Source organism: Rutidosis leptorrhynchoides, chromosome 1 (assembly GCF_046630445.1).
Source record: "Rutidosis leptorrhynchoides isolate AG116_Rl617_1_P2 chromosome 1, CSIRO_AGI_Rlap_v1, whole genome shotgun sequence".
NCBI classification, from domain to species: Eukaryota; Viridiplantae; Streptophyta; class Magnoliopsida; order Asterales; family Asteraceae; genus Rutidosis; species Rutidosis leptorrhynchoides.
Window position 1 is genome coordinate 220,165,658 of NC_092333.1, and position 144,179 is coordinate 220,309,836.

The window sequence follows — 144,179 nt, forward strand, 5'->3', positions numbered from 1 at the left end:
CATTTTGGTTGGAAGAAGTTCAATTCCTCGGACACATAGTGAACAAAGAAGGTATTCAGGTGGATCCAGCAAAGATTGAAACCGTTGAAAAGTGGGAAACCCCGAAAACTCCAAAGCATATACGCCAATTTTTAGGACTGGCTGGTTACTACAGAAGGTTCATCCAAGATTTTTCCAAAATAGCAAAACCTTTGACTGCATTAACGCATAAAGGGAAGAAATTTGAATGGAAGGATGAGCAGGAGAAAGTGTTTCAATTTTTGAAGAAAAAGTTAACTACGGCACCTATATTGTCATTGCCTGAAGGGAATGATGATTTTGTGATATATTGTGATGCCTCAAAGCAAGGCCTCGGTTGTGTATTAATGCAACGAACGAAGGTAATTGCTTATCGGTCCAGACAATTGAAGATTCACGAGCAAAATTATACGACTCACGATTTGAAATTGGGCGCTGTTGTTTTTGCATTAAAGACTTAGAGGCACTAATTATATGGGGTTAAAAGTATTATATATACCGACCACAAAAGTCTCCAACACATATTTAATCAGAAGCAACTGAACATGAGGCAGCGTAGGTGGATTGAATTGTTGAATGATTACGACTTTGAGATTCGTTACCACCTGGGGGAAGGCGAATGTGGTAGCCGACGCTTTGAGTAGAAAGGACATAGAACCTATACGGGTAAAAGCTATGAATATAATTATTCGTACTAACCTTACTACTCAAATAAAGGAGGCGCAGCAGAGAGTTGTAAAAGAAGGAAAGTTGAAGAATGAAATACCCAAAGGTTCGGAGAAACATCTTAATATTCGGGAAGACGAAACCCGGTATATGGCTGAAAGAATTTGGGTACCAAAGTTTGGAGATGTGAGAGAAAAGGTACTTAAGGAAGCACATAAAACCAGATATTCAATACATCCCGGAGAGGGGAAGATGTACAAAGATCTCAAGAAACACTTTTGGTGGCTGGGTATGAAAGCCGATATTGCTAAATACGTAGGAGAATGTTTGACGTGTTCTAAGGTTAAAGCTGAACATCAGAAACCAACAGGTGTACTTCAACAACCTGAAATCCCGGAATGGAAATGGGAAAACATTACCATGGATTTCATTACTAAATTGCCAAGGACTGCAAGTGGTTATGATACAATTTGGGTAATAGTCGATCGTCTTACCAAGTCAGCACACTTTCTGCCAATGAGAGAAGATGATAAAATGGAGAAGTTGGCGCGATTATACTTGAAGAAAGTTATCTCCAGACATGGAATACCAGTCTCTATTATCTCAGATAGGGATGGCAGATTTGTTTCAAGATTCTGGCAGACATTACAGCAAGCATTAGGAACTCGTCTAGACATGAGTACTGCCTATCATCCACAAACTGATGGGCAGAGCGAAAGGACGATACAAACACTTGAAGACATGCTACGAGCATGTGTTATTGATTTCGGAAAATGTTGGGATCGACACCTTCCATTAGCAGAATTTTCCTACAACAACAGTTACCATTCAAGCATTGAGATGGCGCCGTTTGAAGCACTTTATGGTAGAAAGTGTAGGTCTCTGATTTGTTGAAGTGAAGTGGGAGATAGACAGATTACGGGTCCGGAGATAATACAAGAAACTACCGAAAAGATCATCCAAATTCAACAACGGTTGAAAACCGCCCAAAGTCGACAAAAGAGCTACGCTGACATTAAAAGAAAAGATATAAAATTTGAAATTGGAGAGATGGTCATGCTTAAAGTTGCTCCTTGGAAAGGTGTTGTTCGATTTGGTAAACGAGGGAAATTAAATCCAAGGTATATTGGACCATTCAAGATTATTGATCGTGTCGGACCAGTAGCTTACCGACTTGAGTTACCTCAACAACTCGCGGCTGTACATAACACTTTCCACGTCTCGAATTTGAAGAAATCTTTTGCTAAAGAAGATCTCACTTTTCCGTTATACGAAATCCAAATCAACTAAAAACTTCAATTCATCAAAGAATCCGTCGTAATAATGGATCGTGAGGTTAAAAGACTTAAGCAAAACAAGATACCATTTGTTAAGGTTCGATGGAATGCTCTAAGAGGACCCGAGTTCACCTGGGAACGAGAAGATCAGATAAAGAAGAAATACCCGCACTTATTTCCAGAAGATACGTCAACACCTCCTACTGCTTAAAATTTTGGGACGAAATTTATTTAACGGTTAGGTACTGTAGTGACCCGAACTTTTCCATGTTTTTTTATATTAATTGAAATTTATATTTACATGATTAAGTGTTTCCAACATGTTAAGCAATCAAACTTGTTAAGACTTGATTAATTGAAATAGGTTTCATATAGACAATGTGATGACCCGGAGATTTTTGACCAAATTTAAACTTAATCTTTATATGTTTCCGACACGATAAGCAAAGTCTGTAATCTTAAGTCTCAAGAAATTTTTGAACTATTATCATGTATGCAATTACCCTCGACTATTTCCGACGATTCACGAACCAATATCTGTAAATAAATATATATATTTAAATATACATATATATAAGTATGAAATAGAAACTTATGTGATTTAATTCATTTGTGTAAATAAAAATAATATATGATTTTACTATAAACATATATATATGTATATATATATATATATATATATATATATATATATATATATTATATATATATATATATATATATATATATATATATATATATATATATATATATATATATATATGAAAAGTATATTGAATGTATATATATGATTCAGAAGTTAATTAATAAACGCTCGCAGCACTTGTTTGTCATCTTGATAGTTATTAATCAAGTTAAAAACGAACTTAAGAGATTTTAAAATAAACGGTGATCCAAAAATGAGTTTTATAAATTTTAGGCTTACTAAAAAGGTATTTAGGATTAAATTATTAAATTTCAACACTTTTCATATTTTACCCATAAATGAGAGGGACAGTTGATGTAATTTTTATTTAATAATTAATGATCGAATTTTATACCATAATGACCAGAATAAATAAATATAGTTAATTTAAAAATATGAGTTTTTTTTTCTGAGCACTTTTATCCTCCACTAATGTAACAATAGGTACGAAATTCAGTCTGTGAAAGAAATAGTAGACGACGGCTAACTTAATCACCCGTTTATATTTTAAATTATATTATAATTATTATTAAAGTCTTTGAATTATGTTTTCAAATCGATTGAACCCCGAATGAATATATTATTATTATTATTATATTCTTATTATTAATATTATAGTATTATAGTATTATACTTTGCTTTATGTGATAATAAGACACCACTGGATTTCAATCATGCTTTACTTTATCCAGTCGATCGACACCACTAGATTTCAATCATGCTTGCTTTTTTTTGGAAATTACTAACTAATCACTGTGTTTGATTTGTACTCATAATTTTAAAACATTAGAGAGGATATTATTACATATAGATGGTTAATAAGCATAGATAAACATTCACTCATGCAAATAATTAGTTATCAATGCTTCTACTTTATACTGTTCTACTTCCGTTGATTTCCCTTCCACTATCACACGGATCAACCTCCAACAATCATACAAATTACCACCATCAAATTCATAATATTTTTTTTAACAACTATCATCACCATCACCCTAACCGGGTTTACTTTCTTTTTGTTGTTCGTTCCTTCTGGCACGAATTGCTACTATTGCAGCTTATTACCTACACACGCCACCACCAAAACACGACAACCTTCTGTTTATTGAACTTTGTATGATCGACACCATCATCACCTAGCCTAAACAAAGAACCATCAAACTCACTTCTTTCTTTCTACCACGGCAACACCATGATCATCGTACAACCCACCAATCACCTTCATCGAAACCACCATTTTCATCAAACAAACCAACCATCACCGTTCATTCACCTCAACCACCCTCGATCACCACCCTTTTTCTCTATATTTATATATATACATACTCGACATACATATACATCTGCATATGACATTCATCAACCAAAAACTAATCTTTCACCACCAATTATTCCATTACGACTATTGCTATCTATTGTTGTTTACGACCAACACAAAAGCTTCAAAAAGGGAAAAATGATGTACGTCTTGCTTCTGCTTCTGTGCTACTGTAACAATAAGTGATAAAGAGGATGACAATGAAATTTAATATAAATGATGATTAAATACAAAAGAAAATGACTAAGAGCTAATCCACTACAAATTGTCGGTATACTTGTTTGGATTAGAAGAAAATGGGTACCACTTGATAGTTGGAATATTATATTTTTTTTGTTGCTGACCAACTCTACGTAAATGCATCTTTAGTTCTTAATCTTTCATTCTTTAAACACGCTTTTGAATTCGGGTCATGCTATTGCCGTGTTCTTAAATGTTTTTAACTATGATGAATTAAAGATGATAGGTCTTAAAATGCCAAGAGGTTGGGCCGTGATGTTTGATTAAATTCTTGGGCTCATTAAGATTGGGATGTTTAGTGGGCCGCAGAGTTTACACTAATTGGGCCGTAATTTGTTTTTCTTTGGGATTTCTATTGGGCCGAAAACTTGTTAATAGACTTGGACACTTGCCGTAGATTGCTATAAAAAAATTAATTAATAATGGTAGTATGGATAGAACCCAAAAGATACGATGATGGTTGTGTATGATGTTTAGATGATTAAGTATAATGATAATTAATGAAGATAATATTAGAAGATGATCTTAGGATTAATGATTAGGATGATGAGGGTTATGAATTGTGATGTTATTGAATGATGATGAAGAAAAGATTAAATGGGTTTTGCTAGGAAAAAAAAAAAGAAGTAACACAGAAAAGTTACGGGTTAGCTATAATTAGATGAGATATTAATCAGAAAAAAAAAATAGAAATGGTTGAATGGCTGAAAGTGTTTTCGGGTTAGCGGGACGTCGCGGGTTCAAAGCCGGACTTGAGCATTTTTTAAGGGCTACTTCTTTGAGGTAGTAATTTCACTATATTTATTATTTTTATTATAATTACCATTATTATTATTATTATTATTATTATTATTATTATTATTACAATTATTATTATTATTATTATTATTATTATTATTATATATATATATATATATATATATAAGGATATATTTAATACATATAACATTAAACAATTATGTATATAAATATGGATATATTAATATAACTATATAAATATTAATCATTTTGAATATATATACACAAATTAAATATACAAAATATATAAATTAATGATATAATGAATAAATTTGTTAGTTACGAGTATATGTTTTAATATATATACACAAATGATATAGGTTCGTGAATTCGAGGCCAACCCTACATTGGTTCAATGTCGTCATATGTATTTTTACTACATAATACAATATTGTGAGTTTCATTTGATTCCCTTTTACTCTTTACATTTTTGGGGCTGAGAATACATGCAAATGTTTTATTAACTGTTTTACAATAATTATATGCGTGAGTTTCATTTGATTCCCTTTTACTCTTTACATTTTTGGGGCTGAGAATACATGCAAATGTTTTATTAACTGTTTTACAATAATTATATGCGTGAGTTTCATTTACCTTTTTACCCTTTATATTTTTGGGCTGAGAATACATGCGCAACTTTTATAACTGTTTTACGAAATAGACACAAGTAATCGAAATTACGTTCTATGGTTGAATGATCGAAACTGAATATGCCCCTTTTTATTAAGTCTGGTAATCTAAGAATTAGGGAACAGACACCCTAATTGACGCGAACTCTAAAGATAGATCTATCGGGCCCAATAAGCCCCATCCAAAGTACCGGATGCTTTAGTACTTTGAAATTTATATCATGTCCAAAGGAGGATCCCGGAATGATGGGGATATTCTTATATGCATATTGTGAATGTCGGTTACCAGGTGTTCAATCCATATGAATGATATTTTTGTCTCTATGCATGGGACGTATGATTATGAGAAATGGAAGTATGAAATCTTGTGGTCTATTAAAATTATGAAATCATTCTTTATGATAAACTAATGAACTCACCAACCTTTTGGTTGACACTTTAAAGCATGTTTATTCTCAGGTACGAAAGAAATCTTCCGCTGTGCATTTGCTCATATTAGAGATATTACTTGGAGTCATTCATGACATATTTCAAAAGATGTTGCATTCGAGTCGTTGAGTTCATCAAGATTATTATTAAGTCAATTATATTTGGATATATTATGAAATGCTTTACATGCCTGTCAACTGTCGATGTAACGAAAGTTTGTCTTTTAAAAACGAATGCAATGTTTGTAAAATTTATCATATAGAGGTCAATTACCTCGTGATGTAATCAACTGTTGTGAATCGTTTGTAATCGATATGGACTTCATCCGGATGGATTAGGACGGGTCTCTACAGACAATTGACCACCCAAGTTGACCGGCGATTCACGAACGTTAAAACTTGTTAAAACTATATGATGACATATATATGGATATATATATAGTTAACATGATATTATGATAAGTATGTATCTCATTAAGTATATTAACAATGAACTACATATGTAAAAACAAGTCATACATGTAACGATTATCGTTGTAACAACATTTAAATGTATATATATCATATTAAGATATATTAATACATCATAATATCATGATAATGTAATAATTTAATATCTCATTAGATATAATAAACAATGGGTTAACAACATTTAACAAGATCGTTAACTTAAAGGTTTCAAAACAACATTTACATGTAACGACTAACGATGACTTAACGACTCAGTTAAAATGTATATACATGTAGTGTTTTAATATGTATTCTTACACTTTTGAAAGACTTCAAGACACTTATCAAAGTACTTCTACTTAACAAAAATGCTTACAATTACATCCTCATTAACAATTCTACTTGTATGCACCCGTATTCGTACTCGTACAATACCCAGCTTCTAAATGTATTTACTATTGGTATATACACTTTAATGATCAGCACTTAGCAGCCCATGTGAGTCACCTAACCATTTAGGAACCGTCATTTAACATCTAGCATGAAATATCTCACAAAATTACAAACTAACTGAGCCTATATGGAACCCCTAATTCACGTGAACTAGAGTACTCACAAACACATTTTCATTTCAATTTTCTTGAATCAAATTACTTTATCTCAAGTGTTCTTCCTTTGTTCTAAGTGTTCTTCATCATCTTCAACAAAATCTATCTCAATCTAGTTCATAAATCCATACATAAATCAAGTTATAAAACAACTACTCAAGAACACACCAACAACACTTCCAAGTTTGCTAGCTTACTTCCAATCTTGTGAATCCACTTTGAGTGATCATCCAACCTCAAGAAATATTTCTTATTTACAGTAAGATATCTTTCTTATATAAGGTAATACTCATATTCAAACTTTGATTCAATTTCTATAACTTTAACAATCTTATTTCGAGTGGAAATCTTACTTGAACTTGTTTTCGGGTCATGATTTTGCTTCAAGAACTTTCAAGCCATCCAAGGATCCTTTGAAGCTAGATCTATTTTTCTCATCTCCAGTAGGTTTATCCACAAAACCTGAGATAGTAATGATGTTCATAACATCATTCGATTCATATATATAAAACTACCTTATTCGAAGGTTTAAACTTGTAATCACTAGAACATAGTTTAGTTAATTCTAAACTTGTTCGCAAACAAAAGTTAATCCTTCTAAATTGACTTTTAAAATCAACTAAACACATTTTCTATATCTATATGATATGCTAACTTAATGATTTAAAACCTGAAAACACAAAAAACACCGTAAAACCGGATAGACGCCGTCGTAGTAACACTGCGGACTGTTTTGGGTTAGTTAATTAAAAACTATGATAAAGTTTGATCTAAAAGTTGTTCTTCTGGAAAAATGATTTTTCTTATGAACATGAAACTATATCCAAAAATCATGGTTAAACTCAAAGTGGAAGTATGTTTTCCAAAATGGTCATCTAGACGTCGTTATTTCGACTGAAATGACTACCTTTACAAAAATGACTTGTAACCTATATTTCTGACTATAAACTTACACTTTTTCTGTTTAGATTCATAAACTTATGTTCAATATGAAACCATAGCAACTTGAATCACTCAAAACGGATTTAAAACGAAGAAGTTATGGGTAAAACAAGATTGGATATTTTTGCTTGTTGTAACTACGTGAAAATTGGTAACAAATCTATATTAATTATATCCTAGCTAACTCATATTGTATTATACATGTATTCTAACATATTATGTAATCTTGGGATACCGTAGACACGTATGCAAATGTTTTGACATATCATATCGACCCATGTATATATATTATTTGGAACAACCATAGACACTCTATATGCAGTAATGTTTGAGTTAGCTATACAGGGTTGAGGTTGATTCCAAAAATATATATACTTTGAGTTGTGATCTAGCCTGAGACGTGTATACACTGGGTTGTGGGTTGATTCAAGATAATATATATCGATTTATTTCTGTACATCTAATTGTGGACAACTAGTTGTAGGTTACTAACAAGGACATCTGACTTAATAAACTTAAAACAGTAAAACGTATTAAAAATGTTGTAAATATATTTTGAACATACTTTGATATATATGTACATATTTGTTATAGGTTCGTGAATCGACCAGTGGCCAAGTCTTACTTCCCGACGAAGTAAAAAATCTGTGAAAGTGAGTTATAGTCCCACTTTTAAAATCTAATATTTTGGGATGAGAATACATGCAGTTTTATAAATGTTTTACGAAATAGACACAAGTAAATGAAACTACATTATATGGGTGAATGACTGAAGCCGAATATGCCCCTTTTTGATTGGTAACCTAAGAATTAGTAAACCGATCTACTAATTGACGCGAATCCTAAAGATAGATCTATTGGGCCTAACGAACCCCATCCATGGTTGCGGATGCTTTAGTACTTCGATGTTGTTTTATCATGTCCGATGGATGTCCCGGAATGATAGGAGATATTCTCATATGCATCTTGTTAATATCGGTTACCAGGTGTTCACCATATGAATGATTTTTATGCATGCATGCTGTTTACAAGAAATGGAAATATGAAATCTTGTGGTCTATTAATACGAATTGATAAATATATAGGCTAAACCTATAACTCACCAACATTTTTGTTGACATTTTAAGCAGGTTTATTCTCAGGTAATTGTTAAGAGCTTCCGCTATTGCATACTAAATTAAGGACAAGATTTGGAGTCCATGCTTGTATAATATTGTTTGAAAACTGCATTCGAAGACATATATTGTTGTGTAATATTATTGTAAACCATTATGTAATGGTCGTGTGAAAATGCTATACTTTTGATTATCATTTTTAAACCTTTAATGATAAATTAAAGGTTATGCTTTATTTTAAAATCAAATGCAGTCTTTGAAAAACGTCTCATATAGAGGTCAAAATCTCGCAACAAAATCAATTAATATGGAACGTTTATAATCAATATGAACGGGACATTTCATGTTCAAAGTCGATCGGTAACATCTTTTGGTATAATGAAAATGATTGCCTCTTAAGAAAAGTACGTTGGAACAGAATGAGGAGGGATATGGTAACGAGTAGTATTTAATAGTAGCAATGGGTGGTGGTGGTGGTGGTGGTGGTGGTAGTGATAAGTAGTGATAAGGGAATAAGTAGTGATAAGTTGTGATAAGCAGTGTTGATAGTAGTGATGTGTAAGTTATTAGATAGCATACTCGCAACATAAGTATATATGCATGTATGTTAATGCACCTAATAGTGCATAATTGTAACGACCCTCAATTTTCCAACTATATTATTAATATTTATTATTAATACTTGCGTTGTACTAAATGTATTCTTATACATTTTACTTGTTACCGTATTTGACTTTCCATGTCCCGACTCGTCTTTTCGACACGTGCTTTTCTCGAATAATATTTCGAATATTATTTACTTTCATAATTAATTATTATTAATTATTTCTAATTAACTAATGTAAGTAGTTAATTACTTGGGCTTTCTACTAATTTGTTGCTTGCTTATACTTGGGCTTATATTATTGGACTTGGACTATCAAGGCCCACCCTACATTTCTTAATGGACTAGTTAGTGAGCCCATCATATTACTAGTGATTTATTAAGGTTAAACATAGATTAATTAAGTGTTGGAGACAAGAATGTCTCAAGCATGCAAGCACCAACTTTCCATGCATTTAACTTTATACCTCTTCCTAGCATTCACCACCTTCCCACACATGAAATAACAAAGTTGACTTCCCTTTTTGGACCCTAAGGCCGACGGCTTTGAGCAAGGGAGAGGGAGTTCAATTTTATTTTTGTTACTTATATGATAGTTAAACCTCATTCCACACACATCATACATACACGTTCTTTTCTCTCAACTTTTTCTCTCTAAATTGTAAGTAACAACTTTATTTTTCTTTCTTCTTTTTTCCTTTAAAAATCATCAAGTATCATCATTAATTTACTTGTTTGTGTTTGTTGTTAAAGATCAAGCTTTATAGTTTGTATCTTCATGAATCTTGCTTCTTCCATCCTTTGTTTGATGAGGAACCAAGAACAAGGATCTAAGCTTGTTAGCTTATGGTTCTACACTTGAAATATTATAAAGATCTAAAGTTCATAAGCTTTAAGATCTTACTTGTGTTCATGTTTTGTAAACTTAAGGTTTATTTTCTTAAGATCCAAGCTTTGGCTTGAATCTTCTTAAGTATGAAACAAACATGAACTTATTAATTGTAACTTTAGTTTATTTCTTTCATTTGTAAATATGTCAATTAGTGATTTATTTAATTTTGGTTAGGTTTTACTAGTTAAACTTGATCTCATATTTCTTGAAACTAAAGCTTAAACTTTGTAAGCTCAAGAACATGGAAGTTAAACTTTCTAGTTATAACTTCATACACTTATGTTGGATCTAAGTTTCTATAGCTTATGGTCTTCCAATTTTGTCTAAAACAAAAGCTTATAAGCTTATATATACATTCTACAACATTAAAATCTAAGTTTCATAACTTATGGTTTTATTTAAGTACAGATCCAAGTTCCATAACTTAGGGTTTAACTTAAGAACACTAGTTCTAGACTTTTTAGTCTCGGATCTTCAAGATCTAACTAGAATATAAGTTCTACAACTTATGATCTTGTTTACTTAGTTTACATTCAAGTTTATAGTAGAATATTACTATTAGAACTCATGTATGTGTCGGATCTAAGATCTTGATGTAACTTTGGTTCATCAACCTTCTTACAACCCTTAAATGAGTTGTGCTATTTATCTTAGATATGCACTAGTGTTATGATGGTCAAAACTTGGTAAATATGTTGCAAACATATCAACGAGTTGTACACTTGAAGCTATAAGCATAAAGGATGAGAACCGTGATGAGCATCAAGCACCAAGAATCCACCGGATCACTTTGCTTACTGTTTTCTGGATCTGATCAGGCTACTGGGCTACTGGAAAAGTTGATTTTCAGATTTTTTGGTTCGAGTAAATGACTTTTCGTTTAATACTCGTCTTAATCCGACTTACGGTTTAGGATATATAGCCTTCTGAAAGTCATTACGCCCTTTTAACGTTGTGCTGAAATTTCTGACCTACTCTCACTTAAACTGTAGTCACGGTTAAATGAAAACGAGTTTAGTTCTGAAAATTGGTCAGTGGTTAAAGGACTCATATATGGAGCCATGGCCACTGGTCTCACCTCATTTCAGTTTGTATAGAGGTCGTGGAAGCTGAACGAAGTCAGCCTTCATTTCGATCTCTATTCTTGATTGAAAACTTACTTTACTTTTTACTTATGTTGTTGAATGATGATGATACATAAGACCTAATTTACATACTTTTAAACCTATGGGAATGATTTACTGACTTAGTAACTTTTGACTTAGGTTGAGGACCTTTCGGACCAACTACTTGCTTACTTATCTCGTACCAACTTTACTACTTTTCACTGTGAGTTATAGCATCCCTTTTTACTTTAACTATTTTGGGAACTGTAAATACATGCTCTTTTTACATTTTACATACTAGGCACGAGTACTTAAACTTTATATATGTGTGGGTTATACAACGGCATAAACTTTTCCCTCAGCTCGGTAACGTTTAGTCATTGGTTTTTGAACTGGTGAACGCAAATCTTAGATATGAATTCATAGGGTTTGACATCCCCACTCGGGCTAGTAGCACTAGCATTTAATGGGTGTTTAATACATCATAAACTTACGCATTTGCCATGTGTACTTTTAGGGGGTGATATTACGTTAAGTTAGTTACCAAGTGCCCACGGTTGAACATATACTTTTCATACTATTTTGAAATACTGAAATCTCGTGGCCTACCTTACATTACTGTTATACTTAAACTATATCTCACCAACATTCGTGTTGACATTTTAAGCATGTTTTCTCAGGTGCTTAGAGGTTTTATGCTTCCGCTGTAGTAGTCTTGCTGTGTAGACTCCCGCTGCTTTTGTTAGAGATGTCTCTGCATGAAACGTTTACCTTGCATTAACAAACTATGTTACTTTTGAAACAATGAATTTGTAATGACCATTGGGTCTCGTACTTATGTTAATAGCTTCTATTCGTAGAAGCCTACTATCGTTTGTAAAACTTATGATGTTGGTTATGACGTCACCCTTTCTTATGAATGCAAAATTATTTTAAAACAGCATATAGTGTTTGACCTTGTAATGATCCTGTTGTTGATGATCCGTACACGTTAATTTTGTATGGGGCATCACATTTGGTATCAGAGCATTGGTTGTAGTCAATTAGGTTGCATTAGTGAGTCTAGACCGGACAGAGTAGGATTCAATAATAGGACTAATCTACAACTTACTAGTTTACTTGTTTCTGCGGAACTTGCTGCATGCTGCTGCTTACTTTTACTGCTATATGTGATAATGCTAAAAACGAACATATATTTCATAGCATTATCCTTCAAGAAAGACAAGCTTTTAGTTGCAGTTGTTCTATTTACAAGTGATATTCGTTTAAATAATAAAAGGTGAAGACAAAAGACAGATTCGACGAATTGAAGACGCAAACGATCAAAACGCTAAAAAGTACAAAGTACAATCCAAGTGGTTCAATTTATTGATAAGAAACGTCTTAAAAGTTACAAGAGTACGAGCCGCGAAACGCAAAGTACAAGATATTAAATCGTACGAAAGGACGTTCGAAAATCCGGAACCGGGACATGAACCAACTATCAACGCGCGACGCAACGGACCTAAAATTACAAGACAACTATACACAAGAATATAATATAATATATATATATATATATATATATATATATATATATATATATATATATAAAATTATATATATTATATAATATAATATATTAATACGAGCAGCCCACGTTTTAGAACCATATGTGACCAGAAAAAGGCGGCCATGCGACCGCATGACCAGGAAGCACAAAACTCATGCAGTCCCATGAGTTACTGTAGCAGGCCAAGTATTATAAAAAGGCAGTTTGCTCGACGTTTTAAACACACCTTTTTCTATCTATCTATCTACGATATATTTATATTTATATTTTATAATTTTAATTTTAGTTTAAGTTTAATAATAATAAGGTTATAGTGGCGAATGTTTTAAGTTTGTAAGTCGAAACTCTGTCCGTGTAACGCTACGCTATTAATACTCATTGTAAGTTATGTTCAACCTTTTTAAATTAATGTCTCGTAGCTAAGTTATTATTATGCTTATTTAAGCCGAAGTAATTGTGATGTTGGGCTAAATATTAAAGACGGGGTAATTGGACTTTGTACCATAATTGAGGTTTGAACAAAAGACCGACACTTGTGGAAATTGGACTATGGGCTATTAATGGGCTTTATATTTGTTTAACTGAATGATAGTTCGTTAATTTAATATAGAGATTTACAATTTGACGTATCTATAAATAACCATGTACACTCGATCGGACACGATGGGCGGGATATTTATAAATACTAATAATCGTTCATTTAACCGGACACGGGAATGGATTAATAGTCAATGGACTCATTAAAACAGGGGTGGATTACATACAAGGACACTTGGTGTAATTGTTAATAAAGTATTAAAACCTTGGATTGCACACAGTCGATAACCTGGTGTAATCATTAACAATGTATTAAAACCTTATTACAGTTTAAGTCCCCAATTAGTTGGAATATTTGACTTCGGGTATAAGGATAATTTGACAAGGACACTCGCACTTTATATTTATGACTGATGGACAGTTATGGACAAAAATCCAGATGAACATATCGAATAATTCAGGACAAAGGACAATTAATCCATGGGCATAAAACTAAAATCAACACGTCAAACATCATGATTACGGAAGTTTAAATAAGCATAATTCTTTTATTTCATATTTAATTTCTTTTATTTTATATTTAATTGCACTTCTAATTATCGCATTTTTATTGTTATTTTATTTAATTGCACTTTTAATTATCGTACTCTTTAATTATTTCAAGTTTATTTTATCGCACTTTTATTATTCGCAATTTCATTATCGATATTTACTTTACTCTTTAATTTAAGTCTTGTATTTATTTTTAATATTTTACATTTGGTTTTAACTGCGACTAAAGTTTTAAAATCGACAAACCGGTCATTAAACGGTAAAAACCCCCCTTTATAATAATAATATTACTTATATATATATATTTGTATTTTTATAAAAGTAACTATCATGTCGACACATCTATATATATTTCGAAACAACCATAGACACTCTATATGTGAATGTTGGAGTTAGTTATACAGGGTTGAGGTTGATTCCAAATGTAGTTCCACAGGGAAATCTTTAAACAAAGCTTAACGCTATATTAGTTACTTTTATAAAAATGCAAATATATATATATAAGTAATATTATTATTATAAAGGGGGGTTTTTACCGTTTAATGACCGGTTTGTCGATTTTAAAACTTTAGTCGCAGTTAAAACCAAATGTAAAATATTAAAAATAAATACAAGACTTAAATTAAAGAGTAAAGTAAATATCGATAATGAAATTGCGAATAATAAAAGTGCGATAAAATAAACTTGAAATAATTAAAGAGTACGATAATTAAAAGTGCAATTAAATAAAATAACAATAAAAATGCGATAATTAGAAGTGCAATTAAATATAAAATAAAAGAAATTAAATATGAAATAAAAGAATTATGCTTATTTAAACTTCCGTAATCATGATGTTTGACGTGTTGATTTTAGTTTTATGCCCATGGATTAATTGTCCTTTGTCCTGAATTATTTAATATGTCCGTTTGGTTTTTGTCCATAATAGTCCATCAGTCATAAATATAAAGTGCGAGTGTCCTCATCAAATTATTCTTATACCCGAAGTTAAATATTCCAACTAATTGGGGACTTAAACTGTAACAAGATTTTAATACTTTGTTTAATAATTACACCAGGATGTCGACTGAGTGTAACCCAAGGTTTTAATATTTTGTTATCAATTATACCAAGTGTCCTTGTACATAATTTCACCCCTGTTTTAATTATTCTAGTGGCTATTAATCCATTCCCGTGTCCGGTTAAATGAACGATTATTCGTACATATAAATACCCCGCCCATCGTGTCCGATTGAGTGTATATGGTAATTTATAGGGACGCCCAATTGTAAATATTTATATTAACATTAACAAACTATCATTTAGTTAAACAAATATAAAGCCCATTAATAGCCCATAGTCTAATTTCCACAAGTGTCGTTCTTTTGTCCAAACTCCAATTATGGTACAAAGCCCAATTACCCAATTTTAGTAATTAGCCCAACATCATGATTACTTCGTTTTAAATAAGCATAATAATAACTTAGCTACGAGATATTAATGTAAAAAGGTTGAACATAACTTACAATGATTAAAAATAGCGTAGCGTTACACGGACAGAATTTCGACTTACACCCTTACAACATTCGCTAACATACTCTTATTATTAGAATTATAATTAAAATTAAAATATAAATTATAAATATATATATATATGTTTTACGTATGAGAAAAGAGAAAGATGGATGGATTTGTGGTGCACCAAAGCTCGATTTTTATAGGCATGTGGTCTGGAACTGGGGCTCATGCGATCGCATGGATTTATGCCTTCCAGGCCATGCGATCGCATGGCCAGCTGGGGAGGCTCATTTTTGGTTGTTTTCTTCTGCCGACGGTTTTATAAATAATATAATATATTAAATAATTATAAGAATTATTTAAATATTATATTTTATTTATGTGCATAGTTGACTTGTAATTTTTAGTCCGTTGCGTCGAGCGTTGAGAGTTGACTCTGGTCCCCGTTCCGGATTTTCGAACGTCCTTGCGTATAATTTAATATCTTGTACTTTGCGTTTTGAATCTTTTACTCTTGTAATTTCGAGACGTTTCTTATCAATAATTGGAACCTCTTTGATTGTATTTTGTACTTTTGAGCTTTTTGGTCGTTTGCGTCTTCAATTCGTCGAATCTGTCTTTTGTCTTCACCTTTTATTATTTAAACGAATATCACTTGTAAATAGAACAATTGCAACTAAAAGCTTGTCTTTCTTGAGGAATAATGCTATGAAATATATGTTCGTTTTTAGCATTATCAAATATTCCCACACTTGAGCGTTGCTTGTCCTCAAGCAATATCGTCTTGAAATACTAGAATCACTTCTTTATTCTTCATACTTTGTACATCAGTGATTTCTATACGGCGGTATAAACAATGATAGTAACGATAGAACCATGGTTAAAGGTGGGTGTGTCATCCACAGTTGCCTCGGGTTTAGGTCAATGACACTTGCAATCAAATAGCCGATTTACTTTCGGTTTCCAAAGCAAAGTGCACATTTGAAAGGCGGTTTACAGTCCCACATGACTATGAAAATGTAGATCCTTAAGGAAATTGGATCTTTATGAAAATATTTGATCTTTTGACAATTCAATCTAGCTTTTACCCTAGATAAGTTTTCCGGAATAACCCTTCACCGGTGTTTGCAAAATATTTTTGTGGTTTTGGTGGGTTTCAGATTTGAAAATTTTATCTCAAAACTTGCGGTTTTGTGTCACCCACTTGCTAACCTTGTATTTGGAAAGCAACACGTCCAGTTTACTTGTCCCGTATATTACCTTTCGATAAACTACCGTCCGGTTGTAAAGGAAAGCGTTGAACAAGCAACTGTTAAGGCAATGTTCCCTGACATGCTTTTAATTATGGTCTATAACGTGTCAGATGCAATCACTATCCTTGGTAGGAGCAATAGTAAAGCTCACCCTTATGATTTTTCGGTCTGGCACAAGGTCCTGTCTTTGACCACTATGCAACCACCGTTCTTACGGTTGACACCCGATTTGTTTCAGGTGACCTAATGAATTCCAGGTGAATTCCTAGGATTTTACGTTCAATGGTAATGAACGCATCGAAAATGGGTTTTCAGAAAACAAATCGGTTTTAATTTGATCAAAATATTTTCTCGTTCAAGCTCGAGTTTAGATATCATCGAATTCCATGAGTTTGTAATTCTCAATCTTTAAGGTCAATCTCTAGGATTGAGTAATATCAGTCTTAAAAGCTGATTTTTAATCTTTAAGGAGATTATCCTTTCTGGGGATCTGATTCATTAGTCTTATCCAGCTAATTTGCATGGTGCCCCCCATTGTACGAGATAAATCCTTCTCATGGTTAGGATAAATCTGACCACTTGGCGACCCTGTTTAATGCTGAGGTCCGTGGATTTCCTGCTGATTTTAGTGATGACTTTTCTAGATTTTTCGTCAACCTACAGCTGGTCTGGACGACAACTTCTTGACCTAAATCAAGAAGCGCGTGTCTTTTTCGGAAGACTTTACTTCCTTTTAATGATGGAATTGATTCATCGTGTAGATCCATCTCTTCTTTTCTTTCATCGGGTAAAATGGTTTAGTTTAGTCCAAAGCAAAAGTATTTTCAGTTATTTGTTACAGATATATGTGACATATGTTTAAGATAACTTGGTAAATTTTCCCACACTTGGCTTTTATTTTCCTCTTTATCGTCCTCTATTCCATTTTAAATGAATTTCAACATTTTGGTTTGTTTCTCAATTTATGTCCTTTCCGAGGTAACAATAATTTCGGTGTTAAAACCTAGTTTTATCGTTCATAAATATGTATAAACATGATTTTAAGTTCATTTAATTGAAAATTTTGAAAAATTTTACTAGAATTGGGTAGTCAGTATATAAGACTAGGGCTGTTCTTTATTATCAGAGAGCACTAGATTCTAATACAACTACTATGTTACTAGTATTTTTAATGGTAACCAAGTGTATAAAGATAAAAATTTTAAAAATCCGAAAGAATTTAACCCCTTCCCACACTTAAGATCTTGCAATGCCCTCATTTGCAAGAAATCAGTACAATTTAAATTATTGAGGGTGATTAGCGTAGAAATGATTAAATTTTACCAAAGTTTCCAAATATATTGGCGTTTGTTTGCTGAATGATAAATGGTGCATAGCATTTGTTCATTTCATCTGTTGTTACATCACATTTATTTGTCATCTTGTCGTCAAAATTAGTAGCTTTTGCTGAACTTAATGTCAGTCTTTGAAAATGCGCTGTTTTACCCTGTTTTGAACAATCGACAATATACATACATACAAGTATAATCATGCATGGCAATTTGAAATGGGACTTAATATCCCACTTTCAAATTCTAAATATGAAATATTAGTACACAATAATAATAAAATAATAAAAATTACACAAATTTATCCAATAACATAAGTTTAAACATGAAAAAGTCAAAAGATAAAAACATAATAATCATAAAAATAACCAAATGGAACTAAATCAGTCTGGATAGGGGTTCCAGTTCATCTCATCGGGCGGGTTCCATTGTTGGTTATAGGTGTTCTGATAGGCTTGGTTATAGTCATACCGGTTAAAGGGTGGTCGAATATCGGGGCTATGTGGCGGAAAATGAGCAGGTCGAGTAGGTACATAGTTATTTGGTACCTGATATGATAGCTGGCTCATGATTTGGTGCTGATGAACTAACCAGCTATCGTGTTGGCGTCGCCTATAATCCTCGTATACTCGGTCGGAGTTCCACTGCTCATACATACTATGTCTTGCCGCGTTCGTCATTGCTTCCTCATCTATACGAACGTGGACGTCAAGAATAGCATCTCGAAAGACATCCCTAATGTCTTCCGCCTCCTCCATTTCCTCGTCTGAGCCTCTCTCTACCTGAGGATGAGATCCCTCATAGGGTACTGCCTGGTTACGTCTACTTTTCAATACCTTAGCACCCATATAAACTTTCAATCCTAAGGGCTCAACCTGTTCTCTACAAATATGTAATGGACCCCCTTGGTTCCTATCAACACCTAAATACTCTCCAATGAGAGTAACAAAAATACCTCCTCCTATTATACTCCCGTCCTGCATTCCCTCTACCATTTTAGATAAATAAAAAGCAACACAGTAAGGGATATTGACAAAGCTTCTAGGATCCCGAATACACTTTAGGTAGAATAAATCATATAAGGTAATTTTTTCTTTATTATGACCTCTTTGTGTAATCGAGTTGGCCAAAAATCTATGAATAATACGAAGCTCGGCTCTGTCAATATGTGTATAGGAGTGTCCTCCTACTCGTGTAAAAACATCAAAATGTGACATACGCCTCCAAATGGCGTCAGCGTCAAAGTTACTATCTACCTGTTCACCATAATGAATCAAGTTTGTACAATCGGGTAATAGCAACTCACCAGGAGTATATATCTATAAGGCCCTGGCCATGTCCAGCATGGACATTCTGTACATCCTACCGCCAAGGATAAACCTAAGAAATCTTCTATCATCTATCCTAACTATATTTGTATCAAGTGATACAGTACTCATCAACTCAACACACCATTCCTTATATACAGGTCTACGAATGGTGAAAAGACGTTCCCAATCTGTAAAAGAAGAACTGCCATACCTTTGAACTAAAAGCTGTCTAACACGGTCAGCTAGATGGACCGTTTCCAAAGGGGCCCAATCAATTACCCTTGGCACCTCTACATTTTTTGTTACCAATTTGAATTTGTTCCTTTGATATGTCTCGTAATCTCTCCATCTTCTATCAAATCTCAGATTAGGATGTAGAGTGTGCTCAGGAATCGTTGGGAATTCTACTGGCGGCCTCATTGGGAATACTATGAATTCATCAACAAACTGTACTGGATCATAATAAGGTATGTGCTGATTAGGCTGTTGTTGTTCCTGTTGTGGTTCTTGTTCGTGTTGCATTTCTGGCTGTGGTTCTTGTGCTGGTGCTGGTCGTCTAGATGATGATGCTCCTGAACCTCCAGTATCAGCTCTCAATTTGCTGAGGAATGAGAATCTAGGCATGATTAGAGCAAGAAAAATGACGAATTACGGTGGAAAAATGGCGAAAATTGGTGAATTTTTGGGTGAGTTTCGGGTGTATGTGTGTGTGTTGTGGTGAAGAACAGACCCGCTGCTGTTATTTGTTTCTGACCTGCATTTGGTCCCCATGCGATCGCATGGGTTCCAAGTGCAAACCCCATGCGATCGCATGGGGTGCCGGCTACAGTGTTTTCAGGTTATTTTTTTTTTATTTTTTTTTAAAACCTTATGCTTTATAAAACTTATAATTAATTAAATTTTAAAAATTTTGTTTTCCTTTAGGATCGAGGGCGTTTCGGATCATTGTCCTAGTCTGTCTCTCGACAAAATTTTAAAATTTGTCAAATCAAAGCGCGGTTTTTAAAAGTAAAGATTTTTGGGTTTTTTAATGTTTTTGGCATACTTTAATTCAATAAGATTAAAAATAATGATAATAAAAGGTCTCGTCCCTCCCTCGGGTAAAGCAATTTCGGTTCAAAGACCTAGTCTTCAACTTACGACGAATTTTAAAAATCATATTTTTAACTTAATGAGATAAAGTAAATTTTTGTTTTTAAATTCACACAACATAAATATAAAATTCAAAATTAATATTAAAAATTCACACCAAACTTAAAATTTGAAATGCATAAAATTAAAAATTCATATTTTAAAAATTAAAAATTCACACCAAACTTAATTTTAAAAATTCACATTATAAATTCACACCAAACTTATATTAATTTTTCAAATATTTACATTTTTTTTTTTAAATATTGTTTTTACAAAGTTTACAATATTAATTTAAGATTTAAATATTAATTTTGAAAAACATGGTAAAAATAAAATTAAAAATCTTTTTGGCTTTTTATCCCACTTTAATCAATCAAATATTATCAAAAATATGCGCCCCTCTTTCGGTAAAGTAATTTCGGTTCCAAGACCTAATTTAACTCATGACGAATTTTTGAAATATTTTGGGTTGATTGATTAAAGATATTTATACCTTAAGAATAAACGTTAAATTTCGCAGTGATGTAATAAATTTTTGAATGATATCAATAATTTCGGTCGCCAAACCGAATTTTATTCAATACCAATTTAATACTTTTTAGCGAACAAATTAGCGTTTATTATCAAAAGGTTAAAAATAAAAATAAAAATAAAAACTGTACAGACATACCTGTGAAATAGATTTCTTAATTATATGATCTATCCCATTCATAAGATAGTCGGTTTAATTGGTTTTCCATAGCTACATAGGCGTAACCTCGAGCATTCAGTGTCTTTTCTTCTAAACATATGAACGGTCCGTCTCTGCATAAAGTAACAAATTCGGTATTTGAATAGGTTTGATTATTTGAACATTTACCTCCATGTGACCATTTTCCGCATTTGTGACATCTTTCTAGGTGTCGTGCTCTTCTTTTCGCTGCGGATTTTGATTTTCCTTTACCAAATTGTAATTTATTATCTTCGCATCTGGATTCTTTTCTAACTCCGTCCATTCTTTCTCTGATTACTGATACTAATTCACTCGGTAGTATGTCATTATTACGTTTAGTGATCAAAGCATGTAGCATTAGACCATGGTTTAGTTCACAGGCAGTCTTCATTTCGTAAAAACCTAAAAAAAATAAAAATTCAGAATGGGGGGAGAAGACTAGTTCTTTAGGGTCTGCTAGGGAAAGACCATTCGGGTTCCATTTTCGAGAACTACACGAAAACAGACAATCTAACTCTAACAGAAATACATATTATCCTTTAAAGACTTGATTCTCCCCACACTTAGTTAGCTGTGGTGTCGAAATTGTGATTAACTTCGTTGTCGACTTCCATCGGACCATGTATGTAATGTTTAACTCTGTGACCATTAACTTTAAATTCAATCCCATTTGAATTTATTAATTCTATCATTCCGTATGGGAAAACTCTTTTGACCATGAATGGTCCAGACCATCTTGATTTCAATTTTCCAGGAAATAGCTTGAATCTTGAATTGAAAAGAAGAACTCTGTCTCCTTCTTTAAATTCTTTTGAACTTCTGATTCGTTTATCATGCCATTTCTTCGTTCTTTCCTTATAGATTAACGAATTTTCGTATGCTTCATGTCTTAATTCTTCTAATTCGTTTAGTTGACTTAATCGTAGACGTCCAGCTTCATGTAAATCAAGATTACATGTTTTCAAAGCCCAAAATGCTTTGTGTTCAATTTCTACTGGAAGATGACATGCTTTTCCATAAACAAGTCTAAAAGGTGTGGTTCCAATTGGAGTTTTGTAGGCTGTTCTAAAAGCCCAGAGTGCATCCTCCAATTTAATGGACCATTCCTTCGGATTTGATCCTACGGTTTTCTCTAGAATACGTTTTAAAGCTCGGTTGGTATTTTCAACTTGTCCACTTGTTTGTGGATGATATGCGGTGGAGATTTTATGAGTTACTCCATATCTTTTAAGAGCTTTCTCAAGTTGATTATTACAGAAATGAGTACCCCGATCACTTATTAAAGCTTTCGGTGTTCCAAACCTTGCAAAAAGACATTTTAAAAAGTTGACTACAACTCGTGCATCGTTGGTTGGGAGAGCTTGTGCTTCCGCCCATTTAGATACATAATCAATGGCTACGAGTATATATAGATTATTATGAGATTTTGGAAATGGACCCATAAAGTCAATACCCCAAATGTCAAATACTTCACATACTTGGATGACATTTTGTGGCATTTCATCACGTTGACTTATTTTTCCGGCCCTTTGACATGCATCACATGATTTGCAAAGAAGGTGTGCGTCTTTGTAAATTGTAGGCCAATAGAATCCAGCATCATAAACTTTTCTTGCTGTTAGTTAAGGCCCATAATGCCCTCCTGTTGGTCCTGTGTGACAATGGTTTAATATTTTACTAGCTTCATCTCCAAATACACATCGGCGTATTATTCCATCGGGACAACTTTTAAACAGATGTGGATCTTCCCAGAAATAGTGTTTTATATCACTGAAGAATTTCTTTCATCTTTGGTACGATAATCCTTTTTCAAGGAATCCACATACTAAATAATTTGCATAGTCTGCAAACCATGGGATTTCTTTATAATCTATCTTCAATAGATATTCATCAGAAAAGTTGTCTTGTATGGCTGATTCATTTAGAACTTCTAATTCGGGATTTTCAAGACGAGAAAGATGATCAGCGGTGAGATTTTCTGCTCCTCTTTTATCTCGGATTTCAATATCAAATTCTTGTAAGAGTAAGATCCAACGGATTAATCTTGGTTTAGCATCTTGTTTCGAAAATAGGTATCTAAGAGCAGAATGGTCGGTATAGACCACCGTTTTTGCTAGAACGAGATATGATCGAAATTTGTCAAAAGCAAAGACAATAGCAAGGAGTTCTTTTTCAGTAGTTGTATAGTTCGTTTGTGCTCCTTGTAACGTCTTACTAGCATAATATATAGGTTGAAATCGTTTTTTAATTCTTTGTCCTAAAACGGCTCCCATTGCAAAATTACTTGCATCGCACATTAGTTCAAATGGTAGATTCCAATTTGGTGTTATCATGATCGGTGCATTAGTGAGTTTCTCTTTAAGAAAATTAAAAGATTTGATACACTCATCTGAAAAGATGAATGGAGCATCCTTTTCTAGGAGTTTATTCATAGGAGTGGCAATTTCAGAAAAATCTTTTATGAAACGTCGGTAAAACCCGGCATGCCCTAGAAAACTCCTAACTCCTCTAACATTGGTGGGATGTGGAAGTTTAGCAATTACATCTACTTTAGCTCTATCCACTTCAATTCCTTCTTTTGAAATTTTATGTCCAAGAACGATGCCTTCTTTAATCATGAAATGGCATTTCTCCCAATTAAGTACTAGATTTGATTGTTCGCATCTAAGAAGCATTCGTTCCAGATTAACTAGACATGATTCAAATGTATCACCGAAGACTGAAAAGTCATCCATGAAAACTTCCATGCATTCTTCTATCATGTCATGAAAAATCGCCATCATACACCTTTGAAAGGTTACAGGGGCGTTACAAAGTCCAAATGGCATGTGTTTGTAAGCAAAAGTACCATAAGGGCACGTGAATGTGGTTTTCTCTTGGTCCTCGGGTGCTATTGGAATTTAAAAATATCCGGAAAATCCATCTAGAAAACAATAGTAACTATTTCTGGCTAATCTTTCCAACATTTGATCTATGAAAGGTAAGGGAAAGTGATCTTTTCTGGTGGCGTCATTTAATTTTCTATAATCAATACATACACGCCATCCTGTAACAGTCCTAGTAGGAATAAGCTCATTTTTCTCATTTGTAATGACAGTCATGCCACCCTTCTTAGGTACGCATTGAACTGGGCTTACCCATGGACTATCAGAGATTGGATAAATTAGACCTGCATCTAGCAGTTTAATAATCTCTTTCTTAACTACATCTTGCATATTAGGATTTAGTCTTCGTTGGCGTTGCACATACATTTTATGACCTTCTTCCATAAGGATTTTATGTGTGCAATACGAAGGACTTATTCCTTTAATATCATGAATCTTCCATGCAATGGCTGGTTTATGAGCTTTCAACACAGAAATGAGTTGTGATTTCTCATTTTCAGTAAGAGAAGACGATATTATTACAGGTAATTCAGATTCACCATGTAAATAAGCGTATTCCAAATGGTTTGGAAGTGGCTTTAACTCTAATTTCGGAGGTTCTTCTATCGATGATTTATATCGATATCTGTCTTCTTATTTTAGCATTTGAATTTCTTCTGTTGTTGGTTCATATCCATTAGCTATAAGTGTAGCTAACATTTCAGCTTCATCAATTGGTTCATTACCTTCTCCTAAAGAACATTCTCCTGTTCCTTGTAATTCTGGAAATTCTTCTAATAATTCTGCATGTGCATCTATAGTTTGAATATAATAACATGTATCAACTGAAAAGGTAACACTCTCATCCTCTATACTTAGGGTCAATTTCTTACCGAACACGTCTATCATTGCTTTAGCCGTGTTTAAGAATGGTCTTCCTAATATGAGAGGAACTTGAGAATCTTCTTCCATGTCCAAAACAACAAAATCTACAGGAAATACTAAAGTACCAACTTTAACTAGCATGTTCTCCATTATCCCTCTAGGATATTTTATTGATCTATCGGCTAGTTGTATGCTTATTCTGGTTGGTTTCAATTCTCCAAGGTCTAGTTTAGCGTATAGTGAATACGGCATTAAATTTATACTAGCACCTAAGTCTACCAATGCTTCTATTGAACTAAGACTACCCAGAAAACATGGAATTGTGAAGCTTCCTGGATCAGATAGTTTTTCTGGTATCTTATTCAACAGTACTGCTGAACAATTAGCATTCATGGTAACAGCCAAGAGTTCTTCCATTTTCTTTCTATTTGAAATTAGATCTTTCAAGAATTTAGCATATCTAGGCATTCCTGAAATCACATCAATGAAAGGAAGATTTACATTTATCTGTTTAAACATATCCAAGAATTTGGATTGCTCGGCTTCAAGTTTCTCTTTCTTCATTTTACTCGGGTAAGGAAGTGGTGGTTGGTATGGTTTAACATAAGGTTTATCCTTAACTGTGTTATCTTCATTAACCTTTTCAACTACCGGTTCTTTTTCCTTATTCTGATCAGGTTGTGGTTCTTGTGGAGTAGGAGTAGCTTCATCAGAAGTTACAGGTATTTCAGGTGGTTTAAGTGTTGTACCACTTCTTGTGGTAATAGCTTTAGCTGTTTCATTCCGGGGGTTAGCATTTGTATCACTAGGTAGACTTCCCGGTTTTCTTTCACCTATTAACCTTGCTAGGTTACTTACTTCTTGTTCCAGATTTTGAATAGAAGCTTGTTGATTTCTAAATGCTTGAGCATTTTGTTCATTAGTTTGTTTTTGAGATGTGAAAAACTGCGTTTGAGTTTCAACTAGCTTTGTCATCATATCTTCTAAATTCGGCTTTTTATCATCGGTTTGTGTGGTGGTTTGTTTTGAAAATTAGGTCTTTGCTGATTGTAAGTATTATTGGATACTTGTTGATTGCTAGGACCTTGTTGGTTGTTGTATGGAATATTTCGGTTATAATTCTGGTTTTGATTGTAAATCGGTCTTGGCGGTTGATAATTATTCTGATAATTATTTCCAGGCCTTTGGTTTATGTATGAAATATTCTCTCTTTGTTCCATTATTAATTCAATACTGAGACAATCTTTTGTCAAATGTGGTCCTCCACACTGCTCACAACTAATTCGTATTGAGTGAATATCTTTAGTCATCTTTTCCATTCGTCTTTCCACAGCATCTATCTTTACGGAAATGGAATCTAAGTCATGGCTAGAATCGGCTCTAGCTGCTTTAGATGATCTAACGATATCTTTTTCTTGGTGCCACTCATGTGAGTGGGAAGCAGTGTTATCAATAATTTTGTAAGCATCAGTTTCGGTTTTCTTCATAATAGAACCACCAGCTGCTATATCTATGTCTTTTCTTGTAGTGATGTCGCATCCTTGGTAGAATATTTGTACTATTTGACAGGTGTCTAAACCATGTTGCGGACATCCTCTTAACAACTTTCCATATCTTGTCCATGCCTCATATAGAGTTTCATTTGGCTTCTGTGTAAACGTAACAATTTCTGCTTGAAGTCTTACGGCTTTAGATGCAGGAAAGAATTGTTTAAGAAATTTGTCAACTAAAACATCCCATGTATCAATCGCCCCTTCAGGTAACGATTCCAACCAATCTTTGGCTTCTCCCTTTAAAGTCCAGGGAAATAACATGAGATATATCTGTTCATCCTCCACTTCTCGGATTTTAAATAGTGTGCAGATCCTATTAAAGGTACGTAGATGTTCATTTGGATCTTCCTTCGGCGCACCACTAAATTGGCATTGATTAGTCACCATGTGTAGAATTTGTCCTTTGATTTCATAATCTGGCGCATTAATGTCTGGATGAGTAATTGCGTGACCTTGGCCAGTGCGTTTAGCTCTCATTCGGTCTTCCATACTTAAAGGTTCCAGATTCTCCATAATTGAATTTGTTGAATCGGAATCACTAGAGGATTCTGATTTAATGGTTCGTTCCTCAATAATCTCTGTTTGAATGATTGGTGGTTCCGGAGGAAAGTTTAGTGGTTCAGGATCTACGAACTGTTCCTGAATATTCTCCGGATTCTCAATTGTGAGGTCGGATTCAAAAAATGGATTATCGGAAATTTGATCTGAAGTACTTGGTCGACTGGATGACGATTCTAAAGAAAAATCAACGGCAGTAATATTTGCTAAATGTCTTGATCTAGTTACAGGTGGTGAACGTACAAAAGGTGGTGAACGTCATGCTCGGTGCATTCACTGAATATCCTATTAGTTTTAAAAAGGAAAGAAAAATTATAATAAGTTATCCAATTAATAGACTTTTCTGATTTTGCCCACGTTTCGAATAGCCAAAAGATGCAGCAGAGGGGCAGGATTCGTTTGGTCTCAATATAATTGAGGACTGTTTGGCTCCAATAACCCGGTCCACGTACAAATCCAACTATTACTACGAACCAGAAAATTTTGATGTCTATCAATTTAACCACTCAAAATAAATTTTCGTAATTTTAAGAAATTTAGATAAGAAGTAGAATAAAAATCTATGTCCTAAAACTAGAATAGCGAGAAATAAGAAAGAAAAAGAGTTCGTCGAAAAAGGTCGAAAAAGAAAAATGGTTGAAAAATAAAAGGTGACGGAAAAATAAAAGAAACTTATTAGACTTAAAAATACTTGATTAACCTAACCTTATTACTACAACTAACTTAAAATTATAATCACAAATTGAGATTACTAATTGGAATGATAATTGGTACATAGTAAAAGGTGTCTAAAAATATTAAAGCTTACAGGAAAAACTATATCCCAAATGGAAATAACTTAAAAAGAAACTAAAACTTAAAAAGGCGTCGCAAAATTCTAGAGTACCTAAATCTTAGTCTAAAGAAAAAGCACTTAAGGAATTCTACGGCAAAGCCTAAAAATCTAGAAGTAAAAATAACTATGGCAAAAACTATGAATTAAAACTAAATATGAGCTAAAAATACAAAAGGTACGCTAAAACGATTAAAAAGGAAAAAAAATAAAAATATATAAAAACTTGTAAAAAGTACAATTTTTATAAAAATATTATTTTTATATTATTTATTTTATAAAACTATTAATTTTACAATTTAAATAAACTAATTAAACTAAAAATACAAATTAAACTTAAACTAATAACTAATTAAATAATAAAACTTAATTAGGGTTAATAATAAAATTAATAATTAATTAAAACCCTAATCGCATTAATTGCTGTACGATGATGGCCTGTCAGATACGCTCATGCGATCGCATGAGTTCAAAGTTACCCAGCCATGCGATCGCATGGGCTAGGGTTTCGGGCCAGAGTTGGGCTGCTACAGTACAGGCCGATTAAAATTTTTTTTTTTTTCTGTTTTTGCTGTAAAATATAAAATATATTTATTAATTAAATAAAACTTATATTTTTACAAACTAAAAAATAATGGAAATAAAGAAACTTTATAAAACTTAAATATTTATCAAACTCCTAAAAATATTTATATTTTTATTTTTCTTTTTATATTTTCGAATATTTAAAACGTATTTTTACAAAAATGAATTTTAATAAAAGTAAACAAAAAATCTTTTTTTTTTTTTATATTAGCGTTGCGCTTCCGGCGTTTAAGAGATTCCCCGGCAGCGGCGCCAAAAATACTTGATGTGGTAGCGGAGTGGTATATAAAATAGTTATTAATTTTAGCAGAAAATACTATTAAATACGATACAATTTTACACAAGATATTTATTTATTTAGAGAATGGATATACTTAAACCTTGCTACAACACTTATAGGCAGTGTACCTAATCGTACAGTAGTGTAATTTTTAGTAAGTCCGGTTCGTTCCACAGGGAAATCTTTAAACAAAGCTTAACGCTATATTAGTTTACTTTTATAAAAATACAAATATATATATATAAGTAATATTATTATTATAAATGGGGGTTTTTACCGTTTAATGACCGGTTTGTCGATTTTAAAACTTTAGTCGCAGTTAAAACCAAATGTAAAATATTAAAAATAAATACAACACTTAAATTAAAGCGTAAAGTAAATATCGATAATGAAATTGCGAATAATAAAAGTGCGATAAAATAAACTTGCGATAATTAAAGAGTACGATAATTAAAAGTGCAATTAAATAAAATAACAATAAAAATGCGATAATTAGAAGTGCAATTAAATATAAAATAAAAGAAATTAAATATGAAATAAAAGAATTATGCTTATTTAAACTTCCGTAATCATGATGTTTGACGTGTTGATTTTAGTTTTATGCCCATGGGTTAATTGTCCTTTGTCCTGAATTATTTAATATGTCCGTTTGGTTTTTGTCCATAACAGTCCATCAGTCATAAATATAAAGTGCGAGTGTCCTCATCAAATTATTCTTATACCCGAAGTTAAATATTCCAACTAATTGGGGACTTAAACTGTAACAAGATTTTAATACTTTGTTTAATAATTACACCAGGATGTCGACTGAGTGTAACCCAAGGTTTTAATATTTTGTTATCAATTATACCAAGTGTCCTTGTACATAATTTCACCCCTGTTTTAATTATTCTAGTGGCTATTAATCCATTCCCGTGTCCCGTTAAATGAACGATTATTCGTACATATAAATACCCCGCCCATCGTGTCCGATTGAGTGTATATGGTAATTTATAGGGACGCCCAATTGTAAATCTTTATATTAACATTAACAAACTATCATTTAGTTAAACAAATATAAAGCCCATTAATAGCCCATAGTCTAATTTCCACAAGTGTCGTTCTTTTGTCCAAACCCCAATTATGGTACAAAGCCCAATTACCCAATTTTAGTAATTAGCCCAACATCATGATTACTTCGTTTTAAATAAGCATAATAATAACTTAGCTACGAGACATTAATGTAAAAAGGTTGAACATAACTTACAATGATTAAAAATAGCGTAGCGTTACACGGACAGAATTTCGACTTACACCCTTACAACATTCGCTAACATACCCTTATTATTAGAATTATAATTAAAATTAAAATATAAATTATAAATATATATATATGTTTTACGTATGAGAAAAGAGAAAGATGGATGGATTTGTGGTGCACCAAAGCTCGATTTTTATAGGCATGTGGGCTGGAACTGGGGCTCATGCGATCGCATGGATTTATGCCTTCCAGGCCATGCGATCGCATGGCCAGCTGGGGAGGCTCATTTTTGGTTGTTTTCTTTTGCCGACGGTTTTATAAATAATATAATATATTAAATAATTATAAGAATTATTTAAATATTATATTATATTTATGTGCATAGTTGACTTGTAATTTTTAGTCCGTTGCGTCGAGCGTTGAGAGTTAACTCTGGTCCCGGTTCCGGATTTTCGAACGTCCTTGCGTATAATTTAATATCTTGTACTTTGCGTTTTGAATTTTGTACTCTTGTAATTTCGAGACGTTTCTTATCAATAATTGGAACCTCTTTGATTGTATTTTATACTTTTGAGCTTTTTGGTCGTTTGCGTCTTCAATTCGTCGAATCTGTCTTTTGTCTTCACCTTTTATTATTTAAACGAATATCACTTGTAAATAGAACAATTGCAACTAAAAGCTTGTCTTTCTTGAGGAATAATGCTATGAAATATATGTTCGTTTTTAGCATTATCAGGATCTTGGATGGCTTGAAAGTTCTTGAAGTAGGATCATGACACAAAAACAAGTTCAAGTAAGATTTTTACTCGAATTAAGATAGTTTATAGTTATAGAAATTGAATCAAAGTTTGAATATGAATATTACCTTGAATAAGAAAGATAACCTACTGTATATAACAAAGGTTTCTTGATCTTAGATGATTACTTGGAATGGATTAGAAAGCTTGGAAGTAAATTAGTAAACTTGAAGGGATTTTTGAAGTGTTCTTGAAGTGTTCTTCCTATGATGATTATAGCTTGATGCTTGAAGTGATTTTTGATGAAGATGATGATTAAATACTGGAAAAATACGTTCATAATAGTGTGTGTGTGTGTTGAGAGAGAATTAGAAAGAGAATTGGAAGTGAAATGGAGTGAATGATGAGTGGTAATTGGTGAGTGGTGAGTGGGGTTAAAAGGAGTTCTAGTTAGTTGACTAGCTCATGGTAGAAGTTAAAATTGATTAGTCATACATGACATAATCAAGAGTGGAATCCCATGCTAGTTCCTATTGGTATATACCCATAGTAAGTACGTTTTGAAGCTGTGTATAATACGGGTAAGAATACGACTAGAATTCTTGATGAAAGAAAAGAATGGGAAAGTAACTGTAACCATTTTCGTTAAGTATGAGTGTTTTGATATATGTCTTGAAGTCTTCCAAAAGTATTTTAATACATCTAAATACACTACATGTATATACATTTTAACTGAGTCGTTAAGTCATCGTTAGTCATTACATGTAAGTGTTGTTTTGAAACCTTTAAGTTAACGATCTCAATTAATGTTGTTAACCCATTGTTTATTATATCTAATGAGATGTTAAATTATTATATTATCATGATATTATGATATATTAATATATCTTAATATGATATATATACATTTAAATGTCGCTACAACGATAATCGTTACATATATGTCTCGTTTCGAAATCCTTAAGTTAGTAGTCTTGTTTATATGTATATAACTCATTGTTAATATACTTATGGAGATACTTACTTATCATAATCTCATGTTAACCATATGTGTATCCATATATATATCGTCATGTCGTTTTTACAAGTTTTAACGTTCGTGAATCGCCGGTCAACTTGGGTAGTCAATTGTCTATATGAAACATATTTCAATTAATCAAGTCTTAACAAGTTTGATTGTTTAACATGTTGGAAACATTTAATCATGTAAATATCAATCTCAATTAATATATATAAGCATGGAAAAGTTCGGGTCACTACAGTACCTACCCGTTAAATAAATTTCGTCCCGAAATTTTAGGCTATTGAAGGTGTTGACGAATCTTCTGGAATTAGATGCGGGTATTTCTTCTTCATCTGATCTTCACGCTCCCAGGTGAACTCGGGTCCTCTACGAGCATTCCATCGAACCTTAACAATTGGTATCTTGTTTTGCTTAAGTCTTTTAACCTCACGATCCATTATTTCGACGGGTTCTTCGATGAATTGGAGTTTTTCGTTGATTTGGATTTCATCTAACAGAATAGTGAGATCTTCTTTAGCAAAACATTTCTTCAAATTCGAGACGTGGAAAGTTTTATGTACAGCCGCGAGTTGTTGAGGTAACTAAAGTCGGTAAGCTACTGGTCCGACACGATCAATAATCTTGAATGGTCCAATATACCTTGGATTTAATTTCCCTCGTTTACCAAATCGAACAACGCCTTTCCAAGGTGCAACTTTAAGCATGACCATCTCTCCAATTTCAAATTCTATATCTTTTCTTTTAATGTCAGCGTAGCTCTTTTGTCGACTTTGGGCGGTTTTCAACCGTTGTTGAATTTGGATGATCTTCTCGGTAGTTTCTTGTATAATCTCCGGACCCGTAATCTGTCTATCCCCCACTTCACTCCAACAAATCGGAGACCTGCACTTTCTACCATAAAGTGCTTCAAACGGCGCCATCTCAATGCTTGAATGGTAGCTGTTGTTGTAGGAAAATTCTGCTAACGGTAGATGTCGATCCCAACTGTTTCCGAAATCAATAACACATGCTCGTAGCATGTCTTCAAGCGTTTGTATCGTCCTTTCGCTCTGCCCATCAGTTTGTGGATGATAGGCAGTACTCATGTCTAGACGAGTTCCTAATGCTTGCTGTAATGTCTGCCAGAATCTTGAAATAAATCTGCCATCCCTATCAGAGATAATAGAGATTGGTATTCCATGTCTGGAGACGACTTCCTTCAAATACAGTCGTGCTAACTTCTCCATCTTGTCATCTTCTCTTATTGGTAGGAAGTGTGCTGATTTGGTGAGACGATCAACTATTACCCAAATAGTATCAAAACCACTTGCAGTCCTTGGAAATTTAGTGATGAAATCCATGGTAATGTTTTCCCATTTCCATTCCGGGATTTCGGGTTGTTGAAGTAGACCTGATGGTTTCTGATGCTCAGCTTTGACCTTAGAACACGTCAAACATTCTCCTACGTATTTAGCAACATCGGCTTTCATACCCGGCCACCAAAAATGTTTCTTGAGATCCTTGTACATCTTCCCCGTTCCAGGATGTATTGAGTATCTGGTTTTATGAGCTTCTCTAAGTACCATTTCTCTCATATCTCTAAATTTTGGTACCCAAATCCTTTCAGCCCTATACCGGGTTCCGTCTTCCCGAATATTAAGTTGCTTCTCCGATCCTTTGGGTATTTCATCCTTTAAATTTCCCTCTTTTAAAACTCTTTGTTGCGCCTCCTTTATTCGAGTAGTAATGTTATTATGAATCATTATATTCATAGATTTTACTCGAATGGGTTCTCTGTCCTTCCTGCTCAAGGCATCGGCTACCACATTTGCCTTCCCCGGGTGGTAACGAATCTCAAAGTCGTAATCATTCATCAATTCAATCCACCTACGCTGCTTCATATTCAGTTGTTTCTGATTAAATATGTGTTGAAGACTTTTGTGGTCGGTATATATGATACTTTTGACCCCATATAAGTAGTGCTTCCAAGTCTTTAATGCAAAAACAACCGCGCCTAATTCCAAATCATGCGTCGTATAATTTTGTTCGTGAATCTTCAATTGTCTAGACGCATAAGCAATCACCTTTGTTCGTTGCATTAATACACAACCGAGACCTTGCTTTGATGCATCACAATAAATCACAAAATCATCATTCCCTTCAGGCAATGACAATATAGGTGCCGTAGTTAGCTTTTTCTTCAATAACTGAAACGCTTTCTCTTGTTCATCCTTCCATTCAAATTTCTTCCCTTTATGCGTTAATGCAGTCAAGGGTTTTGCTACTCTGGAAAAGTCTTGGATGAACCTTCTGTAGTAACCAGCTAGTCCTAAAAACTGGCGTATGTGTTTCAGAGTTTTCGGGGTTTCCCACTTTTCAACAGTTTCTATCTTTGCCGGATCCACCTTAATACCTTCTTTGTTCACTATGTGACTGAGGAATTGAACTTCTTCCAACCAAAATGCACACTTTGAAAACTTAGCGTACAATTCTTCCTTCCTCAATACTTCTAACACTTTTCTCAAATGTTCACCGTGTTCTTGGTCATTCTTTGAGTAAATAAGTATGTCATCAATGAAAACAATGACAAACTTGTCAAGGTATGGTCCACACACTCGGTTCATAAGGTCCATGAACACAGCTGGTGCATTAGTTAAACCAAACGGCATGACCATAAACTCGTAATGACCGTAACGTGTTCTGAAAGCAGTCTTTGGAATATCATCTTCCTTCACCCGCATTTGATGATACCCGGAACGTAAGTCAATCTTTGAATAAACAGACGAGCCTTGTAGTTGATCAAATAAGTCGTCGATTCTCGGTAGTGGGTAGCGGTTCTTGATGGTAAGTTTGTTCAACTCTCGGTAGTCGATACACAACCTGAATGTACCATCTTTCTTCTTGACAAACAAAACAGGAGCTCCCCACGGTGATGTGCTTGGTCAAATGAAACCATGCTCTAAAAGTTCTTGTAATTGGCTTTGCAGTTCTTTCATCTCGCTAGGTGCGAGTCTGTAAGGAGCACGAGCTATTGGTGCAGCTCCTGGTACAGGATCTATTTGAAATTCAACGGATCGATGTGGGGGTAATCCCGGTAATTCTTTCGGAAATACATCGGGAAATTCTTTTGCAATGGGAACATCATTGATGCTCTTTTCTTCAGTTCGTACTTTCTCGATGTGTGCTAGAACAGCATAGCAACCTTTTCTTATTAGTTTTTGTGCCTTCAAATTACTAATAAGATGTAGCTTCGTGTTGCCCTTTTCTCCGTACACCATTAAGGGTTTTCCTTTTTCTCGTATAATGCGAATTGCATTTTTGTAACAAACGATCTCTGCTTTCACTTCTTTCAACCAGTCCATACCGATTATCACATCAAAACTCCCTAACTCTACTGGTATCAAATTAATCTTAAATGTTTCGCTAACCAGTTTAATTTCTCGATTCCGACATATATTATCTGCTGAAATTAATTTACCATTTGCTAATTCGAGTAAAAATATACTATCCAAAGGCGTCAATGGACAACTTAATTTAGCACAAAAATCTCTACTCATATAGCTTCTATCCGCACCCGAATCAAATAAAACGTAAGCAGATTTATTGTCAATAAGAAACGTACCCGTAACAAGCTTCGGGTCTTCCTGTGCCTCTGCCGCATTAATATTGAAAACTCTTCCGCGGCCTTGTCCATTCGTGTTCTCCTGGTTCGGGCAATTTCTAATAATGTGGCCCGGTTTTCCACATTTATAACAAACTACATTGGCATAACTTGCTCCGACACTACTTGCTCCGCCATTACTCGTTCCGACACCATTTGTTCCTTTCGTTCTATTAACCCCTGGTCCGTAGACCTCACACTTCACCGCGCTATGACCATTTCTTTTACACTTGTTGCAAAATTTGGTGCAGAACCCCGAGTGATACTTTTCACACCTTTGGCATAGCTGCTTCTGATTGTTGTTGTTGTTGCGGTTATTATTATTGTTGGGATGATTGTTGTAGTTGCTGTTGTTGTTGTTGCTGTTGTTGTTGTTATTGTTGGGCCATTTGTTGTAGTTGCGATTGATGTTGCGATTGTTGGGATAACTGTTGCGATTATTGTTGTAATTTCTGTTGTTGTTGTATTGGTGATTCTTATCACCGTTTTCCTCCTACTTTCTTTTGACTTGCTTCACATTGGCCTCTTCAGCAGTCTGTTCTTTAATTCTTTCTTCAATATGGATCACTAGTTTGTGAGCCATTCTACATGCCTGTTGTATGGAGGCGGGCTCGTGTGAACTTATATCTTCTTGGATTCTTTCCGGTAATCCTTTCACAAATGCGTCGATCTTCTCTTCCTCATCTTCAAATGCTCTCGGACACAATAGGCACAATTCTGTGAATCGTCTTTCGTACGTGGTAATATCAAATCCTTGGGTTCGTAACCCTCTAAGTTCTGTCTTGAGCTTATTAACCTCAGTTCTGGGACGGTACTTCTCGTTCATCAAGTGCTTGAATGCTGACCACGGTAGTGCGTACGCATCGTCTTGTCCCACTTGCTCTAGATAGGTATTCCACCATGTTAACGCAGAACCTGTGAAGGTATGCGTAGCGTACTTTACTTTGTCCTCTTCAGTACACTTACTTATGGCAAACACCGATTCGACCTTCTCGGTCCACCGTTTCAATCCGATCGGTCCTTCGGTTCCATCAAATTCCAAAGGTTTGCAGGCAGTGAATTCTTTGTAGGTGCATCCTACACGATTTCCTGTACTGCTAGATCCAAGGTTATTGTTGGTATGCAGCGCAGCCTGTACTGCGGCTATGTTTGAAGCTAGAAAAGTACGGAATTCCTCTTCATTCATATTCACGGTGTGTCGAGTAGTCGGTGCCATTTCCTTCATAATAGTCAAATGGAACAAGTTAATCATACAAAATATCAAGAGTAGTTAATAGTATTTCGTAGCATAATATGAACTCATTTATAAAAGCTTTTTCTTCATATTAGCGTTTTATAAGTTTAAATTCGGGTAGTACCTACCCGTTAAGTTCATACTTAGTAGCTAATATACAATTCAACTACTACAATTCTATATGAAAAACTGATTATAATAATATTTCGCGTTCAAACTTTTATACAATATTTTACAAACTTACAATACCGCTTATTTTACATAAAGCATGAAATATAGCACACAATAACTTTGATACAAGATAGTTGTGAAGATAATTCTAGCTAGTACACAAGTCGTTCAGCAAAGGCAATAAAGACACGTAATTTATACGTCCAGAAACAAGTCATGCATTCTGGTTTTACTAGGATTACTTCCCATTCTTGGTCTTGTGGAACATAACCATTATGGCCGTTGATAAGACAGCGTGTTGTAACGTCGTCAAAGGGACGAGGGTTACGTAATGTCCAACAGTCCCGTAACAATCTAAAAACCTCATTTCTTACCCCAATTACCGACTCCGTCACTTGTGGGAACGTTTTGTTTAATAGTTGTAGCCCGATGTTCTTGTTCTCACTTTGGTGAGAAGCGAACATTACTAATCCGTAAGCATAACATGCTTCTTTATGTTGCATGTTAGCCGCTTTTTCTAAATCACGAAGTCCAATATTCGGATATATTGAGTCAAAATAATTTCTTAACCCATTGCGTAAAATAGCATTTGGGTTCCCCGCAATATATGCGTCAAAGTAAACACATCGTAACTTATGGATTTCCCAATGTGATATCCCCCATCTTTCAAACGAAAGCCTTTTATAAATCAAGGCATTCTTGGAACGTTCTTCGAATGTCTTACAAACTGATCTCGCCTTAAATAGTTGTGCCGAAGAATTCTGACTGACTCTAGACAAGATTTCATCAATCATGTCTCCGGGTAGGTCTCTTAAAATATTGGGTTGTCTATCCATTTTGTGTTTTTATACTGTAAAATAGACAAGAGTTAGATTCATAAAAAAAATACTTATTAATACAAGCAATTTTTACATATATCATAAAGCATAAGCACACTATATTACTTATATTACACCACGCGAATACAACTATCTTATTCCGACTCGCTTGTTTCTTCTTCTTCAGTTTTGGTTCATTTTGCCAAGTTTCTAGGGATATATGATATTCCCCTAATACGAGCCGTCGTTATCCACATTGGTTTAGAAAAACCTGGTGGTTTAGAGGTTCACGGGTCATTGTTACAACTTAAGGACTTCGGGGGTTGACGATACATATAAAGTTCATCGGGGTTGGAATTAGATTTCTCTATTTTTATGCCCTTTCCCTTATTATTTTCTTTTGGCTTTTTAAATTCAGTTGGGGTAATTTCTATAACATCATCGGAATTCTCGTCGGAATCCGATTCATCTGGGAATTGGTAATCCTCCCAATATTTTGCTTCCTTGGCGGAAACACCATTGACCATAATTAACCTTGGTCGGTTGGTTGAGAATTTTCTTTTACTTAATCATTTTATTATTTCCCCCACCGGTTCTATTTCTTCATCCGGTTCCGATTCTTCTTCCGGTTCCGATTCTTCTTCTGGTTTCGACTCTTCTTCCGGTTCCTCTTCGGGAACTTGTGAATCAGTCCACGAATCATTCCAATTTACATTTGACTCTTCATTATTATTAGGTGAGTCAATGGGACTTGTTCTAGAGGTACACATCTATCACATAATATCAAACGCGTTAAGAGATTAATATATCACATAATATTCACATGTTAAAAATATATAGTTTCAAACAAAATTTGTTAAGCAATCATTTTTCAAGTAAACACGGTCGAAGTCCAGACTCACTAATGCATCCAAACAAACTTGATAAGACACACTAATGCAAAATTCTGGTTCTCTAAGACCAACGCTCGGATACCAACTGGTATGTCCCGTTCTTATTGATTAAAAACGTTCCATATTAATTGATTTCGTCGCGAGGTTTTGACCTCTATATGAGACGTTTTTCAAAGACTGCATTCATTTTTAAAACAAACCATAACCTTTATTTTATAAATGAAGGTTTAAAAAGCTTTACGTAGATTATCAAATAATGATAATCTAAAATATCCTGTTTACACACGACCATTACATAATGGTTTACAATACAAATATGTTACATCGAAATCAGTTTCTTGAATGCAGTTTTTACACAATATCATACAAACATGGACTCCAAATCTTGTCCTTATTTTAGTATGCAACAGCGGAAGCTCTTAATATTCACCTGAGAATAAACATGCTTTAAACGTCAACAAAAATGTTGGTGAGTTATAGGTTTAACCTATATATATCAAATCGTAACAATAGACCACAAGATTTCATATTTCAATATACATCCCATACATAGAGATAAAAATCATTCATATGGTGAACACCTGGTAACCGATATTAACAAGATGCATATATAAGAATATCCCCATCATTCCGGGACACCCTTCGGATATGATATAAATTTCGAAGTACTAAAGCATCCGGTACTTTGGATGGGGTTTGTTAGGCCCAATAGATCTATCTTTAGGATTCGCGTCAATTAGGGTGTCTGTTCCCTAATTCTTAGATTACCAGACTTAATAAAAAGGGGCATATTCGATTTCGATAATTCAACCATAGAATGTAGTTTCACGTACTTGTGTCTATTTTGTAAATCATTTATAAAACCTGCATGTATTCTCATCCCAAAAATATTAGATTTTAAAAGTGGGACTATAACTCACTTTCACAGATTTTTACTTCGTCGAGAAGTAAGACTTGGCCACTGGTTGGTTCACGAACCTATAACAATATATACATATATATCAAAGTATGTTCAAAATATATTTACAACACTTTTAATATATTTTGATGTTTTAAGTTTATTAAGTCAGCTGTCCTCGTTAGTAACCTACACTAGTTGTCCACAGTTAGATGTACAGAAATAAATCGATAAATATTATCTTGAATCAATCCACGACCCAGTGTATACGTATCTCAGTATTGATCACAACTCAAACTATATATATATTTTGGAATCAACCTCAACCCTGTATAGCTAACTCCAACATTCACATATAGAGTGTCTATGGTTGTTCCGAAATATATATAGATGTGTCGACATGATAGGTCGAAATATTGTATACGTGTCTATGGTATCTCAAGATTACATAATATACAATACAAGTTGATTAAGTTATGGTTGGAATAGATTTGTTACCAATTTTCATGTAGCTAAAATGAGAAAAATTATCCAATCTTGTTTTACCCATAACTTCTTCATTTTAAATCCGTTTTGAGTGAATCAAATTGCTATGGTTTTATATTGAACTCTATTTTATGAATCTAAACAGAAAAAGTATAGGTTTATAGTCAGAAAAATAAGTTACAAGTCATTTTTGTAAAGGTAGTCATTTCAGTCGAAAGAACGACGTCTAGATGACCATTTTAGAAAACATACTTCCACTTTGAGTTTAACCATAATTTTTGGATATAGTTTCATGTTCATAATAAAAATAATTTTCTCAGAATAACAACTTTTAAATCAAAGTTTATCATAGTTTTTAATTAACTAACCCAAAACAGCCCGCGGTGTTACTACGACGGCGTAAATCCGGTTTTACGGTGTTTTTCGTGTTTCTAGGTTTTAAATCATTAAGTTAGCATATCATATAGATATAGAACATGTGTTTAGTTAATTTTAAAAGTCAAGTTAGAAGGATTAACTTTTGTTTGCGAACAAGTTTAGAATTAACTAAACTATGTTCTAGTGATTACGAGTTTAAACCTTCGAATAAGATAGTTTTATATATATGAATCGAATGATGTTATGACCATCATTACTACCTAAAGTTTAGTAGGTAAACCTACTAGAAGTGATAAGAAATGATCTAGCTTCAAAGGATCTTGGATGTCTTGAAAGTTCTTGAAGTAGGATCATGACACAAAAACAAGTTCAAGTAAGATTTTTACTCGAATTAAGATAGTTTATAGTTATAGAAATTGAATCAAAGTTTGAATATGAATATTACCTTGAATAAGAAAGATAACCTACTGTATATAACAAAGGTTTCTTGATCTTAGATGATTACTTGGAATGGATTAGAAAGCTTGGAAGTAAATTAGTAAACTTGAAGGGATTTTTGAAGTGTTCTTGAAGTGTTCTTCCTATGATGATTATAGCTTGATGCTTGAAGTGATTTTTGATGAAGATGATGATTAACTACTGGAAAAATACGTTCATAATAGTGTGTGTGTGTGTGTTGAGAGAGAATTAGAAAGAGAATTGGAAGTGAAATGGAGTGAATGATGAGTGGTAATTGGTGAGTGGTGAGTGGGGTTAAAAGGAGTTCTAGTTAGTTGACTAGCTCATGGTAGAAGTTAAAATTGATTAGTCATACATGACATAATCAAGAGTGGAATCCCATGCTAGTTCCTATTGGTATATACCCATAGTAAGTACGTTTTGAAGCTGTGTATAATACGGGTAAGAATACGACTAGAATTCTTGATGAAAGAAAAGAATGGGAAAGAAACTGTAACCATTTTCGTTAAGTATGAGTGTTTTGATATATGTCTTGAAGTCTTCCAAAAGTATTTTAATACATCTAAATACACTACATGTATATAAATTTTAACCGAGTCGTTAAGTCATCGTTAGTCGTTACATGTAAGTGTTGTTTTGAAACCTTTAAGTTAACGATCTCAATTAATGTTGTTAACCCATTGTTTATTATATCTAATGTGATGTTAAATTATTATATTATCATGATATTATGATATATTAATATATCTTAATATGATATATATACATTTAAATGTCGCTACAACGATAATCGTTACATATATGTCTCGTTTCGAAATCCTTAAGTTAGTAGTCTTGTTTATATGTATATAACTCATTGTTAATATACTTATGGAGATACTTACTTATCATAATCTCATGTTAACCATATGTATATCCATATATATATCGTCATGTCATTTTTACAAGTTTTAACGTTCGTGAATCGCCGGTCAACTTGGGTGGTCAATTGTCTATATGAAACATATTTTAATTAATCAAGTCTTAACAAGTTTGATTGCTTAACATGTTGGAAACATTTAATCATGTAAATATCAATCTCAATTAATATATATAAACATGAAAAAGTTCGGGTCACTACATTATCGTCATTTACTTTACGCTTTAAATTAAGGTATATTTATTTTTGATATTTTACATTAGGTTTTAATTGCGACTTAAGACACAAAATCGACAAACCGGTCACTAAACGGTAAAAACCCCCCTTTTTATAAGTGTTGTAGCAAGGTTTAGGTATATCCACTCTATAAATAAATAAATAACTTGTGTAAAATTGTATCGTATTTAATAGTATTTCACAATAAAAATATAACTATTTAGTATACTACCTCGCATAACACCAAGTATTTTTGGCGCCGCTGCCGGAGATGCCGAAGCAAAACACTATATTTTTGTAAACTATATTTTTGTAAAAATATATTATTTCGTATTTCGTAAAAATATTTTGTATTAATAACAAGTGTTATATATATAATATATATATATATATATATATATATATATATATATATATATATATATATATATATATATATATATATATATATGTATATATATATATATAATAAAAAGAAAAAAATATATTTTTAAGACTTTATATAAAAAGTACTTTTATTTTTAAGATTTTAAAATATAAGTTTATTATATTTTATATAAATATTCTATAAATATTTTCTTTATTTAAAAAAAATAAAAAAGTAAAAAGAATCTGGGCCGAGCCTGTCGAAGCCCAACTCCTGGCCTGGTATCTAGTACTATAATTATACGGATTAGGGTTTATTTATATTATTATTATTATTATTATTATTAACCTTAATTAGTTATTAGTTATTTAATTAGTTTTTAAGTTTAATTTTAATTTATATTTAGTAATATTAAGTTTTAAAATTATTATTAATTATATAAATTACTACTTTTATAAAATAATAATATAAAAATAATATTTTTATAAAATTTGTATTTTTATCATTCTAGTTATAAATTGTATATTTTTATCGTTTATTTCATAATTTGTATTTTTTTTTCGTTCGTAACTAGTTTTAAACTTAGTATTTTATCATAATAGCTCTAGATTTTTAGGCTTTGCCGTAAAATTCCTTAAGTGCTTTTTCTTTAGATTAAAATTTAGGCGCTTTAAAATTCCACGACGTCGCTTATCGCTTTTATATTTAATAAACCTTAGTGCCTGTTTAAGTTATTGCCGTTTTGGATATAGAATTCCTTTTAAAGCTTTAATACCTTTAGACGTAAGTTTTAATTTTTAGTTTTTAGACTTTTAAATTTTGACGCTTTATTTTCTTATTTTTATTTTTTGACTGTTTGTTTTTCGACGATTATTTTTCGACCTTTTATTTATCGACGTTTTTCGACGCACTCCTTTTCTTTCTTATTTCTCGACGCTCTAGTTTTTAGGACATATAATTTTCTTTATTTTCTTTAAATTTGGACGAAAAAAATTATTTTAATTGGTTAAATTGATAGACATCCAAAATTTTTCTGGTTCGTAGTAATAGTTGGATTTGTTAGTGGCGAGTTGTGGGCTTCCGATTTAAAGGGTCCTGGCTACCTGCTGCATCTATTGGCTATTCGAAACGTGGGCAAAATTAGAAAAGTCTATTAATTTGATAACTTATATAATTTTTATTTTTATAACTAATAGGATATTCAGTGAATGCACCGAGCAAAACGTTCACCACCTTTCACACGATCACCACCTGTAACTCGATCAAGACATCTAGCCAACATTGTCGCCGTTGATTTTTCTTTAGAATCGTCATCTAGTCGACCAAGTACTCCAATTCAAATTTCCGATAATCTATTGTTTGAACCCGACCTCACAATTGAGAATCCGGAGGATATTCAGGGACAATTCAGAGATCCTGAACCACTAATTATTCCTTCTGAACCACAAATCACTCATCCAGAGATTGTCGAGGAAGAAACCATTAAATTAGAATCCTCTAGTGATTTAGATTCAACAAATTCAATCATGGAAAATCTGGAACCTCTAAGTATGGAAGACCGAATGAGAGCTAAACGCACTGGCCAAAGTCACGCAATTACTCAACTAAACATTAATGCATCAGATTATGAAATTAAAGGACAAATCCTACACATGGAAACTAATCATTGCCAATTTAGTGGTGCGCCGAAGAAAGATCCAAATGAACATCTTCGAACCTTTAATAGGATCTGTACTCTATTTAAAATCAGAGAAGTTGAGGATGAACAGATATATCTCATGTTATTTCCCTGGACTTTAAAGGTAGAAGCTAAAGATTGGTTAGAATCGTTACCTGAAGGGGCGATTGACACATGGGATGTTTTATTTGAAAAATTTCTTAAACAATTCTTTCCGGCATCTAAAGCCGTAAGACTTCAAGGAGAAATTGTTACGTTCACACAAAAGCCAAATGAAACTCTATATGAGGCGTGAACAAGATTTGGAAAGTTGTTAAGAGGATATCCTCAGCATGGTTTAGACACTAATCAAATAGTACAGATATTCTACCAAGGATGCGACATCACTACACAAAAAGACATCGACATAGCAGCTGGTGGTTCCATTATGAAAAAAACCGCAACTGAAGCTTACAAAATTATTGATAACACTGCTTCCCACTCACATGAGTGGCATCAAGAAAAAGATATCGTTAGATCATCTAAAGCGGCTAGAGCCGATTCTAGCCATGACTTTGATTCCATTTCCGCAAAAATAGATGCTTTCGAGAGACGAATGGAAAAGATGACTAAAGATATTCACGCAATACGAATTAGTTGTGAACAGTGTGGAGGACCACATTTGACAAAAGATTGTCTCAGTATTGAACAAACAATGGAACAACGAGAGAATGTTTCATACATGAACCAAAGGCCTGAAACTAATTATCAAAGTAATTATCAACCGCCAAGACCAAACTACAATCAAAACCAGAATTATAACTGAAATGTTCCATACAACAACCAACAAGGTCATAGTAATCAACAAGTATCCAATAATACTTACAATCAGCAAAGACCTATTTTTCCAATTAAACCACCACAAACTGATGATAAAAAGCCAAATTTAGAAGACATGATGTCAAAGCTAGTTGAATCTCAAACGCAGTTTTTCACATCTCAGAAACAAACCAATGAACAAAATGCCCAAGCATTTAGAAATCAACAAGCTTCAATCCAAAATCTGGAACAAGAAGTTAGCAACCTAGCAAGGTTGATAGGTGAAAGAAAACCGGGAAGTCTATCTAGCGATACAAATGCTAACCCCCGGAATGAAACAGCTAAAGCCATTACCACGAGAAGTGGTATTACACTTAAACCACCTGAAATTCCTGAAATTTCTGATGACTCTATTCCTACTCCACAAGAACCACAATCTGAGCAAGATAAGGAAACCGAACCGGTAGTTGAAAAGGTTAATGAAGATAACACAGTTAAGGCTAAACCTTATGTTAAACCATACCAACCACCGCTTCCTTGCCCAAGTAAAATGAGAAAAGAAAGACTTGAAGCCGAGCAATCCAAATTCTTGGATATGTTTAAATAAATAAATGTCAATCTTCCTTTCATTGATGTGATATCAGGAATGCCTAGGTATGCTAAATTTCTGAAAGATCTAATCACAAATAGAAAGAAAATGGAAGAACTTTCGGCTGTTACAATGAATGCTAATTGTTCTGCAGTGCTGTTGAATAAGATACCAGAAAAACTCTCAGATCCAGGAAGTTTCACAATTCCATGTTTTCTGGTTAGTCTTAGTTCAATAGAAGCATTGGCAGATTTAGGTGCTAGTATAAATTTAATGCCGTATTCATTATACACTAAACTAGACCTCAGAGAATTGAAACCAACATGAATAAGCATACAACTAGCCGATCGATCAGTAAAATATCCTAGAGGGATAATGGAGAACATGCTAGATAAAGTTAGTACTTTAGTATTTCCAGTAGATTTTGTTATTCTGGACATGGAAGAAGATTCTCGAGTTCCTCTCATATTAGGAAGACCATTCTTAAACACGGCTAAAGCAATAATAGACATGTTTGATAAGAAACTGACCCTAAGTATAGATGACGAGAGTGTTACCTTTTCTGTGGATAGAGCCATGCAACAACCGCAATCTGCAGATGATATATGTTATTATATTCAAACTATAGATTCACATGCAGAATTGTTAGAAGAATTTCCAGAATTACAAGGAACAGGAGAATGTTCTTTAGGAGAAGGAACTGAACCAATTGATGAAGCTGAAATGTTAGCTGCACTTATGGCTAATGAATATGAACCAACAACAAAAGAACTTCAAATGCTAAAAGAGGAAGACAGATATCGATACAAATCATCGATAGAAGAACCACCGACATTAGAGTTAAAGCCACTTCCAACCCATTTGGAATACGCTTATTTACATGGTGAATCTGAATTACCTGTAATAATATCATCTTCTCTTACTGAAAATGAAAAATCTCAACTCATTTCTGTGCTAAAAGCTCATATACCAGCTATTGCATGGAAGATTCATGACATTAAAGGCATAAGTCCTTCTTATTGCACACATAAAATCCTTATAGAAGATGGTCATAAAACCTATGTGCAACGTCAACGAAGACTAAATCCTAATATGCAAGATGTTGTTAAGAAAGAAATTATTAAACTGCTAGATGCAGGTTTAATTTATCCAATCTCTGATAGTCCATGGGTAAGCCCAGTTCAATGTGTACCTAAGAAGGGTGGCATGACTGTCATCACAAATGAAAAAAATGAGCTTATTCCTACTAGGACTGTAACAGGATGGCGTGTCTGTATTGATTATAGAAAATTAAATGACGCCACCAGAAAAGATCACTTTCCCTTACCTTTCATTGATCAAATGTTGGAAAGATTAGCCGGGAATAGTTACTATTGTTTTCTTGACGGTTTCTCCGGATACTTTCAAATTCCAATAGCACCGGAGGATAAAGAGAAAACCACATTCACCTGCCCTTATGGTGCTTTTGCTTACAAACACATGCCATTTGGACTTTGCAACGCCCCTGCAACCTTTCAAAGGTGCATGATGGCGATTTTTCACGACATGATAGAAGAATGCATGGAAGTTTTCATGGATGACTTTTCAGTCTTCGGTGATACTTTTGAATCATGTCTAGTTAATCTTGAACGAATGCTTATTAGATGCGAGCAATCAAATCTAGTACTTAATTGGGAGAAATTCCATTTCATGGTTAGAGAAGGCATCGTTCTTGGTCATAAAATTTCAAAAGAAGGAATTGAAGTGGATAGAGCTAAAGTAGATGTAATTGCTAAACTTCCACATCCCACCAATGTTAGAGGAGTTAGGAGTTTTCTAGGGCATGCCAGTTTTTACCGACATTTCATAAAAGATTTTTCTAAAATTGCCACTCCTATGAATAAACTCCTAGAAAAGGATGCTCCATTCATCTTTTCGGATGAATGCATTAAATCTCTTTATATTCTTAAAGAAAAACTCACTAATGCACCGATCATGATAACTCCAAATTGGAATCTACCATTTGAACTCATGTGTGATGCAAGTGATTTTGCAATGGGAGCCGTTTTAGGTCAAAGGATTGAAAAACGATTTCAACCTATTTATTACGCTAGTAAGACGTTACAAGGAGCACAAACGAATTACACAACTACTGAAAAAGAACTCCTTGCTATTGTCTTTGCTTTTTACAAATTTCGTTCATATCTCGTTTTAGCTAAAACGGTGGTTTATACCGACCATTCTGCTCTTAGATACCTATTTTCAAAACAAGATGCTAAACCACGATTAATTCGTTGGATCTTACTCTTACAAGAGTTCGATATTGAAATCCGAGATAAAAGAGGAGCAGAAAATCTCGCCGCTGATCATCTTTCTCGTCTTGAAAATCCTGAATTAGAAGTTCTAAATGAATCGGCCATACAAGACAACTTTCCTGATGAATATCTATTGAAGATAGATTATAATGAAATTCCATGGTTTGCAGACTATGCAAATTACTTAGTTTGTGGATTCCTTGAAAAAGGATTATCGTACCAAAAACGAAAGAAATTCTTAAGTGATATAAAACACTATTTTTGGGAAGATCCACATCTGTTTAAAAGTTATCCCGATGGAATAATACGCCGATGTGTATTCGGAGATGAAGCTAGTAAAATTTTAAACCGTTGTCACACAGGACCAACAGGAGGGCATTATGGGCCTCAACTAACAGCAAGAAAAGTTTATGATGCTGGATTCTATTGCCCTACAATTTACAAAGACGCACACCTTCTTTGCAAATCCTGTGATGCTTGTCAAAGGGCCGAAAAAATAAGTCAACGTGATGAAATGCCACAAAATGTCATACAAGTATGTGAAGTATTTGACATTTGGGGTATTGACTTTATGGGTCCATTTCCAAAATCTCATAATAATCTCTACATTCTCGTTGCCATTGATTATGTATCTAAATGGGCGGAAGCACAAGCTCTCCCAACTAACGATGTACGAGTTGTAGTCAACTTCTTAAAACGTCGTTTTGCTAGGTTTGGAACACCGAAAGCTTTAATAAGTGATCGGGGTAATCATTTCTGTAATAATCAACTTGAGAAAGTTCTCAAAAGATATGGAGTAACTCATAAAATCTCAACCGCTTATCATCCACAAACAAGTGGACAAGTTGAAAATACCAACCGAGCTTTAAAATGTATTCTAGAGAAAACCGTAGGATCTAATCTGAAGGAATGGTCCATGAAATTGGAGGATGCACTCTGGGCTTTTAGAACAGCCTACAAAACTTCAATTGGAACCACAACTTTTAAACTCGTTTACGGAAAAGCATGTCATCTTCCAGTAGAAATTGAGCATAAAGCATTTTGGGCTTTGAAGACGTGTAATCTTGATTTACATGAAGCTGGACATCTACGGTTAAGTCAACTAAACGAATTAGAAGAATTAAGACATGAAACATATGAAAATTTGTTAATCTATAAAGAAAGAATGAAGAAATGGCATGATAAAAGAATCAGAAGTTCAAAAGAATTTAAGGAAGGAGACAGAGTTCTTCTTTTCAATTCACGATTCAAGCTATTTCCTGGAAAATTGAAATCAAGATGGTCTGGACCATTAATAGTGAAAAGAGTTTTCCCATACGGAACAGTAGAGTTAATAAATTCAAATGGGATTCAATTTAAAGTAAATGGTCACAGAGTTAAACATTACATAGATAATCCAATGGAAGTTAAAGATGAAGTTAATCACAATTTCGATACCACAGCTAACTAAGTGTGGGAAGATTCAAATCTTTTTAGGGTAATATGTATTTCTGTTAGAGTTAGATATTCTGTTTTCATGTAGTTTTCGAAAATGGAATCCGAATGGTCTTTCCCTAACAGACCCTAAAGAACTAGTCTTCTCCCTCCATTCTGAATTTTTATTTCTTTTAGGTTTTACGAGATGAAGAATTCCTTCGATCTGAACCATGGTCTACTACTACACGCTTTGATTACCAAACGTAATAATAACATCTTTCCGAGTGAATTGGTATCATTCATAAGAGGCAAAATGGACGAAGTGAGGAAAGAACTCAGGAAGAATCATCATAAGACACATTTTGGTAAAGAAAAATCAAAATCCGCAACAAAAAGAACAGCACGACACCTTGAAAGATGTAATAAATGCGGAAAATGGTCACACGAAGGTAAATGTTCGAACAATCAAACGTATTCAAATACCGAATTTGTTACTCTATGCAGAGAAGGACCGTTCATATGTTTAGAAGAAAAGTTATTGAAGAATCGAGGTTACACTTATGTAGCTATGGAAAACCAAATCACACGACTCTCCTATGAGTCGACTAAAGCAGGTCTCTGAGAATTCTATCTCACAGGTAAGTGTGTACAGTTTTTATTTTTATTTTATTGCTTTTAACCTTTTGATAATAAAAGCTAAATCATTCGCTATAAAGTATTAAATTGATATTCAATAAAATTAGGTATGCGAAACCGAAATTATTGATATCATACAAAAATTTATTACATCACTGCGAAATTTACCGTTTATTCTTAAGGTATAAATATCTTTAATCAATCAATCCAAAATATTTCAGAAATTCGTCAGGAGTAAAACTAGGTAATATAGCCGAAATTACTTTACCCAAAAGAGGGACGTATATTTTTGATAATATTTGATTGATTAAAGTGGGATAAAAGACCAAAAAGATTTTTAATTTTAATTTTTACCTTGTTTTTAAATTAATATTATATTATTATTGTAAATTTTTAAAACCAATATATTTAAGTTTGTAAACATTTTAAAAATTAATATTTTCAATATAAGTTTGTAAAATTAATGTATAAAATATTAATGATATTTATATGAATTTTTAATTTTATGCATTTTAAATTTAAGTTTGGTGTGAATTTAAAAACAAAAATTTACTTTATTTCATTACGTTAAAAATTTTATATTTAAAATTCGTCGTAAGTTGAAAACTAGGTCGTTGAACCGAAATTGCTTAACCCAAAGGAGGGACGAGAAATTTTGTTATCATTATTTTTAATCTTATTGAATTAAAGTATGCCAAAAACATTAAAAAAAAATCTTTGCTTTTTAAAACAACGCTTTAAAATTACGAATTTTAAAATTTTGTCGAGGGACGGACTAGGACAACGATCCGAAACGACCTCGTCCTAAATAACGAGGAAAACAAAATTTTAAATTTATTTAATTTTTGTTTTATAAGTATAAGGTTTTTATAAAAACAAAAAGTACCTGGGCCCATGCGATCACATGGGATTTGCAAGGGGGATCCATGCGATCGCATGACCCCATGAAACTGGGCAGAAACAAAAAGTACTCGACTGGTTCTGTCTTCCCCACATTTAACACACACATACACGAACAACCATCAAAACCCTCTCAAAAATTCGCCATTTTTCACCAAAATCAACCAAATTTCTCACAATAATCTGCTATAATCATGCCTATATTCTGATGGGGAGGCAGGAAATTAAAGATTTCACCCCTAATACTCTTTAAATTCGAATTTTAGTGTTCTTGAGCTAAAGTTTACCTAATTTAATTTTGTTAATTTCTAGTGTAATTAGAGTTAAATTGTTAGTATATTATGCATGTATAACCTAGATTGATGCTATTTAACATGATTTGAAGCCAATAACTTCAAATTTTTTAGAAATCTAGGATTTGTTTTCTCGAGCAATTTGGGGCTTTTTGATATAAACATGTTATGGCCGATTTTTGTCATGAATTATTGCTAAATTAAGTAGTGTAACATGTTTAGGTTGCTAAATGATCCAAACTTTGATCCTAAACATGATTTTTGAGAATTAAAGTAGACTTTTTATGTCTAAAATTCATGAACTTGATTAATTTGATATAAATGCCATTTAAAACTTGTTTAATTACTAGTAATGATTATTTTGACATGTTATTTGATTTGAATGCTTATGAACTTTGTAAACATTTTCATATATGCTTATTTAAAAAAGTGTAGATTTTATAAAAATATGAAAATGAGTATAAGTTTAATATGGATTAAACATGTTATTGTAATTGTTTTAATTTGATATTTTGCTAACACTAATGCATATTTGGATGCACAAATTTTGTGTTTAATGTGTTTTGCAGAGAAATACCGATACTGATGGTGCATCATCATCATCCAGGCAACCTGATCCGGAACCACAGCAGAAATGCAATATCACGAACCGGAGCAACAACAGGAACAACAACAACAACCTGATCAACATGTGCCATACTATGAACCAGACTCAAAATTTTTTATTGCCTACATTGTATTTCCCACTCACCATATAGTAGAACACCCAAAAATTCATGAAGCACAGTTGCGTCCCAATTTAAGGATTGACAGAAGTTGGAGAGGTTACCCGACATACCAAAGTAACTAATTTAAGCTTTGGACCAAAAATGTAGAAGTACCAAGGGTAATAGATTGGGAGCCTTTGGAAAGGGTCCACCTAGCTAACCCAGTTAGGCAGCATCTAATCCAAAGGTATGGCAGCTCTTCTTTTCCCGATTGGGAACGTTTATTTACCACTCGTAGGCCTGTATATAAAGAGTGGTGTGTTGAGCTTATAAGTTCTATAGCTTTTAATAAGGATGTAGATAGGTTAGACGATAAGAGTTTTCTTAGATTTTTACTTGGTCGTAGGATGTACAGGATGTCCATGCTGGACATGGCCAGGGCTTTACAGATTTACACTCCAGCTGAATTACTACTACCTGATTGTACAAATTTGATTTATCATGGTGAGCGGGTAGATAGAAATTTTAACGCCAACGCTGTCTGGAGGCGTATGTCAAATTTTAATGTGTTTACGCGGGGAGGAAGACACTCCTATTTAGATATTAATAAAGCCGAGCTTCGTATAATACATAGATTCTTAGCAAACTCAATTACACAAAGAGGTAACAATAAGGAGAAAATGACCTTACACGATTTATTTTACCTTAAGTGCATTTGAAACACTAGAAGCTTTGTTAATATCCCCTACTGTGTTGGTTTTTATCTGTCCAAAATGGTGAAAGGAATACATGAAGGGGGAATAATAGGAGGAGGTATTTTTGTTACTCTCATTGGAGAGTATTTAGGTGTAGATAAGGATCAAGGGGGTCTGATGATGGTATGTAGGGAACAAGACGAGACTTTAGGTTTGCAAGTCTATCAAGGTGCAAAGGTATTGACTAGGAGATGCAATCAGGCAGTACAATATCATGGGCGCCATCTACAGGTAGAGAGGGGTTCGGATGAGGAAATGGAGGAAGTGGATGACATCAGGGATGTCATTAGGGATAGTTTTACTGACGTTTTCCAGCGAATAGATGAGGTAGAAATGACTAATGAGGATAGGCATCGTTGGTATGAGCAGTGGCAAGCCGCGAATGAGTATGAGATTTCTAGGCTACGCCAACACGATAGCTGGCAAGTTCATCAGCACCAAATCATAAGCCCGCTATCATATCAGGTACCAAATAACTACATCTCGACTCGGCCTGCTTACTATCTGCCGCATCAGCCCGATATGCGACCACCCTTTGACCTGTACGACCCCAATCAAGCATACCAGAACACCTATCACCAACCATGGAACCCAAACGATGATATGAACTGGAACCCCTATCCAAATCAATATTGTTCCATTGGTGATGTCTTCTCTTTTATTATTTTTTTTTATGCTAAACATCTAACATTTTGATACTTTAATGTAATGTTTAATATTTTTATTATTTTGTACTAATATTTCATTTTTGTAATTTGAAAGTGGGATATTAAGTCCCATTTCAAATTACCATGCATGTTTATATTTGTATTGTATGTATTTTATCTCATGTATACAACAGGGTAAAACAGCGCATTTTCAAAGACTGGCATTAAGTTCAGTAAAAGCTATTAATTTTGACAACAAAATGAAAAACAAGTGTGATGTAACAACAGACGAAATGAACAAATGATGTGCACCATTTATCATTCAACACATACAACAATATGTTTGGAAACTTTGGTAAAATTTAATCATTTTTCTACGCTAATCACCCTCAATAATTTAAATTGTTACTGATTTCTTGCAAATGAGGGCATTGCAAGATCTTAAGTGTGGGAAGGGGTTAAATTCTTTCGGATATTTAAAATTTTAATTTAAACACTTGGTTACCATTAAAAATACTAGTAACGCAGTAGTTGTATTAGAATCTAGTGCTCACTGATAATAAAGAACAGCCCTAGTCTTATATACTGACTACCCAATTCTAGTAAATTTTTTTTAAAAATTTCAAATAAATGAATTCAAAATCATGTTTATACATATTTATGAATGATAAAACTAGGTGTTGTCACCGAAATTATTGTTACCTCAGAAAGGACATAAATTGAGAAACAACCCAAAATATTAGAATTCATTTAAAATGGAATAGAGGAAAATAAAAGGCAAAGAGAGGAAAATAAAAGCCAAGTGTGGGAAAAATTTACCAAGTTATTTAGAACACATATCACATATTTTTGTACAAATAATTGAAAATACTTTTGTTTTGGACGATATTAATCAGTTTTACCCAGTTTATTGTAATATAAATAGAATTTAAAAGGAAGTAAAGTCTTCTGAGAAAGAAATGCGCTTCTTGATTTAGGTCAGAAAGTTGTCGTCCAGACCAGTTGTAGAGTCTACGAAAAATCTTAAAAAGTTTTCTCAAAAATCAACTGGAAATCCACGGACCTCAGCATCAAACAGGGTCGCCAAGTGGTCAGACTTATCCTAACCATGAGAGGATCTATCTCGTACAATGGGGGGCACCGTGCAAATTAGCTTATAAGACTAATGAATCAGATCCCCAGAAAGGATAATCTCCTTAAAGATCAAAAATCAGCTTTTAAGACTGATATTACTCAATCCTTGATATTGACTTTTAAAGATTGAGAATTACAAACTCATGGAATTCAATGATATCTAAACTCGAGCTTGAACGAGAAAATATTTTGATCAAATTACAAACCAATTTGTTTTCTGAAAACCCTATTTTTAATGCGTTCATTACCATTGAACGTAAAATCCTAAGAATTCACCTGGAATTCATTAGGTCACCTAAACCAAATCGGGTGTCAACCGTAAGAATGGTGGTTGCATAGCATGGTCGAAGACAGGACCTTGTGCCAGACTGAAAAACTATAGGGTGATCTTTACTATTGCTCCTACAAAGGATAGTAATTGCATCCGACAAGATATAGACCATAATCAAAAGCATGTCACGGGACATTGCCTTAATAGTTACTTGTTCAACGCTTTCCTTTACAACCGAACGGTAGTTTACCGAAAGGTAATATACGGAGCAAGTAAAATGGACGTGTTGCTTTTGCAATACAAGGTTAGCAAGTGGGTGACACAAAACCATAAGTTTTGAGCTAAAATTGTCAAATCTGAAACCCACCAAACCCACAAAAATATTTTGCAAACACCGGTGAAGGGTTATTCCAGAAAACTAATCTAGAGTAAAAGCTAGATTAAAATTTCAAAAGATCAAATGTTTACATAAAGATCCAATTTCCTTAAAGGATCTAAATTTTCATAGTCATGTGGGACTGTAAACCACAACGTTACTATCATTGTTCATATCGCCGTATAGAAATCACTGATGTACAAAGTGTGAAGAATAAAGAAGTGATTCTAGTAAAGTTATATTCAAGTTCTATATTGCTTGAGGACAAGCAACACTCAAGTGTGGGAATATTTGATAATGCTAAAAATGAACATATATTTCATAGCATTATCCTTCAAGAAAGACAAGCTTTTAGTTGCAATTGTTCTATTTACAAGTGATATTCGTTTAAATAATAAAAGGTGAAGACAAAAGACAGATTCGATGAATTGAAGATGCAAACGACCAAAACGCTAAAAAGTACGAAGTACAATCCAAGTGGTTCAATTTATTGATAAGAAACGTCTTAAAAGTTACAAGAGTACGAGCCGAGAAACCCAAAGTACAAGATATTAAATCGTACGAAAGGACGTTCGAAAATCCGGAACCGGGACATGAACCAACTATCAACGCGCGATGCAACGGACCTAAAATTACAAGACAACTATGCACAAGAATATAATATAATATATATATAATTATATAAAATTATATATATTATATTATATAATATATTAATACGAGCAGCCCACATTTTGGAACCATATGTGACCAGGAAAAGGCGGCCATGCGACCGCATGACCAGGAAGCACAAAACTTATGCGGTCGCATGAGTTACTATAGCAGGCCAAGTATTATAAAAAGGCAGTTTGCTCGACATTTTAAACACACCTTTTTCTATCTATCTATCTACGATATATTTATATTTATATTTCAAAATTTTAATTTTAATTTAAGTTTAATAATAATAAGGTTATAGTGGCGAATGTGTTAAGTTTGTAAGTTGAAACTCTGTCCGTGTAACGCTACGCTATTAATACTCATTGTAAGTTATGTTCAACCTTTTTAAATTAATGTCTCGTAGCTAAGTTATTATTATGCTTATTTAAGCCGAAGTAATCGTGATGTTGGGCTAAATATTAAAGACGGGGTAATTGGACTTTGTACCATAATTGGGGTTTGGACAAAAGACCGACACTTGTGGAAATTGGACTATGGGCTATTAATGGGCTTTATATTTGTTTAACTAAATGATAGTTCGTTAATTTAATATAGAGATTTACAATTTGACGTATCTATAAATAACCATATACACTCGATCAGACACGATGGGCGGGATATTTATAAATACTAATAATCGTTCATTTAACCGGACACGGGAATTGATTAATAGTCAATGGACTCATTAAAACAGGGGTGGATTACATACAAGGTCACTTGGTATAATTGTTAATAAAGTATTAAACCTTGGATTGCACACAGTCGATAACCTGGTGTAATCATTACAACGTATTAAAACCTTATTACAGTTTAAGTCCCTAATTAGTTGGAATATTTGACTTCGGGTATAAGGATAATTTGAAAAGGATACTCGCACTTTATATTTATGACTGATGGACTGTTATGGACAAAAATCCAGATGGACATATCGAATAATTCAGGACAAAGGACAATTAACCCATGGCAATAAACTAAAATTAACACGTCAAACATCATGATTACGGAAGTTTAAATAAGCATAATTCCTTTATTTTATATCTCATCGTACTTTTATTTACTGTTATTTTATTGTACTTTTAATTATCGCACTTTTATTTATCGTCATTTACTTTACGCTTTAAATTAAGTTATATTTATTTTTAATATTTTACATTAGGTTTTAATTGAGACTTAAGACACAAAATCGACAAACCGGACACTACACGGTAAAAACCCCCTTTTTATAATAATAATAATACTACTTATACTTATATATATATATATATGTATATATATGTATATATATATATATATTTATACAAATATAGTTTTTAAAAAATATAACGTTAAACTTGGCTAGCTCCCTGTGAAACGAACCGGACTTACTAAAAACTACACTACTGTACGATTAGGTACACTATCTATAAGTGTTGTAGCAAAGTTTAGGTATATCCACTCTATAAATAGAAAAATAACTTGTGTAAAATTGTATCGTATTTAATAGTATTTCGTAATAAAAATATAACTATTTCGTATACTACCTCGTATAACACCAATATGTCATATACTGCTACTTGTTTTCACTACTGCATAATACTATCTGCTTTCGATTGCATGATACCTCCGTTGTGACAACCCAGAAATTTCCAACCAAATTTAAACTTTAATCTTTATATGTTTCCGACACGATAAGCAATATTTGTAAAGTTAAATTTCAAGAATTTTAAACTATGTTCATACATTCATTCAACCTCAACCAAGTTCCAACGATTCACGAACCATTAAACGAATATGATTATATATGTATATGTGTATATATGTTATAACTTGAAACGTAAACAAAATATTAGATTAAATGCTTTATATGATTGTATCTGTTTCAAAATGTTTATCAATGGAATTACAAGATAAGATCAAATGATTGAATTATCAGATATATTGAATTATGATTATAAGTCTCCGTTGAAAGGCCCACGTTGATTTGAGAAATCTTTCTATTTTAACAATATTCGGAAAATGTTAAAGTGATTTATAAATAAGAACAAATTGTCAATCATTGAGAACTAGACAAAGGATAGTGGAAGATTGAATCTCATAAAGACTCGATTGATCTATTTAGTTTCAAACGTACAAAAACATTTTCAGTTTAAAAAGAACTTTATTATTAAAACGTATATAACTTTTATAAATATTTAGAACCACTTTTGACAACTCATTACTTAACTAGTATGATAAAGATAACGATATTTATATTTTATTTTATTAAATATATATAATGATTTAAATTAATATTATATATATTTATACGCGTATTATACGTACATAGTTTTATACTTTTACTACACTTAAACTTTACCTTTACTTTATTTTTACTTTACTTTAACTTTAATAATTCACTTTAATAATTCATACTTTAATAATTCACTTTAATAATTCATACTTTAATAATTCACTTTAATAATTCATACTTTAATAATTCACTTTAATAATTCATACTTTAATAATTCACTTTAATAATTCATACTTTAATAATTCACTTTAATAATTCAAAAATCTATTATAAATAGAATTCAATAGGTTTCATTATTTCATAGAAACTTGAAAATATTTTTCTATAAACTCTCTCAATCGATTTACATATATATATTTACTCCGTATTATTTCAAGATATTATTAGTATACATAAAATATTACGAGAGAGTGCTGTCCGAGTGATTTCGAAATTGTTTTTCGAGTAGGATAGGATTAAGGAAATTATTGGTTATAGCTATGGAGGTGATTGAGTATGGTTCATGGGTATGCTCGTGAGGTCAATATAGTGTTTATCATTTCCGTTGCGTCTACGTACCTTTCCTTCAATATTGAATCTCAATATTGATACGTGAGTACTCATAATTTAACTTTTACATACTAATAGTGTATCCCTGACTAGTGCTCGAGTATTTAGGATTATGCATGCTTGTACTTTTGATATTGCCCTTAGACAGGTTAGGTTGAATCTTGAATTAGTTACACTTGCGGTTGAGATAAGGTATAAGATATGCATGTCCTTGGAAAGCTAGCGAAAAATTAAGAACTTTTCCTTTAGATATCGAATGGTTTCGATGAACGGATTAGAAGTTATAATCAATTAAATTTTCGATATTTTTATTAAAAATGATTATTATTATTATCGTCGTTTTTATCGTCGTTCTAGTTTTATCTTATTATTATCATTATTACTATCTTTATCAATAAAAGGGATTTATCATTAAAAATTGTTATTTTTTTTATTACTATCATTATTATCGTTAAAGTTATAATTAGTATTATTATTATTATCCAATTATTATTATTATTATTATTATCATTATTAATATATATATATCATTATTTAAAAATAGTCATTGTTATTGTTATTATTATTATTACTATATTATCATTAAGATAATTATTAGTATTATCGTTAATAATGTTATAGTAACTATCATTATTAATATTAGTGTAATTAAAACAAATATTTGTAACACCTAATTTTTTTGATTACTATTATTATCATTATTATGAACACGATATAAAAGACGATTAAAAGCTATTAAACGAAACGATTAGGAAATAATGAGTAAGAGTATCATGATGAAATTAAAATATTATAAGATATTGATTTAGAAAAAATTATCGTTCTTATTATTTTTATCATTACTATTATTATTAAAAGTATCGTTAGTATTAAAACTATCATTTTAACAAAAAATATCATTTTAATAGAAATGTCATTATTACTATAAAATATCATTATTATTATTATTTTAAATAGAATTATTATTTTAAAGATAATATTAAAAATTATCGTAAATATTAAAGTTATCATAATTAGAATTATCGTTTTATCATAATGTCATCTTAGTAATTATAAATATTGATATTTTTATAATAATAATTATTATTACAAAATAATACAACTTTTACTTACTATCATTATAGATATTATTTTATCAAATAAATATGTGATACAAACATATTTTACTACCTGTAATAACTTACTTTAATAATATCTATCATATTATCTTTATGATATTAAATGAACCCTATAAATTTTATTACTTAATATATATAAAAGTATATTTTATTATATAAATTTAATATAAAATTTTATTTATTAATAAATAAATTATATTATTTACTCTAATAAATCTTTTAAAAATATTTAAAAATATAAAACGCGATATTTAAACTATATATTAATCATGTATAGATTTTTGGAAATTATTTTGAGTCAAATTTACTTTTGTTGACTTTTGCATATTAGTCTCGAGCATTAGGATTGTGGTACACTATGACTTGACCTAATTTGTTAGATAAATATTGACCAACACATAAATATATATAATTAATTTAGGTTCGTGAATTCGAGGCCAACCTTGCACTTGTTCAATGACGTTATATGTATTTTTACTACGAAATACAGTATGGTGAGTTTCATTTGCCTTTTTACCCTTTATATTTTTGGGACTGAGAATACATGCGCTTTTATAAATGTTTGACGAAATAGACACAAGTAATTGAAACTACATTCTATGGTTGAATTATCGAAATCGAATATGCCCCTTTTTATTAAAGTCTGGTAATCTAAGAATTAGAGAACATACACCCTAATTGACGCGAATCCTAAAGATAGATCTATTGGGCCTAACAAACCCCATCCAAAGTACCGGATGCTTTAGTACTTCAAAATTTATATCATGTCTGAAGGAGGATCCCGGAATGATAGGGGATATTCTTATATGTATCTAGTTAATGTCAGTTACCAGGTGTTCACCATATGAGTGATTATTTTTGTCTCTATACATGGGACGTATATTTATGAGAACTGGAAATGAAATTCTTGTGGTCTATTAAAATGATGGAAATAAATGATTATGATAAACTAATGAACTCACCAACCTTTTGGTTGACACTTTAAAGCATGTTTATTCTCAGGTGTTAAAGAAATCTTCCGCTGTGCATTTGCTCATTTAAAAGATATTACTTGGAGTCTTTCATAGCATATTTCGAAGAAAGTTGCATTCGAGTCATTGAGTTCATCAAAGATTATTATTAAATCAATTTATAGTTGGATAGTGGATATTATGAAATGGTATGCATGCCTGTCAATTTTCGATGTAAAGAAAGATTGTCATTTAAAAACGAATGCAATGTTTGTAAAATGTATCATATAGAGGTCAAATACCTCGCAATGTAATCAACTATTGTGAATCGTTTATAATGTATATGAACGGGTCCTTTCAGTTAGTATCAGAGCGGTGGTCTTAGCGAACCAGGTCTGCATTAGTGTGTCTAACTGATAAGTCGTTAGGATGCATTAGTGAGTCTGGACTTCGACCGTGTCTACATGTCAAAAGTTTTGCTTATCATTTCTAGTCGGAAATCAGCTGCTTATCATCCTTAGGAAATTACTTGCTTATCATTATTAGTCTAAACACGTCTTGCTACATTAATTGCATGAGTAGTGTATAGACAAAATTCATATCTTAGCGTATCTGCTAAATCATATCTTATCGTATCTGTTACTTTAAACTTTGTTTGACATATTCCGTAAATTCCTCCGTAATCTACGAAATCTTTTTCTCTATATATATAGATATTCTATGTAATTAGAATACCATTCGATAGTCGAAAAATCATTTCATATCGAAAAATCCTTTATTCAATCGTACGAAATGGAATTCGTCATTAGTTCAAGTTCCTCAGATTATGAAATGGAATCCCACTCAAGCTCCGAAAGCAGTGTGACCGGAATGGATCAACCAATCAGTCATCACCTATTCTGGATGAATTGGGGATGGGTTCTTAGCCTCCTAAATCATTGGAGACAAGAAGAAGGTGATCCCTTCCATCCACCACATTGTCCTTTTGACGAAGAACCTGAAGCACTTACCGGCGAACCTGTCCGAAACACTATTTTCTCTCTCATTTCCAGAGTATCTCGTCACGATTATATACTACATCAAATTCTAGATTTTATTTATCCGCTTGTCCGAACCGACAATCATCCCGGTGTAATAGAAGAAGTCAACGAGCTTCGCGTTCGGGTAGTGGCTTTGGAGAATATGGTGCAAAGGTTACAAACACCAGCAGCAGCACCAGCAGCATAATCAGTATCACCAACATCAACATCAACAGTACCATTACCACCCCCAACCACAACCGCGTCGTAAACCTCAACTCCACAATCTGTCCCACGAGTATCAAGGTCATACGTCCTATAAATAACATGGAAGACCAACAACAACAAACGATGAAGTATTAATTCATGACTTCATCGGAGAAATATTTTACGGTGATTATGTAATCTCTAAAATTTTAGAGATTACTTATTCTAGATCTAACCATAAATCAGATGAGTGGACCGAAATGATAAAAGAAATCCTGACCAGAATGGTGCACGATTTACAAGCTAAACTTGCTTTACCAACAGCATCAACAGTACCGTCAGTGTTACCTGCATCGTCAGTACAGTCAACATCCAAATCAACAACACCGATAAAATCACAAACTCCGTCAGTTCAAGAATCACTGTGGACATCATTACGAATCAATAACGTGTATATTGTATCAACGAGTTATGAAGAATTAACTCATTCCCTCTGAAGAAATTATATGTATATTTTATATATATATATATATATATATATATATATATATATATATATATATATATATATATATATATATATATATATATATATATATATATATTTTGAAATAAATCTTTCCGTGCTAAGCTATTGTGTGTGAATCTTAACTACTCGGTTAATTCATATTACAAATATGCAATAATGTACGTCCTTTGGCCGCAACTTAACCAGCGTTAACTACAATCTTTGTCGCAATTCAACTAATTCCAATTCATAATAAATCAAGTATATATTTGATTTTACACTTTCATCATCGATGTACCCGAAATTTTTCAGATAACATCATTCGTACTTTGCGAAATTCACAAGAATTCCACGAACCGAACATCAAACGAAGTATTGATTCATAATTTCAATGTCATTAAAGAAATACTGCGTAAGAGTTATGTACTTTTTAAAGCCTTTAGGGATTATTCAATTCTAGTTTCAATCGTAAATCAAATGAGTTTAATTTAACATTAACTCATTAAATCTATGTTACATCTGAAGAAAATATACATATATATATTTTCATAAAGACTGTAATAAAATTCTTTTGTACAAAATATTAATTGTGAATTTTTTTTTAACGGGTAGGTAATACCCGAGAGATATATAAATTCACAATTAATATGTTACATTCTTCGAATCTGATTCAGCAAATCATCCATTATACTCCCTACTTTCACAACAATATACATTCTTTTATAGAAATCAAAACAACCATACTCATTCAAAATTTAATTACATATTCTGATTTTGAAATCTCAAAATTCAACTTGAAATATGACCAAAATCATCACTCTTAGATCCTTACATCTTTCACAAGCTATATTTTGACTTCAAAACTGTGTTAGAACATCAAATGTATGTTAACGATTACAATCTGTGTTCAAACCCTTCGAAAATTTCTGAAGACACTTCGAATGATGAGCAATCCAGATGATGATCCAACCACATGTTACCCACAGTTATGTACCCGAAAAACTCTTGAAACCAAAGTAAAAGTTTAAACAACGTATCCGCGTCAGATTCTTTGGCATTTATTAGCAAAAATAACTTTTCAACTCCTATTCAAAGTAGCCAGTTTTGTCACAGCTCCAGCAAGTCAACTTTGACTTTTCAGTCAGACTAACCTTATTATAACCTTGTGATATACACCATAGTTACCAGCGAACCTTTTACATTCCACCACATTATTAGCAGATGTACCAACAACTTCATTACCCTTTGACTTTAGCCTCTCCAAAAAGTCATTATAATTATTCATTGAAACCCCATCATTTACTCATTCGCATCTTGTAATGAGAATTGCCATACGAATCATTGGGAATTAGCAATCAGTATTTTGAAATCTCACAGCATGTCTACGCCAACAGTTATATGTGTGTATATAACGTCTATCTTCTGGACTTAATTTGAATGTGAAGTTTCTGAAAAACACTCCGAACTACGAATTGGTTCTCCGAAAATGGAAAAAATGCTGATGAAGCAGCAAAAACTATAAACGACTTTAAACGGTAAAAGCTGGATGATAATGATGAAGTGTGTTGGAAAAGCTTAGAAAAAGAGAAGGTTTGGAACTGGAAAACGGATTAAACAAACCATGAAGGAGGCTATGGACAAATCACAAAGACTAAATCTGCCTTCAAAGAGTCCAAATGATTCAGTGTCTACTGAAATTATTATCAAATACCTTACTCCTGACTCTAAACCCTTGTGAATAATATTCTTCATCATCCTCTGATCTTAGATATTCTAAAATATCATCATATCTTTCATTATAAATATCCTCCATATTTCTGAAGATATTTTCTTAATTTTTATTATTTGAAATCATTTACCTCTTCGCGCTATCTGAAATCATTACATCATAAAAGAAACTATTTTAGTTTCTAAATTCTGAAACATTCAAGATTAAAATAGGAATATTTTGAAGTAGTGTTGGGAACTGAAGCATGAATTAGTATAATATAATGACACTTGATCAACGTGATTATATTACAGTAAGTCATGCTGAGTTTCTACATGGAACGTGATGATTCACAGATCATAACATCATCATGTGCCATGTTATACGACTCTTGTATTCTATTTAACCTCTAAAATATCAAGAAAATATTTCTTGATGATTCGGCCTTTTCCAAGGTATTCTAGTAATTTGACAAGTCAAGATCGTGCCATCACAATTTCCTTCCTAGAACATTAACAATGTTCATTCCGAAATTCATATCTGTGAATTCTGGACCATTACAAGCGGTGCTTAATCGCAAGAAGAAGAAACGAAAGGACAAAACTCTGAAATAGAAATTGGGGTATAAATTGCAGCAAATAAAAGAGAGCATTAACTGTGAATGATAATGATTATAGAAGACAGAAGCAAAGACTTTGAAATATAAGGGAACATATAAAGCCCAATGATAAACCAGAAATTATAAACCATATATATCGATGCATATAGCAATATAAAGACACGGGAGAACTAGAAACACTATAAACCCAAGAGTATAGTAGAAGTAAATAGATTCTTCCGGCGGTAGATGAAAAAGAAGAATGACCGATATGAAAGTTAGAAGTATATCGAGAATCAGAACTGGATGGAGCATATTGATGAATACTTTAAAATATGAGTTGAGGGGGAAAGAATAGAAGGTGATGAAACATGACTAGGAACTTAGAAATCAACAGATTTAACTCACACAATGGCGGAATAAGTGAATCAAACCCTCTAGTGAATAGGTTAAGTTTTTTTTTGATTAATTTAGTCAAACCACAACTAAATCAAGTGTGATTAGATCAACACCTAGAGCTATTATTCATCACCTGGGTGATTTAGACTGAGAGAGAATCGGAGGAGCTCACTAGATCTGAGTGTGTGTAACAAATGAGAGGCTTAACCTAAAATAAAGAACATAAGACTTTATACACCCCTGCTGTTGACTCACCTATACGATTCATTCATCACACGTACGAGTTGGCTTCATCAGCCGTACGGTTGATCACTCACTCGTGTCTTCTCACTTAGGTTGTAATTGTGACTTAGCTCAGCATCAACCGTGTGTATGAGCCTGTCAGCCGTACTAGTGAGGCTTCACTCGTACGTCTGACTAAGTCTAACATAGTCAAACATCTAAATCTCATTCCTGCAGTTCCTGTAACCACATGCAAATACGGATAGTATAATAACGAGCAATCATGGTGGCCTGTAAACTGTTGTACCTGCAATGGACGTGGGTAGATGTCTAGGGACTTGCATAAAATGCATCAACAGAAGGTGTGAGTTGTAAGGAAACGAAGGAGGTGAATTTATAAGAAAATCTCTGACAGAATAATTAAAATGGACGATCACATTTAAAGCGGATCCTAATTCCATTGATTACCGGAGAGTCAAATCTTATTAAGAAGATTTTCTTCAAATCCCTTGAAATATGGGAATCAATCATATCTACGTCAAATGATAAGATGAATCGACACTTACTCATTTCACTCTTCTATGTTAGCTTCATTCGTACTCTTCATATAAATGGATTGTTTATCCAAATTATTCGCTGATAATAAAACTCTAATTTTCAGCCCGTATGCATCATGAAAACATACTTATTATCATTCACGACCTTTCCACTCAAATTTCGGGACGAAATTTCTTTAACGGGTAGGTACTGTGACAACCCGACCCGGAAATTTCTAACCAAATTTAAACTTTAATCTTTATATGTTTCCGACACGATAAGCAATATTTGTTAAGTTAAATTTCAAGAATTTTAAACTATGTTCATACATTCATTCAACCTCGACCAAGTTCCAACGATTCACGAACCATTAAACGAATATGATTATATATGTATATGTGTATATATGTTATAACTTCAAACGTAAACAAAATATTAGATTAAATACTTTATATGATTGTATCTGTTTCAAAATATTTATCAATGGAATTAGAAGATAAGATCAAATGATTGAATTATCAGATATATTGAATTATGATTACAAGTCTCTGTTGAAAGGCCCACGTTGATTTGAGAAATCTTTCTATTTTAACAATATTCGGAAAATGGTAAAGTGATTTATAAATAAGAACAAATTGTCAATCATTGAGAACTAGACAAAGGATAGTGGAAGATTGAATCTCATAAAGACTCGATTGATCTATTTAGTTTTAAACGTACAAAAACGTTTTCTGTTTAAAAAGAACTTTATTATTAAAACGTATATAACTTTTATAAATATCTAGAACCACTTTTGACAACTCATTACTTAACTAGTATGATAAAGATAACGATATTTATATTTTATTTTATTAAATATATATAATGATTTAAATTAATATTATATATATTTATACGCGTATTATACGTACATAGTTTTATACTTTTACTATACTTAAACTTTACCTTTACTTTATTTTTACTTTACTTTAACTTTAATAATTCACTTTAATAATTCATACTTTAATAATTCACTTTAATAATTCATACTTTAATAATTCACTTTAATAATTCATACTTTAATAATTCACTTTAATAATTCATACTTTAATAATTCACTTTAATAATTCATACTTTAATAATTCACTTTAATAATTCAAAAATCTATTATAAATAGAATTCAATAGGTTTCATTATTTCATAGAAACTTGAAAATATTTTTCTCTAAACTCTCTCAATCGATTTACATATATATATTTACTCCGTATTATTTCAAGATATTATTAGTATACATAAAATATTACGACGGAGTGCTGTCCGAGTGATTTCGAAATTGTTTTTCGAGTAGGACAGGATTAAGGAAATTATGGGTTATAGCTATGGAGGTGATTGAGTATGGTTCATGGGTATACTCGTGAGGTCAATATAGTGTTTATCATTTCCGTTGCGTCTACATACCTTTCCTGCAATATTGAATCTCAATATTGATACGTGAGTACTCATAATTTAACTTTTACATACTAATAGTGTATCCCTGACTAGTGCTCGAGTATTTAGGATTATGCATGCTTGTACTTTTGATATTGCCCTTAGACAGGTTAGGTTGAATCTTGAATTAGTTACACTTGCGGTTGAGATAAGGTATAAGATATGCATGTCCTTGGAAAGCTAGCGAAAAATTAAGAACTTTTCCTTTAGATATCGAATGGTTTCGATGAACGGATTAGAAGTTATAATCAATTGAATTTTCGATATTTTTATTAAAAATGATTATTATTATTATCGTCGTTTTTATCGTCGTTCTAGTTTTATCTTATTATTATCATTATTACTATCTTTATCAATAAAAAGGATTTATCATTAAAAATTGTTATTTTTTTTATTACTATCGTTATTATCGTTAAAGTTATAATTAGTATTATTATTATTATCCAATTATTATTATTATTATTATTATTATTATTATTATTATTATTATTATTGGTATTATTATTATTATTATCATTATTAATATATATATATCATTATTTAAAAATAGTCATTGTTATTGTTATTATTATTATTACTATTTTATCATTAAGATAATTATTAGTATTATCGTTAATAATGTTATAGTAACTATCATTATTAATATTAGTGTAATTAAAATAAATATTTGTAACACCTAATTATTTTGATTACTATTATTATCATTATTATGAACACGATATAAAAGACGATTAAAAGCTATTAAATGAAACGATTAGGAAATAATGAGTAAGAGTATCATGATGAAATTAAAATATTATAAGATATTGATTTAGAAAAAATTATCGTTCTTATTATTTTTATCATTACTATTATTATTAAAAGTATCGTTAGTATTAAAACTATCATTTTAACAAAAATTATCATTTTAATAGAAATGTCATTGTTACTATAAAATATCATTATTATTATTATTTTAAATAGAATTATTATTTTAAAGATAATATTAAAAATTATCGTAAATATTAAAGTTATCATAATTAGAATTATCGTTTTATCATAATGTCATCTTAGTAATTATAAATATTGATATTTTTATAATAATAATTATTATTACAAAATAATACAACTTTTACTTACTATCATTATAGATATTATTTTATCAAATAAATATGTGATACAAACATATTTTACTACGTGTAATAACTTACTTTAATAATATCTATCATATTATCTTTATGATATTAAATGAACCCTATAAATTTTATTACTTAATATATAAAAAAGTATATTTTATTATATAAATTTAATATAAAATTTTGTTTATTAATAAATAAATTATATTATTTACTCTAATAAATCTTTTTAAAATATTTAAAAATATAAAACGCGATATTTAACCTATATATTAATCATGTATAGATTTTTGGAAATTATTTTGAGTCAAATTTACTTTTGTTGACTTTTGCATATTAGTCTCGAGCATTAGGATTGTGGTACACTATGACTTGACCTAATTTGTTAGACAAATATTGACCAACACATAAATATATATAATTAATTTAGGTTCGTGAATCCGAGGCCAACCTTGCACTTGTTCAATGACGTTATATGTATTTTTACTACGAAATACAGTATGGTGAGTTTCATTTGCCTTTTTACCCTTTATATTTTTGGGACTGAGAATACATGCACTTTTATAAATGTTTGACGAAATAGACACAAGTAATTGAAACTACATTCTATGGTTGAATTATCGAAATCGAATATGCCCCTTTTTATTAAAGTCTGGTAATCTAAGAATTAGGGAACAGACACCCTAATTGACACGAATCCTAAAGATAGATCTATTGGGCCTAACAAACCCCATCCAAAGTACCGGATGCTTTAGTACTTCGAAATTTATATCATGTCCGAAGGCGGATTCCGGAATGATAGGGGATATTCTTATATGTATCTAGTTAATGTCGGTTACCATGTGTTCACCATATGAATGATTATTTTTGTCTCTATGCTTGGGACGTATATTTATGAGAACTGGAAATGAAATTCTTGTGGTCTATTAAAATGATGGAAATAAATGATTATGATAAACTAATGAACTCACCAACCTTTTGGTTGACACTTTAAAGCATGTTTATTCTCAGGTGTTAAAGAAATCTTCCGCTGTGCATTTCCTCATTTTAAAGATATTACTTGGAGTCTTTCATAGCATATTTCGAAGAAAGTTGCATTCGAGTCATTGAGTTCATCAAAGATTATTATTAATTCAATTTATAGTTGGATAGTGGATATTATGAAATGGTATGCATGCCTATCAATTTCCGATGTAAAGAAAGATTGTCTTTTAAAAACGAATGCAATGTTTGTAAAATGTATCATATAGAGGTCAAATACCTCGCAATGTAATCAACTATTGTGAATCATTTATAATGTATATGAACGGGTCCTTTCATCCGTAGGATTTGTTATTATTGCCATGCTACTTACTGCTATAGATGATCTAGACTGTCGTAGTTACTTTGCCTAATACGTGCTTGCTATATGACTTACTGACATGGAAAAAGTTATTTTTCCTTGTTCAGATGTCAGATATCCTGCCCATCATCATTGACTTGGACAGCGACTCAGATTCATCTGCCACCTCGCCTGCTACTGCAGCTGACTCACAGATCCTGTTATCGCTACCCTCCAGTGACTCTGGTGATTCATCCTCTGGGGACAGTAGCCACGCACCTGACCTGATGATCATCTCTGATGGAGACGAGGATCCAGAGGAGATTCCAGCTCTACCTCGCCCAGGACTCCCGGAGCCACATCACCATTCCGGTGGTGCTGTAATTCCTGGGGGAAATGAGGACGGTCCTTTCCGTAATGAGCGAGGACATTGGGTCAGACGCCTTGCTGATGGACGTTTTGTGCCGATCCCGCCTAACAGATATCGACTGATGACCACCGGTCGAGTAGATCCACCCTCAGATGATTCAGACGACTCATCATCCGATGACTCCAGTGAGGAGGATTCCAACGAGGATTCTGAAGAGGACCTTCAGGAGGATCCCGTGCAGCCACCCTCTACCCCACCAAAGAAGTGGTATCGTTTCGATGGTACTGTTATTTCGGGGGTTAACGGAGGTAGACCGTTCGTAGACGCACGCGGACAGTTGGTTAGGGTTACCGCCCGTAAGCGGGTTGTGCCTTACACTGCCGATCCATTCATGCATAAGGCTTCCCGTTACGCACCGTCTACTTCTGGTGCTGGACCGTCTGCACCACCAGCTCCACCAGCATCATCTGCACCGCCTGCCCCACTAGCATCCCCCGTCGTCGAGGAACTGACGAGGGAAGTGCATATTGTAGTGACCCGAACTTTTCCATGTTTATATATATATTAAATGAAATTGTTATTTACATGATTAAGTGTTTCCAACATGTTAAGCAATCAAACTTGTTAAGACTTGATTAATTGAAATAGGTTTCATATAGACAATTGACCACCCAAGTTGACCGGTGATTCACGAACGTTAAAACTTGTAAAAACTATATGATGACATATATATGGTTATATATATAGTTAACATGATATTATGATAAGTAAACATATCATTAAGTATATTAACAATGAACTTCATTTGTAAAAACATGACTACTAACTTAATGATTTTGAAACGAGACATATATGTAACGATTATCGTTGTAACGACATTTAATGTATATATATCATATTAAGAGATATTCTTACATCATAATATCATGATAATATAATAATTTAAAATCTCATTTGATATTATAAACATTGGGTTAACAACATTTAACAAGATCGTTAACCTAAAGGTTTCAAAACAACACTTACATTTAACGACTAACGATGACTTAACGACTCAGTTAAAATGTATATACATCTAGTGTTTTAATATGTATTCATACACTTTTGAAAGACTTCAAGACACTTATCAAAATACTTCTACTTAACAAAAATGCTTACAATTACATCCTCGTTCAGTTTCATCAACAATTCTACTCGTATGCACCCGTATTCGTACTCGTACAATACACAGCTTTTAGATGTATGTACTATTGGTATATACACTCCAATGATCAGCTCTTAGCAGCCTATGTGAGTCACCTAACACATGTGGGAACCATCATTTGGCAACTAGCATGAAATATCTCATAAAATTACAAAAATATGAGTAATCATTCATGACTTATTTACATGAAAACAAAATTACATATCCTTTATATCTAATCCATACACCAACGACCAAAAACATCTACAAACACTTTCATTCTTCAATTTTATTCATCTAATTGATCTCTCTCAAGTTATATCTTCAAGTTCTAAGTGTTCTTCATAAATTCTACAAGTTCTAGCTTCATAAAATCAAGAATACTTTCAAGTTTGCTAGCTTACTTCCAATCTTGTAGAGTGATCATCCAACCTCAAGAAATCTTTCTTATTTATAGTAAGATATCTTTATAATATAAGGTAATACTCATATTCAAACTTTGATTCAATTTCTATAACTATAACAATCTTATTTCGAGTGGAAATCTTACTTGAACTTGTTTTCGTGTCATGATTCTACTTCAAGAACTTTCAAGCCATCCAAGATCCTTTGAAGCTAGATCCATTTGTCTCTTTTCCAGTAGGTTTATCCACAAAACTTGAGGTAGTAATGATGTTCATAACATCATTCGATTCATACATATAAAGCTATCTTATTCGAAGGTTTAAACTTGAAATCACTAGAACATAGTTTAGTTAATTCTAAACTTGTTCGCAAACAAAAGTTAATCCTTCTAACTTGACTTTTAAAATCAACTAAACACATGTTCTATATCTATATGATATGCTAACTTAATGATTTAAAACCTGGAAACACGAAAAACACCGTAAAACTGGACATACGCCGTCGTAGTAACACCGCGGGCTGTTTTGGGTTTGATAATTAAAAACTATGATAAACTTTGATTTAAAAGTTGTTCTTCTGGGAAAATGATTTTTCTTATAGACATGAAACTATATCTAAAAATCATGGTTAAACTCAAAGTGAAATTATGTTTTTCAAAATGGTCATCAAGACGTCGTTCTTTCGACTGAAATGACTACCTCCTACAAAAACGACTTGTAACTTATATTTTCAACAATAAACCTATAATTTTTATGTTTAGATTCATAAAATAGAGTTCAATATGAGACCATAGCAATTTGATTCACTCAAAACGGATTTAAAATGAAGAAGTTATGGGTAAAACAAGATTGGATTTTTATTTTATTTTTGTAGCTACGGGAAATAATAACAATTCTATACAAATCATATCCTAGCTAACTTATATTGTATTATACATGTATTCTAATATATTATGTAATCTTGGGATACCATAGACACGTATGCAAATGTTTTGACATATCATATCGACCCATGTATATATATTATTTGGAACAACCATTGACACTCTATATGCAGTAATGTTGGAGTTAGCTATACAGGGTTGAGGTTGATTTCAAAAATATATATAATTTGAGTTGTGATCTAGCCTGAGACGTGTATACACTGGGTCGTGGATTGATTCAAGATAATATATATCGATTTATTTCTGTACATCTAACTGTGGACAACTAGTTGTAGGTTACTAACGAGGACATCTGACTTAATAAACTTAAAACATCCAAATGTATTAAAAGTGTTGTAAATATATTTTGAACATACTTTGATATGTATGTACATGTTTGCTATAGGTTCGTGAATCGACCAGTGGCCAAGTCTTACTTCCCGACGAAGTAAAAATCTGTGAAAATGAGTTATAGTCCCACTTTTAAAAATCTAATATTTTTGGGATGAGAATACATGCAGGTTTTATAAATGATTTACAAAATTGACACAAGTACGTGAAACTACATTCTATGGTTGAATTATCGAAATCAAATATGCCCCTTTTTATTAAGTCTGGTAATCTAAGAATTAGGGAACAGACACCCTAATTGACGTGAATCCTAAAGATAGATCTATTGGGCCTAACAAACCCCATCCAAAGTATCGGATGCTTTAGTACTTCGAAATTTATATCATATTCGAAGGGTGTCCCGGAATGATGGGGGATATTCTTATATATGCATCTTGTTAATGTCGGTTACCAGGTGTTCACCATATGAATGATTTTTATCTCTATGTATGGGATGTATATTGAAATATGAAATCTTGTGGTCTATTGTTACGATTTGATATATATAGGTTAAACCTATAACTCACCAACATTTTTATTGACGTTTTAAGCATGTTTATTCTCAGGTGATTATTAAGAGCTTCCACTGTCGCATACTTAAATAAGGACAAGATTTGGAGTCCATGCTTGTATGATATTGTGTAAAAACTGCATTCAAGAAACTTATTTCGTTGTAACATATTTGTATTGTAAACCATTATGTAATAGTCGTGTGTAAACATGATATTTTAGATTATCATTATTTGATAATCTACGTAAAGCTTTTTAAACCTTTATTGATGAAATAAAGGTTATGGTTTGCTTTAAAATGAATGCAGTCTTTGAAAAACGTCTCATATAGATGTCAAAACCTCGCAACGAAATCAATTAATATGGAACGTTTTTAATCAATAAGAAAGGAACATTTCAGTTGGTATCCGAGCGTTGGTCTTAGAGAACCAGAATTTTGCATTAGTGTGTCTTATCGAGTTTGTTCGGATGCATTAGTGAGTCTGGACTTCGACCGTGTTTACTTGAAAAATGATTGCTTAACAAATTTTGTTGGAAACTATATATTTTTAACATGTGAATATTATGTGATATATTAATCTCTTAACGTGTTTGATATTATGTGATAGATGTCTACCTCTAGAACAAGTCCCATTGACTCACCTAATAATAATGAAGAGTCAAATGTAAATTGGAATGATTCGTGGACTGATTCACAAGTTCCCGAAGAGGAACCGGAAGAAGAGTCGGAACTGGAAGAAGAATCGGAACCGGAAGAAGAATTGGAACCGGAAGAAGAAATAGAACCAGTGGGGGAAATAATAAAAAGGTTAAGTAGAAGAAAATCCTCAACCAACCGACCAAAGTTAATTATGGTCAATGGTGTTTCCGCCAAGGAAGCAAAGTATTGGGAGGATTACCAATTCTTCGATGAATCGGATCCCGACAAGGATTCCGATGATGTTATAGAAATTACCCCAACAAAATTTAATAAGGCAAAAGAGAACAATAAGGGAAAGGGCATAAAAATAGAGAAATTTGATTCCAAACCCGATGAACTTTATATGTATCGTCAACACCCGTATTTCTTAAGTTGTGACAATAACCCGGGAACCTCTAAACCACCAGGTTTTTCTAAACCAATGTGGAAAACGACGGGTCGTATTAGGGGAACATCATATATCCCTAGAAACTTGGCAAAACGAACCAAAACCGAAGAAGAAGAAACGAGCGAGTCGGAATAAGATAGTTGTATTCGTGTGGTATAATATATGTAATATAGTGTGCTTATGCTTTATGATATATGTAAAAATTGCTTGTATTAATAAGTATTTTTTTATGAATCTAACTCTTGTCTATTTTACAGTATAAAAACACAAAATGGATAGACAACCTAATATTTTAAGAGACCTACCCGGAGACATGATTGATGAAATCTTGTCTAAAGTCGGTCAGAATTCCTCGGCACAACTATTTAAGGCGAGATCAGTTTGTAAGACATTTGAAGAACGTTCCAAGAATGCCTTGGTTTATAAAAGGCTTTCGTTCGAAAGATGGGGGATATCACATTGGGAAATCCATAAGTTACGATATGTTTACTTTGACGCATATATTGCGGGGAACCCAAATGCTATTTTACGCAACGGGTTAAGAAATTATTTTGACTCAATATATCCGAATATAGGACTTCGTGATTTAGAAAAAGCGGCTAACATGCAACATAAAGAAGCATGTTACGCTTACGGGTTAGTAATGTTCGCTTCTCTCCAAAGTGAGAACAAGAACATCGGGCTACAACTATTAAAAGAAATGTTCCCATAAGTGACGGAGTCGGTAATTGGGGTAAGAAATGAGGTTTTTAGGTTATTACCAGACTGTTGGTCATTACGTAACCTTCATCCTTTTGACAACGTTACAACATATTGTCTTACTATCGGTCACAATGGTTATGTTCCACAAAACCAAGGATGAGAAGTAGTATTAGTAAAACCAGAATGCATGACTTGTTTCTGGACGTATGAATTACGTGTCTTTATTGCCTTTGCTGAACGCCTTATTTATTAACTAGAATTATCTTCGCAACTACTTTGTATCAAAGTTTTATGTGCTATATTTCATGCTATATGTAAAATAGCGGTATTGTAAGTTTGCAAGTTATTGTATAAAGGTTTGAATATGATATATATATATTTTTTTTGTGATTAGTTTTTCATATAGAATTGTAGTAGTTGAAACGGTATGTTAGCTACTAAGTATGAACTTAACGGGTAGGTACTACCCGAATTAAAGAGTATAAAACGCTAATATGAAGAAAGAGCTTTTATAAATAAGTTCATATTACGCTACGAAATATTATTGACTACTCTTGATATTCTATATGATTAACTCGTTTCATTTGACTATTTTGAAGGAAATGGCACCGACTACTCGACACACCTTGAATATGAGCAAAGAGGAATTTCGTGCCTTTCTTGCTTCAAACATAGCCACAGTACAGGCCGCGCTACATACCAACAATAACTCTGAATCTAGTAATACAGCTAACGGCGCAAGAAATCGTGTAGGATGCTCCTACAAGGAATTCACTACCTGCAAACCTTCAGAATTTGATGGGACCGAAGGACCAATCGGATTGAAACGGTGGACCGAGAAAGTTCAATCGGTCTTTGCCATAAGTAAGTGTGCTGAAGGAGACAAAGTGAAGTACGCTACGCATACCTTCACAGGTATTGCGTTAACATGGTGGAATACCTATCTAGAGCAAGTGGGACAAGATGCTGCTTACGCGCTACCGTGGTCAGCATTCAAGCACTTGATGGACGAGAAGTATCGTCCTAGAACCGAGGTCAATAAGCTCAAGTCAGAACTTAGAGGGTTACGAACACAGGGATTCGATATTACTTTGTACGAAAAACGATTCACAGAATTGTGCCTATTGTGTCTGAGAGCATTTGAAGATGAGGAAGAGAAGATCGACGCGTTTGTAAAAGGGTTACCGGAGAGAATCCAAGAAGATATAAGTTCACACGAGCCTGCCTCCATACAAAAGGCATGTAGAATGGCTCACAAACTAGTGAACCAGATTGAGGGAAGAATTAAAGAACAGGCGGCCGAAGAGGCCAACGTGAAGCTAGTCAAAAGAAAGTGGGAGGAAAACGGTGATAAGAGTCACCAAAACAACAACAACTATCCCAACAATCGCAACATCAATCACTACTACAACAAACGGCAAAACAACAACAACAACAACAACAACTACAACAATCATTCCAACAACAATAACAACCACAACAACAACAACAATCAGAAGCAGCTATGCCAAAGGTGTGAAAAGTATCACTCGGGGTGCTGCACTAAATTTTGCAACAAGTGTAAAAGAAATGGTCATAGCGCAGCGAAGTGTGAGGTCTACGGACCAGGGGTTAACAGAAAAAAAGGAACAAATGGTGTCGGAACGAGTAATGGTGGAGCAAGTAGTGTCGGAGCAAGTTATGCCAATGTAGTTTGTTATAAATGTGGAAAATCGGGCCACATTATTAGAAATTGCCCGAACCAAGAGAATACAAATGGACAAGGCCGCCGAAGAGTTTTCAATATTAATGTGTCAGAGGCACAGGAAGACCCGGAGCTTGTTACTGATACGTTTCTTATTGACAATAAATCTGCTTACGTTTTATTTGATTCGGGTGCGGATAGAAGCTATATGAGTAGAGATTTTTGTGCTAAATTAAGTTGTCCATTGACACCTTTGGAGAGTAAATTTTTACTCGAATTAGCAAATGGTAAATTAATTTCAGCAAATAATATATGTCGGAATCGAGAAATTAAACTGGTTAGTGAAATATTTAAGATTGACTTGATACCAGTAGAGTTAGAGTGTTTTGATGTGATAATCGGTATGGACTGGTTGAAATAAGTGAAAGTAGAGATCGTTTGTTACAAAAATACAATTCGCATTATACGAGAAAAAGGAAAACCCTTAATGGTGTACGGAGATAAGGACAACACGAAGCTACATCTTATTAGTAATTTGAAGGCACAAAAACTAATAAGAAAAGGTTGCTATGCTGTTCTAGCACACGTCGAGAAAGTACAAACTGAAGAAAAGAGCATCAATGATGTTCCCGTCGCAAAAGAATTTCCCGATGTATTTCTGAAAGAATTACCGGGATTACCCCCACATCGATCCGTTGAATTTCAAATAGATCTTGTACCAGGAGCGGCACCAATAGCTCGTGCTCCTTACACACTCGCACCCAGCGAGATGAAAGAACTGCAAAGCCAATTACAAGAACTTTTAGAGCGTGGTTTCATTCGACCAAGCACATCACTGTGGGTGCTCCTGTTTTGTTTGTGAAGAAGAAAGATGGTACATTCAGGTTATGTATCGACTACCGAGAGTTGAACAAACTTACCATCAAGAACCGCTACCCACTACCGTGAATCGACGACTTATTTGATCAACTACAAGGCTCGTCTGTTTATTTAAAGATTGACTTACGTTTCGGGTATCATCAAATGCGGGTGAAAGAAGATGATATTCCAAAGACTACTTTCAGAACACGTTACGGTCATTACGAGTTTATGGTCATGCCGTTTGGTTTAACTAATGCACCTGCTGTGTTCATGGACCTTATGAACCGAGTGTGTGGACCATACCTTAACAAGTTTGTCATTGTTTTTATTGATGACATACTTATTTACTCAAAGAATGACCAAGAACACGGTGAACATTTGAGAAAGATGTTAGAAGTATTGAGGAAGGGAGAATTGTACGCTAAGTTTTCAAAGTGTGCATTTTGGTTGGAAGAAGTTCAATTCCTCGGTCACATAGTGAACAAAGAAGGTATTAAGGTGGATCCGACAAAGATAGAAACTGTTGAAAAGTGGGAAACCCCAAAAACTCCGAAACACATATGCCAGTTTTTAGGACTAGCTGGTTACTACAGAAGGTTCATCCAAGACTTTTACAGAATAGAAAAACCCTTGACTGCATTAACGCATAAAGGGAAGAAATTTTAATGGACGGATGAACAAGAGAAAGCGTTTCAGTTATTGAAGAAAAAGCTAACTACGGCACCTATATTGTCATTGCCTGAAGGGAATGATGATTTTGTGATTTATTGTGACGCATCAAAGCAAGGTCTCGGTTGTGTATTAATGCAACGAATGAAGATGATTGCTTATGCGTCTAGACAATTGAAGATTCACGAACAAAATTATACGACGCATGATTTGGAATTAGGCGCGGTTGTTTTTGCATTAAAGACTTGGAGGCACTACTTATATGGGGTCAAAAGTATTATATATACCGACCACAAAAGTCTTCAACACATATTTAATCAGAAACAACTGAATATGATGCAGCGTAGGTGGATTGAATTGTTGAATGATTACGACTTTGAGATTCGTTACCACCCGGGGAAGGCAAATGTGGTAGCCGACGCCTTGAGCAGGAAGGACAGAGAACCCATTCGAGTAAAATCTATGAATATAATGATTCACAATAACCTTACTACTCAAATAAAGGAGGCGCAACAAGGAGTTTTAAAAGAGGGAAATTTAAAGGATGAAATACCCAAAGGATCGGAGAAGCATCTTAATATTCGGGAAGACGGAACCCGGTATAGGGCTGAAAGGATTTGGGTACCAAAATTTGGAGATATGATAGAAATGGTACTTAGAGAAGCTCATAAAACCAGATACTCAATACATCCTGGAACGGGGAAGATGTACAAGGATCTCAAGAAACATTTTTGGTGGCCGGGTATGAAAGCCGATGTTGCTAAATATGTAGGAGAATGTTTGACGTGTTCTAAGGTCAAAGCTGAGCATCAGAAACCATCAGGTCTACTTCAACAACCCGAAATCCCGGAATGGAAATGGGAAAACATTACCATGGATTTCATCACTAAATTGCCAAGGACTGCAAGTGGTTTTGATACTATTTGGGTAATAGTTGATCGTCTCACCAAATTAGCACACTTCCTGCCAATAAGAGAAGATGACAAGATGGAGAAGTTAGCACGACGGTATTTGAAGGAAGTCGTCTCCAGACATGGAATACCAATATCTATTATCTCTGATAGGGATGGCAGATTTACTTCAAGATTCTGGCAGACATTACAGCAAGCATTAGGAACTCGTCTAGACATGAGTACTGCCTATCATCCACAAACTGATGGGCAGAGCAAAAGGACGATACAAACGCTTGAAGACATGCTACGAGCATGTGTTATTGATTTCGGAAACAGTTGGGATCGACATCTACCGTTAGCAAAATTTTCCTACAACAACAGCTACCATTCAAGCATTGAGATGGCGCCGTTTGAAGCACTTTATGGTAGAAAGTGCAGGTCTCTGATTTGTTGGAGTGAAGTGGGGGATAGACAGATTACGGGTCTGGAGATAATACAAGAAACTACTGAGAAGATCAACCAAATTCAACAACGGTTGAAAACCGCCCAAATTCGACAAAAGAGCTACGCTGACATTAAAATAAAAGACATAGAATTTGAAATTGGAGAGATGGTCATGCTTAAAGTTGCACCTTGGAAAGGCATTGTTCGATTTGGTAAACGAGGGAAATTAAATCCAAGGTATATCGGACCATTCAAGATTATTGATCGTGTCGGACCAGTAGCTTACCGACTTGAGTTACCTCAACAACTCGCGGCTGTACATAACACTTTCCACGTCTCGAATTTGAAGAAATGTTTTGCTAAAGAAGATCTCACTATTCCATTAGATGAAATCCAAATCAACGAAAAACTTCAATTCATCGAAGAACCCGTCGAAATAATGGATCGTGAGGTTAAAAGACTTAAGCAAAACAAGATACCAATTGTTAAGGTTCGATGGAATGCTCGTAGAGGACCCGAGTTCACCTGGGAACAAGAAGATCAGATGAAGAAGAAATACCCGCATTTATTTCCAGAAGATACGTCAACACCTCCAACTGCTTAAAATTTTGGGACGAAATTTATTTAACGGGTAGGTACTGTAGTGACCCAAACTTTTCCATGTTTATATATATATTAAATGAAATTGTTATTTACATGATTAAGTGTTTCCAACATGTTAAACAATCAAACTTGTTAAGACTTGATTAATAGAAATAGGTTTCATATAGACAATTGACCACCCAAGTTGACCGGTGATTCACGAACGTTAAAACTTGTAAAAACTATATGATGACATATATATTGTTATATATATAGTTAACATGATATTATGATAAGTAAACATATCATTAAGTATATTAACATTGAACTTCATTTGTAAAAACAAGACTACTAACTTAATGATTTTGAAACGAGACATATATGTAACGATTATCGTTGTAACGACATTTAATGTATATATATCATATTAAGAGATATTCTTACATAATAATATTATGATAATATAATAATTTAAAATCTCATTTGATATTATAAACATTGAGTTAACAACATTTAACAAGATCGTTAACCTAAAGGTTTCAAAACAACACTTACATGTAACGACTAACGATGACTTAACGACTCAGTTAAAATGTATATACATGTAGTGTTTTAATATGTATTCATACACTTTTGAAAGACTTCAAGACACTTATCAAAATACTTCTACTTAACAAAAATGCTTACAATTACATCCTCGTTCAGTTTCATCAACAATTATACTCGTATGCACCCATATTCGTACTCGTACAATACATAGCTTTTAGATGTATGTACTATTGGTATATAAACTCCAATGATCAGCTCTTAGCAGCCTATGTGAGTCACCTAACACATGTGGGAACCATCATTTGGCAACTAGCATGAAATATCTCATAAAATTACAAAAATATGAGTAATCATTCATGACTTATTTACATGAAAACAAAATTACATATCCTTTATATCTAATCCATACACCAATGACCAAAAACATCTACAAACACTTTCATTCTTCAATTTTATTCATCTAATTGATCTCTCTCAAGTTCTATCTTCAAGTTCTAAGTGTTCTCCATAAATTCTACAAGTTCCAGCTTCATAAAATCAAGAATACTTCCAAGTTTGCTAGCTTACTTCCAATCTTGTAGAGTGATCATCCAACCTCAAGAAATCTTTCTTATTTATAGTAAGATATCTTTCTAATATAAGGTAATACTCATATTCAAACTTTGATTCAATTTCTATAACTATAACAATCTTATTTCGAGTGGAAATCTTACTTGAACTTATTTTCGTGTCATGATTCTACTTCAAGAACTTTCAAGCCATCCAAGATCCTTTGAAGCTAGATCCATTTGTCTCTTTTCCAGTAGGTTTATCCACAAAACTTGAGGTAGTAATGATGTTCATAACATCATTCGATTCATACATATAAAGCTATCTTATTCGAAGGTTTAAACTTGAAATCACTAGAACATAGTTTAGTTAATTCTAAACTTGTTCGCAAACAAAAGTTAATCCTTCTAACTTGACTTTTAAAATCAAATAAACACATGTTATATATCTATATGATATGCTAACTTAATGATTTAAAACCTGGAAACATGAAAAACACCGTAAAACTGGACATACGCCGTCGTAGTAACACCGCGGGCTGTTTTGGGTTTGATAATTAAAAACTATGATAAACTTTGATTTAAAAGTTGTTCTTCTGGGAAAATGATTTTTCTTATAAACATGAAACTATATCCAAAAATCATGGTTAAACTCAAAGTGGAAGTATGTTTTTCAAAATGGTCATCAAGACGTCGTTCTTTCGACTGAAATGACTACCTCCTACAAAAATGACTTGTAATTTATATTTCTGATGTGGTAGCGTGGGGGTACGTGATAGTACTATATTTTACTACGAAAAGTGTTACAAACTACACAAGTTTTAATTATTTATTTACAAAATGGATATACCTAAACCTTGCTACAACACTATAGGCAGTGTACCTAATCGTAGAGTAGTATAGTTTTTAGTAAGTCGGGTTCGTTCCACAGGGAGCGGGCTTATTGCACACTATATTTTTAAACAACTATATTTGTACAAAATATATAAATATATATATATATATATATATATATATATATATATATATATATATATATATATATATATATATATATATATATATAATAATATATAAAAAGGGGGTTTACCGTTTAATGACCGGTTTGTCGATTTATATTTTAAGTTACAATTAAAACCTAATGCAAAATATAAATGACGATAATTAAAGTAGCGAAAAATAAATGACAATAAATAAATGACGTTAAATAAAATAGCGAGTAAATAAAAGTACGATGAAAAATACAATAAAACAATTATGCTTATTTAAACTTCCGTAATCATGATGGTTGACGTGTTGATTTTAGTTTTATGCCCATGGGTTAATTGTCCTTTGTCCTGGATTATTTAATATTTCCGTCTGGTTTTTGTCCATAACAGTCCATCGGTCATAAATATAAAATGCGAGTGCCCTCGTCAAATTATCCTTATACCCGAAGTTAAATATTCCAACTAATTGGGGATTTAAACTGTAACAAGATTTTAATACTTTGTTTAATAATTACACCAGGATGTCGACTGAGTGTAACCCAAGGTTTTAATATTTTGTTATCAATTATACCAAGTGTCCTTTGTACATAATTTCACCCCTGTTTTAATTATTCTAGTGGCTATTAATCCATTCCCGTGTCCGGTTCAATGAAAGATTATTCGTACATATAAATACCCCGCCCATCGTGTCCGATCGAGTGTATATGGTAATTTATAGGGACGCCCAATTGTAAATCTTTATATTAACATTAACAAACTATCATTTAGTTAAACAAATATAAAACCCATTAATAGCTCATAGTCTAATTTCCACAAGTGTCGTTCTTTTGTCCAAACCCCAATTATGGTACAAAGTCCAATTACCCAATTTTAGTAATTAGCCCAACATCATGATTACTTCGGCTCAAATAAGCATAATAATAACTTAGTTACGAGACATTAATTTAAAAAGGAGAACATAACTTACATTGAGTATTTATCGCGTAGTGTTACACGGACAGAATTTCGACTTCAAAAACCCGTAAAATAACCTTTACATAACCCGAACTAATCTAATATAACACTAATCTATACTATATATATATATTTATTTATTTATTATCTTATGGAGTATTATTATTATTATGTTATGGGTGTGTGTAAAAACGAACGAAAACTGGCAAATTTATAGACCAGGCCTGATTCTGATCCTCATGCGACTCGCATGGGAAATAGCCTTCTGGCCATGCGAGTCGCATGGCCACCCTGGACAGCTCACATTGATTTGTCTCATAGCTTGCCGACATAATATTAAATATAAATAAAATATAAATAATTTTAATAATTATTTATATATTATATTATATTTATATGCATAGTAGACTAGATATTTTTGGTCCGTTGCGTCGCGCGTTTCTTCTTGGCTCGGGTCCCGGTTCCGGATTTTCGGACGTCTTCGCGTATTATTTTATATCGTGTACTTTGCGTTCCGCAACTTGTACTCTTGTCATTTTTAGACGTTCTTCATCAATAATTTGAACCACTTTAATTGTATCTTGTACATTTGAGCATTTTGGACCTTTCCGTCTTCAATTCTTCGTTTTCGCCTTTTGTCTTCGCACTTATTAAATATAAACGAATATTACTTGAATATGGAACAATTACAACTAAAATCCTGTCTTTCTTGGGGGATAATGCTATGAAATATATGTTCCTTTTTAGCCTTATCAATATCCCCACACTTGAACGTTGCTTGTCCTCAAGCAATACAGTCTTGAAATAATATAATACATCACACGAATCACTTCTTTATTCTTCACACTTTGTACATCAGTGATTTTGATAGAGCGGTATAAACAATGATAGTAATGATAGAACCATAGTTAAAGGTGGGTGTGTCATCCACAGTTGCCTTGGGTTTAGGTCAACGACACTTACAATCAAATAGCCGATTTACTTTCGGTTTCCAAAGCAAAGTTCACATTTGAAAGGCGGTTTACAGTCCCACATGACTATGAAAATGTAGATCCTTAAGGAAATTGGATCTTTATGAAAACATTTGATCTTTTGAAAATTCAATCTAGCTTTTACCCTAGATAAGTTTTCCGGAATAACCCTTCACCGGTGTTTGCAAAATATTTTTGTGGGTTTTGTGGGTTTCAGATTTGAAAATTTTAGCTCAAAACTTATGGTTTTGTGTCACCCACTTGCTAACCTTGTATTAGGAAAGCAACACGTCTAGTTTACTTGCTCCGTATATTACCTTTCGGTAAACTACCGTCCGGTTGTAAAGGAAAGCGATGAACATGCAACTGTTAAGGCAATGTCCCGTGACATGCTTTTGATTATGGTCTATAACGTGTCGGACGCAATTACTATCCTTTGTAGGAGCAATAGTAAAGCTCACCCTTATAATTTTTTTGGTCTGGCACAAGGTCCTGTCTTCGACCATGCTATGCAACCACCGTTCTTACGGTTGACACCCGATTTGGTTCAGGTGACCTAATGAATTCCAGGTGAATTCCTAGGATTTTACGTTCAATGGTAATGAACGCATTGAAAATGGGTTTTCAGAAAACAAATCGGTTTATAATTTGATCAAAATATTTTCTCGTTCAAGCTCGAGTTTAGATATCATTGAATTCCATGAGTTTGTAATTCTCAATCTTTAAGGTCAATCTCAAGGATTGAGTAATATCAGGCTTAAAAGCTGATTTTTAATCTTTTAAGGAGATTATCCTTTCTGGGGATCTGATTCATTAGTCTTATCAAGCTAATTTTCACGGTGCCTCCCCATTGTACGAGATAAATCCTTCTCATGGTTAGGATAAATCTGACCACTTGGCGACCCTGTTTTATGCTGAGGTCCGTGGATTTCATGCTGATTTTAGTGATGACTTTTCTAGATTTTTCGTCAACCTACAGCTGGTCTGGACGACAACTTCTTGACCTAAATCAAGAAGCGCGTGTCTTTTTCGGAAGACTTTACTTCCTTTTAATGATGGAATTGATTCATCGTGTAGATCCATCTTTTGTTTTCTTTCATCTGGTAAAATAGTTAATTTAGTCCAAAACAAAAGCATCTGCAATAAACTTTACAGAAACATGTGCTAGATAGTTTTTAATTGAATAACTAGGTACATTCTCCCCACACTTAGTTTCTTTCTTTGCCTTTTTATTCTCCTTTATTCCATTTTAAATGAATTCAAGCGTTTTAGGGTGTTTCTTAATTTATGTCCTTTCCGAGGTAACGATAATTTCGGTATTAACACCTAGTTTTCACCGTTCATAAATATATATAAACATGATTTTAAATTCATTTAGTTGAAAATTTTTCAAATTTTCATAAAATTTGGCAAATAAACCAAGTATAAACCCGAGAGAATTTATAACCCTTCCCCACACTTGAGATCATGCAATGCCCTCATTTGCATGAAATCAGACTCTAATTATAAATTTATGAGGGTGATTAGTGTGGAAAAGTGATTGAAAATACCCAGTTTGTAATTACAAAGTTTGTCGAATGATAGATGGTGCGTCTCATCGTTTATTCTTTCTTGTTTTATCACACATGTTTTTCTTCAAAAATGGCTGCTTTTATGAACTGTTTGCTAATCTTTGAAAATGCGTCTTTTACCCTAGCTTATCATGCATTTTTGTTAATGAGTTATGCTCTAACCCGAACCCCTAATTTAACGTTAAGTGGGGTTAGACTTCCCCACACTTAGCTGACGACATGTGAAGTCAGTAGAATAAGTTCCAAGAATTAAAATAGTGAGCCAGTTATTTACATCTCGAGTGGTATATAATATATCAACGGTTTTAAAGTTTAGACCCACCCGAATATCACTACTTAATTCTTTTTTAAGTGTAGCTTTTAGTAAATAGATATGTCTCTTTTCTGGTTCTTGGTCAAATGGATCGATATACATCGACATACATATTATAGGGCGGACAATTCCTAACATTTCCTTCCTTTTATTCTCGAGATCAAAGTTTTCACCTCTATTACCCGATTGGGTGAAATCCGAGGTGTCATTATCTATTACAGCTTGTAGTTCATCTTTGGTAGATGACTCGTCTATTGAGAATATTGGGTTGGAAGGTTGTGGAATGGTGAAGTTAGGTTTGGCCTCGGGGGTAAAATTTTCAACGTTATCGTATTCCCAAGAGTACCAATTTGTCACCCTTACTTCTTCTTTATCCATTGATGGATCGATGATTTCGTCGGTAGAGGCTAATGTGTCAATATGTTGTGAAATTGGTAAAGCTGAATAAAAAGTATCATCGGGATAGTTGGTGATTTCGGAGCTCTCGAATTCATCAAAATTCGATGATTTGAGATTTTCTTGAACAATACTCCTCAGATCAACAGGTGTGTAGTCTGATAGAGTTTCAGCTTGCCGGTTTACAAACTCGCTCATTTGTTCATTTTGAGCATCGAGTTCTTCGAGTTTGATTTTCATATGATCTAAAGAATTTTCGGACACGTAATTTTCCTCGTCTTCTGGTTGTTGAGTTTGGATATATTCTTGGGAATAATCCCAGTTTGAATTGCGTTCTTCATAATCGTTCCATGCAGGTTCTGTGGGTGCGTAATTTTCCATAGGAACGTAATAGTAACATTCCCATGTTGAGTGATAATCTCCACAGATTTCACAACCAGTTATTGTTTCATCATTCGTGATCCAAGATTGACCGAACGAATTGTCATCAACACTCGTTTGAGAGTATTGATTTAATTGATTTTGGATATCAAAAAGGGTTTCCATAGCCTTGTTTTCAAAATTTTCCATTTTATTGCGATGGCCAAATTTTAGCTACAATGTGGTGCATTTACTAATTATCCTATTAGTTATAAAAATAGAAAAACTTATATAAGTTGTCCAATTAATAGACTTTTCTGCTTTTGCCCACGTTTCGAATAGCCAAAAGATGCACCAGGGAGCCAGAACCCTTTAAATCGGAAGCTCACAACTCAGCCACTAACAAATCCAACTATTACTACGAAGCAGAAAATTGTCAACGTCCATTAATTTAACCACTTAAATAATTTTTCTTTCTGTTTGAGATATTAGATAAGAAATAGAGAAAATTTCTAAGTCCTAAAAACTAAAGCGTCGAGAAATAAGAAAGAAAAAGAATGCGCGTCGAAAAACGTCGAAAAATAAAAATAAGAAAATAGCGCGTCGTAACTTAAAAAGGAATTAAAAACTAAGAATTAAAAGTTGCGTCTAAAAATATTAAAGCTTAAAAGAAAAACTATATCCCAAATGGTAATAACTTAAAAAGGTACTAAAATATAAAAACGGCGTCGCAAAATTCTAAAGCATCTAAATCTTAGTCTAAAGAAAAAGCACTTAAGGGATTTTACGGCAATGCCTAAAAATTCTAAAAATAAAAATGAAACTACGGCAAAAACTAGACTTAAAACTAAGCACGAATGATAAAAATACAAAAATTACGCTAAAAATAAATAAAAGATACAAAATATAAAAGTTAATAAAAAGTTTATAAAAATTATTAGTTTTATAAAAATATATTTTTATATTTTATATTATAAAAGTATTAAGTTTATAAATTTAAAACTAATTAAAAGTAAATATAAATTAAATTATCTAAAAATAATAATAATAATAATAAAAACTAGGGTTATAATAATAATAATAAAATAAAACGTAATAAATGCGTTTTTAGGTCAAGTGAGTGGGCCTGTCAGAACCCCTCATGCGACTCGCATGGGTCTAAGAGAAAAGGTCATGCGACTCGCATGACCTGCTGGTTCAGTTCAAGAAGGGTTCAAAAATGACAGGTCAGTTCGTATTATTTATTATTTAGTATTTATTTTTATTTTGTTTTATATTTAAAGTAAAATATATATAAAATAAATAAAAACTTATATTTTTATAAAACTAAAAATAGAAATATTTTATATTTTCATAAATAAAAATCTTAAAAATATATAAAAGCAATTATTTTTTTTTCGGTTTTTAAATTTTTAAATTTTTTTTTTATAGATTTTATATTGTTTTTCTAAAAACTTAAATAAATATTTCGCCGACTCCCCGGCAGCGGCGCCAAAAACTTGATGTGGTAGTGTGGGGGTACGTGATAGTACTATATTTTACTACGAAAAGTGTTACAAACTACACAAGTTTTAATTATTTATTTACAAAATGGATATACCTAAACCTTGCTACAACACTATAGGCAGTGTACCTAATCGTAGAGTAGTATAGTTTTTAGTAAGTCCGGTTCGTTCCACAGGGAGCGGGCTTATTGCACACTATATTTTTAAACAACTATATTTGTACAAAATATATAAATATATATATATATAATAATAATATATAAAAAGGGGGTTTACCGTTTAATGACCGGTTTGTCGATTTATATTTTAAGTTACAATTAAAACCTAATGCAAAATATAAATGACGATAATTAAAGTAGCGAAAAATAAATGACAATAAATAAATGACGTTAAATAAAATAGCGAGTAAATAAAAGTACGATGAAAAATACAATAAAACAATTATGCTTATTTAAACTTCCGTAATCATGATGGTTGACGTGTTGATTTTAGTTTTATGCCCATGGGTTAATTGTCCTTTGTCCTGGATTATTTAATATGTCCGTCTGGTTTTTGTCCATAACAGTCCATCGGTCATAAATATAAAATGCGAGTGCCCTCGTCAAATTATCCTTATACCCGAAGTTAAATATTCCAACTAATTGGGGATTTAAACTGTAACAAGATTTTAATACTTTGTTTAATAATTACACCAGGATGTCGACTGAGTGTAACCCAAGGTTTTAATATTTTGTTATCAATTATACCAAGTGTCCTTTGTACATAATTTCACCCCTGTTTTAATTATTCTAGTGGCTATTAATCCATTCCCGTGTCCGGTTAAATGAACGATTATTCGTACATATAAATACCCCGCCCATCGTGTCCGATCGAGTGTATATGGTAATTTATAGGGACGCCCAATTGTAAATCTTTATATTAACATTAAAAAACTATCATTTAGTTAAACAAATATAAAACCCATTAATATCTCATAGTCTAATTTCCACAAGTGTCGTTCTTTTGTCCAAACCCCAATTATGGTACAAAGTCCAATTACCCAATTTTAGTAATTAGCCCAACATCATGATTACTTCGGCTCAAATAAGCATAATAATAACTTAGTTACGAGACATTAATTTAAAAAGGAGAACATAACTTACATTGAGTATTTATCGCGTAGTGTTACACGGACAGAATTTCGACTTCAAAAACCCGTAAAATAACCTTTACATAACCCGAACTAATCTAATATAACACTAATCTATACTATATATATATATTTATTTATTTATTATCTTATGGAGTATTATTATTATTATGTTATGGGTGTGTGTAAAAACGAACGAAAACTGGCAAATTTATAGACCAGGCCTGATTCTGATCCTCATGCGACTCGCATGGGAAATAGCCTTCTGGCCATGCGAGTCGCATGGCCACCCTGGACAGCTCACATTGATTTGTCTCATAGCTTGCCGACATAATATTAAATATAAATAAAATATAAATAATTTTAATAATTATTTATATATTATATTATATTTATATGCATAGTAGACTAGATATTTTTGGTCCGTTGCGTCGCGCGTTTCTTCTTGGCTCGGGTCCCGGTTTCGGATTTTCGGACGTCTTCGCGTATTATTTTATATCGTGTACTTTGCGTTCCGCAACTTGTACTCTTGTCATTTTTAGACGTTCTTCATCAATAATTTGAACCACTTTAATTGTATCTTGTACATTTGAGCATTTTGGACCTTTCCGTCTTCAATTCTTCGTTTTCGCCTTTTGTCTTCGCACTTATTAAATATAAACGAATATTACTTGAATATGGAACAATTACAACTAAAATCCTGTCTTTCTTGGGGGATAATGCTATGAAATATATGTTCCTTTTTAGCCTTATCAATTTCCAACTATAAACCTATACTTTTTATGTTTAGATTCATAAAATAGAGTTTAATATGAGACCATATCAATTTGATTCACTCAAAACGGATTTAAAATGAAGAAGTTATGGGTAAAACAAGATTGGATTTTTTATTTTATTTTTGTAGCTACGGGAAATATTAACAATTCTATACAAATCATATCCTAGCTAACTTATATTGTATTATACATGTATTCTAATATATTATGTAATCTTGGGATACCATAGACACGTATGCAAATGTTTTGACATATCATATCGACCCATGTATATATATTATTTGGAACAACCATAGACACTCTATATGCAGTAATGTTGGAGTTAGCTATACAGGGTTGAGGTTGATTCCAAAAATATATATACTTTGAGTTGTGATCTAGCCTGAGACGTGTATACACTGGTTCGTGGATTGATTCAAGATAATATATATCGATTTATTTCTGTACATCTAACTGTGGACAACTAGTTGTAGGTTACTAACGAGGACAGCTGATTTAATAAACATAAAACATCAAAATGTATTAAAAGTGTTGTAAATATATTTTGAACATACTTTGATATATATGTACATATTTGTTATAGGTTCGTGAATCGACCAGTGGCCAAGTCTTACTTCCCGACGAAGTAAAAATCTGTGAAAGTGAGTTATAGTCCCACTTTTAAAAATCTAATATTTTTGGGATGAGAATACATGCAGGTTTTATAAATGATTTACAAAATAGACACAAGTACGTGAAACTACATTCTATGGTTGAATTATCGAAATCGAATATGCCCCTTTTTATTAAGTCTGGTAATCTAAGAATTAGGGAACAGACACCCTAATTGACGCGAATCCTAAAGATAGATCTATTGGGCCTAACAAACCCCATCCAAAGTACCAGATGCTTTAGTACTTTGAAATTTATATCATATTCGAAGGGTGTCCCGGAATGATGGGGATATTCTTATATATGCATCTTGTTAATGTCGGTTACCAGGTGTTCACCATATGAATGATTTTTATCTCTATGTATGAGATGTATATTGAAATATGAAATCTTGTGGTTTATTGTTACGATTTGATATATATAGGTTAAACCTATAACTCACCAACATTTTTGTTGAAGTTTTAAGCATGTTTATTCTCAGGTAATTATTAAGAGCTTTCGCTGTCGCATACTTAAATAAGGACAAGATTTGGAGTCCATGCTTGTATGATATTGTGTAAAAACTGCATTCAAGAAACTTATTTCATTGTAACATATTTGTATTGCAAACCATTATGTAATAGTCGTGTGTAAACAGGATATTTTAGATTATCATTATTTGATAATCTACGTAAAGCTTTTTAAACCTTTATTGATGAAATAAAGGTTATGGTTTGTTTTAAAATGAATGCAGTCTTTGAAAAACGTCTCATATAGAGGTCAAAACCTCGCAACGAAATCAATTAATATGGAACGTTTTTAATCAATAAGAACTGGACATTTCACATATCCTCCGTGCTCGGGTAACTGAGCTCGAGGACCAGGTGTCCCACATGATGGACATCCTTTACCCACCGTCACCATAGGTCTATTGTATTAGATTTCATTATGTAATCTAGTTTTTAGTTTTATGTTTTGCTAATGTATTGTACGAATCTTATGCGGATGTATGCAACTTTCTAATTTAATGAATGGAACTTTGTGTTGTTTAATTTCTGTACGGTGTTCTATTTACGTTACTATATGATGATTATGTGGTATCTGTATCTAGTTGCATTACTTAATTAGCATGTGTTGTGTTGATTCCATGTTGGTTACCATATACCTTATTACTATTTATTGAATGCTGGATTTTGACTTAAGTCGAAATTTCTGTTTCGAAGATCAATGGCAAATGGAAGATCAATGCCCACGGCAGCACAGATTGAGGAGATGATAACTGAACGAGTAGCCACGGCAATTGCGAATGTCAACCCCCAAGCTCCACCTGTTAACCAGAACAATCATAACGGGTGCACTTATATGGAATTTCAAAGCTGCAAGCCCCACAATTTCAGTGGTACTAAAGGGCCAGTTGGACTGACGAGATGGTTTGAGAAATTAGAAGCTGTGTTCCGTGTGAGCAACTGCTCAGAAATGAAAAAGACTAAGTATGCCTCCTGTACACTGTCGGACGGCACATTAACCTGGTGGAACACACTTGTTCAGGCTAAGGGTATTGACGAGTCTTATGCTACACCGTGAGAGGAATTTAAGGGGGATATGATCGAGGAGTACTGCCCCAAAATGGAGATTCAGAAAATGGAAGCTGAGTTTTGGGAGTTGAACGTTGTGGGAACCGATCTTGACGGTTATAACCGAAGGTACTTGGAACTAGCTTTGATGTGTCCCACGATGGTTACCCCGGAATTTAAGCGAATGGAACGGTATTTGTGGGGACTTCCCAAGTCCATCCAGGGAAATGTCACCTCTTCGAAACCAGCTGATGTCCCCGAAGCTATGCGCATGGCGCACACCCAGATGAACCAAATTACCAGCAAAGAACCAGAAAAGGCAAAATCAGAATCGGGAGCTAGTAATGAGAAATGTAAATGGGACAGCAATAAGGGAAGGGTCTTTGATCAAAACCCAGCTAAGATGCATGAAAGTTTCAAGGGGAACAACGACGGGAGGAACCCCAACCCAAACCCTAGCTCAAACCCTAACTATAAGGGTAGTCTCCCGCAGTGCAAGAGATGCTAAAAGCATTATACCGAGTACTGCAACATGGTCTGTGAAAAGTGTAAAAGGACTGGGCATATTGGCAAAGACTGCAAGATCACCACCCCAACTATGAAGACAAACACTACTGGGCCAAAGAAGTGCTAGGACTGTGGACAACAGGGCCACTTCAGGAATGAATGTCCCAACAAGAGAAAGGACTGCGGGCCAGCGCATGGAAGAGCTTTCAACGTAAACGCAAGGGATGCCCGTGAGAACCCCGACTTGGTTACATGTATATTCACTATCAACAATCTATTAGCTTCTGTCCTATTTGATGCTGGTGCCGATAGGAATTATGTATGTAGACACTTTTTCTCTAAGATAAATTGGTCGTTAGTGTGACGACCCGGAGATTTCCGACCACATTTAAACTTAATCTTTATATGATTTCGATACGATAAGCAAAGTATATAATGTTGAGTTTAGAAAATTTTGGAAACGATGTTCCCATATTCAATTGACCTTCGACTGCTCTCGACGATTCACGAACAATTAATTGTAATTAGATATGTATGTATGTATATATAAATAATAATTCAAAATATAATTTGAAGTATTATACGTTGTTGTAATTAAAAATTAATAAAATAAAAATAGGATATTATAATAATTATTATTTAAAATATATCTCTATATATAAATAAAGTATATTAAAAATAAATATTAAATGTTTGTAACACTCGTTTGATGTTCCGATTGATATTAAGTAAGTTAAATTCAAATTTATGTAATTTTAAAATAAACGGTGATACGAAAATGAGATCTATAAATTTTAGGCTTATTAAAGATGTATTTAGGAACTATTTGTTGAATTTTCAAACTTTTACATTTTAATTGGGATTAGGGGAGAATAATTAATGTAATTTTTATTTAATATTTAATGATCACATTTTATACCATAATGACCAAAATAAATAAATGGACTTAACTTAAAAATTTGGAATCTTTACGAACATTTTTATGTATTAACTGTTTAGCAATGGACACGATATAATATCCAGTTGAAAGTGTCGGTAGGATACATACAACTAATAATCATGTGAATGTATTTAAGATGTACTGTGTGGTGACATAAAGTCTTCACTTTATCTATATAAAGATATAATATACATATTAACATAGAGGATATAGATATAAACCAAACTGCACGGCTGGCAAACTCTTTCCAACCACTAAATTCATTTATTGCTTCTTTCTTGACTTTTATGTGATGTATGATATATGATATTGAAATATCTAATATATAAACTTATAGGTATGCATATTCATACATCTTACATGCTAGATTAAATTCAATCACCATACCACCTCCGGTCATCCTCTCACACTCACCACCATGATTCACCGGCTACAACTTCCATCGCCACCCTTTACCACATGTGTACCGCCATCAATCATCACTATATTGTTTTGCGTTTCATATAAACTATGACAAACCACCACCAAACATCTCCTCCTTCATCGATAACCTTCGCAAACCACCACCAAACCCCGCCATCATTCCCGGATCATCTTCAAACCGAACACCACCATTTCACTTCCATTAAACCACTCGCATCACCATTCATCTATCATCTTCTTCGGTTCCTAACCAACTCTTGTTTGTTAAATCTCTATAAACCGCCACCTTCTCTCTTTCTTTCTTATTCTTCTTTCTTCTTCCTTTCGCCAAAATAAAACACTCACAACTATCACTATATCCGGTTTATTAAAAGAACGAAACCCACCACTCCACCCTACACCACCCATCGCCAGACCACCATACACCACCACCATGAACTACCTATATTTCTATCTCTTTCTACACTCGCTCTCTATTAAAATTTTGTTTCTGTTTCGAATCACATCCTTCACCATCATGTTTAACCGTCGATACCGCTGGCCATCACCACCGAATTAACGTCATCACCACCACAACACTAAATGATCACCACCATCACATATTGGCCTTCTATTATTATTTTTGTTCGAAAACATCATAACCCGTCACTCAACCACACAGCTGTACGAAACACTTTTGTGTTCCTACTTTTGTGATTTAGTGAACAAGGTTGTTACACGCGTTTTTTTTTCTTTATTCCTTCTTTTTCGTTTTTGTGTTTCCAGCAGACAAGAAAACTCATTCAATATATGGGCTATTAGTTCTACCTTGGGCCGATTAATTCAGTTCTAGATGGACTTTTAAATCGTTGGGCTAATAGTAGGCTATTTAGAGTTTTAATTAGACTTATATATTGGGCCTTCTGATTTGGATATGTATCATGAGCCGTCTCCTAAATCTGCTACGACTACGTTTGATTTTTTTATCTCGGTTAACAATAACGAATAAGATGAAGCAGTAATAGACAAGAAGATGACGAATTGATTATGATTATATCGATTATGAAATCATGTTGTTGCTGTTGTTAAATAACGAATGATGTAGATTAAGATTAAGATATGATTTGATTATGATTATAATGGTGCTCGAGATAGGTGATGGTATAAATTAGGATATAGATAATAATATAGATAATAGAATTGATGATGATAATTAAGTGATAATCATAATGATGATATGCGTATATGAAGAGATGATGATGATGATTAGGGAATGATGATGAAATGAGGTTTTGAAATTGAAAGAAAAATAAGATGAATGAATAAACGATTTATATAGAATTAGGGAGATGATAATTTCAGAAAAAGCAAGATAGATCAGATGGTATGGGGTGTTGATTAGTTTCGAGAGGTCGCGGGTTCGAGTCTCGTCTCGGGCAGTTTAATTCTTTTTAATGCTACAAAGGTATAATTTAAAATTATTATTATTTCTATTATTATTATTATTATTATCATTATTATTATTATTATTGTTATTATTATTAATTATTGTAATTATTGTTAAGTTAATTATTATTATTACTAACATTAAATATCATTTATATCAATTATCAATATTATTATTACTATTATTAGTGTTATTAAAAGTATCAATACTGTTAAATTTATCATTTTTATTAGAATGAGTATTATTATTGAAATTAACATTTTATCAAAATTATCATTTTTGTTATTAAAATTATCATTAGTATTATCATTTGAATTATCATCTAAAAGTATCATTTTATTATTTTCATTAGTTGTATCACTATTATTATCATTATCATTATCATTATCATTATCATTATCATTATCATTATTATTATTATTATTATTATTATTATTATTATTATTATTATTATTATTATTAAGTTCTAATTTAATTAATATTATCACTATTTTATTCTTATTTTAATTATTATTTTTACAAACAAAAGATATCAATATAAAAATATATATTTATTACATATATCATAAGTATACTAATATTAGATTTTTAATATATTAACTAATACAATATTATTTATATTAATATAACCTCTAATAAAGTGTATATATCATATAAGTATTACAACAAATTATAAGGATTAATATAATTATATATAAGGATATGCATCTATATATACTATAAAATATATAAACTTAATTGATTATTATCACAACGCGTTAATGTACATACTTGATATAGGTTCGTGAATCCGAGGCCAACTCTACACTTGTTCAATGCCGTCAACTTTTGATGTAATGAAAGTTTGTCTTTTAAAAACGAATGCAATGTTTGTAAAATGTATCATATAGAGGTCAAGTACCTCGCGATGTAACCAAATGTAATATATTCGCCCAGATGGATTAGGACGGGTCATTAGAGTTGGTATCAGAGCGGTGGTCTTAGCAAACCAGGTCTTGCATTAGTGTGTCTAACTGATAGTTGTTTAGATGCATTAGTGAGTCTGGACTTCGACCGTGTCTGCATGTCAAAAGTTTTGCTTATCATTTCCTGTCGAAACTTACCTGCTTATCATCCTTTGGAAATCACTTACTTATCATTCTTAGTCTAGACACATCTTATTGCATTGATTGCATGAATAGTGTATAGACAAAATTCATATCTTAGCGTATCTGCTAATTCAGATCTTAGCTTATTTGTTACTGTAAACTTTGACTGACATATTCTGTAAACTCCTCCGTAATCTACAAAATCTATTGTTCAATATATATAGATATTCTATGTAATTAGAATACCATCCAATAGCCGGAAATCATATCCTATCAAAAAAATCCTTTATTCAATCGTACGAAATGGAACTCGTCACTAGTTCAAGTCCCTAGGATTTCGACATGAATATTCACCTAAGCTCCGAAAGCAGTATAACCGGAATGAATCAACCAGTTAGCCATCCCTAATTCATCTGATGGGTTCGTAGTCGACTTAGTCAATGGAGACGCGAAGAAGGCGATCCCTTCCACCAACCGAATTCACCTCTTGGTGAAGAACCCGAAGCACTTATCGGCGAACCTATCCGAAACACCATTTTCTCTCTCATTTCCAGAGTATCTCGTCATGATTATATACTAAACCAAATTCTAGATTTTATTTATCCGCTCCTCCGAACCGACAATCATCTCAGAATAATATAAGAAGTCAACGAACTTTGCGCTCGAATAATCAATTTGGAGAATATGGAGCAAAATTTACCAGCATCAGCAACATCATCTGCACCAACAGTACCATCAATAAATAGCACCACTACCATCAACAATCCATGCCTCAACATCTCATTATGTACCTCGAGTATAATCATCGTTCTACGTATCGTTCTACATCAATTATCTTCATTCTTCATGGCGATTATGTAAATACTAATGTTTTAGAGGTTATGTATTCTAGTTTAAATGGTAAATCAAATAAGATTAATATCTTATTGACTCATAAATCCATGATTACATCTGAAGAAAATATATATGTATATATGTTTTCATAAAGATTATAATTAAAAATTCTTTTACAAATTATTAATGGTGAAAATATTTTAACGGGTAGGTAATACCCGAGAAATATTTAGATTTCACATTAATAAGTACACTAGACATTCTTCCAAAATCTAATTCAACAGACATTTACAATCCTATTTACAACCACCGATATACGTATCCGTTCACCGCAAAATAACCATTTTCATTCAATTTCATATTTGGATTTTGATCTATCAGAATCCAACAAGTGGCATAATGAAGAAAACATTGGACAAAATAAAATTTGATAGAAACAAACAATTTAACTATGAGAAGAATTTTGTTAAGAATCCACGCTAACTGTTCCTAGCTAACTGTTCCCAGCTAACTGATTACATTTTATTTATCGCAATTTATTATCGTAACTTTAATTCTCACAATTTTATTTATCATCACTTAATTTTTGTTATTTATTTTAAGCACTTTAAATATCTGGACACGTATAAAAGGTTTTGACATATCATATCGACGCATATATATATATATATATATATATATATATATATATATATATATATATATATATATATATATATATATATATATATATATATATATATTATTTAGAGTCACCATAGACACTCTATATGCTGTAATGTTCGAGTTCGCTATACAGGGTTGAGCTTGATTCTATAATAATATATATATTTTGAGTTGTGATCGAGTCTGAGACATGTACACGGGTCACGATACGTATTAATTAATTCGAATATTATATAATAAACTATATATGAATTATTGAATTACCAATTGTGGACTGCTGACTGTGGACTGCCAATATTAGACAATTAAAATGAATTAAAATATTGATTATAACATATGAAACTAAAGAATTCTTCAAGTTTGACACTTGATTTCATCTTAAACCTCATTTGTATCTTGACAATTACAATCTGGGTTCAAACTTTTCATGATTTTTGAAAACACCTCAATCGAGAAGATGAACCAACCACACTGCATCTACGGAAGAAAAGATTGATACATATAGTTATGCACCTAAAAACACTCGGAACCTGAGTAAACCTTTAACACGTATCTGTGCTAGCTCCTATGGCGTTGTTATTACCAAAAATAACGTTGCAATCCCTTTCTAAAGTAGCCAATTTTGTCACAGCTTCAGCAAATCAATTTCGACTTTTCATTCGAATAAACTCTATTATAACTTTGATATATAAGTTCGCCCTTCATCGTCGTTACCGGAGAACCATTTATATTCCACCACATTAGCAGTAAACTTACCAGCAAATTCATTACTCATTGGCTTAAATCTTTAAAAAAAATCATTATATTTATCTATTGAAACCCTATCATATACTCATCCGCATCTTGTAACGAGAATTAACATACCAATTACCAGGAATCAACAAATCTGTATTTTGAATTTTGCAGCATGTCTACATCAACAGTTATATGCATACATATAACATTTATCTCTTAGAATTATGATCTTTCATTCTGAAATTCTGAAAAGCACCCAGTCTACAAATCAATACTTCAAATTCTGAAAAAGCTGAATACAGCAGCAAAAATTGTACACGACTTAAACAGTCAGAAGTTTATGATAAAGAATAGTAGGTTGGCAAAGCTCAGAAAAGTTGAAATTGGAAAACGGATTGAGCAAACCAAGAAGGAGGCTGTAGACATATCACAAAGAATAAATCTGTCTTCAAAGAATCCTAATGATTCTGCTTCTGATGAAATCTTTAGCGAATATCTTGCTCCTCAATTGCTCTAAATCATTGTGAATGAATTTCTTCATCACAATTTGATTCTAAAATTCTAAGATATTATCGTATCACTCATTAAAAATATCCTCCATACTTCTGAAGATATTTTCATAACTATTCTTATCTGAAATCATTAATCTCTTCGCGTTATCAGTGTTACCTCATATAAGAAACTGTTAGTTTCTATATTCTGTAAACTTTCGAGTTTAAAGTATGAATGTTTTTGAAGTAGTGTTGGGAACTGATGCATGAGTTAGTATAATATAATGACACTTGATCAACGTGATTATATTATAGTAAGTCATGCTGAGTTTCTAATGAAACGTGATGATTCACAGACCATAACGTCATCATGTGCCATGTTATACGACTCTTACTTTCTATCTAATCTATAAACATATCAATAACATATTTTCTTGATAGTCCTATCTTTTCCCTTGAATTCTGGTAATTTAACCAATCAAGATCGTGCCAATACGATTTCCTTCTTAGAACATTAACTATGTTCATTCCGAAATTCATATCTACGAATTCTGGACCTTTACTTGCTGTGATTAATGGATAGAAGAGAAAACAGAGCATGAAGCTTCGAAGTGTAAATGCGGGTATAAATCGCAGAAAATAGAAGAGAGTATTAACTGTGGATGACAATGATTATAGGAGATAGAAGAAGTGACATTGAAATATAAGAGAAAATATAATGCCCAATAACAACACGAAGGTTACAAACCATGGATATTAATACGAATAGCAATATAAAGACACGGTATAATTAAGAATAGTATCACCCCAAGGTAATAGTAAAAGTAAACAGATTTTTCTGGTGGAAGATTGAAAAGAAGGATGACAGAAATGATAATTAGGAAAATATCAAGGATCAGAACGGGATCAAACATTTTCACAATCTTTTGGATGTATGAACTAAGAAAGAAAGTATAGGAATGGTGAGAATAATGGAACGAAAGAGTTTAATTTATAATGGAAATATCAGACAGAGCAATCGAGGCAGATCATCGTATTTAATTATAGAGATCTTAATTTCCTTGTTCGCCGAAGAATCAAATCTTTTAGATTTCGAAGATTTTCATTAAATTCCTGAAATTCAATCGTGACTACGTCAAAAGTTAAATCTCTATCTCAATCTTTTGTGACAACTTCACTCGTACGCTTCACATAATTGAATCGTTTTATCTATATTAATCAATAATGATAAAACTCTATTTGTCAACTCATATTCGTCATAAAAACATTTTTATTGTTAACCATGACCACCTCACTCAAATTTCGGGACGAAATTTCTTTAACGGGTAGGTACTGTGATGACCCGGAGATTTCCGACCAAATTTAAACTTAATCTTTATATGATTTCGATACGATAAGCAAAGTATGTAATGTTGAGTTTAAAAAATTTTGGAAACGATGTTCCCAAATTCAATTGACCTTAGACTGCTCTCGACGATTCACGAACAATTAATTGTAATTAGATATGTGTGTATGTATATATAAATAATAATTTGAAATATAATTTGAAGTATTATACGTTGTTGTAATTAAAAATTAATAAAATAAAAATAGGATATTATAATAATTATTATTTAAAATATATCTCTATATATAAATAAAGTATATTAAAAATAAATATTAAATGTTTGTAACACTCGTTTGATGTTCCGATTGATATTAAGTAAGTTAAATTCAAATTTATGTAATTTTAAAATAAACGGTGATATGAAAATGAGTTCTATAAATTTTAGGCTTATTAAAGATGTATTTAGGAACTATTTGTTGAATTTTAAAACTTTTACATTTTACTTGGGATTAGGGGTGAATAATTAATGTAATTTTTATTTAATATTTAATGATCGCATTTTATACCATAATGACCAAAATAAATAAATGGACTTAACTTAAAAATTTGGGATCTTTAGGAACATTTTTATGTATTAACTGTTTACCAATGGACACGATATAATATCCAGTTGAAAGTGTCGGTAGGATACATACAACTAATAATCACGTGAATGCATTTAAGATGTACTGTGTGGTGACATAAAGTCTTCACGTTATCTATATAAAGATATAATATACATATTAACATAGAGGATATAGATATAAACCAAACTGCACGGCTGACAAACTCTTTCCAGCCACTAAATTCATTTAGTGCTTCTTTCTTGACTTTTATGTGATGTATGATATATGATATTGAAATATCTAATACATAAACTTATAGGTATGCATATTCATACATCTTACATGATAGATTAAATTCAATCACCATACCACCTCCGGTCATCCTCTCACACTCACCACCATGATTCACCGGCTACAACTTCCATCGCCACCCTTTTCCACCTGTGTACCGCCATCAATCATCACTATATAGTTTTGCGTTTCATATAAACTATGACAAACACACCACCTCTCCTCCTTCATCGATAACCTTCGCAAACCACCACCAAACATCTCCTCCTTCATCGATAATCTTCGCAAACCACCACCAAACCCCGCCATCATTCCCGGCTCATCTTCAAACCGAACACCACCATTTCACTTAGAATAAACCACTCGCATCACCATTCATCTATCATCTTCTTCGGTTCCTAACCAACTCTTGTTCATTAAATCTCTATAAACCGCCACCTTCTCTGTTTCTTTCTTATTCTTCTTTCTTCTTCCTTTCGCCAAAATAAAACACTCACAACTATCAATATATCTGGTTTATTAAAAGAACAAAACCCACCACTCCACCCTACACCACCCATCGCCGGACCACCATACATCACCACCATGAACTACCTATATTTCTATCTCTTTCTACACTCGCTCTCTATTAAAATTTTGTTTCTGTTTCGAATCACATCCTTCACCATCATGTTTAACCATCGATACCGCTGGCCATCACCACCGATTTAAAGTCATCACCACCACAACACTAAATGATCACCACCATCACATATTGGCCTTCTATTATTATTTTTGTTCGAAAATATCATAACCCGTCACTCAACCACACAGCTGTACGAAACACTTTTATGTTCCTACTTTTGTGATTTAGTGAACAAGGTTATTACACGCGTTTTTTTTCTTTATTCCTTCCTTTTCGTTTTTGTGTTTCCAGCTGACAAGAAAACTCATTCAATACATGGGCTATTAGTTCTACCTTGGGCCGATTAATTCAGTTCTAGATGGACTTTTAAATCGTTGGGCTAATAGTAGGCTATTTAGAGTTATAATTGGACTTATATGTTGGGCCTTCTGATTTGGATATGTATCATGAGCCGTCTCCTAAATCTGCTACGACTACGTTTGATTTGTTTTATCTCGGTTTAACAATAACGAATAAGATGAAGCAGTAAGAGACAAGAAGATGACGAATTGATTATGATTATATCGATTATGAAATAATGTTGTTGCTGTTGTTAAATAACGAATGATGTAGATTAAGATTAAGATATGATTTGATTATGATTATAATGGTGCTCGAGATAGGTGATGGTATAAATTAGGATATAGATAATAATATAGATAATAGAATTGATGATGATAATTAAGTGATAATCATAATGATGATATGCGTATATGAAGAGATGATGATGATGATTAGGGAATGATGATGAAATGAGGTTTTGAAATTGAAAGAAAAATAAGATGAATGAATAAACGGTTTATATAGAGTTAGGGAGATGATAATTTTAGAAAAAGCAAGATAGATCAGATGGTATGGGGTGTTGATTAGTTTCGAGAGGTCGCGGGTTCGAGTCCCGTCTCGGGCAGTTTAATTCTTTTTAATGCTACAAAGGTATAATTTAAAATTATTATTATTTCTATTATTATTATTATCATTATTATTAATTATTGTTATTATTGTTAAGTTAATTATTATTATTACTAACATTAAATATCATTTATACCAATTATCAATATTATTATTACTGTTATTAGTGTTATTAAAAGTATCAATACTGTTAAATTTATCATTTTTATTAGAATGAGTATTATTATTGAAATTAACATTTTATCAAAATTATCATTTTTGTTATTAAAATTATCATTAGTGTTATCATTTGAATTATCATCTAAAAGTATCATTTTAATATTATCATTATTATCATTAGTTGTATTATTATTAATATTATTATCATTATCATTATCATTATTATTATTATTATTATTATTATTATTATTATTATTATTATTATTATTATTATTATTATTAAGTTCTAATTTAATTATTATTATCACTATTTTATTCTTATTATAATTATTATTTTTACAAACAAAAGATATCAATATAAAAATATATATTTATTAAACATATCATAAGTATACCAATATTAGATTTTTAATATATTAACTAATACAATATTATTTATATTAATATAACCTCTAATAAATTGTATATATCATATAAGTATTACAACAAATTATAAGGATTAATATAATTATATATAAGGATATGCATCTATATATACTATAAAATATATAAACTTAGTTGATTATTATCTCAACGTGTTAATGTACATCCTTGATATAGGTTCGTGAATCCGAGGCCAACCCTACACTTGTTCAATGTCGTCAACTTTCGATGTAATGAAAGTTTGTCTTTTAAAAACGAGTGCAATGTTTGTAAAATGTATCATATAGAGGTCAAGTACCTCGCGATGTAACCAAATGTAATGTATTCGTCCAGATGGATTAGGACGGGTCATTAGAGTTAGTTCCTTTAAAGGAGAGTATGCTTGTTGAGGTAGCCAATGGAAAACTTGAGAAAGTTGACCAAATTAGCCGAGGAGGTATTATCAACATAGCTGGTGTGGATTTCGAGATTGACTTGATACCCATCAAATTGGAAAGTTTTGACGTGACTGTCGGTATGGACTGGTTGACCAAGGTAAGGGCCGACATTATCTGTGGAGATAAAGCTATTCACATACCACACGGAGATAGTGAGCCACTGATTATTTACGGAGAGAGATGTAACTCAAAGCTGAACCTCATTAGTTGCATGAAAGCACAAGAGATCATGAAGAAAGGACGTCTTGCTGTTTTAGCACATGTGAAAACATTAGAAACCGAGGTGAAGAGCGTGGATGATGTACGAATTGTGAAAGAATTTCTCGATGTCTTTCCAGAAGAATTGCCTGGATTACCGCCAACGTGGGCAGTAGAGTTTCAGATCGATTTAGTGCTAGGAGCTGCACTTGTAGCTCACACACCTTATCGACTAGCACCTTCAGAAATGCAAGAGTTGCAGAGTCAACTACAAGAACTGCTAGACCCTGGATTTATCCAACCAAGTTCTTCATCTTGGGGCGCACCTATTTTGTTTGTGAAGAAGAAGGAAGGATCATTTCACATGCGTATCGACTACCGCGAACTCAACAAATTGACGATCAAGAATCGGTATCCCCTTCCCAGAATTGACGATCTTTTTGATCAGCTGCAAGGATCAAGCGTTTACTCTAAAATCGATTTGAGATCAGGTTATCACCAGTTGAGGGTGAAGGAGAGTGATGTGATGAAAACCGCGTTCAAAACCCTTTATGGTCACTATTAGTTTCTCGTGATGCCATTGGGTTTAACCAACACACCTGCCGTGTTTATGGATCTCATGAATCGTGTATGCAAGCCATACCTGGATAAGTTCGTTATCATCTTCATAGATGATATCCTCATCTACTCCAAAATCAAAGAAGAACATGAGCAACATCTTCGACTAGTGCTTGAACTCTTGAGACAAGAGTAACTTTATGCCAAATTTTCCAAGTGCGAGTTTTGGTTGAAGGAAGTCCAGTTCTTGGGTCATATTGTGAGCGATCAAGGTATCAAAGTTGATCCCACAAAGATCGAAGCTATCAGCAAGTGGGAAACCTCCATTACTCCGACTCATATCCGCCAATTTTTAGGTCTCGCCGGTTACTACCGAAGATTTATTGAAGGTTTCTCTCTGATTGCGCGTCCTTTGACCGCGCTGGCTCACAAAGGCAAGAAGTTCGTTTGGGAAACCGAACAAGAATCAGCATTTCAAACCTTGAAGCAGAAGTTAACCACCGCGCCTATCTTATCACTTCCTGAAGGCAGTGACAATTTCGTCATATACTGCGATGCCTCGAAAAATGGTTTTGGTTGCGTATTGATGCAAAGAACGAAGGTCATTGCTTATGCTTCTCGTCAACTAAAGATTCACGAGCAAAACTACACTACTCACGATCTCGAACTTAGAGCCGTTGTTTTTGCTCTCAAGTTGTAGAGACACTATCTTTATGGAACTAAAAGTACTATCTTCACCGACCACAAAAGCCTCCAACACATATTCAATCAGAAACAACTGAACATGAGACAGCGACGATGGATCAAGATGCTGAACGACTATGATTGTGAACTTCATTACCATCCTGGCAAGGCCAATGTTGTAGCCAACGCTTTGAGCCGAAAGGAGAGGATGACACCTCTTCGTGTTCGAGCCTTGAACATCACCATACTCTTAAATCTCAATAGCCAGATCCGAGTAGCCCAAGATGAGGCTCTCAAGGAGGAGAATATTTCTCATGAACACTTGAACATTCTCGTCTCTCGATTCGAGGTTAAGGAGACTGGACTCCGATACTTCGCCGAAAGAATTTGGGTGCCTAGTTATGGGGATTTGCGAAGCCTCATTCTAGATGAAGCCTACAAGTCAAGATATTCGATTCATCCAGGAGCCGGTAAAATGTACCACGATCTCAAGGAACACTATTGGTGGCCTAATCTTAAGAATGATGTTGCAACTTACGTTGGAAAGTGTTTGACTTGTTCAAAGGTTAAGGCCGAACATCAAAGGCCATCTGGGTTACTTCAGCAACCGGAAATCTCACAATGGAAGTGGGAAAGGATAACGATAGACTTCATCACGAAACTACCTAAGACGGTGGGTGGATACGATACCATCTGGGTTATCATTGACCGTCTTACCAAATCTGCACACTTCTTAGCCATGAAAGAAACGGATACGATGGAAAAACTCGCTCAACTATACATAAAAGAGATTGTATCTCGTCATGGTGTGCCCTTATCAATTATTTCATACCGAGATGCCCGTTTTGCTTCTAGATTTTGGCTTTCTTTGTAAGAAGCCTTGGGGACTCGTCTCGACATGAGTACTGCATATCACCCACAGACCGATGGACAAAGCGAACGCACGATTCAGACTTTGGAGGACATGTTGCGTGCTTGTGTTATTGATTTCGGAAAGGCTTAGGAAAGGCATTTGCCGCTAGCCGAATTCTCTTACAACAACTGTTATCATTCGAGTATTAATGCCGCACCTTTCGAAGCGTTGTATGGTCGCAAATTCCGTTCTCCTATTTGTTGGGCCGAATTAGGCGAAAATAAAATCACCGAATCCGAGTTAGTCCATGAAACAACTGAGAAGATTGTCCAAATTCAAGCGAGACATAAGACGGCCCGTGATCCCCAAAAGAGTTATGCCGACCTTAAACGTAAAGACTTCGAATTCAACGTGGGTGGCCGTGTAATGTTGAAGGTCGCACCTTGGAAAGGTGTGATTAGTTTTGGAAAACGTGGAAAGTTAAACCCGCGATACATTGGTCCTTTCGAAATATTGAAGCGTGTTGGACCCGTTGCTTACCGTCTGGATATTCTGACACAATTGAGCTCAGTTCATCCTACCTTCCACGTATCGAATTTGATGAAATGTCTTGCTGAACCAGAACTTGTCATACCACTGGAGGAACTTACGATTGATGACAAACTCCACTTCGTGGAAGAACCTGTTGAAATTATGGACCGTGAGGTCAAAACTTTGAAATGTAACAAGATTCCGATCGTCCGAGTCCGATGGAATGCCAAACGAGGACCCGAGTTTACCTGGGAACGAGAAGATCAAATGATGCAGAAGTATCCTCACCTTTTCCCAACTCCTCCATCTACCTCAGCTTAAAATTTCGGGACGAAATTTTCTTTAACAGGTGGGTAATGTAACGACCTTGAATTTTCCAACTATATTATTAATATTTATTATTAATACGTGCGTTGTACTAAATGTATTCTTATACATTTTACTTGTTACCGTATTTGACTTTCCATGTCCCGACTCGTCTTTTCGACACGTGCTTTTCTCGAATAATATTTCGAATATTATTTACGTTCATAATTAATTATTATTAATTATTTCTAATTAACTAATGTAAGTAGTTAATTACTTGGGCTTTCTACTAATTTGTTGCTTGCTTATACTTGGGCTTATATTATTGGACTTGGACTATCAAGGCCCACCCTACATTTCTTAATGGACTAGTTAGTGAGACCATCATATTACTAGTGATTTATTAAGGTTAAATATAGATTAATTAAGTGTTGGAGAAAAGAATGTCGCAAGCACCAACTTTCCATGCATTTAACTTTATACCTATTCCTAGCATTTACCACCTTCCCATACATGAAATAACAAAGTTGACTTCCCTTTTTAGACCCTAAGACCGACGGCTTTAGGGGGAGGGAGTTCCATTTTCTTTTTCTTTTTTTTTTTACTTATATAATAGTTAAATCTCATTCCACACACATCATACTTACACTTTCTTTTCTCTCAACTTTTTCTCTCTAAATTGTAAGTAACAACTTTATCATCATCAATTTACTTATTTGTGTTTGTTGTTAAAGATCAAGCTTTATAGTTTGTATCTTCATGAATCTTGCTTCTTCCATGCTTTGTTTGATGAGGAACCAAGAACAAGGATCTAAGCTTGTTAGCTTATGGTTCTACACTTGAAATATTATAAAGATCTAAAGTTCATAAGCTTTAAGATCTTACTCGTGTTCATATTTTGTAAACTTAAGGTTTATTTTCTTAAGATCCAAGCTTTGACTTGAATCTTCTTAAGTATGAAACAAACATGAACTTATTAATTGTAACTTTAGTTTATTTATTTCTTTTGTAAGTATTTCAATTAGTGATTTATTTAATTTTGGTCAGGTATTACTAGTTAAACTTGATCTCATTTTTCTTGGAATTAAAGCTTAAACTTTGTAAGTTCAAGAACATAGAAGTTAAACTTTCTAGTTATAACTTCATACACTTATGTTGGATCTAAGTTTCTATAGCTTATGGTCTTCCAATTTTGTCTAAAACAAAAGCTTATAAGCTTATATATACATTCTACAAGATTAAAATCTAAGTTTCATAACTTATGGTTTTATTAAAGAAAAGATCCAAGTTCCATAACTTAGGGTTTAACTTAAGAACACTAGATCTAGACTTTTTAGTCTCGGATCTTCAGGATCAAACTAAGATCTAATTTCTACAACTTATGATCTTGTTTACTTAGTTTACATTCAAGTTTATAGTTTAATATTACTATTAGAACTCATGTATGTGTCGGATCTAAGATTTTGATGTAACTTTGGTTCATCAACCTTCTTACAACCCTTAAATGAGTTGTGCTATTTATCTTAGACAAACACTAGTGTTATGATGGTCAAAACTTGGTAAAGATAATGAAAACACATCAACGAGTTGTACACTTGAAGCTATAAGCATCAAGGATGAGAACTGTGATGAGCATCAAGCACCAAGAATCCACCGGAGCACTTTGCTTACTGTTTTCTGGATCTGATCAGGCTACTGGGCTACTGGAAACATTTATTTTCAGATTTTAGGTTCGATTAGATGACTTTTCGTTTAAGACTCGTCTTAATCCGACTTACGGTTTAGGATTTATAGCCTTCCGAAAGTCACTACGCCCTTTTAACGTTGTGCTGAAATTTCTGACCTACTCGCACTAAAACAGTCGCCATGGTCAAAGGAAGATGAGTTTGGTTCTGAAAATTGGTTAGTGGTTAAAGGACTCATATACGGAGACATGGCCACTGGTCTCACCTCATTTCAGTTTGTATAGAGGTCGTGGAATCTGAACGAACTCAGCCTTCGTTTCGATCTCTATTCTTGATTGAAAACTTACTTTACTTTTTACTTATGTTGTTGAATGATGATGATACTTAAGACCTAATTTACATACTTTTAAACCTTTGGAAACGATTTACTGACTTAGTAACTTTTGACTTAGGTTGAGGACCTTTCGGACCAACTACTTGCTTACTTATCTCGTACCGACTTTACTACTTTTCACTGTGAGTTATAGCATCCCTTTTTACTTTAACTATTTTGGGAACTGAGAATACATGCGCTTTTTACGTTTTACATAGTGTAAGTTTCTACTCATATTTGAGATTATACGGTTTATGTTTTAAACGTTGTTTATCCAAGTAACCTACTTGACTCGCTCCCAATTCCTTATTTTGTGATGTCGGAACTTCTATATGAGTTACCGTAATGTACGCTATCTCATGTTTCCATTCGACATTACTCCATAAGTTCAAGATAGTGTAGCCAACTTAATTCAGTTAAGTCTAGCGTCACGTGTACGTATGTGATTCATGAAATAGGATTTAGTCCATGTCCATGTCATATAGGTATAGGGCGTATATATATGTGATGTAATGTGTAACCCTACATGTAGTATAGTGAAGCAAATAGTGCAAGCATGATGCATAAAATTCATCCAAGGCACACGGCTATAGACTAGACCCACTAATGCGCCCTACGGTAGACACACTAATGCATCCTAGTTCTCTATAGACAAAGCTCTGATACCATATGTAACACCCGGTCAAAATCCATTAACGGAATGTTAACTCTGGTCCTAGTGCTTGGATTGACTTCTATGTAACAACAATATTTTACAGCGAAAGCAATTAATACCTGAGAATAAAACATGCAAAATGGATCAACAATAATGTTGAGTGAATCTATAGGTTTTAGGTAAAAAATACAGTATGTTTAAGAAATGATATTCAGAAATGTTTATTAGTGAAAGATCACCAATGTTTCATATTAAAAGCTTGCAGACAATGTTTGTCAAGTGTTAGTCTGTTTAGGTACATCAATGTCACGTTCAGTTGTGTATGACATTCTAAAATGTTTTGTTTCTCCTGTTTGCAAAACACAAGTTTAAGTTACCAATTACAACATATGAGACCATAATGGTTTCATGTTTAAAGTTTGTAGACAACACTGTGTTCTGTTTCAAATGTTTGTAGACGTTATCATGTCAAGTTTCAAATATTTGTAGACAATACCATGTCAAGTTTTATCTCATTTGTTTTTAACCCACAGTTTTAAATGACGTAATATAGTATCTGAAAAACATTATTCAGAGAAATAGTTTAATCACATTTGACTACGAGATTTCAATAAGCACAACCAAGTTGCAAAAATGTTTACATAATCCATGAGCACCAGAATACTAACAATGACCAGAGTATATAATCCACTACACTCCCTTTACCCCATAAAAATGTATACACTTGTTCTAGTGTACTTAAAGTTCAAAATAAATGTACCACATTTAATATTGTTTGGGTGAGGTTTGTCTAACCTAACGGACCCGTCCATCTAAATTGTGCTTACCCGAAGGTAATAAAAGTATTCAAAGTAGGGGCTTTGTGAACAAAACTCAATATGTATAATAAGTACTCGTGTCAAACATAAAATCATTTATAAATATGAAAGTAATCAGCGTGTATTCTCATCCCAAAAATAGTAAGTAAAAGTGGGACTGTAGACTCACCTTTGAATAGCTCTTGAACAAAAGTAAGCACGTAACTTGTATGGTTTAATTCCGAGTAATGCAACCTAAGTATACGTATATAGGTTGGTCATTATTTATGTCTTATAACATAGTGGTTTCATAGAGTAAGTTGTCCTATTGCTCAACTCGACGCGTTTCAAAGTAAAAGTCAACACATAGTCAACTAATTCATGCAAGTCAACTAAAGTCAAACCAAAAGTCAAACGTGGTCAAGGTGGTCAACTAAATTCAACATCAGTAGATTCATGTCAAATTTTGGTCAACATGTCAATCCTAAGTCAACTAACAAGTTTCAGTTCATAATTTGTCAAGTATGCGATCACAGTTTATCGTCTAGCATAAAGTTCATGTACAAGTTGTAAACAATGTCCAATATTTCATAGCACATAAATCATGGTAGTATGGAAAACTACAGATCTCAACTAGACATATAAATATTTCCAAAGAGCATCACCAGGGTCTCATACGATGTCTACAAGTCGGGTTTCAGAATGGGTGCAGTTATGGTTCACTGGATCAGTTTCAGACTGCGCACCAATCTCGTAATGGCTATAACCGGAGCTAGGGACATGAAAATCAATATAGGTCAGTGGCCATGGTTCAAGGAAAAGTAAAATTACCACATATCCAAAAATGAGCAACTTTTGTTTAGCCAATTGGTACAGTTTATTCAAGCAAGTTGGACATTCTGTTTCAGCTCAATTCAGCAGTCACCAAAAATATGGCCTTCGTGTGCATAATGCATAAGGTTTCAAGGTTTGAAATAAACTATACTTATATCACATAACATACAAATATGCAATATCCAGAAGGAAAAGGTCTCAAAAGGTCCACAACTCATGCTATAGAGCTATAGGTGCATACGTTGTAGGTTTGGACTGAATTCAGGTCATCATTTTGATTCGCATATTACTCAAGCTTCACAAATCCAAATAACACAAGGTCTAGATGAAAATTTAACTACAACATATGAATTTTCCGGAAATGCAAAGACTTGATTCATTATCTCATTTCAAATGAATGAAAAAGTCAGTTTTATGATACCGAGCAAATCAGTTTTACCATGTACATTCGATTAAGAATAACGGGAGCATTACAAATCCAAATGATATGATATCCTAGTCTAACTTGAGTGTTTTTAAATCATATTTCCAACCATATAACACACATAAGCGAATTCATCGCCAATCACTACCAGATTTCAGTTTAATGTATAAAACACAACGATAATTCAATTGATCATAACTTGAGCTATAAAAAACGAAATCAAGCGATACAAAAGAGCAAACTCAATAGTTTTCCACAAATATTACAATGATAAACATTTCATGAACTTATTCTAGCTCATGAAAATCCAGGAAATCGCATTACACAATAAACCATACCGAAACCGTCTTAATCATAACTTTCGACCCGTAAATCGAAACCATACAATATCTAAATGCAAATTTAATAGTTTTTCGAAAGCTAATCAATAATAAGCATGTTAAGATCAGTAGAATGTCAAAATATCTCATAAAAATCAGATTTAAGAATGAAGTTGTATTAAAACCCTAATTGCACGTATCTTGCCAACCGTTTATCGAAATCGCGCGTTATCTATATGCAAAATTAATAATTTTTCGATAGCAATTCAAATATGTACAAATATTAACATTATCTAGCATGAAAATTTCTTTTTTGGTCTGATCAATTTCGTGGGTATATAAAAGTAGAACATACGGTTAATTAACAACCGAATTAGACGCAAACAAATCAAGACTTGAGCACTAGACACTAGTACGACCCTATTATGTATCAAAAAGATGAAAATAAGAAAACTAGAGATTTAAGATTTATACCCTAGAGAAAAATTGGTGGCATGTATGCGTAGAGAAGGAAGCGTAGGTCACAAATACGTAATCAATTTGACGATTGGGTAAGAAATCAAGGGCAAATGATGATAATGAAGAATCACGATGAGATGAAGGTATCGTAGGGTTGTAGGATCAGCAGCTGGTCAAAATATGGAGGGTGGAAGTATGCGTATTATTTTTTTTAATAAAAGGCTAGGTTTACTCATTTAAGGGATATATTTAACAAGTGGGCTAAAAATTAGATCAGGTGTGTGTGAATTTTGACTAAGAGGCTGATAAGGGAGTCCATGGGCTCACAAATATTTCTAGACAAGTTTCCTAAGTTCACTCATTAAGTGTCGTTAGCCGAAAACGCAAACCGGATCGGTAAACGTTAATTTCTAGCATTTTTAATCTATATAAATTCTAATAAATTGAAAGTATTTTTAAAACATAATAATTATATAATATAATTATTAAAATTAAATTACATTATGCTTTGGCTTGCTAGAACATTAAGTGTGGTTCGTTTCTAGTTGCAGTTAACCGTACCGAGTTCCCGGAATGTTAACCGGTCGTTAAAACGCAATCAAATCGTTTAATTTATTAAAAACCCAATAAATTAAATATTTTAAAAAGTTAATAATTATTAGAATAATTATTAAAATAAACCCGAGCGTTTCGTTACTCGAAAAGTAGTTACTCAAACCGTTGCGTTTTTATCGTATTTCTTTATCCGAAATATATTTATCAATTAATATTAACTCATATTAATTCAAATAACCCACCAAGGATCACGTATGCATTTAATACACTTAATCACATAAAAAGTCAAATAATCGCCGTTAAAACAACTAACGGACAGTTAACGGAAGTGACGGAAACAGCAGGGTTGTTAAAGGTACCCACACCAACATTGCTGGTGTTAAACCAATCTTAAGAGGATTGATTGGTGAGTGAAACATCTTAGTGGTGCACTCTGGGAGGGGCATGTGATCTAATTCCTGATGTAGACCTGCATACAAAGGTAGAGTTAGAGTACCCTTGTGATGTCCCGTACAAAACTATCGTGTACGAATTATCAACAACAGGATCATTACAAGGTTAAGTACTATATGCGATTTCAATAAGAGTTTGCAATCATAAATAAAGTGATGTCTAAACCAACATCGAATGTTTTACAATCCAAAAGCATGCTTCACTAAGTAGAAGCAAATAATAAGGGTATGTGACCACAATGGTCGTTACAAGTCATAATTCATGCGATGACAACTCTAAGCAGCGGGTGTCTATAGCACGACTAGTACACAGCGGAAGCTAACCTCAGGTACCTGAGAAAAACATGCTTAAAAACGTCAACACAAAGGTTGGTGAGCTATAGTTTAAGTATAACAGTATGTAAGGTAGGCCACGAGATTTCAGTGCTACAAAGAGCGTTTCAAAACAGTATGATAAAGTATATGTTAACCGTGGGCACTTGGTAACTAACTTAACGTTTATACCCCCTGAAAGTACACTTGGCAAGTGCGTATGTTTACGAAGTATTAAACACTCGTTAAATGCTAGCGCTACTAGCCCGAGTGGGGATGTCAAACCTTATGGATCCATATCTAAGATTCGCGTTCACCGGTTCAAAAACCAATCACTAAAAGTTACCGAGCTAAAGGGAATGTTTATGCCGTTGTATAACCCACACATATATAAACTTTAAGTACTCGTGCCTAGTATGTAAAACGTAAAAGGGGATGCTATAACTCACAATGATAATGTAGTCGTAAAGTCGAGTCAGGAAAAGTGTGCAAGTAATCGGTCCGAAAGTCCTCAACCTAAGTCAAATAGTACTAAATCAGTAAATCATCTCAATAGGTTTAAAAGTATGTAAATAAGGTCTTAAGGGTCATCATCATTCATCATCAAACAAAAGGCGTAAAGTAAGTTTCGTTTATGAAAGTAGTTTAAAACAAAGGCTGACTTCAGTCAGTCACCACGGCCTCTACCCTTACCGAATTAAGGTGAGACCAGTGGCCATGGCTCCGTATATGAGTCCTTTATGTGTGGTAAAAGTTACAGAAGCAAACTCATCTTCGTTTGACCGTGGCGACGGTCGAAGTGTGAGTAGGTCAGAAATTTCTGCACAACGTTAAAAGGACATAGTGTCGGAGGGCCATAAATCCTAAACCGTAACTCGGATTAAGACGAGTCCTATATGAAAAGTTATCTAATCGAAAAGAGATATTTGAAAATCAAGGTTACAGCAGCCCAGGTTTATTGGTCTATTACAGAAACAGCAGAACAGTAGGCTGTAAACATAAACAGAAAGATAAGTGGGTTCCGGTGGGTTTTGGTGCTTGATGTTCATCATGGTTCTCATCCTTGATGCATATAGCTTCAAGTGTACAACTCTTGATGTGTTTGCATAATCTTAACCAAGGTTTCACCATCATAACACTTGTGCAAGTCCAAGACATGTAGCACAACTCACTTAAGAGTTGTATGAAGTTTGATGAACCAAAGTTACATCAAGGTCTTGGATCTAACACTTACATGAACTTTAAAACTAATAATAAGTTACAAACTTGAAAGTGAACTTATGAAATCAAGATCTTAAGTTGTAGAACATAGTTCTTAGTTTGATCTTGAAGATCCAAGACTCAAAAGTCTAGATCTAACATAAGTGTACCAAGTTATAATAATAGAAAGTTTACTTACATGTTCTTGAACTTTTAAAGTTAACTTTAGTTTAAGATTAATGAGATCAAAGTTAACTAGTAACATTTGACCAATAACAACCAACAACATGAAATTAAAGTGCATAAAATGAAGACATAAACTAAGTAAACAAATAATTTGTTCATGGTTGTTCATACTTTAAAGATTCAAACCAAAGTTTGATCTTTAAGAAAGTAAACTTTAAAGTTTACTTCATGAATCACAAGTATGATTTTAATCAACACATGAACTTGCAATCCTTTAAGAAAGTATATGTAGAACATAACTAGTAAGTTTATGTTCTTATGTGTTCTAGTTAATACAAGATAAATGAAGAATGAAACTAGTAAGTTTGATTCTTAAAACTAGTAAGTAAATAATAAATAACAACTAGTAAGTAAATAATAACAACAACAAATAACAAAACAATAATCAAAGCACAAGAGATGATGATGATATGTGTGTTTGGTATTCGGTTTTTGGCCAAGAAAGAAGAGAGAAAAGAGCTTGTTACTTACAAGAATTAGAGAGAGTAAAGAGAGAAAATAAGATGCAAGTAATGTGTGTGTTTGGATGAGAGAATACAAGTGAGAAATAAACAAAGTTTAAAAGCAAAATTGTCACGACCCGAAAATTTTTGACTAATTTTAAACCAAACTCTCGATACGATTTCATAATTCTGACATGATAAGCAAAGTCTGTTAGGTTGAGTCTCAATATTTTGAACTGTTTCATATATTCATTTGACTTTTGACCATTCCCGATGATTCATGAACAGATAATTGTAAATAGATTTGTATGTATTTAAATATATATGTACATATAAATATAATAATTTTGAAAAATTTAATTTAAATATTATATGTTGTCATATTAAAATTTATTATTTAAAATTAAATATAAAAAAAAATATATGATGTCGACACATAAAATTACAAGATTTCTTAATCTGTGCATTTAACATGTTATTAGTAATATTGTTTTATTATTACTTTATGGAAAGCTAATTGAATTGTCAATCCATCCGTCAATACCATGACTCAGATAAAGCATCCAATGAATATTAATACAAATTGATTACCTTATTATTACTTTGATTACCTAATATTCTTTAAATTCACATCTTTACAAAAGCTACTTAAAAAGCTTCACAAGCCCTCACCATCTTAAAATATATGAAATTATAATATCGGGTACAGAAGATGATAATAATAGCCGAGCTAATGGATGCCCTCTTGTGAGGACTTATCAAACCACCTATCTAATCTTCTCTTTATATATATTATACTTATATTCACACATACATAGACACCCATTTTAAAACACATCCTCTTCTTGTTTACTTCTTCATGACCCATCATCCATCACCACATCTGTCTACCTCGACCTACCAACGAACCACTACAAACCACCATTGTTAATTACCAACCACACCCACAATCACGACAACCATTGAACCACCACCACGAGACCACCCTACGGCTCACACCACACCCATCTTAAGCCCACCTCAAAAACCATAATCACCACCACCTTCGTTAATAGGCTACTACTACTATTTTTTTTCCTTTCCTTCGAAACACTCATCAAACATAATCCACTAGAACATTTTTTTGTTGTTGTTGTTGTTGTTGCTGCTAACTTGGGACGATATTACTCTTGTACAACCGAAACCACAAACATCACCAAGTTGTCGTTAAACTGCTAATTTATGCCTTCTGTTTACAGTTAGTCCCAATTAACAACACCAACTTGAACGGCTACATGTTTTGCTGCATATATACTTCCTGGGTTCGATTGAATTCAAAATTCATAACCCGTTTTGTTGTTTCTGTTTCTATAAACCGAAACCGCCACCACTTTCCCCGTATTCTTCTCCTCTATCCATGACCATCATTACTCCACCTTCACCAAATCAAAACACCAACTACTACACTCGATAAATTCTGCTGCTGCTTTGTTCACGTTAAACTACAAATTGCTACAACAATGTTCTATATACGTGGACCTATAATAATTTTTTTTTATAAAAGTGGAAGACACATGTGTTGTTTTATTACACAAGAACCCCACCCACTACATTATGTCAAACAACCTTATCTGTCAAGATTGGATAGCAATGAATCGAGCTTATGTAATCTGTTGGACTTCCTTGTATTGGGCCGTAACTTTTGGACTTGTGGATTAGCAACTTGAGTGGACCTTAGTTACTAAGATTGGGTTGTAATTATATTCGGTTGGGCTGGGCTATGTCGTTGTTTGGTTGTTGTTCAAAAACCCAAAATCGCCCTTTATTAATTCACTCATCACCGTTGATGCTACCGGGTTTTTCCTGCGAACCAGTGAAATCGTTTTCTGTTTTAATGATGGTGATGAGATGTTGAGTGAGGACGTTAGATAAAAACGATTATGATTGTGATTATGATGATAATGATGAGTGATGCCGTACAATGATGGGTATGATTATGATATTGAGAAGATGATGATAGTTGATTAGTTTATGATGATCACATTAATGAAGATGCTAAGTGATGAATATGAAAACAGAAATGAGAAGGCTAAATAGATTAAATCAGAATGTAATGGTAGTGGGGTGGTTTGGTGTTGTGTTGATTTATGAGAGGTCGCGGGATCTAACTTTGTCTAAGACATTTAATTTTTGGGAAAAGCTTTTGAGGTAGTTAAGTTATATTTATTATTATCATTATTATTTTTAGTAAAATCACTATTTTTATAATTATTATTATTATTATTCATTATTATGAAAATTAACATTTTTATTAAAAAGTATCATTTTTATTAAAGTTATCATTTTCATTATTATTATAAGTATTATCATTCTTATTATCATTATTAACATTATTATTATTAATATAAATTTTTATCATTTTTAATATTATTAAAATTATGATTTTTATTAAGATTATCATTGTTATTAAAACTATCAGTCTTATTAAAAACATTATTATTACTAATATCATTATTATTATTATTAAACTATATTAATATTCTTATAAATTATTTATTTAAAGTATACAAAATAAATATAGATAACCTATAATTTAAGATATAAAATGGTAAATAAAATATATATATATATATATATTTACTTTAATTAAGATTTAGTATAAATTTTATATATAATTACAACACTAAAATATAAATTTTATATAATAGATAGCATTATTGGATTCTATGAGTTAATATATATAATTGATATAGGTCGTGAATCTGAGGCCAAACCCTATACTTGTTCAATACAGTATGGTGAGTTTCATTTTCTCCCTTTTTAATTGTTTTTGCAATATATATTTTTGGGCTGAGAATACATGCGCTGCTTTTATAAATGTTTACGAAATAGACACAAGTACTTAAAAATATATTCTACGTTGAGTTGTACCACTGGCATACTTCCCTGTAGCTTGGTAACTACTATTTACATGTGGTATTGTAAACACGAATCCTGTTGATAGATCTATCGGGCCTGACAACCCAACCGGGCTGGACGACCAGTATTCAACGGTTGCACAGTACTTCGTTTCGGTGATTACACTTGGTACAGTGTAGGGAGATTTCATAATAAAGGGAATATGCGACGTTGATTAAATGTTAAGTATGGTTACCAAGTGCTCAACCACTTAGAATGCTTTACATACACTTGCGAGTGTATTATGTTTATGATTAGGAAATCTTGTGGTCTATTAATATATTGAAATGATTGTTATGATAAACTAATGAACTCACCAACCTTTTTGGTTGACACTTTAAAGCATGTTTATTCTCAGGTACGTATTAAGTCTTCCGCTGTGCATTTGCTCATTTTAAATATACTACATGGAGTCGTTCATGGCATGTAGAGTTCAGTACCTCGCAATGGGACCAGATGTTGTTGTCTTCGTCCAGGAGGATAAGGACGGGTCTTTACAGGTGGTATCAGAGCGGTGATCTAAGCGAACCAGGTCTTGCATTAGTGTGTCTAACTGATAGTTGTTTAGATGCATTAGTGAGTCTGGACTTTGACCGTGTCTGCATGTCAAAAGTTTTGCTTATCATTTCTAGTCGGAAATCATCTGCTTATCATCCTTAGGAAATTACCTGCTTATCATTCTGAGTCTAGACATGTCTTACTGCCTCTATTGCATAGACAGAGTATAGATAAATTCATATCTTAGCATATCAGTTATTGTTACCTTTGTCTGACAGCTTCCGTAGATTTCTCCGTAACTTAAGGGATTTTAGTATTATATATGCAAATGTAAATTATGTATTGCAGGGTACTAATCTACATCCTATAATCTATTTCTTATCGAAAATCCTTCAGCTGATCGTACGAGATGAATCCATCAACCAGTTTGAATTCCTCAGATTCCGACAGCTATTCTAATATGGAGTTTCACCTAAGCTCTGAAAGCAGTGTCACCAGAATGAACCAACCAATCAGCCATCCCCAATTCATCTGATGGGTTCGTAGTTGACTTAATCAATGGAGACGCGCAGAAGGCGATCCCTTCCACTAACCGAATTCACCTCTTGGCGAAGAACCTGAAGCACCTACTGGCGAAGCTATCCGAAACACCATTTTCAGCCACATTTCCAGAGTATCTCCTCACGACTATATACTATCTTAAATCCTAGATCTTATTCATCAGCTCGTTCTGACCGACAATCATCCCGGAATAATGAAGAAGTCAACGAGCTTTGCGCTTGAGTAATCAATTGGGAAAACGTGGTGCAAAACCTACCAGCTTCAGTAACAGTACCAGAAGCACCAGTACCACTAACAATAACATCCGCATCACCAGCCTGGACATCACAATCTGTATCTCGAGCATAACCATCGTTCTACATATCACTCTATATCATTAATCTCCATTCTGCATATCGTTTTATATCGATTATCTTCGTTCGACATGGCGATTGTGTAATCTCTAATGTTTTAGAGATTATATATTCTTATTCTAACGGTAAATCAAATGAGTCTAATATCATATTGACTCATTAAATCCATGATTACATTTGAAGAAAATATATATGTATATATATTTTCATAAAGATTGTAATTAAAAATTCTTTTGTACAAACTGTTAATGGTGAAAATATTTTAACGGGTAGGTAATACCCGAGGAATATTTAGATTTCACATTAATAAGTTACACTGTACATTCTTCGAATCTGATTCAACAGTCATTTACTATCCTACTTACATCCACCGATATACGTATCCGTTCACCGCATAATAACCGTTTTCATTCAATTTCATATTTGGATTTTGACTTATCAAAATCTAACAAGTGGCATAATGAAGACAACATTGGACAAAATAAAATTTGTTAGAAACAAACAAATTAACTAATTGAAATTTTGTTAAGAATCCATGCTAACTGTTCCAGCTAACTATTCCTAGCTAACTGATTACATTTTATTTAGCGCAATTTAATTTTCGCAATTTTATTTATCATCATTTAATTTCTGTTACTTACTTTACGCATTTAATTTATCGTCATTTAATTTCTGTTATTTATTTTACGCACTTTAAATATCGGGACACGTATACAAGGTTTTGACATATCATATCGATGCATCTATATATATTATTTGGAATAACCATAGACACTCTATATGCAGTAATGCGGGAGTTAGCTATACAGGGTTGAGGTTGATTCTCAAATAATATATATACTTTAAGTTGTGATCGAGTCTGAGACATGTACACGGGTCACGATACGTATTTATTAATTCGAATATTATATATTAAACTATATATGAATTATTGGACTGTTAACTGTGGACTATCGACTGTGGACTAATAACATTGGACAATTAAAATGAATTAAAATATTGATTATAACATATGAAACTAAATTATTCTTCAAGTTTGCCACTTGATTTCATCTTAAACCTCATTTGTATCTTGACGATTCCAATCTGCGTTCAAACATTTCATGATTCTTGAAAACACCTCAATCGAGAGGATGAACCAACCATACTTCATCTACGGAAGGAAAGATTTATGCATATAGTTATGCACCTGAAAAACCCTCGGAAACTGAGTAAACGATTAACACGTAGCTGTGCTAATTCCTTTAGTGTTATTATTACCCAAAATAATTTGGTAATCCCTTTCAAAGTAGCAAATTATGTCACAGCTCTAGCAAGTCAACTCCGACTTTTCATCTGAAACTACCTTATTATAACCTTGATATATATGCGTACTCTTTATTGTTACTGGGGAACCTTTTATATTCCATGATATTACCATCAGCGTTTAATCATCTAAAAACACAATTCTCCTGAAACCACCTCGGTTTGATAACCGATGACCCAGATCCGTTAACTTTGAAAATGCTGACGAAGCAGCATATTGTAGATGGTCTTAATGGCCAAAAGTTGATGATAAAGAAGGAAGTGTTAGGAACGCTCGATAGAAAATTTGGTACTGAAAATCGGATTGAGCACACCAGGAAGGAAACAAAGAACAAATGCAAGGACCAAACCCTATATTCAAAGAATCCAGGTAATTCTGAATCCACCGAAATCGTTAGAGAATATCATGTTCTGAAGTCATGTTAAAATCTTGCAGAAAATTTTCTTCATCAACTTTCGAACTTAGAAATTCCAAAATATTATCATAAATATCTTCGATGATTCTGAAGATATTTTCATAAATATTTTCGTCCGAAATTATATACCTCTTCGTGCTATCTGTAATACATTATATTGGAAATTTCTGTAAAAATCTGAGAATGAATTATGAATGAATTGTGGAGAAGTGTTGGAAACTGATGCATGAGTTAGTATAATATAATGACGCTTGGCCAACGTGATTATATTACAGTAAGTAATGCTGAGTTTCTAATGGAACGTGATGATTCACAGATCATACCCTCATCATGAACCATGTTACACGACTCTTTCATTCTACTTAAGCTTTACGCACATCACGGAAATATTTCCTTGATATTTCTGTTCTTCCGTAATTCCAACAAATTGCTAATAAATTGTGCAATTACATTTTCTTTCTGATTAGGAGATTTCCTTAAATTCCTTGAATTTCGGAAATCCACCATGACTACGTCAAAAGTTAATACGAAACTTTTCACTCTTTTGTGATAGCTTCACTCGTACTCATCGAGTAATCGAATTGCCTTATTCATATTATTCTATGGTAATAAAACTCTATTCATCAACTCATATTCGTCATGAAAACATTTAATTGTTATAGCCATAACGACCTCTATCAAATTTCGGGGACGAAATTTCTTTAACGGGTAGGTACTGTCACGACCCGAAAAATTTTGACTAATTTTAAACCAAACTCTCGATACAATTTCATAATTCTGACATGATAAGCAAAGTCTGTTAGGTTGAGTCTCAATATTTTGAACTGTTTCATATATTCATTTGACTTTTGACCATTCCCGATGATTCATGAACAGATAATTGTAAATAGATTTGTGTGTATTTAAATATATATGTACATATAAATATAATAATTTTGAAAAATTTAATTTAAATATTATATGTTGTCATATTAAAATTTATTATGTAAAATTAAATATATAAAAAATATATAATGTCGACACGTAAAATTACAAGATTTCTTAATCTGTGCATTTAACATGTTATTAGTAATATTGTTTTATTATTACTTTATGGAAAGCTAATTGAATTGTCAATCCATCCGTCAATACCGTGACTCAGATAAAGCATCCAATGAATATTAATACAAATTGATTACCTTATTATTACTTTGATTACCTAATATTCTTTAAATTCACATCGTTACAAAAGCTACTTAAAAAGCTTCACAAGCCCCCACCATCTTAAAATATATGAAATTATAATATCGAGTACAGAAGATGATAATAATAGCCGAGCTAATGGATGCCCTCTTGTGAGGACTTATCAAACCACCTATCTAATCTTCTCTTTATATATATTATACTTATATTCACACATATACAGACACCCATTTTAAAACACATCCTCTTCTTGTTTACTTCTTCATGACCCATCATCCATCACCACATCTGTCTACCTCGACCTACCAACGAACCACTACAAACCACCATTGTTAATCACCAACCACACCCACAATCACGACAACCATTGAACCACCACCACGAGACCACCCTACGGCTCTCACCACACCCATCTTAAACCCACCTCAAAAACCATAATCACCACCACCTTCGTTAACATGCTACTACTACTATTTTTTTTTTCCTTTCCTTCGAAACTCTCATCAAACATAATCCACTAGAACATTTTTTTGTTGTTGTTGTTGCTGCTAACTTGGGACGATATTACTCTTGTATAATCGAAACCACAAACATCACCAAGTTGTCGTTAAACTGCTAATTTATGCCTTCTGTTTACGGTTAGTCCCAATCAACAACACCAACTTGAACGGCTACATGTTTTGCTGCATATATACTTCCTGGGTTCGATTGAATTCAAAATTCATAACCCGTTTTGTTGTTTCTGTTTCTATAAACCGAAACCGCCACCAATTTCCCCGTATTCTTCTCCTCTATCCACGACCATCATTACTCCACCTTCATCAAATCAAAACACCAACTACTACACTCGATATATTCTGCTGCTGCTTTGTTCACGTTAAACTACAAATTGCTACAGCAATGTTCTATATACGTGGACCTATAATAATTTTTTTTATAAAAGTGGAAGACACATGTGTTGTTTTATTTCATAAGAACCCCACCCACTACATTATGTCAATCAACCTTATCTGGCAAGATTGGACATCAATGAATCGAGCTTATGTAATCTGTTGGACTTCCTTGTATTGGGTCGTAACTTTTGGACTTGTGTATTAGCAACTTGAGTGGACCTTAGTTACTAAGATTGGGCTGTAATTATATTCGGTTGGGCTGGGCTATGCCATTGTTTGGTTGTTGTTCAAAAACCCAAAATCGCCCTTTATTAATTCACTCATCACCATTGATGCTACCGGATTTTTCCTGCGAACCAGTGAAATCGTTTTCTGTTTTAATGATGGTGATGAGATGTTGAGTGAGGACGTTAGATAAAAACGATTATGATTGTGATTATGATGATAATGATGAGTGATGCCGTACAATGATGGGTATGATTATGATATTGAGAAGATGATGATAGTTGATTAGTTTATGATGATCACATTAATGAAGATGCTAAGTGATGAATATGAAAACAGAAATGAGAAGGCTAAATAGATTAAATCGGAATGTAATGGTAGTGGGGTGGTTTGGTGTTGTGTTGATTTACGAGAGGTCGCGAGATCTAACTTTATCTAAGACATTTAATTTTTGGGAAAAGCTTTTGAGGTAGTTAAGTTATATTTATTATTATCATTATTATTATTAGTAAAATCACTATTTTTATAATTATTATTATTAGTATTCATTATTATGAAAATTAACATTTTTATTAAAAAGTATCATTTTTATTAAAGTTATCATTTTCATTATTATTATAAGTATTATCATTCTTATTATCATTATTAACATTATTATTATTAATATAAATTTTTATCATTTTTAATATTATTAAAATTATGATTTTTATTAAGATTATCATTGTTATTAAAACTATTATCCTTATTAAAAACATTATTATTACTACTATCATTATTATTATTATTAAACTATATTAATATTCTTATAAATTATTTATTTAAAGTATACAAAATAAATATAGATAACCTATAATTTAAGATATAAAATGGTAAATAAAATATATATATACTTTAATTAAGATTTAGTATAAATTTTATATATAATTACAACACTAAAATATAAATTTTATATAATAGATAGCATTATTGGATTCTATGAGTTAATATATATAATTGATATAGGTCGTGAATCCGAGGCCAAACCCTATACTTGTTCAATGTCGTTATATGTATTTTTACTACAAAATACAGTATGGTGAGTTTCATTTGCTCCCTTTTTAATTGCTTTTGCAATATATATTTTTGGGCTGAGAATACATGCGCTGCTTTTATAAATGTTTACGAAATAGAAACAAGTACTTAAAAATATATTCTACGTTGAGTTGTACCACTGGCATACTTCCCTTTAGCTTGGTAACTACTATTTACATGTGGTATTGTAAACGTGAATCCTGTTGATAGATCTATCGGGCCTGACAACCCCAACCGGGCTGGACGACCAGTATTCAACGGTTGCACAGTACTTCGTTTCGGTGACTACACTTGGTACAGTGTAGGGAGATTTCATAATAAAGGGAATATGCGACGTTGATTAAATGTTAAGTATGGTTACCAAGTGCTCAACCACTTAGAATGCTTTACATACACTTGCGAGTGTATTATGTTTATGATTAGGAAATCTTGTGGTCTATTAATATATTGAAATGATTGTTATGATAAACTAATGAACTCACCAACCTTTTTGGTTGACACTTTAAAGCATGTTTATTCTCAGGTACGTATTTAGTCTTCCGCTGTGCATTTGCTCATTTTAAAGATACTACATGGAATCGTTCATGGCATGTAGAGTTCAGTACCTCGCAATGGGACCAGATGTTGTTGACTTCGTCCAGGAGGATAAGGACGGGTCTTTACAAAAATCCACCTCCCCATGAGGATGAAACCGTCGGCCAGCAGCAAAATGAAGGGAGGGGGAGAAGTCCACAAGGTTAATGCATGTTAAAGTTCACAAAGATGGATAATAGGGGTGATTGCATGGGAATGAACAAGTAATTTGATTCTTTACTAAGTTAACTAACTAGTTACAATTACAAGTAATACTTACACATATAGGTTGGGCTAAAAGGTCCATTAAGAAGTAGGTTCGGCTTATAAGTCCTCATTCAAGAGTCCATTAGCATTAACAAGGCCCAAGTTCAATTAATTCACAAGTTAAACCAATTAAAGCCCAAGTAACTAACTAATAGTCTTAGTTAATTAAAATGATTAATAAAACTAATCATGAATGTAAATAATATCTGAAAATATTATTTGTGTAAGTTTCGGGTGTCACAAAGACGTTTCGGGCAATTAAAGTCAAGTTCGGGCAATCATGGCAACATGTAAATGTAATAACATACATTCGTTTTATCACACGTATTAATAATAACAATTATTAATAAATAAACATTGGAAAATCCAGGGTTGTTACATTACCCACCTGTTAAAGAAAATTTTGTCCCGAAATTTAAGCTAAGGTAGATGGAGGAGTCGGGAAAAGGTGAGGATACTTCCGCATCATTTGATCCTCTCGCGCCCAAGTAAACTCAAGTCCTCGTTTGGCATTCCATCGTACTCGGATGATCAGAATCTTGTTGCATTTCAATGTTTTGATCTCACGATCCATAATTTCAACAGGCTCTTCCACGAAGTGGAGTTTGTCATCAACTGTAAGTTCCTCAAGTGGTATGATAAGTTCAGGTACAGCAAGACACTTCTTCAAGTTTGACACGTGGAAGGTAGGATGAACTGAGCTCAATTGTGCTGGTAGATCCAAATGGTAAGCAACGGGTCCAACACGTTCCAAGATTTCAAAAGGACCAATGTATCGTGGGTTTAACTTTCCACGTTTTCCAAAGCAGGTCACACCTTTCCAAGGTGCAACCTTCAACATTACACGATCACCAATGTTGAATTCAAAGTCTTTACGTTTGAGGTCTGCATAACTCTTTTGGCGATCACGAGCTGTCTTAAGTCTAGCTTGAATCTGAGCAATCTTCTCCATGGTTTCATGGACTACCTCGGGTCCGGTGATTTGCTTTTCGCCTACTTCGGCCCAACAAATAGGAGATCGGCACTTACGGCCATACCATGCTTCAAAAGGTGCGGCATTAATGCTCGAGTGATAACTGTTGTTGTACGAGAATTCGGCTAATGGCAAATGCCTTTCCCAGGCTTTTCCGAAATCAATGACACATGCAAGCAACATGTCCTCCAAGGTCTGAATTGTTCGTTCACTTTGCCCGTCAGTCTGAGGGTGATAAGCAGTACTCATGTCAAGACGAGTTCCCATGGCTTCTTGCAAAGAACGCCAAAATCTAGAGGCAAAACGGGGATCGCGATCGGAGATGATCGATAAAGGTACACCGTGTCATGATACAAACTCCTTAATGTATAATTGGGCAAGTCTCTCCATTGTATCCATCTCCTTCATCACTAGAAAGTGTGCAGATTTGGTAAGGCGGTCAACAATAACCCAAATAGTATCGTATCCGCCCACCGTCTTTGGTAGCTTGGTGATGAAATCCATTGTTATCCGTTCCCACTTCCATTGTGGGATTTATGGTTGTTGAAGTAAACCAGAAGGTCTCTGATGCTCGGCTTTAACCTTCGAGCAAGTCAAACACTTACCAACATAAGTCGCAACATCCTTTTTAAGATTCGGCCACCAATACTGTTCTTTAAGGTCGTGGTACATCTTGCCCGCACCGGGGTGAATCAAATATCTCGATTTGTGTGCTTCATCAAGTATAAGGTTCCGTAGATCTCCATAATGAGGTACCCAAATTCTTCCGGCATAACATCGGAGTCCAGACTCCCTAACCTCGAATCGAGAGACAAATATGTTCAAATGTTCATGAGTTATATTCTCCTTCTTAAGAGCCTCATCTTGGGCTACTCTGATCTGGCTATTGAGGTTCGAATGGATGGTGATGTTCAGAGCCCTAACACAAAGAGCTGCCGTCCTCTCCTTTAGGCTTAAAGCGTCAGCTACAACATTGGCCTTTCCAGAGTGATAACGGAGTTCACAATCGTAGTCGTTGAGCGTCTCAATCCATCGACGTTGTCGCATGTTCAGTTGCTTCTGGTCAAAGATGTGCTGGAGGATCTCGTGGTCGGTGAAGATAGTACTCTTAGTTCCATACAAATAATGTCTCCACAATTTGAGTGAAAAGACAACGGCTCCAAGTTCAAGATCGTGAGTAGTGTAGTTCCGCTCGTGAATCTTCAATTGGCGGGAGGCATAGACAATAACTTTTGATCGTTGCATCAGTACACAACCAAAACCACTCTTCGATGCATCACAATAAACAACAAAGTCGTCACTGCCCTCAGGAAGTGATAGGATAGGTGCGGTGGTTAACTTCTTCTTCAAAGTTTGAAATGCTGATTCGTATGCGGGTTCCCAAATGAACTTCTTGCCTTTGTGAGTCAGCGTGGTCAAAGGACGCGCAATCAGAGAAAATCTTTCAATGAACCTTCGGTAGTAACCGGCGAGACCTAGGAATTGGCGAATATGCGTCGGAGTAGTGGGGTCTCCCACTTGCTGATAGCTTCAATCTTGGTGGGGTCAACTTTGATACCCTGGTCGCTCACAACATGACCCAGAAACTGAACTTCCTTCAACCAAAATTCACACTTGGAGAATTTGGCATAAAGTTGCTCTTGTCTCAAGAGTTCAAGTACTAGTCGGAGGTGTTGCTCATGTTCTTCTTCACTCTTAGAGTAGATAAGGATATCATCTATGAAGACGATAACAAAATTATCCAAGTACGGCTTGCAGACACGATTCATGAGATCCATGAACACGACAGGTGCAGTTGTTAATCCGAATGGCATCACGAGAAACTCATAATGACCATAACGAGTTCTAAATGCAGTCTTCATTACATCGCTTTCCTTCACCCTCAACTGATGATAACCGGATCGCAAATCGATCTTTGAGTAGACGCTAGATCTTTGTAATTGATCAAAAAGATCATCAATTCATGGAAGAGGATACCGATTCTTGATTGTCAATTTGTTGAGTTCACGGTAATCGATACACATACGGAAGGATCCATCCTTCTTCTTCACAAACAACACAGGTGCGCCCCAAGGCGAGAAACTTGGTTGGATAAATCCACGGTCAAGTAGTTCTTGTAGTTTGCTTTGTAATTCTTGCATCTCGGAAGGTGCGAGTCTATAAGGTGCGCGAGCTACAGGTGCAGCTCCTGGCACTAAGTCAATTTGAAACTCTACTGCTCTCTGCGGCGGCAATCCCGGCAATTCCTCAGGGAAGACATCAGAAAATTCGTTCACAATTTGAACGTCGTTCACGCTTTTCACCTCAGTTTCTACTGTTTTCACATGCGCTAGGACAGCAAGACGTCCCTTCTTCATAATCTTTTGCGCTTTCACGCAACTAATGAGGTTCAACTTCGAGGTACATCTCTCTCCATAGATAACCAGTGGCTCGCCATTTCCTTATGGTATACGAAGAGCTTTATCTCCACAGATAATATCAGCCCTTATCTTGCTCAACCAATCCATACCAACGATCACGTCAAAACTTCCCAGTTTGATAGGTATCAAATCAATTTCGAAATCTGCACCAGCTATATTGATAATAGCTCCTCGACTAATATGGTCAACTTTTTCAAGTTTTCCATTGGCGACCTCGACAAGCATACTCTCTTTTAACGGGACTAATGACCAATTAATCTTATCGCAAAAATATCTACATACATAACTTTTATCCGCACCAGTATCAAACAAGACAGAAGCTAAAAGATTGTTGATTTTGAATATAACTGTCACCAAGTCAGGGTTTTCGCGTGCGTCCCTTACATTAACATTGAAAGCTCTAGCGCGGGGTGGTCCGCCGTCTTTTCGCTTGTTTGGGCACGCATTTCTAAAATGGCCTGTCTGCCTGCATTCGTAACACTTCCTTGGCCCTGTGGGGTTCGGCTTCCCATTCAAAGTGGTGACCTTGCAGTCTTTTCCAACATGCCCAGACCGTTGGCACTTCTCGCAGACAACATTGCAATACCCAGTGTGGTGTTTGTAACACCTCTTGCATTGAGGTAGGGTTCCCTTGTAGTTTGGGTTGGAGTTGGTGTTGTTGTTAGGGTTGGGGTTTCCACCGTTGTTGTTTCCTCTGAAACCCTCATGTCGTTTCGCCGGGTTCTGTTCATAGTTTCTTCCCCTGTTGTTGTTGTTGTTGTGGTTATCCCATTTGCGCTTCTCGCTAGTACCCGCTTTAGACTTAGTTTTCTCCAGTTCATCAATGGTTATCTGATTCATCAAAGTATGGCCATGCGCATCGCTTCAGGAACATTTTGGGGTTTGGATGAGGTGACGTTTCCCTTAATGCTCTTAGGGAGTCCCCAGAAGTACCTTTCCATTCGTTTGAATTCTGGGGTGACCATTGTCAGACACATCAGGGCTAGTTCCAAAAATCTCCGGTTGTAACCATCAAGGTCGTTCCCAATGGCCTTTAACTGCATGAATTCCATTTTCATCTTTTGTATTTCAGTTCTCGGACAATACTCCTCAATCATGGCACGCTTAAATTCTTCCCATGGCGTAGCATACGCCTCATCAATGCCTTGTGCCTGTGCCATTGTGTTCCATCACATGAGCGCACCGTCAGATAGCGTGCAAGAAGCAAATTTGGTTTTGTTGTCCTCCGAACAGTTGCTAACTCGGAATAGAACCATCTGGTGAGACCAACCGGTCCCTCAGTGCCGCTGAAGTTATGTGGTTTACAGCTCTGGAATTCCTTGTAAGTACACCCATCTCGAACGGGTGGGATAACCGGTGGTGGTGGCGGTGGAGCTTGGAGGTTTCTTTCTGCTAGGGCTGCGGCTACACGTTCTTGGATCATCTCTTCAATTTGAGCAGCAGTAGGTGTGGATCGACCATTAGCCATGGTGTTCTATACAAACATTTTGACTCAAGTCAAAATCCAGCATTCAATATATAATAATATAGTATATAACATCCAACATGTAAACAGCACAACACATGTTAATTAAGTAACGCAAGTTGATACAAGTACCGCAAAACACCATACAGTAACGTAAATAGAACACTTGTGCAAAAAGTAACATTACAAAGTTTCCATTCATTAATAATAAGTTTCATACATCATGATAGATTCGTACAATACATAAGTGAAATATGAAACTACAACTAGATTACATCATGAAATCTAATACAAAAGGTCCTACGGTGAAGGTGGGTGTAGGATGTCTAAAACCTGAGCCATCTACTCCTCGAGCTTAGCTACCCGAGCTCGGAGGATCTCCACCTCCCTTGTCAATTCCTCGACTGTGGGAGATGGTGGGGCAGGCGGTGCAGGTGGTGCCGGTGGTGTAGGTGGTGCGGGTGGTGCGGGTGGTGCAGACCTCACGAAACGAGGTACAGATATTCCGGCTCCAGAAATAGTCAGTACGTAACGAGGTGCCTTACGTATGAGTGGGTCGGCAGGGTACGGCACAAGCCGCTTACGGGCAGTAACCCTCCGAAGCCGACCAAAAGCGTCAGTGAAAGCATGACCTCCATTCACCCCTGGAATGACGGTGCCATCAGGACGGTACCGCTTCTTCGGCGGGGTGGAGGGTGCATGTATAGGTACGTCATCAAGGTTCTCTTCGTCGGAGTCACTGGAGTCATCTGTAGAGGAGTCATCAGATGAAGGATCATCAGAACCATGTGGTGGTGACACGGGTGGCTGAACTGGTCATCCATGAGCGGCCATCATCTGTCTGTATCTGAATGGCGGAATCGGCACTAAACGTCCATCTGGAGCACGTCGGCACTACATGCGCATATGGTTACGGAATGGCCCTTCCCCGAACTCCGCGGGAATCACAACACCACTGATGTGGGGCTGTGACCCTGAGGGTCCGGGAGCAGACGGAGCTGGAATCTCCGTAGGGTCCACGTGTCCGTCAATAGTAGCCACTGGTGCAGGCGGCTGGCTGCTAGTCTCGGAAGATGAAGCGCCGGGGTTACTCGTGCGTATCGGGATCGGTGGATCGGTAACGGTGGTAGGTGGGGTAGCTGAAGAGTCTAAACTGCCCAAAATAATAGCAGGTGGAACATCCGACATCTGAACAAGGAAAAATAAATTTTCCATGTCAGTACGTCATAAAGCAAGCACGTATTAGGCCAACAGTTTAAATCATGTATAACAATAAGTAGCATGGCAATAATAACGAATCGTACAGAAGTAGCATGCGATCGGAAGCAAGTGATATCATACAGTAGTGAAATCATGTGATAGCATACGGTATATAGCAGTAAAAGTAAGCAGCAGCATGCAGTAAGTTCAGCGAAAACAAGTAAACTAGCAAGTTGTAGATTAGTCATATTAGTGAATCCTACTCGGGTTGGTCTTAGACTCACTAATGCAACCTAATTCCCTACAACCAATGCTCTGATACCAAATGTGATGCCCCGTACAAAACTATCGTGTATGAATCATCAACAACAGGATCATTACAAGGTTAAGTACTATATGCGATTTCAATAAGAGTTTGCATTCATAAATAAAGTGATGTCTAAACCAACATCGAATGTTTTACAATCCAAAAGCATGCTTCACTAAGTAGAAGCAAATAATAAGTGTATGTGACCACAATGGTCGTTAGAAGTCATAGTTCAAAAGTACTAAAGTTTGAATGCAAGGTAAAGTATTTCATGCGATGACAACTCTAAGCAGCGGGTGTCTACAGCACGACTAGTACACAGCGGAAGCTAACCTCAGGCACCTGAGAAAAACATGCTTAAAAACGTCAACACAAAGGTTGGTGAGCTATAGTTTAAGTATAACAGTATGTAAGGTAGGCCACGAGATTTCAGTGCTACAAAGAGCGTTTCAAAACAGTATGATAAAGTATATGTTAACCGTGGGCACTTGGTAACTAACTTAACGTTTATACCCCCTGAAAGTACACTTGGAAAGTGCATATGTTTACGAAGTATTAAACACTCATTAAATGCTAGCACTACTAGCCCGAGTGGGGATGTCAAACCCTATGGATCTATATCTAAGATTCGCGTTCACCGGTTCAAAAACCAATGACTAAACGTTACCGAGCTAAAGGGAATGTTTATGCCGTTGTATAACCCACACATATATAAAATTTAAGTACTCGTGCCTAGTATGTAAAACGTAAAATGCGCATGTATTCTCAGTTCCCAAAATAGTTAAAGTAAAAAGGGATGCTATAACTCACAATGATAATGTAGTCGTAAAGTCGAGTCGGGAAAAGTGTGCAAGTAATCGGTCCGAAAGTCCTCAACCTAAGTCAAATAGTACTAAATCAGTAAATCGTCTCAATAGGTTTAAAAGTATGTAAATAAGGTCTTAAGGGTCATCATCATTCATTATCAAACAAAAGGCGTAAAGTAAGTTTCGTTTATGAAAGTAGTTTAAAACAAAGGCTGAATTCAGTCAGTTACCACGGCCTCTACCCTTACTGAATTAAGGTGAGACCAGTGGCCATGGCTCCGTATATGAGTCCTTTAAGTGTGGTAAAATTTACAGAAGCAAACTCGTCTTCGTTTGACCGTGGCGACGGTCTAAGTGCGAGTAGGTCAGAAATTTCTGCACAACGTTAAAAGGACATAGTGACGATCGGAGGGCCATAAATCCTAAACCGTAACTCGGATTAAGACGAGTCCTATATGAAAAGTTATCTACTCGAAAAGATCTATTTGAAAATCATGGTTACAGCAGCCCAGGTTTACTGGTCTGTTACAGAAACAGCATAACAATAGGCTGTAAACAGAAACAGAAAGATAAGTGGGTTCCGGTGGGTTTTGGTGCTTGATGTTCATCATGGTTCTCATCCTTGATGCATATAGCTTCAAGTGTACAACTTTTGATGTGTTTGCATCATCTTAACCAAGGTTTCACCATCATAACACTTGTGCAAGTCCAAGACATGTAGCACAACTCACTTAAGAGTTGTATGAAGTTTGATGAACCAAAGTTACATCAAGGTCTTGGATCTAACACTTACATGAACTTTAAAACTAATAATAAGTTACAAACTTGAAAGTGAACTTATGAAATCAAGATCTTAAGTTGTAGAACATAGTTCTTAGTTTGATCTTGAAGATCCAAGACTCAAAAGTCTAGATCTAACATAAATGTACCAAGTTATAATAATAGAAAGTTTACTTACATGTTCTTGAACTTTTAAAGTTAACTTTAGTTCAAGATTAATGAGATCAAAGTTAACTAGTAACATTTGACCAATAACAACCAACAACATAAAATTAAAGTGCATAAAATGAAGACATAAACTAAGTAAACAAATAATTCGTTCATGGTTGTTCATACTTCAAAGATTCAAACCAAAGTTTGATCTTTAAGAAAGTAAACTTTAAAGTTTACTTCATGAATCACAAGTATGATTTTAATCAACACATGAACTTGCAATCCTTTAAGAAAGTATATGTAGAACAGAACTAGTAAGTTTATGTTCTTATGTGTTCTTGTTAATACAAGATAAATGAAGAATGAAACTAGTAAGTTTGATTCTTAAAACTAGTAAGTAAATAATAAATAACAACTAGTAAGTAAATAATAACAACAACAAATAACAAAACAATAATCAAAGCACAAGAGATGATGATGATATGTGTGTTTGGTATTCGGTTTTTGGCCAAGAAAGAAGAGAGAAAAGAGCTTGTTACTTACAAGAATTAGAGAGAGTAAAGAGAGAAAATAAGATGCAAGTAATGTGTGTGTTTGGATGAGAAAATACAAGTGAGAAATAAACAAAGTTTGAAAGCAAAATCCACCTCCCCATGAGGATGAAACCGTCGGCCAGCAGCAAAAGGAAGGGAGGGGGAGAAGTCCACAAGGTTAATGAATGTTAAAGTTTAAAAAGATGGATAATAGGGGTGATTGCATGGGAATGAACAAGTAATTTGATTCTTTACTAAGTTAACTAACTAGTTACAATTTACAAGTAATACTTACACATGTAGGTTGGGCTAAAAGGTCCATTAAGAAGTAGGTTGGGCTTATAAGTCCTCATTCAAGAGTCCATTAGCATTAACAAGGCCCAAGTTCAATTAATTCACAAGTTAAACCAATTAAAGCCCAATTAACTAACTAATAGTCTTAGTTAATTAAAATGATTAATAAAACTAATCATGAATGTAAATAATATCTGAAAATATTATTCGTGTAAGTTTCGGGTGTCACAAAGACGTTTCGGGCAATTAAAGTCAAGTTCGGGCAATCATGGCAACATGTAAATGTAATAACATACATTCGTTTTATCACACGTATTAATAATAATAATTATTAATAAATAAATGTTGGAAAATCCAGGGTTGTTACAATCCTCAAACATCATACTCAGGAATATGATGAATGGGACATTGTGATTCCTAGTGCTTCTGTCAACAAGCATTAAAAGTTCATCGAAAAGTAGACATGTAAAGTCTATGTCTCTCCCTATGACCAAAGCGTTGAAAATTTGAACTTCCATTTCATTCATTTCACTAAAGCTGCCAGACTTGTAACCCAAACACCTCAAAATATTTGAAATTAGAAAACCCCATCTGGATGAAAACATATTCATCCTTACCACACTAATGACCATTGGTTGACCAACTAAAATAAAACTTTGTTTGGAAGTGGTTTTGTTTGCAAAATCAACAAAATTATCCCTTAGTGGGACGTTTAAAACCCTCCTTAAGGAGTCCTCAGTAATAGTTATGAAATTACCACCATTGTTATAAGTACCAGTTATTGAACGAGCATCAGGGTTAGCTGTACATGTATACCAAATTTCTTCAAGCATAGCAGGATACATGTGTGCTGGACATCTAAAAATCCATCTCGAAGATGATGGTTTTGCAAAAAGGAAACAAGTTGTTCACAACCCTGTTTTTGAAAATTTTCTGGTATTTCAACACAAGCCACACGATTATTGATATTAACCTGAACATCTTTGTTGTTCTTGATCGGTTTAGCCATGTTCATGTTAGCAGTTGGCAAGAGAACATATGGAATATACTTCACCATGATTAAAAAAAATATGACAATGGAGATTAGCAGATTAAAATAAAATATTAAAAACAGAGTACCGAACGATTGAAAAGCACGAACGAAATCAAAGACAAGTTTACAGCTTAAGAGAGCGATTGAGCGTTTGAGAATTGTAAAAGTAGAAAATAAGGGTTCAACAAAGGTATTTATATGTTCAATTTTAATCCTAAACCGCCAATTTTGTGATTTGACCTAAAAAGTTACCGTTTGACATTAATAACTTTACCGTTTAAATAAAAAAGATTCGTTATTCACTCAACCAACAATCGCGTAATCATTACCAACACAGAACTAAATCTAATCGCAACAGAAAATGTTTAGAAATTTAGAGAATGAATTTACAAAAATTTGACAACAAAAAATTTTACACTTGAGTCTGACCTAAAAAATTGAGAGTCTATGTGCCAGACTCAAAAAAATACTCAATTTTTCAGACTCTGACGACAATAGTTCTGGGGATGGATTTAACATACCCAATTGTCCAAGAAGATGAAAATGTCTTTCTACACTTAAAAGTTTGGTAAAAATATCAGCCAATTGATCATTTGTACCAATTAATTTGAGAACAACCTTTCCCTTTTCAACACAATCTCTGATGAAATGATGTCACAATGCCTTGAAACCCGACCACAAGGAAGATTACCTAGTAATACTATCCAAAATCCCCTCATAGAGGAAGCTAAACAAATGGACTCCATAATATTAAGGGAAGAATCACGGAGAAGGTCAGCTAAACTCAAGAACAGATCGACATATACTCAGAAACTGCCCACTCAAACTCCAGTTCGTGTACCTTATCTTGGAAGGCTACAAGAAGAAACATCCAAGCTTGATACCTACAAACTTGATGGAAGATTCCTAGACACCATGTCCAAAGTTCCCAACCAGAAGAGATACATCTAAAGGCTTCTCTCTACAAAGGAATGGATACCAGATTCCAACAAAATTCCACTGAGTGAAGTGATTAATCCTAGATTAATTTTACTTAATTAAGGATTGAGTGCAATGAGATTAAAGGGGTGGAATGAGATGTTGATGATCGTTTTGGGCCCAGATGATCGTCTTTCACTTCAACAATTAAGTGATCAACCACCCCGACCCGGTCTTGATTATTGATTAGCATCATTCACCTTAACACAATGTTAAGATTCCTTGGGCAAAGTCACAAGTGAAAGTTACAAAGGCTAGAGCAAATGGTAGAGAATCAACAACCTATAAATGAGAGGCCAAGCTCTCTATTTATAGTTTCTGAAATATTTATGGTGTGCGGATTAACTATCATCCACGTTGCCTTGGCGGAATGAATCCACAATGTCTCACTAACGTGCAATCTGACTCGAAAACTTTACCTTCAGCGGATCTTCCTAATCCTTTAAGTACACTTTATGCAATTGCTATTTTCAGCCTCTCGCACTTAAAATATACATATACAATGCTTTGTATATGATCAAGTCCCCCCAGTTTATTATGTTAAATTTTTTATAAAAAATGCAACATGATAAACTCTAACAAATAAAGTTCACTGTTAAAAGTGTCTTTGTAGTAAGTCGCAATCAATTTAACGCCTTTAATTTATTACCATTTGATTGAGTTAAATAATATATCCTTTGACAGTCAATTGTAAAAGTATTCGCAATGATTACGTACAACAGCGGCTGATATTCTATAACGACCCTCATTTTTCCATTCTATATTTTTCCAATATTAAATGCCCAAACAATATAATTAAACTTAACGATTAAACTTTAATCAATAATTGTTAAGAGTTAAGAATTATAAAACATAATAAATAACTTTGTGTAATAAACGACAAGTTAATAAAAGATAAAAATAATGAGCTAACAAACTTTCTTGAATAAAATAAATAACCTTAAACCTTGTACACTTAAATAATTAAACTTGGATAATTAAGGAACCATTTAAGTTAATCCAAAGTACAAGGGTTAAAACGAAAAATTTCCAAACACTCCCTTGCTAACCCTAGCCGAAATTTAAAGGGTAAAATTACCCTTTTGCCCCTCAAATTTTCGGCCATAATCATCCCCTTAACCTCCTCATCAAGCTAACTTATTCCCTAAGTAAAACTTAACCCTAACCTAATTCTAGAATCATCTAAACCCTCCTATAAATAGAGACCTAGGATAGAGCTAATCTTGTACCAAAACACATTCACAAAAATCTCTCTCAAATCTCTCTCCCTCTCCCTATTTTCGGCCAAGAACCAAAAAACACCACCGCCCCCATCGAAAATCATCAACATCATCAAGTAATCTTCAAGTTGTTCATCGTATTCTTCGCGTTCTTCAAAGATCTTCAAGGTGTTCTTCGATCTTCAAGGGTTTTGATCTTCATCTTCAAGTGTTCATCAACTTTTTCTTGTTAATCTTCATTAATCTTCATCAAGGTAAAACCCTAGATCCAAAACTCTTAAAATCTTATTTTTAATTCATGTTTATAATCATGTTCATGTTATTAATCTCATTCATAATCATATTCATATTGTAAATATATATATATATATATATATATATATATATATATATATATATATATATATATATATATATATATATATATATACACACACATATACATACATGTTACGGTTTAAAAAAAAGAAAGAGAAAAGAGTTAGATCTTGAAAACCCTAATGATTCATCAAAGATTGTGTTAGTATTTAAAAATGGTAATAAGATATATACATGCTATAAATAGGTACACCATGCATTTGTAAAAAAATAATATATATATATATATTTATTTATATATATATATATATATATATATATATATATATATATATATATATATATATATATATATATATATCAAACTTATGACCTATCAGATTTATCAAACTTCTATACACCCTTATGTAGTGAAGAATCATGGTTCGTCCAACCGCACCAACTCTTACCACGATGTTTCATAACTTTCTCGTTTGACCATGTCCATTTCATGATTCCATAACTTTCAAAGATATGAAAGTTGACCAAGTCTATAAAGACTGCAACTTAAAACTAGCCAACCATGACTAGAAAAGTTTGTAACTATTTTCATGGATGACATTTCGATCTTCTCCAAGAGTAAGAAAGAACATGAGCAACATTTGCAAATTCATTCTTGAACCCTTAAGAAAAAAGAACAACTCTACGTAAACTTTTTCAAGTGCAAGTTTTGGCTTAAAACCGACATGTTGTCGATCCAACTAAGATTACTGCTATCCTTAACACACTATATTAGAATTCATCATTGATCACATATCCTGACCTTATGGAGTGACCTTGGATTGGAAATATGAATTAGTGAAATATAATGATGGTGGCCAACGTGATTATATTCCGGTAATTCATAGAAATATTCCAATATCATGATGTATGGAATAGAAAGTGAATTAAAGAAAACTCTCAAGCTATATGTTCAAAAAAAAAAAAAAAAAAAAATCCAAATGCAAGGGTATGAAAGGTGAAAAATGACCATCTTGATATTAGTAGATATGAAGAACTCATTCTAATCAAACTATATATCTAACAAACTTTCATGTACCATAAAGGTTGTAAACAATCGAATCTTGAAGTTTTACATTCCTAGCTGGATATCTCCTGATCATTGATACTTAATCATCACTTGTTATATCTAAATCCTCTCTGTTATTACACTTTCGGTGTAAATTTTCATATGACTTTCAAAAAAACCCATGACATTTGAACCCTCAAACGCCGATATTACAAACACCATGTCCAATATTATATTTTCTATGTCGAGATGATAAATATCTCATATGCATAATCTTTTGAAGAATGGAACCTCCATACGTATAACGTTTTGACTATCATAGTCAAGAAACTTCTGTACTCGTACTACTTGGCACCATGCAAGTAATGGTGTCATACTCAAACAATAATCGATCATTGTCAACTCGAAAAATTAAAGGTGAAATACACTATCTCAAGTTGTGGCTTGAGCTAAACTCGTCACACCTGAAAAACAGTTGTAACGATTGAAATGACTCCATCATAGTTTAACGTATCCTCTTCTCAGACCAACTAAGGCTGAATTCAAACGATCATTACATAGTTGAAAGTCACTGCTTAAGCATTTACTTATACTTGTCTATGCGACTGTCAGATTATTCATGCCGAGTTCTCGAACTCTCACTATCACTCGAACGATTCAAAGTTGCAAATCTTATTTGAAGTTCTTTCATACATAACTCTAAATCCGAGGGATTTACTCATTTGATGATAATCACATTATCTTCCTTCTTACTTTAATGTTAACATTTTGAGTCCAAGAACTCATGCCCTGATAAAAGTCAATTCATTAGTTTTCACTACCTTGAAATAATTATTACACAATTATCCTCCAGAATTTTAAAATCTAACAAATAAAATCTTAAATACAAGTATCCCGTTTTCCAAAGATTTCTTACACGAGTCTTTATTTTCAAACTATCTCGGAATTTATAAAAATAATTTTTCACTTATGCGATTTATAAAATCTTATACATATATTTAACTTTACGTACTTTGACTAGTACATATCAAATTATATTTTCGCTTCTACAAATTTCCACTTTGATTAAATCGGAATTACTTTACAAAATTTTACGTAACCCTAGTTTTACTATGAACATCATTTTGTCACCTCCTCTAAAATTATTTTCACTAATTATATAAACACTTTCGCATTTTTATCAATTTACCTTTGTTTTATCAAATTAAACATTCTTTTAATCAACTCTTTTTCGTAATGTTCAAATTATTACACGTAAAATAATACGTGTTGTCCATAACTCAAGTCATACTAATAGCTTCGCTTCGTTTATATTAACACATCAAACGTCACAACTCTTCAAAAATTACTTTGGCTTATCATTAAAACTTTCGTATTGCTCTCCAATATGTTTGGATCTGTGAGGACCTCGACCTTATCCTCCCGGACGAAGTCTTCAACAGTTGATTTCATCGCGATGATCGACTCCACGTAATATTCTTTAAATGAGCAAATGCACAGCGGAAGACTTAATTTGTACCTGAGAATAAACATGTTTAAAATGTCAACATAAAGTTGGTGAGATATATAGGTTTGATGCTAGCAACGTTATAACTATTGACCACAAGATTTCATATATAAACAGTTTAATAAAAGTATTCTAAGTGGTTGAGCACTTGGTAACCATACTTAACATTTTCACGTCGCATATTCCCTTTAATATGAAATCTTACTACACCGTACCAAGTGTAGTCACGAAACGAAGTACTGTGCAACCGTTGAATACTGGTCGTCCAGTCCGGTTGGGGTTGTCAAGCCCGATAGATCTATCAACAGGATTCGCGTTTACAATACCGCTGTAAATATTAGTTACCAAGCTACAGGGAAGTATGCCAGTGGTACAACTCAACGTAGAATATATTTTTCAGTTACTTGTGTCCATATCGTAAAACATAAAATACATGTATTCTCATCCCGAAATATTTAGAGTTTAAAAGTGGGACTATATACTCACCATACTGTATTTTGTAGTAAAAATACATATAACATCATTGAACACGTGTAGGGTTGGCCTCGGATTCACGAACCTATATCATTTGTATGTCTATTAATAAATATAATGGAATCACATTCATTCATTCATTAATATATATATATATATTTTTTTTTTTTATTTATTTATAGTTATATAGCATTTATAATAATTCCATTTAAAACGTATACTTATATTACATTTTTGATTATATGTTATATATAGTTATTCGTTAAAATAATAGTTTGAAAATAGGGATTTAGTAATAATAATAATAATACTAATAATAATAATAACATTGGTTCTTAAGAAGGTGAAATAATTTAGTAGTAATGAAAATAATGATTTTTATAATAATACTTGATATTTAATAATAATAATAATAACTATATAAATTTTATTTTTGATGGTAATATTAAGGATAATACTTTTGTTAAGTAAAATTATAAATGTTACTTAGTAATAACTAAAATGATAATAACTAAAATCATATCATTAATTTTAACATAACAATAACAATAATTCATAATGATAAATAATATTACTATTAACGTTTATGATACTTTTAATTTTTGATGTTGATAATAATAACAATTTTAATTATAATACATAGTTGTAATAATAATTAATGATAATAACAACAATTAGTAACAATAATAATAATAATAATAATATTAGAATTAAAGATAAGAAGATATACCCCTTTGATAAATTTTTCTAAAAAGACATGCCTTGAACGGGACTCGAACCCGTGACCTCTCGGTTACGCACATAACACTCTACCACTAAACCGTTTCCTATTTTTCTGAGATTAATCCCAACCATTTAAATATAATATGCCTTCTGTTTCATCTTCTTCATAAGTTCCATGGATTCAGCAGACATCAACAATCCAGATAACTTAATCTTGATTTTATTTAAGGCTTCCAAAACATCTCAAAAAGATATAAATTGAGTTCTAAAATATATACAAAAAAAAATAAAAATAAAAAAAAGAAAAGAACAACTGCAGCGTCGCTGCTTAAAAAGAAAAAAAAAAATTAATTTCATAATTGATCACGTTTTAGATAATGTTTATAACACAAAATAGTTTTCTATACATGTATAAAACTTATTCAAATCGTCAATTGAAGCTAATACATCAAAACACTTACGAATTTCTTCATGAACGAATTTGTTGACTTTAGAAAACCCAAATTTTGATCTCGAATTTCTAATTGATAAAGAGGAATTGAGAGCTAATGTTTTACAGATAGTTAGAGTAGATAAATCCTAACAAGAACTCGTTAATAGATTTTGAAATTGCTTTAGAATTCGAGTTATAAAAAAAAATAAACCTACGAACAGGAGACAGTCGAGCTATATCTGTATGTATCTCTTTGAAATCGTGAATGTCATCAAATAATTTATAAGGTAATTATGTAGAATCGATTTAGTAATTAAGGGTCGATTTATGGCGTTTTATAATGATAATATTCTTCAACAGCAAGTCACAAGTATAACAGAAGGATTTAAAGGTGATAGGGAAATGAATTTGACAATAAAGTTTTGATTGCATCTGGTAAAAAAAAAATCGAATCTTGTAACAAGGGTAAATACAAAACAACAAAATTGGAAAAAAATTTGAAAGTGACCCATGTCGATTCTGTTTCCAATTTTTTTTTTTTTATCTTATTATTATTATGTATTTTTTTTTTAAAAGTTAATATTAAT